The 137,245-nt window shown below is 40.0% G+C and overlaps 2 protein-coding genes and 2 pseudogenes across 6 annotated transcripts; 1 reads left to right on the forward strand and 3 right to left on the reverse strand.

The window, feature by feature from the left end:
- Nucleotides 1-6,069: 6,069 nt before the first annotated feature.
- On the reverse strand, nucleotides 6,070-18,034 carry MSMO1 (methylsterol monooxygenase 1). Its single transcript, XM_016154589.2, has 6 exons — nucleotides 17,890-18,034; nucleotides 13,985-14,270; nucleotides 11,169-11,317; nucleotides 10,200-10,326; nucleotides 8,813-8,967; nucleotides 6,070-7,060 (listed from the first exon to the last, which is right to left on the reverse strand). The coding sequence occupies exons 2-6, from the start codon at nucleotides 14,237-14,239 to the stop codon at nucleotides 6,865-6,867; spliced, it is 882 nt and encodes a 293-aa protein (XP_016010075.2). The 5' UTR covers nucleotides 14,240-14,270; nucleotides 17,890-18,034; the 3' UTR covers nucleotides 6,070-6,864.
- Nucleotides 18,035-21,909: 3,875 nt separating this feature from the next.
- KLHL2 (kelch like family member 2) lies at nucleotides 21,910-113,906 on the reverse strand. Of its 5 annotated transcripts, none has more exons than XM_016154588.2 (15): nucleotides 113,678-113,906; nucleotides 86,905-87,030; nucleotides 78,440-78,546; nucleotides 69,910-70,031; nucleotides 50,774-50,936; nucleotides 43,198-43,307; nucleotides 39,253-39,369; nucleotides 37,885-38,034; nucleotides 32,661-32,778; nucleotides 29,840-30,037; nucleotides 29,364-29,465; nucleotides 27,762-27,890; nucleotides 26,594-26,734; nucleotides 24,003-24,146; nucleotides 21,910-23,031 (listed from the first exon to the last, which is right to left on the reverse strand). In XM_016154588.2, exons 2-15 carry the CDS (start codon nucleotides 86,940-86,942, stop codon nucleotides 23,003-23,005), a joined length of 1,668 nt encoding a protein of 555 aa, XP_016010074.1. In that variant the 5' UTR covers nucleotides 86,943-87,030; nucleotides 113,678-113,906; the 3' UTR covers nucleotides 21,910-23,002. The 5 variants fall into 5 exon arrangements, with proteins under 5 accessions (XP_016010074.1, XP_036089873.1, XP_036089875.1 ...); XM_036233980.1 differs by lacking the exon at nucleotides 113,678-113,906 and adding an exon at nucleotides 98,625-98,972; XM_036233982.1 differs by lacking the exons at nucleotides 37,885-38,034; nucleotides 113,678-113,906 and adding an exon at nucleotides 98,625-98,760.
- LOC118612796 lies at nucleotides 28,404-28,522 on the forward strand (annotated as a pseudogene).
- Nucleotides 113,907-121,282: 7,376 nt separating the features above from the next.
- LOC118612537 lies at nucleotides 121,283-121,401 on the reverse strand (annotated as a pseudogene).
- Between the last annotated feature and the right edge of the window lie 15,844 nt (nucleotides 121,402-137,245).

Raw genomic sequence — 137,245 nt, forward strand, 5'->3', positions numbered from 1 at the left:
AGGGGTAACTCTAAATGTTACACAGATATGCACGGCAGTAAACTGATCTTTCATGATAATCGATAATTATATCTACTTGAATCTCTAATAATCTTATCAAAGGCTACATCATTGCTCCCCCACCCACAAAAAAACAAAACAAAAACAAAACACAACATAAATACCTGTTTTGCTCATCTTGGAAATGGCTTCATTATGTATTTGTTCAATAAAATTCCAGTTTACACTTTTTCTCATTCTTTTCCCCATGCCTCCCCTCGGTAATTTCTATCAATTTTATCATACGTATATAATTGACCCCTTCTCGCCAAGACCCCTGCCACTACCCTAATCTAAGCCACATAGTTGTCTCACATGCCTCCTACCTCACCTCCCTGCTTCTTTACCTGCCCCCCGCCCCCAGAATTCATTATTCACGCAGCAGCCCATTTTCAAAATGTAATCAGATTATCTCACCCCCCTACCCCCTTAAAACTTTCCGGCGGCTTCCTAATGTACTTGGAATCAATCTCCAAGTTCTTACCCTGGTGTTCACGGTCCTATAGAATCTGTCTCCTGCCTGCGGCTCCCATGTCCTCAAGCACCACTTTCTCGGGCTCTTCGGTGCAGAAGACACTCCCAGGTACCGACACATCCTCCTGTTAATTTCCTTCATCGCTCCCATCACAAAATAACGCTTCTTCACTTGTGGTACTCTTTTTTTCCTTCTAGAAGGTGAGCACCTTGAGGGGAACCTGTATAAGAGATTCGACGAATACTTATTGAGGAAAGTGAGGCGTATCTCCTAAATTTTTAACTTAAGATGAGAACTGTATGTCTTTCAAACATTAAAGATTTCAAGGAAATAACCAATCTACCCCTAAAAGATTATCATTGCTAATAACCTTAATATCTAAAATCTTTGAACTAGGCGTTGTACTATTGGCTTTAATCTTCCATCTAACCACATTTGACAAAAAAAGATGAAAATATAGAGAAGTTAGATAAGTAGTACAAGTTTATAGAAATAAGAAGTGATCAGAGAGTGGCGGACAAATGCAGCATTATTTCCATGGTATACTGTAGGGCTCTCAATTCATTTTTTAATTCAGGGAACTTTTATTTAGAACCTACTACATGCCAGATACTTGGTAGTTACCTTGTGGGATGTGGCGGGCGAGTAACATATAATTGATTACCACGTAGTTCCTGCCAGAGGGGAGCTCAGAGCTCATTCTCCAGAGACTCGGGGTTGCCTAATCCGGTAATAAGCATATTCTCTGACTAGAACCAGTCACCATATGTAAGAGAGTTTGTTTCAATTGGGATTTAGTAGAATTGAAGTCTGGGAAAAACTGACTTGTTCAGTATTTGAAAACAATATACAATAAGTGTCAGTAACACCACACCCCAGCCGCTTGGGAACCCCCTGTTAGCTAACAGACTGAGTCACTAAGTCTCCCAGGTTGTGTGAGGAAATTAAGTTCAGCTGCCATGTTGCTCAAAATTCTTTCATAAAGGATTCTTCCAAGCTCCTATGTGTTACTTGCTCTGCCTGATTCCTTGTCTCAGCAAATTAACATTTGACTCGACTTTGTTTATACTTAATTTTAACACTTGCAGAAACTCTAACAACCCAAGGACTGTCCCTTTAATCTAATTTCACCTCTTCCTAGGAACTAGTTTCTCATCTCCTTGTCCTGTTCAGGCTGCTTCTTACGCCTCTGCGATTTCATTAGAGAAGTGACTAACCCATGCTTGGCTGGAAAGCCAACAGGGGCCAGGGCAAGAGCACCTCATAGAGAAGGGGCTCAAATTGCACCCTGAAGTGACAGGATTATCTAGGAGAAGAAATGTAGAGCAAGGGAGTCCTAGGCGTTCTGATGGAAAGAAAAGAAACTGCAAGTCCCATGATCATCCCTTCTTCCACGTTGGGCGGAGCAAACTCCCTTGTCTAAAATGCTTCAGAAACAGACTTCGAAGAGCACCGTAAGCTAGCTTTATTTCTCCAGCTTCTCTCACCATGTCCCCCTTCGCTCCCATTCTTCACGCAGTACGTGGCATAGTCCATACTCCCTATCGCTAGATCTTAGCACATGGTGCGCCCTTTACTTGGGTCACTCTTCCCTTTCTCCCCAACCCCTCCCTGCTCCATTTCTGGGTAACTTTTGTTGTCAAGGTCTTAGATGAAACATTACTTCCTATGGGAACTTTCCCTAATAGCCTTCATCAAGCAAGAGTAGAGCCTGCTGCTGTGTGATCCCAAAGTTCCTTGAGCCTCTGTCCCTTCTCAGCTTTTTAATAATTGCTTCTTAAATCGACCATAATCTCCAGTCTACTATATATTTTATGAGGGCAGGAATATCTCTCACGCCCCCTAGCGTATCCTAGTGCCTAGCAGAGCTCATACATAATTGAAACTAAATCAATATTTGGTTGAATGAATATAATTCTTTAAGAGATGAAACTGTGCTCCTCGGCTGACATTTGAAATTCCATTTGAGCCTCAACAAATCAAGCATAGCTTGCTCAAAATCTGCATTTAGTCAGCTGCAATCACTTCCATAACTACAGGAAACAGCTCATGATTATGGATGTGTGCAGATATGAGAGAAGTATTGTTCTGAGCTTGAGGAAGAACCCATCGCCCCTGCCAACTTCTGCCAGTTCATATGGAAATACATCTTGTAACCAAAAGAAACTTGTAATATAGCTCTACTGACTTCCAAGTCCTGGGTAGGTGAAGTAGTCAGGACTTGCTTTGTTGTGAATAAAATAAACTGAATTCGAAAAGGCATAAGAGGAAGGAAAGGAAGGAAGGAGAGGAGATGTTTATTAATTCAGATAAATAGAGCTGGCCTCTTTCCCAACTTCTTCCCAGACTCCACTAGCATTAAGACTCTCTATTCATCCACGTACGAGTTATTGTCTTGCCTCAACCTCTGTGTTAGCCTCATTCTATTCAGTGAGAGGAACATCTATAGGGTTTACTGTAGAGTTTTTTGGCATTTTCTCTCTCAATGGTCATATATAACATCCCAAGGAAAGACTTTGGGATTAGCCTGGCAGACTTGGGTCTGGTGCGTATTCTCAGGCTAATTAATCACTGGGGATAAGACAATGGGGCATTATGGTAGGGTATACTTAAAATCTGAGATCTAAAAGACAAGAACAAAAAAACCTCAAACAAGGTATCTATAAAGACTATAACCACAGGTAAAGTTTTGTCTCAAAGCACATGTACAATCTGTAAGAAAAATATGGTTTCCAGACTTTATAGAGTTAACATACTTCTTAGACTAGAGCTGTGCTTTTAAGCAATGTTCATTATATAAGGTCAAGATTATTTTGTGACTTAGTTCTATCTTTTTCCTTGTTTCAGAAGAGAACTTTTCCCAACCATCCTTTGGGCAGAATGAAATGTTAATCATGGCCAAGTTTTCAGTCTGGGACTGTCCAGGCTGTAAACCATTAAAGCTATAGAACCCACAGCTGCCATATTAAAAGGGACTAATTCTTAATAGTGAGGTCTCAAAATACTGTTGCCTTCCTGTTCCTTGAACTTATCACAATGAATTAATGCTTTTGAAACGATTCCTAGTCATCCTTAGTCTTGTAAGAAATTAAGTTGTTGGGGGCAGTAGCCACCTGAACTGTATAGTTCCAGAGTTATTTTATGCTTCTGATCCAGCATAGCACTTCTCACAGAAGGAAAATCACTTTTATTTTTGAGGTGTTATAAGAGATGCTGCAAAATAAAAAATGATTCATTTGGACTAAAATTTAAAAAGAGAGAGAGACTGATAGAATGGCTGGCAAACATCATTTCAGTGTAAAATTTCCAATAAAATTAAAAATAAAATTTTAAAGTTCTTGTTCTTAATAAATCTAAAATATACTACTGTGAATAGCTATTTTGTTTTAATGTGAATTTGGTGTTTATAGCAACTTATTTTCTCATCTTTATGCACATTTTACAGAAAAATATTTGTAAAAGCTGAGTAAATCGATTGGTATGCACATGGAAAAATCAGTTTCTGATGAAACGGGTAAGCATTAGTTCCAAATTTTCCATTCCCTTAACAGTCCATGTGAAATAACTTGTCAATTAGCTCAGGAAATCAAATATCAGTTGCCTTCTGTAATTTGCAGCTTTTTGTTGCCGCTGTTTCTATTATTTAGGCGCTTTGCTGGGTTTTTTAAAGCCGTGTTTAATCTTTAAAACCTTCCATAGTAAGCATTAACGTTCCCATTTTACAGACAATAAGACGCGGCCAGGCAACCTGTCCAAGGTTATAAACAGGTCACACAGTGAACAGCAGTGTCTGACTCCAAATCCAGGTCTCTGTAGGTCCTGGGCCATTTCCTTGGGCCTCACAGCTCCAGGCAAATGTAATGAGTTGACAATTAGCTACTATCATATTTGATAGAACTGCTCACACTAGATCTAAGCATTTACTCAAAATAGTTTTTGTCATTATTGCTAGACCTTAAACCATTCCTGGTTACTCTCTTTTGAATATTAGCCATAGTATTTGACATAGTAAACATAATGCTTTTGCATGTGCAGCCAACCAAAGCAGAAGAAAATGAAACCGTTAACCTCTCTACAATCTTTTCAGCTTGCCGATAAGCCAGTTAAAGATTGTCTAAGCTTTTGGGTAAGTGACTATTTGTCATCTATTAAATTCTCTGTCTTTTTCAGGCACAATGCTATTCATCTAGATCTGTAACTTTCATCCTATTTGTACAGCTGCACTTTAAATGAAGACAAAAACTTTGTTGGATCTTGATTCTGTCATGTAGAACAAAGCATTAGCTTTTGTCTTCTGCCATATTCATAAATTTGTTAAGCTCGCCTTCAATGGCACTATCGAAATCAATAAACACGTTTAACAGAACAAGGCCACAGGCAAAGCTTCACATCAAAACACAAGAAAACTCTCATTAGCCGAGATAATGTGGGTTCAGCTGTTAAACCAGGTAATGATTTAACTTTATTCCTTGTCAAAAGTGATAAAGGAGGTACTCAAGTTCTTGATCTGGGTAGTGATTACATAGCTATGATCATCCATCTGTGTGCTTTTCTGTTTGTATAATGTACTTCAATTAAAAATTTCTAACACAGTACTGCACAAAACTGAAAACCAGCATTGCAATCTCATCCAAAACTGTTTCTACAGCCTTCAGGTCACAAGTCCCTTCTCCAGATCCTCATGATCATCCCTCCTATAGGGATAGGTTTATTTTTTTTAGAGAAATTGAACAGAAGCTTTGGACTCTCCAGATGCCAGGGAGGCTATAAGGTGTGCATAATGCCAAGAACAGAGGGATTCTGTGAAAGGGCCCCTCCTGATCTGGGGGTCTTTGGCCCCCTTTCCATACTTGATTCTCAGAAGGATGGCATCTGCGCATATCTTTACCAGACAAAAAATAGGAAGGTGCTTCTCTGAAGAAACTGAACCTGAATCCAACCTACAGAAAAAGACAAAGTCTGAAATAACTAACTTGCTGCCCGATCATCTATAAAATGGTTTTATAATCACATTCGCAAATTCTCTCCCTCTTCAGCAATTTAACACATCTGAACTTGGAAACTTCAAGTTCATTTAAAGCTATCAGGCACTTGATTAAGTATCTATTAGGATTAATTTCCCCTGTAACATAACTATTTTGCTTCCTTTAAAAAAAAAAAAACTTACCAAAAAGTGGCTCCACATTTTATAATTCAGTACTACCACATACTAAATAAGAATTATCAACTCTTGATTTGAGTTAGAATCTAGATACTTGAGATTAAATCAGCCCTAAAAAGTTTAACTCTACTTTTCCATCTGTACAGAAAACTCACATTTTCTAAGAACTGCTTCAATACCCTCCAATTTTAGGTCAATTGAATTTCCCACAATAGACAGCCTGACAAATACATGTTGAAAATACCAAAAACAAAAAAAAGTTTAGCAAATGAAACTTATAAAAATAAAATTGCCCCTTTTATTATAAAACTTAGTAATTTAATGATTTATGTACTTTTCCTTATAAAAGGTGACAGCTGATGTTCAAAATTGGAGACAAGATAACCAGACGCAAAAAAAAAAAAAAATCACATTTATTTCAGTAGCTCAAAGTGCAAATACAAGTGGGTTCACAAAATTTTAAGATACCGTTTTAAGTATCATAAAAACTTGATTTTCAAATACAAAACAGTAAGTGGCAGAAATAAAGCTTTATTTAAAAAAAAAAAATTTAAGAAATCTGGAAACCTTTAGACTAAAATATTCCACTGACATCAACTCCGATATGCTTTAATTTATAGATGCCAGTAACACACTGGGACCGAAAAGGACTTCTTAGAGAAAATCACCCCAAATCGGTCAGCTCCAGACAGGAGCAGAAATTCTTGGTGTTCGCCATTCCTGATTTTGCACCCCCTACTCACTTCGTATCAACCGATGTCATGCATCCCATATTTTGATCTTTGGGCAAATTCTAAAAAACGCTTAAAGTTCAAGATGAGGCCAACATCCACTACTAAGAGTTTTTAAAATGGCCACTAAATATTTTTAAGATTTAAAGACGAACTTCAACTTCAGGTCTATAGCATTACTACTGGTGGGGAAAGACACAGATATCCCTTTTCCATTTACTTTACGTGAACCCTTTTGTAAAGTTAGCAACATGGCCTTTACAACTTCCTCTTCTTATTTCTATACATACGGAACTTGAATGGAAAGTAGAAAAAGTTCCTGCTAGGAAGATAAAGGTTGTTATTTTTTTCTCATCACTCGGCAGCCAAGACATGTTTGTTTCTGCACCCCAGAAGCAATGTTAGCTACTAGTTTTAATCCAGGCAAATGTTTCTTCAGGGAGGTTTACATAGGTTATTTATTCAGTTTTTTCCTCAGTCTTCTTCATCTTTTCCATGTAGGCAATAAAGTGAGAGTCTGTTCCAAAAATTCTATCCCACCACGTGAATGTTGAAGCATAGTTTCCGACGAAGTTCATGTGGTGAAAATCGTGATGTCGAGAACCAGCATAGAATGGGATGAGATTTAAAGGGTTGAGAGGAATATCATAACCACTGAAATAAAAATAATAAAGATCATGAAGAAAATAAACGCACCTCAAATAACTGACATTTTCATTGGTAGTCATGAATGTTAACTAATTCAAATAACATTCCACTTTACCTAAGCGCTTTATTTCTGATATGTTTACAAAAGACAAAAACTTAACAGAAAATGACACATATTCTAGGAACCACTTTAAGAAATTAAAAAACTTAAGAGACCTATGGAAATTAGAAGTTTTCTCTCCAAAGTCTATACTACTACATATGTCTTTTAGGAAAAGTTATATGAAATTAGTATCCAGCATTAAGGTTAGACCTGAGAATCTCTGGGTTGCAACTTCTTTTATCTTTTTCAGACAACGACAAGTGGGAATCAAATGTACTGCAATTAATTAAAATATCAGTGTACTTTCTGTACTTAGGGGAACAGACAAAACTGCAAAAAGAATATCCCGCAGAATATCTTCCTTTTTTTCTAACACTTGTCTAAAATCTGATAGCCGTTATTATACCAGTATAAATTACCCCAATCTCTCCCTCCCTTTAGGATGCTGAGAAAAAAGGAGAAAATAATGGAAGAAAAGCATGAAAGAGACATCATTTATAATTTATCTACAGAATATCCTCTGCCTGAAATTGGAAGCATGAAGCGTCACTTTTGTGATTTTAAAAATCATTTTAGAATTGAGTATGTTTTTATGGGTATAGTAATACGTCCCAAGTTAAAATACAATGAATATATAATTTTAAAATAATAAAAAATTGGGATATTAGGCATTTTAAAAGACATTAAATAGAAATAACTTACCACAAATATCTCCCAATCAATAGGAAGGAGCATGTGAAATATGTAAATATTACAAGTACTGGGCAGTGAGACCAGAAATACTCTTATTCAGTGAAGGCTAAGTATTTCAATGTTTTTTCCAAATAAGAGTTAGGCTTATATACATTGCAGAAGGATAAAAGGACTGCTGATCCTAAATTATGGTTATTAACCAAATTTTTAAGAAAACCACATAATAGTTTCGCTTGAACAGTGTCTTGGGAAGACCTAAGCAAGGCAGGAATCCCAAGAGCCATAAAGAAAATGACTAATTTTACTCCATAAAAATGAAAAACTTCAGTACTAGAAAGAAACTATCAAAAGTTAAAATTCAAATGACAGACAGAAAATATTTAGAACATATGTAACAAACAAAGCTTATACGAATAGGTTTTAAGACATATAACCTAACAGAAAAATGGCCAAAGGCTAGAAAAAGGTAATTCAGAGAAAAAATGCTATTGGTCAATAAACACATGAACAGACGCACAGCCTAACAGGTCTTTGGGGAAATGCACACAGATCACTGCTGATCACCGCACTGAAAGCTCTTGGTCCGCTTCGTGACAAAGATGAAGACTATAACACCCAGGCTGGGAGGGGTGGGGGAAGGAGAGCGTTTTTACATACTTCTGCTGGGAAGGTAAGCAGGGATGCTTTTGGAGGGTAGTTTTGAAGCACCTATCAAAATTTCATTTCATTTAACTAAATGAACTTATTTTCACTGTAAAAATGACAACAACCAGAGACGGACATAAAAATGTCTATTATTTGAACTTTTCCTCGATGATTATATTCTTGTTTTCTTAAAAATAACAATATTAAAACAAGATTAACTTCTCCTATTTGTCTACTTATAAATAAAGATGATCTTAATACCACGAAAATAAAGACATTTTATGATACCTTATGCCACAATAGACACCATAGCTCACCTGTGGACATCAATAGTTTCTAGCAAACGAATGGTCACCCATGCCCAAAGAAGAACTACATGATCACATAAGAGAACAATGCCAATGAAAAATCCAGTTCCAAGAATTAGTGTTTCCAGGGGATGTGCATATTCAGCTTCCATTCCAAATGGAGCCTAAAATAAATAAATAAGAAACTTTACTATATAGTGATGGTTAATTTTATGCATCAGCTTGACTAGGCTATGGTGCCCAGCTGCTTGGGCAATCAAACACCAATCTGGATATTGCTGTAAAGGTATTTTTTTAGATGCAACTAACATTACTATCAGTAGACTGAGTAAAAGAGAGTCCCCTTCATAACACAGGTGGGCTTCATCAAATCAGTTGGTGGCCTTCAAAGCAAAAAGTCCTGAGGAAGAAGGACGTCTCAAGACTGCAACAGAAGCCCCGCCTGAGTTTTTAGCATGCTGCTTGCGGAATTCAGGCCCGAGACTATAACAGCATCTCTCACCTCAATTTTTAGCCTGTGGTCTGCCCTATATATTTCAGACTTGCCAGCCCCAAAATCACATGAGCTAATTCCTTAAAATAAATCTCTTGTGTATCTCCTATTCTTTCTTTTTCTCTGGAGAACCCTGATACATATATTTTAATTTATTTATAAATATAGTTTCATAAAATTGTTTTTCCTATATGTAATGACAGTAGATCGAGCCACACATATGTAAACCATAAAAATATTTCTCAATAAAAAAATCTTTTGTTCCTACCAAACATCAAAAGGACTAGGGATGTCCTTAACAATATCATAATAACTGTCTTTAATGATTTAAGATAAAAATATTAAACAATTAACTTGAATTCTGATTTTGGTTTATGCATCTGAATTTATTCTGCTAAGAAAAGGATGCTTGACATAGCCTACCATGTAATTGGGATCAATGCAGAACATAACCGATTTGACAAATATAAATCAAAAGTAGTCCTGATAAAAACCAGTTTTCCTGGGAGTCAGCAGTGTGGTGGGAATGTGTTAGAACGAAGTTGGTAATTCTAAAGATTAAAGGTCTGTTGTTTTGGGGCCCTGTTTAAATAACCCTAACATCACAACTGCCAGGCATCCGGCCGTGTTAGCATAGTGCTCTGGCTGCACGGAAGAGAGTCTGAACTATTTCATGTAACATTCTTCTTTCAGGTCTCAATTTACCACGAAATTAAGATACTAAAGAAAATTTTTAGAACTGGCTGTGTGTGTGTGCGTGTGTGTGTGTGTGTGACATCTTCTTAATAATCATGCCAAAGGAAAAAAGGAATAAACCTCACTGACATTTTTTTAATGCTCAAGAGATAAAAATGACACTTTGCCTCTAGCACAAAAAAAAAAAAGTATTAAATTCTAACATACCTGAAACTCGTGATGAATTTTATGAATATATTTATAGATTCTTTTGTGGTGCAAGAGCCTATGTAAGAAATAGTGCCAGGTATCTTCAATCACTGCACAACCAAAGCATCTGGCCAGAAGCAAATACCTTCGAGATGAACAAACCGTCATGAGCATACAGTACAGTCCAGACTTCTACTTGAGATCATAGCTTGAGACTTTACAGCAAACCAAATACCCACTTAGCTGCTTCACCTAATCGGATGTATTGATCGACGAATTCTCAAAACTGCTAGATGCAAGGTGGCAAAGATACCACCTGAAGAGTTAAAGAGATTAACCGCTGTACCAATTCTAACTCATTTAAGAAAAAAAAAAAATTCACAGGTTTAAAATCAGAGTTCAGGAACAAAATTCAAAACTTCTGGAAAAAGAGTGAAGTTTTTGAAGGATTTGAACTCAGATTCATAATAGTAAAATCATCACTTTTTTCTACCAAAGAGAAAAACATAAGTGCAATGGGCAAAAAATACTTTATATATAAATGACACATACACAGGAACTCTTTTATATGTTAAATATAAATTATATAGAAAAAGTATATATCTATATATTGGTGTATCTCTATTCTGGTTATATCAGGAACATGTATTTGAATACAAATATTATTATTATATATTATTATTAGAAACCTCACAAACTATTCTCTCATTGCTTTCATTCATTTTAGACTTGAAATATTTTTTTTTCTTAGTATAAGCACCTTCCAATAAAATATTACACTAACATAGAGAAAGACCTAAAAATGGGAATATTTTAAGTTTCTACTATGGTTTATTTTTCTCTATTTTATTCACTTCCAAAGTTTAGAACAAACATTAACCAAATGAAGAAGATAAATATTAAAAATATTTTAACTGAATAGCGAACCACAACTGAGTCTAAAAATCAAATCTTTATTTATATAAAGATTAATTTCTGTCTACATACCATCTTGGCATTCTTTCCCAATCATAAGGAATATTGAAATACTCTGTAAAATAATAAGTTCCACAAATCAAAGGAAGCTGGATAAAAAAGTGATTAAAGAGAAGTACTTTAAAGCATTTCCATTGGCCTTCCCATGTTTCTGGTTTATCCTGTAGAGAAAAAAGCACAATATTCGGCATTAGTTTCTGTTAATCAGGTTAGCCTGACATCCAGAAGTAAATTCCTAATTTTTTTCTCTACTGTTTAATGAGACCTTAATTCTGTTAATTCCATGTTATGTGAATTCTATATTACAGTTATCATGTTATTGTAACTAAGGCCCAGGAATCACAATGTCCTCCCCTTCTAAATTTTTGACAACTACAATTACTATTTTAAACGGGTAGAGAAATTAGACAAACCCAGGCATAATGAACATAATATCTCAAACCAAAGAAGTACTAGTATGGGTATCTCTCCAGTCCTTGCTCCCCACAGGTCATTCACCCCTTTTACCAGGAACGTCAAAGAAGCGATGTGTTACGCTAAGATCAGAGCTGGTTCTCCCAGCTACCGCAGCCTGTACCACACAGGGAAATCAGTTACCACACAGGTAGATCGATTACCACGCAGGTAGATCGATGCTTCCAGACATTCGGCAGCATTCATTCCCAGAAATGCATGCATTTTTGTTCCTACACAATGACAGGATTATAAACTCCCTGAGCGAGAAGGACTTCAGCTCAATGTCTGGTGGTCCCCAAAGAATGGAGAGCTACTGCCCACAGATGATGAAGTTCACAGATTCGGATCAAAACGAGAGGTGAGATTAATGTAGTAAAATGTTCATTTAAACTTCATCAGGATACCAACTTGCTGAGCAAAGCCGTATTAACAAAACAAACGAACAAAAAAATTAAATTTATCCAATTTAAAGGGCTACCCTTACATAAGAAAAAGCGTTTTTGTTTTATAAAAAGATGGTGATAATACTAGTTACTGCTTTGTTTTAAACGTCCTTACTTAAAAATTCAGAAATTCAAACTATAATATCTCAAGTATGGGAGCTACTACAATTAACTTGTAGTACTTTCTTACTTGTTTTTAAGTCCCCTTACACTGCGAAAACTTGTGCTGTTTGACTATCACAATTTATTTTTGTATTGAAAAAGCTCAGAGCAGAAACTTTCACGGTTGTGAAATTCAAAAGAAGACACGCTGCAGACAGACCTGAAGCCACGCTTCGTAGCCTTTTAACCTGTCTACAAATAACTAACTACCTGGAACCAATTAGGTGACTGCTTATCCTTTATTCTGCAATGTTTTATTTTCGAGCCACTCCTAAAACCCTGACTGGAAAAAAGTCTTCGTCTCTCTAGAAAGGTTAACACCCCTGCCCAATGAGTCAACTGCAGGCAGCAGGAGGACAAGGACACCTTGGCCTGGCCAGCCATACGACAGAACAGCCACATCGGCAAATCGATGGGTTAGCACAGAGCGGACTGAACCATCCCGAACACGCATGAGAACTTCAGACGGCCAAGCTGAATTCTCCCTTTCGGCGCAGGCCCTTTCGTAGAAAGCGTTTTGGAACTTCTGTGTCCTCGATTTGGCGTAACAGGATACTCTCCTTTGGGCCACATCCCTTTCTTTTTCCTCCCACTCTTCTCTTGGTTCTTCCCTCCTTTGGCTTGGAGTCTACAGGCGCCTGACCCCCCTGCGCGGGCTTAGAGCGAGACTCACTGGGAGAGGCGAAGCAGCTAGGAGACTCTGAGCGAGACTGTGTGTGCACTGACCGCCACCCAACGTAGACTCAGTGAGTGTGAGTTAGTCTCTAGAGAGGAACACTCTCAAGATGTCTACTTTCTACCAAGACTGTGTGACTCTGAGTTTTAGAAAAGTAAACGGTAAGCATTAGGAATTTTCATGGGTTGACCACATGCTGATGACTCCTCTCTCTAGTTCAGATTCTTTCCTGGGAACCGTCAAACCCATTACTCTACACACATTAGTATAGATCTCTATTTTCCCTGGGTCTAAAACTAACGGGCACTGTGTAGATCTGAATACCTTGTCATGCACAGGGGGTTCTCGAGAAACGTTTAGTGCACTAATGCAAACACCCAGAAACTAGGAGTATCATCACCTCTTATCAGGGATGACATGAACACTGCAGAACTACCACCTTATAATTAGGGAAAAAACAAAATTCTGATAGCCCTGACCAGGGTCTTAGACTATTAACGGACACTTAGGCATTCAGACATCAGGAGCCGGAGTAAAATGCGAAATGATACCCACCAATCCCCACAATTATCCTTTCCAGCTGGTTTAAAGATTAAATTTATAAACCCAAATTAGATAAACATCGTATCCACTTAAAATGCAATTTAAAAAAGTATTCCTGAAATCGTATCGATAATGATCTAAGGCTCTGCTGTCCAATATGGTAGCAACTAGCAACAAGTAGATACTGAACGCTTTAAATATGGCTAGTCTGAATTAAGATGGGCTGAAATTAGTGTAAAATATACACCGGATTTTAAACACGTGATGAGAATGAAAACAGAAAATATCCCATTAGGTACTTTTTAATTCTGATTACTTCTCGAAATGATAATAATTTAGATTTATTGTGTTAAGTAAAATATAAAATTAATTTTCCTATTTCTTTTTTACTTTTTTCTGTATTCTACTAGAAATCTGAAAATTACCTATGTGGCTTCATTATATTTCTATTGACAGCCCTGAGCTAGAGTCTCTCAAAACAAAGTTACGTTTTTAAAATATTCGACAACATTAATGATAACATTCTATTGCAAGTCCACAATACTCACCTTCTGAATTTTGAACCTTCTCATGTAAGGTATAAATTGAAACAAAAATCCAGGTAAACTGAACAAGAAATAAATGGCCTCGTGGACTATCAGGGATCCCCATGTTGCAATCTGGAACTTTGTATAATTGTCTAACATATAGTTCCAAGCATTTTTAAATGATTCTTGCAGAGGGTTCTCAGGTAACAGTGAATCTACATACTCCACAGCCAAGAATGCTGAATTAAAGATGGTGACATTTTCATTTGTTGCCATTTTTCCAATCTCTGAGGACAGCTTTATAATTCTGTTAAGAAAAACAAAAACAAATACACAATATCTATCAGAATACAACATGAACATACCCTTTGACCCGGCAATTTTCTCACGCAAGTTCATAAAGACTGGCACACTAAGACTGAAGGAAGGAAGCATTGCTTCTAAGAGCAAAAACAAAAAGAAAACGTAAATAAGCCTTATCAACAAGAAATGAGTTAATAGCTCCTGTTAAGTCTTTCCATAGACAATTATATAGCCATTTAAGAGAAGGAAAATGTATATCGTTCTACATAGAAAGAAGTCTAAGACTCAGTGGTAAGTGAAATAGCAAGTTGCGGAATACTGTGTAGAGCAAGAGCCGCACTTACGTTTTTGTGAAGAGTTATGTATTTTATCTATGGACTTTAACGCACATGTACACACAGAGACATGTACACATAAACACGGCAATTGTATGGAAGGATGCACGGGCAACATTTTTACGGAAAAGAGATCAAGGGGTAACGGAGTAAGTGTGTACGCTTGCACGCACAGTGGGAGGCTGTTATAAAGGAGAAGAGGAAAATTTACTTCTCATTTTACAGCTTCTTACATTTAAAACTTTTTTCATGAGCATGTTTTACTTATACAATAAATAAGCTCAATAGGTCACCAAATCAAATAGAGAAACTTATGAAGAATGCTACTTTCTTAAAAATGGTCACTGCTGTTCTTAATTTGTGAATTATGACGGACCACCCTGAAAATGAATATTTGAAGTCTCAGAAGCACTTAGTGCTTAAAATACTCCCCATCCCGCCCCTCACCTCCCAAACTGACCTCTTATCTCATTCCTCATAGAGGATATTGGGAAGCTCAGGTCTCTGAATCCACTTTATAACCTTCCTTATTCTTTTGTCCAACTCATTCTCAAATGACTTATACAACACTAAATTTGATAACGCTGAACCAATACCACTTACTGCTATGTGAGCCTGAGCCAGTTACATAACCTCTCTGAACCTCAGTTTTATCATCTGCAAAATATAGAGAATAACAATAGTTAACTAGGTGGGAATCCTGTCACAATGTCAAATCATGACGTACACTTTAAATATCTTACAATTTTATCTGTCAATTATACCTCAATAAAGCCGAAGAAAAAAAGAATAACACTTCTTCCAAAGAGTCCAAGAAAGAATGGATATGAAGTGCTTAGCACAGGACCTGACACACAGTAATTCTAAGAAGCTGACAATTACTGAGCACTTTCTACGTGCCAGGGAACTGTGTTCTAAGTGTGCTACACCCTCTCTCTCTAGTAAAGATTTCAATCCTTATCACACTTGCATGAGGAAGTACTTTTCTTATCTCTGCTTTTAAATGAAAAACTCAGGTTTAGAAAGATCACGCAACTTTCCCAGATTACAAAACGCTAAGTGTGGAAGCCTATGCTGTCATCCATTATGTTACACTACAATCACATAGAGTAACGCACACAAATATTATGATAAGAGTAGAACAATTCCTACAGTTTATCCAAGCTTCCTGCAAGAGTATTCTATTATGCAGGTTGTCCTCCTTTTCACATTACTCATTTCGTCTCCACCAATCTGGTTTCTATTTTCATCACTGTCCTGAATTTACTCTTACTAAAATCACTAAGGATCTCCTACCTGCCAAATCCAACAAACGGTCTTTGAAACTTATTTTATGACCAGTCTGGGAGATCTGGTACTTCTTTCCTTGAAATACTTTCCTTCTTTGGTTCTTGAAATTCACATGTATTCATTCTGATTTAATTTGTGCTACTAGGTACAGCCCCTGTGCTAACTCCTGTGCTCACCCAACTTCACAAAACATAAAATCTAGTGAGAAATATAAAGAAGTAACTAGGCTACCTTAAAAGTATACGATAAGAACAATACAGGTTTGGAAACAGAGCTCTATGAGAACACAGAGGACCAGAAAGAGTTCCTAAAGAAGGATGCTATCTAAACTGAGGCCTGGAGCATGAGTCGGAGATCAGATTAAAAAAGAGTATAGCAAAAGAGGTGAGGAGAATACAGGGATGTTTTGAATAGAGGGAGCATCAGATCTAAAGACTCAGTCGGGAGATGAGAAAAGATACAGCACTTTCTGAGTTGGTATGTCTGTGGCATACAACTTTTGTGAAAGAAAGACCTGACAACTGAGGCCAGTAAGCTTTCCAATAATGCTTTCCTTACTCCCCTCTAATAGCAATCTGGTAATTCCCGATTACCTTGGATGATCTTAACTATTTCCTATTTTTGAAATCTGCTGATATCCACAATCTCTATTTTCCAGCCCTCTCCCCTAAACTCCAATTTTGATGATCCAAAAGTCGACTGGCTAGTTCCAATTAGTTCAGAGACATGTCAAATGCAACATGTCCAAAAGTTCAGCAACTGCTCCTCACAACCCCGCCCAAATACTCTGTATATCCTTTAATGCCTGATTTGGTGAATTGCACATCACCTATTTAGTCATCTGACAGAATGTTCTACGTCTCTACTATCTCTACTGCGTAGGTACAGTCTTCAAACTCTTACCCAATTTAGATACCTGGTTCAACTAACATTCAGAAGTTTACTCTTTATACACAAAGGAGGAAAAAGTGCATATTGCTGCCAACTGACCAAAAGCAAAAAAATAGAAATTAAAGAGGAGAAAGGAGGTAAAATAGTGAATTTTCTTTCCCTTTTCTCATTCTTGGACAGCCTGATTGGAAACGTGCTCTGGAGCAGGCTGACTAGACTCTTAGAAAAAAAAAGAAAAGAAAGAAAAGAAAGAAAAGGAAGGAAGGAAGGAAGGAAGGAAGGAAGGAAGGAAGGAAGGAAGGAAGGAAAGAAGAAGAAAGAAGAAAGAAAGAAAGAAGAAAGAAAGAAGAAGAAAGAAAGAAAGAAGAAACTTGAGAATTTGTTGGTTCTTTGAGAAACCTTGAAGTTTAGCTCTCTCTGAATACTGTCAACCAGTGTCGGACCCTTTACTTTGGTTAAGCCCAGAACGCAGCAGTTCCCTCATTTGCTGGACCGAAACAGCAGAGTTAACTCTCTTAAAGGCCTTAAAGTTCAAGGGAGTGCCTCCCCGACGGACAAAGACGAAGGAAGACCACTGCCGATGCAAAACAGTCCCTGACAGGCCAGGCCCTCCACTCTTCACCGCTCACCCTCGCCATCCTTCGCTTCAAATTCTGCCATGATCTGACGTCTCGTTGCTTCTGCTTTTTCCCTCCTCTCTGCCCAGGGAAACAGCATCGCCTTGCTGGTAATGTCCTCCAATCCTACTCCTATTCATCCTTCAGTAACCTCTTAGACGCCTTTCCCATCCCACTACCCCCAAAGCACATACACAACAAACTCTCTCTCCTCTGAAATGCTTTGTAGAACTTTCATCACTCCATCACCTTGTGCTGTAACGATAGTCTAATATGCCCGATCTCCGGACAACTGCAAACTCTTAAAGGGCAAGAAACAAGCCCCAGCCCAGTTCCAACACTTAAGAATTTCACACCACTTTCACCCCGCCGCGCTCACAGTGGGTATGGGTGCCCCCATCTGGCCCTGAGCGCGCATCCATGCCCAACCACGACCCCTTCAATCCTGCGGAGAATAGGGCCGGAGCCCGTACAGCTCCCCCTTCCTCACCTGCGAGCTCTTCTTCCCGAATCTTCACCTGGAAGGTCTCGCGGGGACTGCGGCTCACGGTCACCTACACCCAGGCAGGTGCAGCGTCCCGAAACCCACCTTTTCCGGCTCAGGGGTGGAGCCGAGAGGCTGAAGTCGGCTTCCCCGGCTGTTATTGGCTTATGAGGGCTCCCGCCCCGCCTCCTCGGCTCTGTGATTGGTCTGTGCTGTTGCCGGCATCGTGCGACTCGCGCACACGAATTACCGGCGATGCCAGCCATTGGCTCCGCCGATGGAGTGAGCATAGTGAGACCCGGGCAGCCAGTCAGCGGCGCGGCGCCTGGAGGCGGGGCAGCGCCAGGGCGCGTGACGTCAAAAGGGGGCGGGCCCGGGCGCCGCTACGTGCGGGCCGCGAGGGTGTGGGCGCTTGGGCGGCTACCGCCCCGCGGCGCACCTGTCACGAGCATCGATCCCTGTGCGGCGGGGAAAGTACCAGACCACTTAAAGCCCTGCGCCTTTACGATGGACGCTGCACTGCAGCAGCCACATGGCCAAAACCCGGCAAGGGAGTAGGATGAATGAGTTTTAAAATCTGTTTTGACCGTTTTCGTTTACGCACAGCCCCGCCTTCCTCTGGTCTCTCCTGGATTTAGGTCGTTCTTTGTTTTCCAAGCCCAAGTATCCTTTGGTAAACCGCTTTATATGGAAGATGGAGACTTTCAAATGCAACCTATCACCTGTGACAATCCAGAGAGTTTCCATTATCCCCGTTTTGCAGATGAGAAAACTCGAGGCTCAGATTTAAAAAACTATTTGACTTAAGGGATGGCAGGTGGCCTTTCTGCGGGGATGTAAGACCTTAACTTACCATGTGCCCGGGTGTGGGCGATCCCCATGCAGGAAAGTGAGCACCATGGGACTGGGCACTGTTGTCACGCTTACCTTCGTCTACAGCTCTAGTCTCAGCTCAACTGTCTCTCACTAAGATACCGTATACTAGAGTATAACAGTAGTGTGTTTTGATAGTATAATCGCGAATTCGAACTTTCACGTGTGTCCCTTTGTAAAAATTTGCCCAAGGCACCGTTTGGACTAGCCAAGGCACTTTCTATACAATAGTTTCTGACGACAGGATGCTGTCGGTCTCTTACAGTATGCTCGAATAGGCTTTTCTGCCTGAAATAACCACCTCCTCCCCTACGCTTCGATTCAGGTACCATCTGCCTGAGGAAGCACCCTCGTGAGACCTAAAGATCTCTCTTTAGGTCCAGCGACCTCTACGCACTCTTCTGTCTCATATGTCTGACACCCGCATTCTAAGGTGTCACCATTGCGAGGTCACATGAAGTCAAGAGAAATGGAATCTGTCCCTTGGGGAGTCAGAGTCAGAGCTCTGTCTTTAGGAGGCCCGTGCACATGAAAGGTGAGTGGAAGGTGAATGGTGTCCTGGAGTGGATGCTGTGGTGTGGTGCACAGCCTAGGATGGAAGCAGGTGTTCAACTGAGTGTTGGCAAAGAGAGCCACCTCTCCCCACGGGCACACCCCGGTCCCAGGAGCAGCCTAAGTCCGGTGACTGGTTGGCCCGCCCAACTCCACAGCTTCCGCTTCTGTTGGCCGAGGTTGTGAGTGTGACTGCGTGACAGCCCGCTTTTCCCTCTGCCCAAGACCTGCTGCCCTCTGTCAAGTAGTGTTAAGAGCATGAACTATGGGGTCAGACTTACCAGGCTTTGTCACTTATTAGTAGTGTGTTCTTGGATAAGTCACTTTCCAAAGTCTTATCTAGTACTTCTGTAAAACGGGTACTATAATACCTACATCTCAAAGTGTTACGATGATTAAATGAGATCATGGCTCTTTGCACTGTACCCGATATACAGGAAGTTCTCAGTAAATGCTAATTATTTCTGACTTAGAATCCCACAACTGGAGATATATTTTCTAAATCACAGCAGGTTTATATTATGGAAGGATCCGGGTATTTCAAACCTTGGAGAGTTAGAGCTGAAAAGAAATAGATATGGCAGCTTAACTCACTCACTTCCCTGCAGTGAAGAAATGGGAAATTCAGAGAAGAGCAATAATAGCCATAGTTTACTGAGGGCCTCTGTATTTCAAGCACATTAATATGTCTTATCTTTCAAAGTCCACAATAACCTCGTATGTGACATAGACACTTCTGTTGCTGTTTTGTCTAAAGGTCAGAGGTTATGTTACATCTAAAGTCATAGAGAGCAACGGATAGAGTGAATGAGAGCTGTCTGATTCTTATGCCCCCCCATAGGCTTTCCAGTAAATCACACTGCTTTTTTCCCTTAGAATCATGAGCCAAGGTTAGAACCCTAGACTCAATTCAAAGTGTGATTCCACTCCCCATGTAGCCTCCTCTCCAAAATGAGATGCTGGAAGCCATGCAAGTCAACAGGAGGCAATTTGTAGAACGCCAAACTGAAACAAGAGGCAGGCTTATTAGCACATCGCTATGTAAGATTATGCTAACTTTGTATGTAATAAGTCTCAACTCATTATCAGCTGAGATGATAAATACCTGGGCCCTCATGCTATCTATAATGGAAAATAAATACCCAGGATCCTACGCCAGAGTCCATAAAAAATGTGAAGGAGCTGAAAGTATCCTGGCAGTTAACACACATGATCCACCTTAACCCTCTCCATCACTGCTGTCAGCCAAAAAAGCAAAGATCCTACCCAGCAACAGTAGGCAGCAGAGTGGCTTCACGGTGCAGGTACATGGATCTGGCTTTGAACTTTGCTCTAATGTGGTACTGTTTCCTTGGCAGGACTTCTAACACAACCTTCTCCCTTTACTTCTGACCTCTTTTTGTACGATAGAACAAGCCAGAACACTTTTAAATACCTTAAAAAAAAAAAAGTTTCACACTGGAAAGATAAAGGCTGGTTGGGAGGAGGGGGCATATTCAAAGCCCCTGAAATCATAGTTATGAATACAGCTGACAAACCTTGGCAAACTGTTGGATTGTACAGCTATTCAAGCTTTGAAGAAAGAATGTAAAGACAAGGATGTATTTGACATGCTAAGTATTTAAGACTCTGTTACCCTAAAATATGATGATATTTTAAGAAAGGCTTAAAAATTTGTTAGATATATCTTTTGATAGATTTGTGGAGTTTCACGCAACGTCAGTGTTTGGAAGTGATCAGAAAAGATCACACCATACATTTTTCATGGCGCCACTGTCAGAAATAGCTAGCAGTGCTCCAAGTTCGTTAGACCTTCAACATGTTTGTTGATGATAGATGTGCTGGGAGCCACACTAAGGCAGAAATTCGTGTTTTCCATATGGCAGACATAGGCTTTTTCTTTTTCTGAGAAATGTCTTTAAATTTTCACTTATAATGGAAAGTTCAACCAAGTATTAAAGATGGTTCTACGTTTAAATGTGAATACTCTATATATTATACTCTATATTACATAAATAGAAAGTTTATCAGAGGTAAAATTCTTCCTCTGGACCGTTACGGCAACGGCACATGCTAACCTTTTAAATCCCTACCTGAGCAATAGCCGTCACACCCCGTCATCTCCTGCCCTCCCTCCCTCCCATTCCTTTGTGTCCAGCATCTCATCTGTCCACCCCATCCCCCAACTCCCATTGCCTTGGTTCTTTTTTTTTTTTTTGTGGTATCAAAACCACCAATTTACTTCTCGGATGCTTTAGAATAGATATTTTTTCTTTGACTTACTTTTTTGGTCCAATGCTATTTGTTTTATCTTTGTCTTTTATCCTGCCCATATTAAGGACGGAGGACTATAAAAACTTTCAATTTCACCAATCCTTAGGAAACTTTTCCTTGATGGCTGAGATATTAACTTTTTCTTGGAGAACAATTTTCAATGACTTCAGTTATTGATTTAACAGACTTGCCTTAGAGGTTACTTTGGCAAAAATTAAAAATACTGATTTGTGAAGTTAGAAAAATGCGAATTTTACAAAAGATTGAACAGGCAACTTTCTTAATATCAAACTCAGTAGATAAAAATCAAGGACAATGTAAAACAAATAATATACAAATTTTTATTCAAAGATAATTCAATAAAGACATGTTTTGGTCATTTTTGAAGTGAGATTAATTGAAGACCTCAGAAAAATTGTATCTGATCAGCGCACATGGCTACTTACAGAAAGTTCTCTCTTCTGTTATAGCAGCTAAATTTATACACACAGAAAAAATTCTTAAGACCATGCAAATTCGGTTGAATTTCCATACATTCATTATATTCATCAAAAACCTGCAGTAATGTTCATGCCAAAGTGTTACTTTCAGGAAAAAAAAAATTTAAAAATATACACTGAAACATGACCAAGATTAAACCAAAGAAAATAATAAATAAGCTTAATTTATATTTTATTTAAAAAAGTTTGGCATCACACATAGTCAAGTGTGTTACACCGTGTTCATTCCTCAGAAGTGGCATTTTAAAGTGTTAAGCATTGTTAAATATCAAAAAATACAACTCTGTTTTACAATGTAGTACTGGCATAATTCAAAGTACTGTGCCAATTATAAATAGTATAATCAAGTTTCAAACATCTTTTCAAACATTTAAAGGAAAGCATATAGACACACAGTTATATGCACACCATTTATTATACTCATGTAATCAAAGATATTTTATAAAAGCAAACAATTTTATCCCTCAACTGTAGTTTGTATACTTACACAGATTTTAATACCTGTTCAAAGATTTTCGGTTCCTGTGTATACAGATTTTCAGGAGAAGGAATAAAGAAAGAGTAAAATTTAATTTTACAAGAACACATATTACTTTATCCTCCTTCACAGAATAATCCACAGTCATTCAAGGTTGATAACTAGTCTTTATGAAAGCGACTGTTCTCTAAAGACTACAGACTAAGTCCTGTAGTCCAGGTTTCTTATTAAAATTCAGTCAGCTGCTGCTCAAAGAGCCTACATGGTGCTTCTACCAAAAATAATCTTCAGGATCTGAGGCCTATAAAGGCAGACGATCTCATCTTCTGCTGAGACTTAAAGTGCAGCCGCAAGTGGAGAAGTGCTACGTTTGCAGTCACTTCAGAAATACTCGGTGAAGTCTGTTTCTCACGTATGAATGTGCCACAATCGTCCTTCAGGCTCATAACGGCTTATCAATAACGGTGACCCCTGAGCAAAGAAATGGAGAAAAGAGAAGTCAAGGGCAGCATTCTGTATCTCAGAGGAAATAGTGAATTGTTTGTTTGATTATTCAAGCTTCAGGGACGGAAAAAATCATGATGTTTAAAAGGACTATCATTTTAATGTACATGACAGTGAAATCTGTTTAGTTATAGACCTAAATAGCATCGGACTTAATCCAGAATTATGGAAAAATAATTTTACTCAAGCAATACTAAAATCCACCTAATAGTCAAAGGGGCACAAAGGAACTTTTGGGGGTGATGAATATTTTTATTATGTTGATTGTGGTGCCAGTTTCATGGGTGTAGACATATGTCTATTAAAATTGTGTAATTTAAATATACGCTATTCATGTCAGTTATATTTCAATGAAGCTCTTAAAAAATATGCTACATTTTCAGCCATGATATTCTGGGATCCTATTATATATAGTTCTATTAGGTATTGTATTAGATGATATGTAACCAATAAATAGTTATGGTTAATTAGTATAAACTTTTTCCCTCCATTATTGGATCAATATTAGAATGATTTTGAAATATTCTAATATGTAAAGCAATATAAATATCATCAGAATAATTGATGTATAACATACAGTTTTAAAGACTTGTCATTATAGTTATTAAAGAGTGTTACCCTTTCTCTTAGAGAGAATGGACCAAAATGATATTTTATAATTCAGCCAGTATTATGGTTAAAGTAAGAACAATTGCCCCACTGCCTCGAGCCCCGGCAGGGGAGGTGTTGTCAGGGTCATATTTACTGGATATCTGAGTCATTAAAGTCTTGGCATGCTGTGATTCCACTCCACTGCAGACAAATGTTAGCCAAAAACCAACTCTGAGAAAAGCCTTCTTCATGTAACAGAAAAACTCTTTTTTAATGCAAATATCATAACGCTATAATCTTTTTTATAGGGTTAATAGAAGCCGGTAAGGAACTTAGACAGCTATTACCTGCATAACTTCTCCCTGTGCTCATACAAGATGACACCACTGTCCATTTATCGGTTGTTGGGTTATAATATTCTACTGATGCCAAGTTACAGGAACCGTCATCTCCTCCGACCACGTATAACAGGCCATTAACTGCGCAAACGCCTTTAAAAATTTACACAGAGAAAACACAATTATTCTTAAAAATGTGGATGAATGTAAACATCCCTACACTTTTGGTGAGGCGACCCAGAGGTACGTAATTCCTTAAAGGAGGCAAGAAGAGAAGAGGGTGAATAGGGAAGAATTCATACAGTGAGAGTCTAATTCCACTTCTAAGCTCCTACTCGTGTCATGTATGCAGTAGTTGCTTTATATATGCACGACTTCCTTTAATCTTCACAATAACCCACTTTATATTAGAAACTGTTTTAATCCTCATTTAAAAAAAATTAAAACTTAAAGGTCAAAGAAGTTGAGCGACTCTCCTAAAGTCAGCTTCTTAGGGAATCCTAAGGGAAAAAATATATATGAGTAGAAGATAAAAATGATTTTGAATTTTAATTATGATACTGATTGGTTAAGTATTTTAACTCCTTTAAAAGGAGAGACATATCATTTATTTCATTATTAGAGTAACATAGGTTTTTTTTTTTTTTGCAAATATTCAAAACCTCTAGAAAAGTTTAAAGAAAAAAAGATCACCTCTAATCCTGTATCACTGATACTGTGATCTCTACTCTTGCTGACTCTTTTTCTAAGCATATATATTTAGATACTTCTTTTTTAACCCCAAAGTAGCTCATACTACACATGCTACTTTTATTACTCACTCATTTCCACCAAACAATACACCTCGGATATTTTCCCAAATTAATACATCTAGATCTACATAGTCTTTAATGACTGCATAATATTCCATATATGATACCGTAATTTATTGTCTTTGGTGAATATCAAAGTTTTCACTGATGGATATTATTTTCAGTATTTTTGCTCTTATCAATGATGTTACAATGAACAAGGATCCCTCTTGAATACCTTTTTGCATACTTGTGTAACTATTAATATGAATTCTTACAAAGAAAATTGCCAAGTGAAGAGATAAACACCTTTTAAAAGCTCTTTAATTTTTTTAAAAAAGTACATTAAATAATTTTAAATAAGATTCAGAGCTATTATGAACTGGTACTAGACGGTTTCAAAAAATGCTGCCCATACACTGGTCTGCGTAGTTTTATAGACAGTCTTGCTAACATTATTAACAGACGTTTGTAGATTTTTAACACAACGAAATAATGAGCCCAACTCTACACACAACATTTAACAGGGCCTATCTTCAGTGCAAATGGAGTGGATCTCTTCTCAAACTCGATTGCATTACTAATCTAGTTGCTTGGCAGGAAACAATTTCATAACATTTTAAGGTAGTTCAAATACTTGAAAAGCAAGATGAGGACAATTATAACTCTACATAAACAAATTACCTTATTCTTCTGGCTAGCAGAAATGAGCTAATTATGATTAGAAAACAATAAAACACAGGTAGAGAAAAAAAATATTATTCCAATCTTTAGGAAAACAATAATGAAAGTTCAAATTGCAAATATATTTCCTAATTCAGGAAGGCACATGCACATATTATTGTGACTTTTCTAACTTAATATGTACCAGGTCAAGCACTTATTCCAAATGGGGCCCAGAGTTGTAGACTGTAACATGATTCTGGAATTACCTATAGCTGAAAGGTTTTCAGTACCTCACCAAATAGAACTGACTGAATGACGTGCAAGTTCGAGTAGAATTATAAATTCTGTTCTGTTGTTGACAGTCCTTTGCAGTCCCACGTATTTAGCTCCCCGTAGTAATCACATTTAAAGTAAAGAGAAATTAAGAGAAGCATCTGAGGGTTGGACGTGCATCTTGCAACATCACCCAACAGTGTACAGTGAGTTTGAGAATCATCAAGAACTTATCTGGACTTGGGAAATGGCATGGCTACAACAGCATTTTAAAGAAGACTAGCATTTACAAAAAGACTATATAGCTATTCTAAATCAATTTTCCATTTCTATTTCCCTTGTAAAGCAGTTAGTTCCCTAACCTTAAAGACCTCTGCTTTCTTAAATTATTATTATTTGTTGTTGTTTTGCATTTCTGTTTTCTAGAAATACCAAACTGTATTAAATTAGGGTTAGCTTCTTTGGGCTTCCCCTCCAGATTCAGATAAACAACTAGCTTTTTTATGTGATATAAATATTTACTCAACCCAAGAACTGTCATTTCTAATAAGTGACACATGGTAGGCACTCAAAAAACTTTTATGGTAAGGAAGAATGAATTCGAGTATCAAACAAAGGGAGCTCTTCATCTATTTTAGTCTCTATATTCATCACCATAAATAGCCACTAGTAGAAACTGTACGTTAACTGAAGTGTCACAACCTGCTAAGTTCCAGACACTGGACTAGGCATTCACTATATAGGATTATTACATAAGATTGTGCCTTTAAAGAGCTAGTCTGTTAGGGAACCCAGACGAGTAAAAGAATAATAGAAATACACAGTGATACTAGTAAAATTATAAATACGACTCATAAATCTCACAGATACCTGCATTTCTTCTGCACATGTTCATATCTGCAACCTGTCTCCATGTATTGGTGGAGGGATCATAGACTTCAACACTTTTTCGGACTAAAGGGCCATCATGTCCCCCTACAGCATACAATAAGTTGTTTAACACACCAACACCTATAAAACACAAAGAACCAAAATATAGTAAGTAGAATAAAAGGGACAAGAAATTTATAACACATTAAGAGTTTATTCAAATGCCTTGTAGCTAAAACTTTTGAAATTATCATTCATAGAAAACAACCTAAGAAATGGACATGAACAGAATGGACAAATGAGAATCTCAATAAGGACTATTATTCTTAAAAAAAAAAAAAAAGACTTGTCAAATAGAATAAAGATAACATGCAGGTGAAACACAGGGCGATCCTTTACATAATCCTTCTGAAAATAACTTTCATGATAAAAGCAAACCAGAATGGTGGAGGAGACTGCTCCACTGCCAGACCCTCCTGCTAGATCCAACTGGATCCGGATTAGAAAGAGATGATTTCCTATAAATCCCCTCAGAGACGTCCACTCCTCCCCTCCGCCCCATTCTGGTTCCTGACACGTGCCTTTTCCTGCCCTACCCACCCTGAGCAAGCTGTAAGGCATTCTCTCCTTAAGTGAGGCAGATCACGCCCCAGCACCCTGTCCATCCTCCCTGTCCTGTATAACCAACCCCTCAGCACCTGCCACGTGGCAGGGAGGATATCCACGTCCTCTTACTGCGGCCCGAGACACACGCCGTATGTAAGTTCCCTTAATAAACTCACACGAAATGCTGGAGTCATTAGCCCCTTTGGTCTCTCAGCCCCAGGAAATATTACATAGGAAGTATTAACGCCCCGAATGTGTAGGAAATGGATATGAAGAGCCTAGATTAAGCAAGTTGAGCACTAAAATAAAAAAACTAAAATGCCGAACAAATAATTAAATGAAACAGAGAAGCTTTTAATACAGCGCTGAGAAGTTTTGCAGAGTGAAATTTAAACGCAGCTACCTACTACCACCTGCATAATTCAAAATCACTTTAACAGTGTCATCGGAAGCAGCATATGTATTTTCTGAAAACATAAAGAGATGTCAGTGAATCATTTCACTTGTTTGATTCTTTCCCGTCATTTCTGTGCTTCCGTTGCTCAGTGAGGCTCCTATTCACCTGCCCCGCTCCGCCTGGTACTCATCTCCGCTATATAGGTCCACTCGTTCGTTGTGGCGTTGTAGCATTCCACGGTGCTCAGACACTGACGTGAGGCTCCGTCATAGCCCCCCACAGCATAGAGCAAACCTACGCACGGAAGCACAAGAAAAGCCACGGTCATGAAAAGCTCCTGTTTCAAGTCAGCAGATGTTTTCCTTCATGGCAGCAGAGTTTCCCCTTGATGTGTTACTGACTTACATAAAGCATTAAGGTCTTGCCCAGTGTTGATGGGCAGAGTTACTGAATCACATTATGAAGATGCGCGGAGTACACGTGGTGTACGTGATGGTATTTATTTAACATTTACATCAACGACATGCCTGACAGAACAGAACGTATATCATTACATCTTTGAATAACACTATTTAGTAAGTGAACGTCTGAAAAACAGAATTAAACGTCAGAGTTACTTCAGTTAAAGTAAAAAAAAAATTTTTAAATCAAGAGTTAGTACCAGTGTACAGTAAAATGTTATTTGGTAATAAAAAGGAATCAGGTACTAGTAAACGCCACAGATGAATGAACCCTAAAAAGATTACGCTAAGTTAAAGAAGCCCGTCACAAAGGACCATATACTGCATGATTTCATTAATATGAAATGTCTACGGCCATGCCACCCTGTATAAGTCCGATCCCATCTGATCTCGGAAGCTAAGCAGGGTCGGGCCTGGTTAGTACTTGGATAGGAGACCACCTAGGGAGACCAGGTGCTGTAGGTGGAAAAATTAAAAAATAAGGGATTGTAGGCTGACAAGTTCCTTGCAATCTGTGAGGTCAACCAAGAGTTGGCCTTGCCTAAAAAAATTAAAATAAAATTAAATTAAAAATGTCCAGAAATGAAAAACGTTTATAGAAACAGAAAGTAGTGTAGTGGTTGCTGAGGGCTGGGGAGGACGGAGGTGACGGCTCAGGGGAGTAGGGCTGTTTTCTGGGTTAAGAAAAATGTTCTGAAGTGATGGATGTACCTTGAACTGTACACTTAAAATGGATGAATTGCATCATATGTAATTTATCTCTCAACACGGCAAGGGCAGAGAAGTATACCCACAGTGGGGAGGGAATAGCAACCCACAAATTTACCCAAGCCAAAAAAAAAAGACCCCAAAACAAAAAACCATTAATAATACTTACAGCCTTGGGGGACAAAGTAGAATATAAATAAGTAACTCTGACAACCCATCCCTTAAACGTTAAACTGCCCTTCTCCAGATGTAAAAATTTACACAGATACCGTATGATTTGTCCCCCAAACAACTGTGTTAATGTCAGTTGACAGTTTCATAGAAGTTACACAGAGAGAGAGATAATGAGGAAGGAAGAAAGACGACCAGGGAGAGGAGGGAGGGAGAGGGACCAGGGGGCAGGGGGCCGAGTGCAGAGGGAGGGCCCTGCGCAGCTTGCTTTACACAGACCAGCCGACTGTAAAAAGAGAATAATTTAAAATTTACGGTAACTGCCACGTTCCCTCTTTAAAGGATCACTTGCTTGCCCGTTCGGATGACCAGAAAACCCACTCGTCACGACCGAGAAAGGCCCGCGGGCGGGAGGCGCGGCACCTACCGCCCACGACGCCGACGCCCACGCTGCTCCGCCGGGTGTTCATGGGCGCCACGTGGAACCACTCGTTGGACTTTATGTTATAGGCTTCCACCGACGACAACCCTGGAAGGAAGGACAGCGCTCATTCCCTCCTCTAGAATGGGACGGAGGCCCCTTACGTATATTATTAGGGCTAAAATTAAGAGAAAAAGGATGGAATGCAAACATATCGACTAAGTGATAAATAGAAATAACTTCTTTTTCAAAGAGCTCCTACCCAAACTACTGACGTTTAACAGCTTTTTCAACTTGGTAAGATAAATGAAACTGATGCCTAAGAAAATTTATATGCTTACCCACTCTTAAAGGAATTCTTGATGGAGTTTTTACATCTGGCTTTACAATGCCTGTTGAAACACTCGCGCATCTCACTGTGCCGTGGTTTGTTCTCTGAGTTACTGCTAACGGCAATGCGGGAGAGATGAAAAGAAACTCACCCGTGCTCCCATCGAAGCCCCCCACAGCGTACAGCAACCCGTTCAGCACGGCGGCCCCCAGAGTGCTCCTCCGGTCTCGCATGTTAGCCACGCTGGTCCACTGATCCTTCACGGGGTCGTAGGAATCCACGGTGCGGACTCGTAAGGAACCGTTGAAGCCACCCACAGCGAAAACCAGCCCGGCCATGTAGACCATCCCTGCGAGAGAAATACGGCAGTTGAGGACAAAAAGGCCACCAAACTACCTCCGCTGTCTAAAGGCTGCTTTGAGAATGTCTAGAGCTGTGGTCAGAATGGAAGTTACTTTTAGGAGAATCCTGACTGAACAAGTTCGAAGAAACACTATTCATTAGCAAGAATATATGATAACGAAAGTGTCCTCCTTTCTAAGCTTACTTAAAAAATGCAATGGCATGCGCTGAGGTACTATTTTGACTCTTGGCTTTCTCAAAGACTTCTTTATTTATAGATTTTAAAGAGCCAATATTTTCCAACTCCTTGAACCTGTGTACATCCTCCATGGCTTTCAATTTTGGATCTTCTGCTCTAAATTTTTATACTTAATTTGCATAACATGCTTCCAGTTCTCCTGTTAGTGGGCTAAATCAGGGGTTGGTAAATTGCAGACTATTTTTATGGAATCCATGAACTGAGAACAGTTTTTGCATTTTTAAGTGGTTGAAAACCAATCAAAAGAATGTTCCATGACACGTCAGAAATTATATGAAATTCAAATTTCAGCATCCAAAAATAAAGTTTTATTGGAATACAGCCCCATTCATTCATCTACGCAGTGTCTGTGACTGCTTGTGCATTATAGTGGTACCTGAGCAGCTGTCACAGAGTTCACATAACCCACAAAGCCTGAAATACTTACTTTTCTGGGCTTTTGCATGCTGTTCTCATCTGAAAAGGTCCTCTCACCACACTTTCTCTCTGAGGCCACCCTTGAATCACTTTAACCTAAAGGAATTACTGCTAGCTCCTGACCCCCTATAGCAAATATACCCATTTTAAAGTTAAAAGACCTTACACGGTCTGCCACGTCATTGCTTTAAATCGGTCAAGTTTCTGTTGCTCTTAAATTCCGTAACGTTCATGTCACCGGCACCGCTGAGATCGGGAGCTGTGCCTCAGTTCCCTGAATCCCAGCAGGGAGAAGAGGAATCACCAGCTCTAAGGGTCTGGCGGGCTCGGTGTTTCATACGACGTCGTCAGGTGAGGCGTGCGCCACGGCCTTCCCCTGTCTTACCCTCTGGTGCTCTGTCCCCAGCCCCTGGTACGTGCATGGATGGGCAGCCCCTCGCGAGGCATCGGGAATGCAGGGAAACTGACAGCTTCGTATTTTACTGTTAGTGGAAGTAAAAACTGGTATGTCCTCTTAGAATACCCTGTGAATCAGTAGTTATGTTCTAGAGTTTTATCTCACTATATTAGCATAGGTGCACAATGATGGATGTATAAGGAATTCATTGTAGCACTGTTCATAACATAATATTAAAAACAATTTTAATGTTTAGTTAAAAACTAGTAAAAATTGGACTTCATCTAGCACCCCCCGAAAACATCAGACAGCTCCTAATGAACGAGGTTAACTCTGTGCTGATGTGTAACAATCTCCAAGATGTACTGTGGAAGTACTGCCCCCCCAACCCCCCCGTTAGAAATGTCCCATTACGGTCACATCTCATTCTGCTGTGGGAGCTATGAATAATGGATCCGAGCCTGAGTCCTAGGAAAGAATCCTTAGAGTTTGCAACTGCCTCTTCTGATTGCAGTTTTGGCTAAATAAGGTCTATTTTAACTAATGTTTATAAAATAGATGCCTAGAAGAAGGCACAGGTAAGTCAGGAATCTCTGAGAACTAAAGGTCTTGACCTACCTACAGCATTCCTTCTCAACACTTCGGCAAAGGTAATTAAGAAAAGGAACAAATGAAGAGGACAAACAGAGACTCGTGGAGATAAACTATAGACGTGTGGTGACCAGAGGGTAGGGGGTGACAGAGGAGGGGGCAGGCAGACGGAGTAAAGGGGGTCAAATATATGGGGGTCGGGGAAGGGTGAAGTGGGTAAAGGGGATCAGATATATGGTAGCTGAAGGGACCTGAACTTTGGGTGGTAAACACACAAAAGAGTATATAGATGTCAAATGATAATGTACACCTGAAAAGTAGATAATCGTGTTAACCAATGTTACCCCGATATACTTAATAAAACCTTAAAAATTTTAAAAAAGACTACTGTTTGACTTAGAATGTGTTTTACTAAGATGACGCTAATTTCTCTATTTTGTACCTAGTATACCTTTTAGGATTCTGTAAGCCAAATGTACTCTCAAAAATATTTATGCCAGTGTTACCAATGTTACCCCAATGTTACCAGTGGTACCCCGACAAACAATTTAAATGAATGAATGAATGAATGAATGAATGAAAGAAAGAAAGAAAGAAAGAAAGAGAAAGACAGACAGGAAGGAAGGAAGGAAGGAAGGAAGGAAGGAAGGGCGGAAGGGAATGTACGAAAGGAAGAAAGAAAGAAAGAGAAAAAGATAAACAAAAATGAAAAGACAAAATAAAGAAAGAAAAAGAAAGGAATAAATGAAGAATAAAAAGAAAGAAAGGTCTGGCAAATTGGTAACTACTCCGCCTTGTGCTAGAGCTTCAGAAAGGTACGCAAGGATGAAGACAGAGCAGCTAGTCCCATCGCTATCCTGTGAGACTCCTGAATCGCTGTGCGACCGTGCAGCCGTTTGAGTCAAAGCTTTTCTAATAAAGACTCTTCTAATTGGGGAAAGAGGACCCGAGGCGGGCGCGGCTCACCTGCCCGGCACCTCCTGGACGGCAGCTCCGCCACCTGGTGCCAGCGCTCCTCTTTGAAGTCGTAGCATTCCACGCTCCGGATGGCCTTCGGCGCTTGGCCCCCGACCACTACCATCAGCTGGAAGGACAGAAATGCCAGCGCTTGAACGAACCGCCATTGCATCGTCAGGGACTTTAAATGTCTTATGAAGACACGGATGTGCAGAGTGTTGGGATGAAGACGGGAGGGCGAGCCGGGGCGGGGGGGAGAAACGACCGCCTCATCGACATTTCATGAACATCGACAAAGGGGGCACGGGTTAGAGCTACAATTCTATTCCGTAGCACATTAAGTCAAAATTAAGGATTTCAGAAACTAAAACGCGTTTCTGATCCTTCAAGCAAAAGCAGTATTTAAGCCAGGAGACAGCAGGCAGTGGGCACTGGCAAGGCTGTGGGGCATGTCGGAGGGCTTGCTATGAGCCGGCCCCCGGCTTTGTGATGCCCGGGGAGTGGGCGTCCACAGTCGAGGAGGAGAGCGGACGAGAGGGAAATTTACGTTAGTGGGTAGATGAGGTGAAAAGGACGGGAAGGTAGTAAAAGACAGATGGAAGGAGCGCGGTCGGGCCGGCAAGATTGAAAAAAGAGGAGTAACTGAATTGGAGCTCACAAGAAAAGCACAGAGTCCTGGAGTTCAAGGAAAGAGACCTCCCTTAAACCCCCACACATACGCCAACCTAACGGGACAGATGATGGAGATACTACAAATCACAATGAATGAATGCACAGCAGCCTAGTGCCGAGAATAAATAACGTCTGTAAATTTCTTCAATTCGCTCAGTCTGATAACTATTTACAAAGTGCCTATCGTCTGTATTTGTTCGGAATTGGGCTAGGTGTTATACGTGAGAAATATAAGATATGGTCTCTACCCCCCAAGAGCTTGTGGATCCCACTAAGGAGACGAGACCCGTGAAGTGACTCAAGAACAATATACAGTTAGGACCAAAACCCTATGTGATTACCATAGACGTTAACTGTCACTGCTGATTGAAAAATGAAATGCTGCCATAAATCAGTGAGTTTCCTGGAAGGGGTGGAATTGAGAGAGAGAGATGGAACTTAGCAGTTAACGTGTTTGTCTTGAGAGGGGGGTAGAATTTCGCGGTCAGTGCATGTTCGTCTTTTACTGCGCACAAATGGGCACTCTGGCAACTGAAAACGCGGCCTCCAAATCAGAAGGATGTAAAAGTTAGTAATGTCACGTATGGAAAACTATAAAGAATGACAAAGGATATTTGGGGAAGTAATGATAGGAAAAACAGATGTGTAAAAGAAACAAAAAATCGAAACAAACAGAAGATGGAATGACTCATACATACAAAAAGAGGACGTTTACAAGCTTGCCTGAGCAATGACCTACCTGTGCTCAGAACTACAGAAAGATGGGTACAAAGAAAACATGATACCTGAATCAGAGTAAATCCTGAGTTTCTGAAAAGAAGCCTATTTTAGTAACTTATTAACTGGAGAGTAAAACAAAATTTAAAGGTCTTAAAATTAAGACTGAACATTGAGCAATTATACGCTTTTTCTCAGATCTGCCACTCTTCTAGTGTGGAATAAAAATAAAAGAACCAACAAAGAAAATCTGTAATACCTTTCCCTCCTATCACCAAAGGTGGGGAGGGGGAGGGGCAGAATCCCCACCAAAGAGGTAAAATACACAGTAAGATGAGCCCTATACATAGGAATTTATATAATATCTATCTGGGTTTAACCTTCTAAACTCTGTCTGGCAGTCAGACAACAGCGGATGCAGGAGGCTTAGTTAACATCTCTGACGGTCAATTTTTAAAAAATCGCTGAAGGGAATACATTTCGAAACAATCCTTAAGCAACAATATTGGATGACTAGATTCGTGATTCTCAAACTCTGAAGATCATCATGTCCGTGTGATGGAGTTCCCTTTTGCAACATCGATGAGGGCGGAAGGGAACACGTGTTACTGAGCGCAGAGAACACTGGTAGTATCTGTCCTTTACTCACCCGAGAGCAGTAAAATGGGGTGAGGACCTGGGACTGCAGGATTCAGAGAGAACGGCGACAAAGGAGAATGCATAATGAGAAGACAAGAGGGCAGGGATACTTCCGTGAGATCCAGAGACTGTGCCAAAAAGCACGGCACTGCGACCATCTAAAAGGTGCTCTGACACTCGTTATTCGTGAGACAGTCCGTCTCATTTGAAACACACCACGCTAATTACACTCATATAAAGGACTCAAACTGGGAAGACCTTTCGTGGAGAAATGTTAAATGTGGCCTATTCAGGAAGGCAAGGGATAGGGAATTAAACAAATTCAAGTGACCACCTTGAAATGTGGGTCATTTAAACTCTGTCCTTTTGTTACCTATTAAATATTAGTTTAGCAAGTGCCCCTGAATAATCAAGTTTCTCAACTTTCCAATGGCAAATCTCAACAGATATCCTGGGTGAAATACAGAAAAATATATACACAGAAATGACAACATTTGTAAAAATGCAGATTCCAAAGAGAAAAAGAAGCTAATAATACAGTGGCAAAACACATGTAGTTTTTCATTATGATGTCCAAATCCAAAAACCAGTTGCCTTTTACCATCCCAACACTGTTTACTGAAGATGCAAAACTAATGTTTGAGATATAAAAAGAATCATTTGTACGAGTATGAGTCCACAGACCCTCATATAAAAAGTACTAAGTCACCGTTGCGGTAGAAATATTTTAAAAACATTACAATATTTTCCTCAGCACTACTGGCATGTTCTGTTGACCTGACTTATCATTACTGTGAAATATGTTAAGCATGAGAAATGAACTGTTTCATTCTTACCTACGGATTCAGAATTAATCTTGAGTAAAACAACTCGAAAATGACAAACGGTGCTGTGAAAAAGCATCTAAAACAAGCACCTGTTCAAAAATTTGTGCAGATAAATACATTTTGAGAAGAGAATTGTACAAATGCTAAGTCAAAGCGATAGTATAGTGCATGGACCTCTGCCACATCTGCTGCCCCTTCTCCCCAGCCACCCCGACACAGCAAAACAAAAAAGGACCTTCAGGGATCAGCGTGGCCACCACAAAATAAAAGCTGAAGAATCGAGAAATCCAAAAGTATAATGCAGGCCGCTCCAAAGCTACAACCAAAGAAGCCCAGGAATAACGTCACCTTAACAGATGTTGCCAACTCGACAAAAGAGAAAATAAAATACTTGGTAGGATATCACCAAGGACTTTTTAAAAGGTTTCAAAAGTGACAGGCTTATTCCAGAAATTAAAAGAAAATTCATTTTCACATTAAGAGTCCCTGCAGCATAGCTAAAGATAACAAAGCTAAAGATGCCAGAAGAGAATATACGAGCTAAGAAAGGATCTTTTTCCAAGATGACCTATTTAAGAAATATTAAAGATAAACGATTTAAAAGGAAGTTGAAAAGACTGGCATAAAAGAAACGGTCATTTAAATGAACTAAGGCGATAAACACTTTTTAATAATTTTTTTTTTTTATAAGAGCAAAAACCGACACCAAATAATATGGACAAATATGAAGTAATGAAGACTTATAAAGATGGCTACTTGTAAAAGCAGGTAGAAGGGTATTTGGAAAATGTAAACATTTATAAAATCAGCAGACCCAGATGGCATGCATACTAAGGTGTTAAGGGAACTAGCTAATGTACTTACTGAGCCACTTACAATTATTTTTGAAAAATCTTGGAGAACTGAGGAGAGATCAGAAAATTTAAAAAAGGCAAATACCAATTTTCAAAACAGGATAGGAAGTGAATGCCTTGTAAATACCTTTTAAGTGATAATAATGGTCAATAAAAAAAATTCAGAATATTTTAAGAAAAGCATTCAAACTTCTGACAAAATGATGAGTAAAACGAAGGATGTTAAAAAAAAAAAAAAGAAAGAAAGAAAAACAAGATCATGCCAAATAAGAATCTAGTTCATCTTGAATCTCATTGGACATTATATGCCAAATTACTTATTTCTGGATTAGATAATAAACACAATCTTATGTACTAAAATTTTCTACAAATGGACTATGTCAGCGAGTAGATATTTCTCATGAGGTATCACCAGGGAGAGTGCTGAGGTCCATTCTAAACTAAAACGTTCACTAATGATCTAGAAAAAGGAGTAACTAGCACACTGAGAAAATATGCAGTTGGTTCTAAATCGAGAAATGTTGTTAACACTGGAGAAAACAGAAAAAACAATACCAAACAATGTAGATTTGAAGCAATAAAAAAATGTAGATTCGAACAAGTAAAATTTGAGAAAACGCTAAATAAAACACCACACTTAAAGAATTGAAAAGACATAATTTAGTGTAAAGTATACATTAATAACTAAAGATGATGTAAGAAAACAATGGATAACGGATTCTTATTTCTTAATCCATCGTTGCCCCAAACACATACAAGAGCTAAAAATAAATACAGAAAGAAAAGCATTACATTATGAATCATTCTGTTTAGACCATGCACAAAATGGTGTTTAGAGTGTTGGTCTTACTGTGCTTTACAGATGCAAAGAGAGAGGAAGGAATTGCAAACAGAGAGAGAGAGAGAAATGAGGAGTTACTACTCCATAAGGAAAATTAAACCGGTACAAAGAAAATGGCTTCAACGAAAAATATAAAGGTAGAATAAGAACTTGCACACAGGAAAACATGAAGACTGGGGATCCGGAAAGACACATGGAAAATCTACACTGAAATGGCTACGCGTGATGTGTGAATGAAGCATCTAATGGTACACGAAAGGGAATAGGACGGAAACGAACTGAACGAGCTATTTCATCATCCCGAGTTCTCATATGTAATTCTGTGAAACTACTTGGTTTTCAGTTATTATTCAACGCATGTAGCTTACAGAGGAATCTTTCTGCCTAGTCTTTTTTTCGTTTCTACAATAAAACTCAGAAGGGACAAAAACCAGTTGCCTTCTGTTCCAGAAGGGTGATATCATGCAGCCTATAAATTAAATGAACCACACGCTTCCCACCCTCCAGAGACAAAATTAATAGACAAGTTGAATTATATACACAGCAGTGAATTCATAGGCACATTGTCTGTTACAGGGAAACTAAAACAATAAACCATGGAAATTCAGATGAGTAGATACATTAACAGCCTCACTAAGGGCCTCTCAGATGAGGTAATAACAATGATGAATAATAGATCCTACTTTGGGAAGGTTCATGGGTGTCCTCAGGCGGGTCCGGACACTCTTCATTAATATACGCTGCTCTGTGGGCAGCAAATGATATTTCATAGCTTCAATGAGGTAATCTTTGCAAGCACTGCTATTCTTGACCAATGCCTCCTCTTCGACCCTCTGTGAGAAGAAATTAGACACATCCCATGAGGGGACAGCTATTTGATGTTAAAACCGACAAAGAAAAAGTAGTAAAGAGGAAGAAAAAAGCAAAAAACTATCCTCTCTGGTTCGGTCGAACAGGTAAGAGGAAAGATTATAAATATCACCGATAGAAAAGTAAATGAAGCCAAAAAAATGCTCTCGAGTATCTGGTCTGCAGAGAAAAACAAATACATGTAATAAAGAAAAGAATTGTTAATGAAAATTATATACCTCAGTGTCAGCTATAGAATAATTTTCATATAACATTATACCCACCTATTTCTTATCTTTAAATATCAAGCCAAAAGGTAAGAAAAAAAGGAAATAATTAGATATGAGTCCTTTAGGCGGGGTAGGCTATACTAATAAATTAAAGATAACCTTTTTCAAACTCAAGATGGCGAATCAAATATTCAGAAAAGGGATTCAAATCACTTTACTACAATGTGCCTACACAAATAAGTCTTGAACTTGCTATCTCTGACCCCAAACGTAGGGCAGGGTTTTTCAGTTCGTTTTCTTAACAGCAGAGTACCAACGCTTACACAGAACACAACAAACGAGGCTTCGAGAATTCTTAAAACGCTCAAATCTAATCTCTCAATAAAGAACTGTTTCTTCAAATGGTTCCAATTTTTAAAATGTGGAAATGTTCCTACTAGGATGCTGATAATAATAAAGTGAATTTAAAACTTGTTCAGTAGCTACTAAAGATCCATTTATTCCTATTTTTTTTTCAAATAACCTGGTTTTCCTCAGCTTCAAAATATAGAAATGAAACACATGCCACTGTGAAATTATGAAGTAAGAATTACACAGTATTTGGATGGAATGTTGAAATTCCATTTCTGCAAGGCAATCGAAAGAGGCTATCAAAAAGACAACAAAGAAGATGCGGTTAGTGACTCAAGAGCCATGGGTGCAGGTATTTACATGGACTATTTGACCGCAAGTCCCCCCTCCCTAAGCTCTAGTACTCGCCGACCTAAATTAGAGGGAAGCAAATTTTCGAGAATGGGCAGCAGCTCAAGCAAGGGCAGCTGCCAAGGGCTGCGGGTGACTTTACGGCCTTCTGTCCCGCATCCCACGGATCTGTATTCTGTAGCGCCTGCCATTCTGCAACAGGGATCTCTACGTGGCCGGCCCAGGGACGTGGTGCTGTGAGTAGTCACGTGTTTCGCGTATGTTTTTTACCTGAACTAAATATTCCCGAGGGAGCAAAGGTAACCGTACGTGTTCCATCAGCCGAGCCATAAATTCTTGCCTCACATCCTTGTCATGGTTCACCCAAGCTATTACTGCTTCAAATACCTGGGGAAAAGAAAAATAAGTCATGAGTTTTGTACCAAGGCATCTGGATAAAAATAGTAAGATCACATTTCATAACACAACTCCTGCTAAGGCCTCCAAGTTTAATCCACGGCCTAATTTTTTTTTTTTTTTTTCAAAATCCTAACTTGCGATGTTCTTAAAAAGCCACTCACTCGATTTCTTGCTTTTGTTCATTTGGTATTTTGTAAGTACTTTATTTTTTTTTCTGCCTTTATTGAGACACAATTGACAGATAACGTGTAAGTTTAAGGTGTACGACCTTCAGATGTTGATATATTTATGTATTGCAAAATGATTACCACCATAGCCTTATCTAGGCCCTCCATTACGTCAAAAAATTATCACATTTTTTGTGGTGAGAACATTTCAGATCTACTCTTAGCAACTTTCAAGTACACAATACAGTATCGTTAACTATCATCACCACGTTGCACGTTAGAGCCCCAGAACTGATTCATCCTACAACTGGAAGTTTTAGTGCTTCGATCAATGTCTCTTCATCGCCCTCACCACCCGGCCTCTGGCAACAACCACATCAGTTTCTAGTTCACCTTAGTTAGATCCCACACACAGGTTATATTACACAGCATCTGTCTTTCTCCGTCTGACTTACTCCACTTAGCATAATGCTCTCAAGGTCCATGTTGTCACAGAAGGAGTATTTCCTTCTTTCTCGCGGTTAAGTAATATTCTGTTATATATGTAAAACCACATCTTCTTTATCCATTCATCTATTGACGGACACTCTATTATTTCCACATCGTGGCTATTGTAAATAATGCTGCAATGAACATGGGAATACAGACAGATGCCTCTTCCAGATCCTCTTTTCACTTCTTTTGGAAATATACCCAGGAGTGGGATTAGGGATCCTACGGTAGTTCGACTTTTAATTTAATAAATATGTTAATGGTACTTTAGTGCTTTATGTATGTAGTGACTATTCTTCATTTGGTATTTAGTAAGCGTTTCACCAAGCACGCTAATCTTCCTGAACCTGAGTAGCAACTGTGATAATCTGATGATATGTGATCTGATTTGCTGATAACTTTTCCAAACTGATTTTGGTTCTATTTACTTAGATTCATATCTCAAGTCTCTTTGGAGTAAAGCACTCAAAATAATAAATCTAAGTGATATTCTGGGACAAAAATCGTGCATTCTTAAAAACAAGTCATTTTTGGCTTTTTCTCTAGATTTACAAACAATTGTTGGACCATTAACTTCTAAATTAAGGATCTGAAAAACAGATTAAAACTCTCTTTTGTCACAATAGTAAAATATATTAAAATGTAATATTTTGAATTAAAAAAACTAAATAGGGGCATTATAACTTATAGCACATGCCTTCGAAAAAGCTAATAAGTTAATATGAGGACAGTATCTGATTACATAATTTCCTTCTAGACAGAGGAATATATAACCCAATAATCTTTAAAGAGTTGTAGAAAATGTCTGATCATATGTAAATGGATTATAGGAAGCAAAAAATAGATTATTTTGATGCAGGAATAGAGCAAGAAACTAAAACTAATCTATATTATAATTAGCACGCCTCTTTAATTCATTCAGTCAGCAAATATTTACTCAGCACCTCTACATGCCAGGTGCCAAGAGGCAGAGGCACCTGTCAGTTCCATTACTGCTTCTCGGCTGTCTTGTCTTCTCCACCCGTTTCTACCTTTCTCCATCGGATCCCAGTGCTCATGGGCATGACTTCAACCTCCCCCTACCTCACGCTCACCCCACTTTTGGTCCATTCTGCACACCACCAGTGTAATAGCCAGTCTCCAAAGATGGTCCCCTAATAAACCACATCTCCCGGTTTCCACGCCTTATGAGGTAGACTCCCGCCGAAAATCTAAGCTGGCCTTGTATAACCCATAGAAAGTGGTGGGCCCCGGCATCGTGTGACTTCTGGCACTGGGTCATCAGAAGCCTTTCGGCTTTCACTCTGGCCTCTTGAAATCCTATCATGTTAAGAAGTTTGATTACTTGAACTCGATCACCACGCTATGAGAAACCCAAGCTGGCCACAGAGAGGAAGAGAAGGCAGGAGAGAAGAGAAGGAGAAGGAGAGAGATATCCCAGCCCAGGAGTCAGAGGAGTGAATGAAGGAGCCATATGGCATATTTCAGACACACAAGATGCCGTGTGCAGGAGGACTGAAGCCGCAGACAGATGGCTCCAGCGGAACCATGTCAACTCTCCCCTGCCGTTCAAACCACCCCAGCGGAAGCCCCAGACACTGCAGAGCAGAGACGTACTATCCCTATGTGACCTACATGAATTCTGCCCACAGAATTGTAAGCATAATCAAATGCTTATTGTTTTGTCACTGCATTTTGGAGTGGCTTGTCATGCAGCGAAAGAAAATGAGAAGAGCCTTCGTGACACTTCTGTAAGGCAGGCATTCTGATGGTAGCCTCCCAGTGCTTCAAACCCTTCCAAAGTTCTTCATCACTCGGATAAAGTCGATTTTCTTTAACATGGCTAAGAAGATATTTTATTATGCCACCTTCCCATCTTATCTCTGATCGCTCTGCCGAACGCATTTCAAACTCTATTCATATTGAACCAACTACATACAATTAATCTTTCACACCTCTTTACACCTGCATACTCTATTCCTCCTTCCTGGAACGCCCTTCCCTATTTCCCTGGCACACTCATACTCATTTTTAAAAAGTCAGGGTCACATATCTGAGCCAAGCTGAACTCCCATCCCAGAAATGATAAAAAGGCTCCTACAGGACCATCTCCAGCATTCTGTAATCATCTACCCCACCCACCGGCTGTCCCTGTGGTCTATGCCAAAGACTTCTATTTTGTTAATCTTCTTGTATCCAGGATTCTAAGGGAGGCCTTGTACATGCGGGCACCCAAAATTTGTCTATTAAAATGTGAACAGTGATGTCTTCCTCTCCTCTGTATTTCTAAAGTGCGAAGGTTACACATCTCACAGCCAATTCTCACATATTTTTTTTCATATGGTAAATATAATAGTCACTGTGTCTTTCTACTCTCAGGTAGATTGAATGGCCCTGAGGAACAGGACTAAAGCTTGAAAGACTTCGCATGCGAAGCACACAAAGGACAAGCTCCAGTTTTACTTCCTCCAAACGCATTGGATTCACAAACTTGTGCCCTGATTCCCATGGGCGACGAAACCTATTCAAAACCCCACTAAGAGAAGCTTCGCCCTCCACCTATACGAAAGGTGCAGGTGGCTGACGAAGGCAACCCCACATGTGGAGAGACGGAGGCTAGAAGCAGATGAAGCGGCTGCATAGCACTCTGGAAGCGAGGACAGAGGGCTGGTAGGGCTGGGAAGTGAGGAACAGCGAACACAGTCTAAAGCAAAAGGAGGTTCAAGGACGTTTGGTGTGGAAGCAGCTAAAGTTTGTCACTGGAGTAACTTCTCCCAACTTACGTGATGGGGAAATGACTTTGGTTTGAGAAATAGTGCATTTTAGATCACAATTCTCAAAGGCATCTAGTTGTGGGAAGGAATCCAGTTCCCAAAATATACTTGTTTAAGACCATTTCATGTGTGCAAGCTCTTGCTGTGAAGGTCAAGTACGAAACTCTAATGTCTGGGAGTTAAGGGAACTTCTGAAGGAGAGAAGAAACAGGAACTTACACAGGCGATCAATAAGTCAACTAGCTAGCCGAGTTTCTTAACTTCCAGATCAAAGATCACTGGTTGGCGCTACACATATAGGATCACAAAGTTACCAAACAAAGTGAAATAAAGAAAAAAAAAATACTACACACTGTACCCTAAGAAAAGAAATATAAACCTACCTTCTCTTCTGAGGAAATAGTAAGTTTGTCACTTGAGATTAAGCTGCACACTTGTTCAATGCCCAGGTTGAGAAATTCTTCACTAAGTACAACATCTGCAAAATGCTGCTCTGTTAGGAAGGTAAAAGAAAATCTATTAACACTAACAATCCATTATCATTAGTTTCCAACTGCCTTAAAAAAGAAGATTTTCTTAATCTAACCCCAGAATGAGAAAACCAGCTGCACTCCCTCAAAGTAAAGATTCAGACATGGGTGCCAAGACTCCTCAATGGGAAACCAACAGTTTCTTCGACAAATAATGTTGAGGAAACTAGATATCCGCATACAAAAGAATGAAGGCAGGCGCTTGAGTTGATTTTGACTGGTGACCTGTGAGTTTCCTGAACTTGAACATCCAAATCTATTTGCAGATTTGGGAAGCTGTCAACCATTATTTCTTTAAATGCGCTTTCTGTCCCCTTCTATTTCTAGAACTCTGATGGTTCACAAATGGGTCCTTCTGATGGTATCCCACAGGTCTCCTAGGCTTTCTTACTGCTTGTCAATCTTTTTCCTTTGTCTTCCTCTGAACGGACGGTTTAGAAGTTCCCATCTTTAAGCTCACTGTTTCTTTCTTCTGCTTGACCCAGGCTGTCGCTGATGTTCTCTACTGCGTTCTTCATTTCATTCACCGAATTCTGCCACTCCACTTTTTCTTCTTGGGACTTTTTATGATTTCTCTTTGTTAAACTTCCCCCTTTTGTTCATGTAGTGTTCCCTCGATTTTGTTGAATTGCCTTTCTATGTTTTCTTGTAGCTCAGTGAGCTTCTGTACAATAGCTATTTTGAAGTCTCTGCTGGGTAGATGACAGATCTCCAAGTCTTTGGGTTCAGCTACTGGAAGATTCTTGTGATCCTTTAGCGGTGCTCTGTGTCCTTCATTTTTTCTGGTCTCTGGAGTTTTGCAATGGCGTGTTTGCATTTGAAGTAGCAGTCACCTCCTCCAGTCTTTACTGACTGTCTTCAGGAGAGCGATACCTTCCACCAGCCCTGCTAGAGATTCTGAGGCTTTCTCAGGGATTCAGTTCTTTAGTCTCTCTCAAAATATGTAACCTGAAAATGAACTCAGTTTCATAGGTATGGTCTTACTTGGGCATACCAGAATGTGATAAGCATATTATATTCTTTGCAACATGGTTATATTTTTGACTGCTGTTGAATATACAATCAACTAAAACTCTCTGGATTGGTTTGGACGATACAAGACTAATACTTGCACAAAGCCAAGATGGGCAATTCTTCCCTTTCATTGAATGAATTATTTGGCTCACCATACCTCAGTAAGGTACTGTCAAAATTAGCAGGTACTGCACACTGGCAGAAAACATACACGCTCAAATGCACCAACAAAGCATTTACCTAAAATTTAATGCTAAAGGGCAGGTCACACCAGAATGTATCCTGTTTCCTCTATGCATGTCCGGGGTTAGCTTCCATAGCCACAACCTTGCCTCGATCACCTCCTATCTTCGTTACCCTTGTGATTACTCTGCTACCAACCTCAACTATTGTTTCCAATCCTTTCACTCACATGTTGACAGATTACTCTGTTGCTAGCACAGAGCTTTCGCTGTGACATTAGCCATTTGCCTTTACTGGTTTACCGCTGCCATTGAGTAGAGCTGATCCAGTCATACTGGCATTGAATAATCAGTTGCATTACTCTGAACATATCCCATAACTGCAATAGAGCGTAACTCCCAGTGTTTCAGACGATGCCATAAACATGCAACATGCGTTAAACATATACTATACATACATAACATAGATATATGTATGCTTCCTTCTATATTACATAAGGATTCTCTAGAAGTATTTATTTTTCCTGTTTGCTTCCTTCCTGCAAATAAAATAAGCTTATCAAGAAATAAAAGGCAATCCCTAGGATTTGTCATACTAAGTATAAGGTCAGGTCCCTCAACCTAAATTAAGTCTAGTGAAATCAATATAGAAGTCCAGAGTTTTGCTTGTTCTGTTTTGTATGTACGCTGTGATAAGGTACAAAGTGCCCTACTCAATTTCTAAACACCAAGCACCTTTTTGATTAAACTTAAATGCCAGGTGGGGTTCCTGTAATTCCTCTGTACTCCATCTAGTTTCTCATCTGAGATGTGAGGATAAGTGCATGGATAACAATAGTATTTTACATCTACAAACAGCTCATCCTTGAAAGACAGGACATTAAAGTTTTCAGGAAATTAAACTATCTCTGGTCTTCATTTTCCTAATTAATAAAATGAAAGTCTTAGACCAGATAACTGCTGAGGTTCCCTTCAAGTGCAAACACTCTATGATTCTCTGATTCTGAATACTGTTAGACTCGAGGGGGAAACAATTCACATCTCTATCTCCAGCAGCTCCGTGAACACAGACAGCTCTGGTGAAACCTGAAAACGGCTCACGCATCTCAGCTGGAAAAACTGTCACCGAGGCAGAGCGAGGAGACTGCATGTCGTTTCCTAGGGCATAAATGAGGACCGTAATGAATGCAAGAATATAAAAATGATTAATTCTTCTAAGACGTGTCATTTAAGTCAGCATGAATCCAGTCAAGAAGTGCAGTAGATCAAATGCTTTCCGCACTCTCTGAAGAAAGAATCTTTTGTATCAGTCAATTAACATTGCAATAGACTGCTGAATAATCAGCGTCTATTCTTTGGTATGCATATGACATAGTCAAGGCTAGTAATACCATTATTAAAACCACTCTCTCAACAAGTTTGAGAGGGCAGCTTTCAAAACCACGGGCTTGTTTTGACAGATGTTTACCCCGGTAAGTGATTCCTAGCCTAAATTACAGAAGAGTGGGAAATGATTGAAGTAAATTGATCGAGGAAGAAAACGTTATAAGAACTGCTTTTACAGAGAATAAGGAATAATCGAAATATGCTAAATTTGGGTGTGAGTTAACGACGGCTGGCCTGCAAACCACTTGCAAGAAGCAGGGGTTAAACAGGACTGAGGCTGTCATCGCCCACAGCAGCGTGGGCAAAGGCGGGCACCTAAAGAGGGTAGCTCTGAAATGACTGACCAGTGGGTGTAAGCTGAGCAGCCAAGAGATGACTGGGAGAACTGGAACCAGAAAGCACGTGTATATATAAAGAAACATCAGTGCAGGAGACGTAAAAAATATGGTCAACGCAAAGGACGAAGCGCGGGAGTCCCAAATACCAACAAGGTGCCACATGCCCTGGAATCGTGGTCTAAGGAGGCAAGTGGGTTCGTGGAGGAAAGATGGTGGCCAGAAGGAACCATGCAAGGGGGTCTCGAGGGAGTCGACGGTACAGATCTGGAAGTCGCTGGTGGCAGGAGAAATGAAGTATGGGGAGGGGAAGGACAAGGTATGTGCCAAAGAGGCCTAGGACATAGAAAAGGGTTAAGGGCAAGAAGAGAATGGGGCGTGAAGGCCACATCGGTGCCTAGAAAAGAGGGCTTGGCTGCAGGTAATTCTGTGACCGAGCAATGCTGAGTGTTTATCAACCCCGGAATTTTACCAAGAGCGCTGGCTTGCCGATGATGCTGCAAATTTGCCCAAAAGTCAATTAGAACTGATACTAAGTCGCTTCTCCAATTTTTATTGTAGGGAAGGTGAGACGTAAAAATGCCTAAAAATCTGAAATTATTATTTCCCTTAAATTTATTAGAAATTTTTACCATTCAGGCAACTTTTGTTTATCAATGAGGAAAATTAAATAAAATTCATAGTTGAAATTAAAATCTAACTTCCCAAAGACTCTTTTGCTGGGACTATTAAAATTCATCAAAAATCGTGGGTTCAGCTTTGATCTCCTGTATATTTTCAGCCTGGCAAAAATGCTCAAAACAAAGGTTTTAATGATTTGGGGGAAATAGTTAAAATATGGACACCAGTCAAAACACATGCAAAATAAAAAGGTCCACAAACCAGCGTTCTCCAAACATCTACACGCTTGGAGTTAGATGTAAAAATTCCATCTTTACATAAGAAGCAAAGAGTAATTTTGTACAGCTTTTCAGCTAAGAAAATTACTCAGTAGTAGAACAAAGGCTGACTGCGGTCCAGAACACCACGCCTCTACATGCAGGTCATTTAACTTGGCTGGGCGGTCACCCTCTTTTGTTACTGGTGTGAAGCTGTGCACTACACGCCCTAGAGAAGCAGCCGGGCCCACGCGAGCCGGCTGTGACTGCCAGCAGGGTCCTGCTAAGCCCACAAGGACAACAGGATGGCCAGCAGGAATTCCACACCCTCCCCGCTCAGACTCTCTACTGTCCCCCCTCAGTTTCTCAGATCTTTCCTTTCTCTGAAGATGATGAGATTATGAAAAATAAGCACAAGTCCATAGAAGAGATTTTCACGGAATACTTTAATACTTTCATTTCGCCTGTACGATTTAATTATAATGAAAACCAGTGAGCTCATTTCCAATCTGCGAGAGAAAGGAATGACGCAGATCGTAGGGCCAGGATCTCCAGTAAGCTCTCAAAGGATAAGGAAAGTTTCAGTCTGCTACGCGCAGCCACACCTTGGGTCCGAGAGCATCCTGAGATGATACAGGTTCTTTCCTTTCCATCCTCTCTCCCTCCGCTCCTCTTTCTCCTTCCTTCTTCTTTCTGTATGTACGTACGTACGCATGTGTCTATGTATAACTCTTCTGCTGTTCTTTACTTCTTCCTTTCCTACTTTCTTGCCTAGATAGACCTGTCGCAGCCCCTACTTATCCCGCTACCTATGACAGGGATAGAAAAGTAAGATATTAACTTCCTTGCCACTGTCCCCCTTTACTCCCTCAGATCTTTTCACATGCTCTTGACCTTGAAAGTAATATAGAAATTTGGGTAGATTTTCTAAACACATAAAGTGCTTGAATTGTAAAAAGAAAGGAGCAAGGAAGGAGCTAAAACACAATAATTTGTTTATAGCAGAAAAAGAGAGCTATGACCATTTTCCTGTATGGACTCCTAACTCTCCACTTCTTATTTGCTTAATATATAAAAACAATCAGATATTTTCACTAGGAAGAACAACTGTTTTTAGTATTTTACTGGACTATTTCTTTTAGAAAGTTTGTTGAACTAGTTATGAATACGCCGAAGACACAGAAATGGCTTCGTTATATAAGGTTGGTCACTGTAATTTTCTTTGTTTAAAATTATATAGATGTAATAGTATAACAGAATTGCTTCAAAAATGATACAAGAGGATGCAAAAATTTATCAAGCTATAGACTTAATGATTTGTGTCCTTTTCCATATGTATATTAGACTCCATTAAAGTTTACATGTAAAAAACAGTATCAGAGGAGGGGAAATAAAGAGAGGTTTAGCAGAAACAAGATTATCCAGGAGCTGACAATGCTTAATGTGGGAAGATACAATGTCACTATAAAAAAAAAAAAAAACTAATTAAATAATAAAAAAAAAAGCTGGATGATGAATATTATTCTATTTTTTTAGGTGTGAAATTTTTCACAATAAATGGCATTATAAAATATTGCTTGTAAACTTAAGAAACTCAAGTAAATAAAAGATGTGAAAGCATGTATAACAGTAGAACATCATTTAAGACTAGACTTTAATTTAAAATACAGTGCACTAAAAATTTAAAAAAACAAATTTTTCTTTATAATTTTGTGAAAGTGACAATTTTTCCATGAAAAAGTCTTTGTATAATTACGAAGAACTCTACAAATTAAAAAAAGAGGTGTCCCAATTTTAGTGGAAAATTGTTCGTATTTTATTCATAAATTGAAGGTTTTAAATAAGAAAAAGACCAAAATCTAATCATCTTCTAAAACACAGTAAGTGAGCTGGCTCTGATATGAGTAAAACTAAGAGTTCCGGTACATCATGTAATCTGTGCATGAGCGTGTTTCACATCAATCCTGCTTTATTCATTCCTTCCCAGCCCCTCTTTCTCTTGAGTCAGTAGCAACATTTGTCAAACACTTTCGAGACAAGCAGCAGCCCAAAAAAGATATAATGTTAAAAAAGTAATTGCTTTATGCAGAAAAACTATCAAAAAATATATAAGCCTCCTTGGTTTTCCTAATATAAATCACTTATAACAGGCACGTTATGTCTAGCAGTTAATGGGTCTTATGGATTTAGAAGGAATATTTTCTCCTTAGCTGAAGAACAGAATTGGTTGGATGGGTACACATCAATGAATTTAAATTTGTCTTCGGTTTTTCTTAAAATGCCTCCTCCCACTCAAAAGGATTACAAGAATATCATTACACAGTCTAGGCATTCCCCAACTGACATAAGGGTTGTGTTCTAAAAGTTCATCCATAAATAAGCTTTCTGGAATTCAGATCACATTTTCCTACTGAAACAATTTTACAAGGGGCAGTTAACCCAATCAGGCCACACTACAGAAATCTGTAAAGTTCAAACTTGGACCTACTATGTTCTACAGAAGCACTGTGTTGTGTTTTGTTTTGTTTTGTTTTGGACTAACCACCTTATACCATTATTTCCTTGATAAATGCAATAGAAATTCTAGCACTACTTCTCTCCAATGTTTTACACACACACACACACACACACACACACACACACACACACACCCCTTACCCAGGTCTGTGTACCAAAATGTCCCTTACTATCAGAGTAAACATGACAGAGCAGAGTTTAGACGAGGGGCTCTTGCATTTGAAGATTAGAAGAAGTAGGGGTTTCAGAGATCATTACAGGGCAGTGGTTATGGATGGTCTTATAGTTACTGTTTTTATCGAGTCTCAAAGATACAGAGCAGTGATGATGGCTTGTAACTTCCACAAGGCTTACCTTCCAGAAAGATGGTTAAAAAAATAAATAAAACCTTCCTCATAATCATTTTTAATATGTATTTTTTAAATGTTTACAAACTCAGAGCAAAATAAATTACTGGTTACTTTCGAGTACTTTAGCTACACTCAAAGCTGTAAGAATTCTCCTCTCCAACTGAGAGATGGGGGACCTGAGGGTCCTACATAGCAACCGAGGGATAGCTTCCTTGACAACAGTGAGAAGCCCTGCTCCCTCTGCCACAGGGAGAGGATGCCGGCACAAGGTTCTAGAAGCTACTGTCTAAGGATACGGCTGCCTATCTTGGACCTACGTTTTTACTCCACCCAAAAGTATCTAAATTTCATTGCTCTGAAGACTTTTAAGCAACAAGATTGTTTTCATGGATGCAAGAGAAAAATGTAAAAAAAAAAAAAAAAAAAAAAAGAAAAAATGACTTAATTTTCATATATAAACAATTTCTTTCATGCTTATTAATTTGAAATCTTGAAAGAAAAATACATAGGGATTTAATTATTTGCATAAAATTAGCTATTCTGTAATTTAGGCCCGATACCAATTTATAGGTTGTTTTTTAAGCTCAAAATATTATGAGCATGCGTCAATTACGCAGCGGTACCACTGTAGAATTGTACATGTATTTATATGAAGTCCAAAGCCAGAAACGGGACGCGACTTCCCAGAAATCGCTACAGAATCCTGCCGGCACTCAAGCGTTCCGCACTCCTGCGGGCTCAAACTCGGCCGAGGCCGCGCCACTTGCCTGCGTAGGTGTTGGCCTTGTTCAGGAGGTCCGTGCACGCGTGCATGTCTGCGAACGCCCGGATGCCCAAGCAGTTGACGGGATGAAGCTGGGATTCCAGAAACTCACAGCACGTCTTCTTCACGTCCTGTAGCTGCAACAGACCAGCTGCTGGCAGGAGCACCTACGACACACGACGTGCGACACGTGAGTGAGCAGCACGTTTAGGCAGCTGGCTGGAAAAGCACCGCAGCTGTTTAAAACTTCCGCGTAAGGCATAAGGGGTCCAGCCACCGCTCATGATCTGCACCTGGATCCATACGTAGAAAAGTAGTGTAACGATCTGCGAAAATAAAAAGAGTGACGCCTCTTTATACTCCCCGTAATTTCTATGGAGTCTTTCAAAGGTCTCTTCTTGGTTACAAGACTATAAGAGAAATTAGCTCGTATTAGATTGAATGGTTTTTTTATGCTTACATAAACGAAATGTTCCTTCACATTTTAAACACATAAATTACTAGGATGCTAGGGGGTGCTATGGTTCAGTGAAAATGATCTTCCCTTAGTTCCAGCAGTCATGAGCTTCGGTGACCTGTGGGGCAGGGGTGAGCCCACAGTAATACACACCATAGCCAAGCCTCATTTTGTTCTTCCACTGTCTTAACCATACAACGAACTGCCTTCCTTAGAGGGCAGGACAATTTTAAATTCAACAGTCTTTGGCTATAAGCAGATGTAGTGTCTCCAAAATGTATTACATGTGCTTGCTTTTACTACATAAAAGGTAATTGCTAATAATAATTTTTTAATTTGTATTTTTATTTGAATAACTTCAAGAAATTCTGTGCTAATTACAGGTTACGCTATGAGGTTTAGTCAGTATCTTCACTATAAATACTATATCCAACACTATAACTGCTTTTCAAAGAAGTCAATAATGAAACATTTTTCCTTACGAGTGAAATTAATACAGTGCTATGTTAAGGACCATATTTGAAAGTCAAATTTAGGAAAAAAAAATTCATTAGAAGAAGTTCTTAAACATCTGCTATTCTTTTATAAAAGCCAAAAGGCTGGGGAGGGGGAAAAGCCTCAACTATTAAAACGATGATTAATTTTAGAAAAAAAAATCATGTTAGCATTAAAAAAAAATAAACATCTAAGTTTCCTCTATAATTGATGTTCATATAGGCCAAGCAAGCTGTAGCCCAAAGAGAAAAGAAATAGTTTTGAATATCTTTTACAATGTTCCTAAATCTACATAAGAAGTCCTGGGTGTGGAAGAGAAAGAGTGTGTTTCTGTCTTTCTGTAACACAAAATTACTCTATTTCCTTAAAGGAACCAAAGAAGCTCCAATTCTAAGGTTTAAAGCTTACATGTGAGGGCCTATATATACCCAACCAAACAGTCATGAATTAAGGACTACCAATATTTGGGGTTTTTTTTGAACATAAAATAGTATCAAGAGATAATGGCTTTTCCTTCTGAATTTAAGCAAAGTGTAAATAATGCTGTTTATAGCCAAACGTGTTGTATAATACGTTTAGTGTGTTTCATCATGTTATGAGAATGCATCTCCATGGAGATATCTTTAGTTGAAGACAGTCTGCACATTGGAGGATTTTCTGCACTGGTGTAATTGAGCTCTGAAGTGATGTAAAGTACATTCCACAATGCCTACTTAACAGCACAGCCATTTAATTCAGCAAATGGATATAGTTAAGAAAGTGGTCTTCAGCGTAAGATTCAATTTCTGAAATTTGCACAAATACTAATGATCACCCATCTAATCGGCATTTTCCCAGAGGCAACACAGTGTAGTACAGTCGCATTCATGAATTTGGGAATTCAGGACAGAGATACTTGGGCGGAAAAGGTGGCCGGGCAGAAGCAGGCTCGTTCACGCATTTTTGGTGGGAGTATACACTGGTTCATCAACCTCTACAAAGAGCAATTTGTTTATTTCAATCGGAATTACAAATGTCCATCCTCTGATCCAGCGACTTGATTTACAGATAGACTAATATATGCAGAAAATCTCACATGTACAAGCCATTCGTTAGAGCATTACTGTGGCGAATAGCAAAGGTTAGAACGAAGCCTAAACGTCCATCATAAGGAGACTGGTTAGATACTTGTCATCATCCATTCAATGGACGGCTGTGCAGTCATTCAAAAGAATGAGGAAACTATGTGAATGGGATAATTTCTATGATATATTCTTAAATGAAAAAAAAAATCAGTGATCAGTTGATACTATAACATATGCACACACCCACACTTATATACACATCCATCGGAAAAAGAAGCTATAGCAGGCTCTAAAATTTTTATTTTGCTTCATTAATGTTAACATTATCACTACCAAATCGAGATCTACCTTGTCACGAGACTGAAATTCATAAAAGTGTAGAATCTCAGATGTGGAAAGAATATAACAAGTCAGGTAGCCTAAGGACATAAAAGTTATTTTGATTATAGGCCATGTAGATAGAAATTCACGTATAATTTTTTATTGATGGCGATGATGAGTCAAGTGTTCCCATGCTCGGCGACCATGTATTAAATATACCTTAAATGTTAGTCAAATGTATAAAACGAGTTGATTCATCTGCTTTTGTCACAAAATCTTTCAAAAATTCCTTGGTTTTATGACACAATTTTACTAGGACTAAACTTCAGTATCTCATAATTATAAAATTAATTACATACAGCCTCAAAAACAGTAATTGGGCCAGATTTACTGACATGACCCCTGGTGACCATCAGTCACCCGTGATGAAAGCAGGAAAGCAGCTAGGGCCACGTCAACCGTCTCGATGACTCTGTGTACTAGCTGGAGAGCCAGCAGAAACAAAAGAAAATAAAACACGCTCCAAATGTCAGATGAACCACATCACACAGCCAGATCCACTTCAATAGCTGGCAGCCTATGACCTGGATTCTTGAGCTCAAATCAAACGTCCTAATTTGCCTGATGAAGAAACCAAATCCTAGAGAGGCAAAAGACTTGACCAAGTCATATACAGCTGGTCAGTGGAAAGCTAGAGATATAATCAAATTCACCAAAAATTTGTCTACTGTTTGTTCCATTACCGTAAGCCTGTCTCAAGGTGCAGAATGGAAGTGCTTGTCTAATTTCTAAATTTCCAATGCTGTGAGTAATAAAAATAATAATTTTAACAATGCAACTTAGAGCTGTTTCCATTTATTGAGTAATTACTGCATCAGGCACTGTCCTGAGCACTTGACAGGCAATAATACCCCATTATCCCCATTACGCACAAGTGAACACAAAGGCTTGGAGAACTTGTGTAACTTGCCCAAGGTCACACAACTGGTATGGAACAGGTCGAGTCTGCTATGAGCGCAGTATTAACCAAAGTGGCTGTAATGCTTTCAGATGGCACATGGATAAACATTCTCGTGTTAATAGGAATATGTTTTGAAAGGTACCTTCTATTTATTTTAATAATATAAATCATGTCGAATTAACTTAAGCAAAAATTGAGTCAATGTAGAGAAAAACATTAAATGTTTAATAGTATCGGCAGTCCAGAATATAGCCAAATCGCGGCAGTGGCACGCAAATTACTAAATTTAGAAAACCATGATTTTAGAGATCGGTTTTAATATTGTAATCGCTCAACATCTGACATCGTTCTGATTCCTGTGGTTTTCACGTGTCACTGAAAAGGAATCCAGGGCTATCATAACCCCACTGCTTATTTTCTGCAAAGCGGATAAACTATACTATTAGTGACAAATGTGGCAAACACCTAGTAACATAATGAGGCGGTTGCTTAATTTCCTATATAGGTCACAAAGAAACCTTAGGCACGCTAATCAAGAGGTCTAAAGAATAAATTTATATCTTTAAAACTAGTTTTTTTGAGCTCTATAGAGCAAAGACGCAGTTGAATATGTGCTGTTTCTTATTGTGAGGTGGAATTATATTAATACCATAAACCCCCAGCCACATAGAATTAGGATCTAATAGAGAATTTCCATTGGCTTCATTTTCCATATACTTCACTAGTGTTAACTTTGAGACTGATTGAAATAACCCTAAAGCACTCTAAGATCCTCAAGTATATTCCAAAAGAAAGGACAATTAAATCTGTTGTATGTCCTGAATGTTAATGCTATAGTCTAAGAATCTAAACGTGATTAATTCTCATACGGTGTATACACTGAGGGAGGACCACTTTCCAAAAGCTGAAACATCTCTCTCCGGGATGCTGAGTCCTAAGAAAAGACACAGAGCAGGCGGTTTGTCTTGGGGCCGGACCCTCACGTCTCCTTCCTGCAGCCTCCTCCCTACATTTCCTCCTGTCATTCCTTCTTCTACATTATCCCCGAGCCCTCCACCAGACGTTGGTTGCTCCCTCTATGGTCTCGGTCCCTTTCAGGTCATGACTAATAGCACTGCTCCATCTAATTTGCTCCCTAATGCTCACCACTATCAAAACTGATCTTCCGCATTGGCTCCCATGTTCACTGTCTCTCTCCCTGCAAAAGCAAACCCGCCCTATGACAGTAAGGTCATATCTGTTTTACTCCCTGTGGTACCCTCGGGTTAACAGAATATCTAGGTGCCCAATAAATGAATCGACCTGAATGAAAATTAATTTGCTACTCTTGTGAATGTCTGTATTTTAAAAGAAATACAATTTTGGATGTCTTTTGACCCAGAAATACAAATGCCATTTCTAGAATGTATCTGTATAGGGCATTTGTGTCCTACTGCAAACCCTCTTAGCTCTACCTCTTGGCCAAGCCTCCACGGCAGCAACCAGGTCTAAGCAGGCTTCGATCACCTCTGTGAAAATGTTAACGTCGCCGGGCATCACCCCAGCCCTTACCATATCTCTCTCTGGCCTCCTACCCAGAGAGAGCACTGGGGTCTCACACTTGCCTCACCCGAAAACACAGGGAAATACCGCTTGTGGAGCCACCCTGGGCCAATGAAGAACAATCCAAAGGAAGATGATGGATAAATGCTTCGCCTTTTTATTCCCCAAGCAGCTAACTCTGAGACAAATTTCGTAAGGCTTCTCAAAAGGTCCTGGTGAGAATAAACATGTCACATTTAGCTGTGGCCAGATCTATACCACGGTTTGAATTAGTTTTCCCTCCATTCCAATCCAAATCCCCAATTCACACACTTGCTCTCTCAGATCACTTTCCAAATAAACTAGCTGCAGAAAAGCCATGCTTCCAGGAGAACAAACTTGGAACGAACTTGAATGTGGACATACTTAGCTATAAAAATAAGAATATCTTAGTGCTGTTTATAGCATCAAAAATTGAGAAGATCTTAATGTCCAATAACACGAGACAGATGAAGTAACTTCTATAATATCAACAAAATTGAATACTCCGCAGTGTTAAAAGAGATACAGCAGACAAATATTTAATGACTTAGCAAATGTTCCTAATATATTTAGCATAAAAAGCTACTTTCTAAACGGAATCTACAGTATGATGCCCTTTTTTTGTAAACATATACACATAAACAGAGATCGGACTAGAGGACTACACCACCACCGTTAACAGAGGTCATCTCTGATTAGTGGTAGTGTGAAGGCTATTTACTTTTATTTATTTTTATTTTCTACAATTTCTATAATGAATACGTACCATGTAAATTATCACCTTATTTAAAAGAAAGTCAAGCAGAAGAAAGTAAAGGAATGCCTTTCCGGATCTCCAGAGTTATTGGGCGATACAGAATTGGGTAAGGGGTGCTATTTATTCAGTCTACCACCCACCAGTCATCAGAGACGACCTCAGTCTGGCCTGCCCTCCGAGCACCACAAGTCTCAAATGCCCCTGATCATCGAGCTAGTGTTTTGTAGAACAATTAGTAAGCCCTATACATCACTCTTCTTGTTCAAGCAAACGGCAGGATCTTTAGGTGCTTGGGGAACCGCGACGTGAAAGAACGTGGCCAGCGAATGAAATCATCTTCACTGCGAATGCCATCATTCTGTTAAACGGAACAAACGTTTCCGTCTAGATATGCCGATTTCCAACAGCAGGAGACGCGCGGAAGCCTAAGCCTTTTATACTGTGGAGATGTTTTCTGCGATGAACAAAGAAGCCGGGGGGGGGGGGGGGAGGCGGCCGCTGATGAGTGAAGACAAGCAGAACACCCCACTTGGACGACGCCCGAGCCCGACGACCGGCGCTCGCATGACATGCGCGCCAGCTGCACGTTTTAAAGGAAGACGCTTTCATCCCGGTTCACGGCGTCTGACAAGCCAAATTACACGTGCGATGTCTCGCTTAGACTAGTACGCTCCTTCTGCTTGGCTATGAGGATCGGCAGTTTATTTTCAGCTTGGGCATTTTACTTCATTGGGGGAAATAATTTATGTGGTAAAGCTTTTAAATCCTGAGCCATTAAGCAGTGTGTTTATTAGAAGACACGGCCAGCGGGTCTGATTGCTCCATTTATAAGATTTCCAGATGTCTCTGAAAACATACAGACATGAAACTCACAAGTCACTGTTTACAGTACGTGCACTACTGAAAAGCAGATTTTTTTTTACTTTCCCAGCTATTTTATATTCATATCAGAAGCATCTGTTTATTTAAAGTTCAAGGGCCTTGCATGCCACAAAGGCCCTGAAAACAAACAAGGAAACAGCTGTCCAAAGGGCATGAGCAGAGGAAAGAAATTATCCCCACGCTTCAAGAAGCAATTTGCTGTTGGACTAAAAAGTCTCATTATGAAATATAATCTGTAACTTTCATTAGTATACATCTTATAAAATCTGATTAGGTCCGCGATTCATAAAAAAAGTCATGTTCCACGAGTTTATTTATTTCATTTGGCTGCTTGACACTCCACTGTACATTTACTCGTAGAAATAGCATTAAAAATAGTGATGAACCACAATATTGACGAGCGTAATATTACTACTTGACTGCTGTGACCTCAGGGCATACTGGGTGCAGGAAGAAGGAAGAAGAACGTTTCCTTCCTCTTTCTCGGATGTCGACCTGGCCCAGTGCAGAATTTTGAAATAGGAAGTGTTTGTCCTTGGCATCCTGCCATGTCATTCTTATTGCCACATCTCAACACCTTGGCCACCAGGAACAAGCCCCCTGCTCTGTGCACCCAGCTATGATTCTCTACCCACATCTGCCTTTCACGACTGCTCCATATTTCATCCTCTAAATGCACCTACCCCCTCCCAGCATACCCCTAACTCAAGGTCCATCCCTCAGGACAGCTGCTGCCAACGGGGCCAAAAGGAAAGCCATCTTATTAATTCATATTAACGATTAATAACGCATCACCTTCCGGGACAAATCTCTTCCAGAGGTATTTAAAGTTTTAAGACAGGCTAACTCTTAAGCAGAATATATCTGTAATTAATGTCCATGTCAATGATATAATACATGAAAGGGAAAAGCAAAGGTAGTGCGGAAAAAACAATTGAGGGGGTGGGGAATGTGGCCCTCAGACAGGCTGAAAGCCACCTTTCCTATACGGCCCTTTTCACAGCAGCTTCTTCCGTTATTTTTAATCCAAGGATTTCTCTAAATCTCCAACTCACCCGACAGTAGTAGCTCAGAGTATAATGAAGACAGCACCTACCCCGTAGAGTTGTTGAAAAAATTAACTGGTCAACATTCAGTACGGCACCTGGTTCATGACCAGAAGAGCACATTAGTTCTGATTCAAGGCTTTTTCCCTTGGGTTGAAGCGAACATTCATCCCTATGAAAACAGAATGCCAGGATTGTCTCGCTCCCTCACAAGATGACATTCTGTGCCAAATCATTTACAATTAGCACAAAGTTGCTTTCTTTTTTTGGTCAAGTATTCTACAAGTAAGAGATATAATCAGGGACGATTTGGAGAAGAATAAACACAACATTCAAAAAGGAGAAATATAGTTGATACCTCACTAGTTACCAAATAAATGTAAATTAAAACAATGACGGTGCATTTTATCACTACTGACACAATTCTTTTTAAATATCATACACTGTGGTCAAGGCATAATAAGTATTGGCCGATGGCTCATTTTTGTCATCACTGTAAACTAGCCAACACTCTTAGAGAGCAAATAAGCTACATCCATCAAGAGCTGCCAAAAACTATAAAAATTTAAAGTCTTTGACCCTGTAAGTACATTTCTGGAAATCCACCCTGAGAAAATAGTTCAAAAAAAAAAAAAAAAAAAAAAGGAATAGGCTACAATCTATGAATTTTATTTCAGCATTACTTGTAGAGTAGGGGGAAAAACAGAAACAACTAAAGATTTAACAATATGGTAACAATTAAGTAAATTAGTGCTGAATCCACATGAAGAAAAATTACAATCAATGAGAGACGATGAAGACTAATAATGGTTAAGGAAACCTGATATTTCTAAAATATTTACAACGACATTGAATGGACACACAGCTTTAACCTACATCATACCAGAAAAACTTAACGGACATCAAGTTCCATTGATCTCAGGAACCTGGAAAGTAAGAGCGTTGACGGACAGAAGAAACAACTGAACATTCCTCCATGATTTATTTTTTCTAACACACAGTGGACATAAGGAAAGAGAGTAAAGATAGTGGTCCACTGATCGTTTCCAGACAGCGTGGCTCCCTGGCCTTGCATCCTCCAGTTCCCTAGCACTGGATCCAACCCTGTCTATAATCAGAGAGAAGATCCGGGCCTTAACTACGCAGTTCGACTCAGTCCCAACGCGACCCTGGGCACTGCAATTAGTTCCCCGGACCCAGTTCCTGCCACCTGCCCCTTGCTGCCTCCACGGAGGGCCCTTCTCTCAGTGCGCCACGCACTGACCGGTTCTTCCAGAAGCTGAAATCCGGCCCCCGGGCCTCTGCCTGGAAGATGCAGAGAGCTTGTTCCCAGGCTCCTCTCCTCCTGGGCCATTCCTCCCAGGACCTTCTGCCTGACTCAGCTTCCATTCACGAAACAGGGCCTGCCTACCCCAGAGGGCACTCCTCACTATTCATTTAACAAATACTTATTGAGCTTCATTAAATACCCATCACCGATTTACAGCTAGGGATATAACAGCTGGACAAATATACCAGCCATCCCAGAGCCCAGATTCCAACAGGTGGTGCTTACATTTAGTAAGGGCACGTGCAGTGCCCAACATCCCAACGCTCCTGCCCTTCAAAGTCTAAAGTCCGCAGGCGCTGAAGAACTCAGGAGCTGTAGACATTAATGCCCGATCTGCCACGGAGCTCCTACAAAGCCTCAGGGTCAGAACGGCTGCAAATAATTTTTTTTTTAATTTTTTATATTTGTTAAATATAATGCTAAAACACATGGGCGCACATACATGGACACACACATAAACACACACTCACACATGTAACACACTCTTGCTTCTTGGACAAATAGCTCTTTTCCAGTTGCATGTTACTTTTCACCTGAAATTATTTTATATTTTCATCTCCCGACCTTGTCTGTAATCAATATTCAGACAGTATTTCTCAACTTTGTTTCTAAAAGCCTCAGCCTGATATGAAAAAGAGATTATAAGATCAAATTATTCCTGGTGACTAAAAAGTGAGAAAAATGCATAATAAGAAAGCACAGGCTAATAATAATAATAATGACATCACATTTAACAGGCAATTAAATAAGATCATCTATCTTACTGATGCCTCTCCCCGACCCCAACTAGAGCCTAATCGCAGAATGTGGTGTTCTCAATGATCCTTATCAAAGTGCTTTAAGTTTTATTAATAACAGCTGAAAACTTTTTAAACACATGTCCATCAACACTCTATACTGCAGTCAGTCCATACAATGCAACCCTCAGCAATAAAGAACAGACTACCGCAACACAGACGACTCCCCCAAGCGTCATGTTGTGCCAAAGAAGTCGACCTCAAAAGGATACGTTCTGTATGATCCCACTCATATCAAGGTCGACGACACGTAAAACTAATCTATAATAGTAGAGATATTAGTGATTGCCTGGAGTCAGGGGTGAGGGATTTTTTGGAAAGAGCTTGAAGTTATAAATACTTAATATTGTGATTTGGGTGTGGTTTAATGGGTGCGTGCAATTGTTAAAACTTAGTAAGCTGGACAGTTAAGATCTATGGTCTGTAAATTATAACCTACTTGGGGTGGGGGAGGAATGCTTTAAGCTCACACTAAGAGACTAACCAGAGGTCACCGGAAAGCACTTATAAATTATGAAACTTTTTTTTCATGAAAAATAATCCTAGCTGATGGAATCCAAAAAAAACAAACGTATTTACATGACCAAACTTCTACAGAAGCATTAATAAAGTTAATTTTAAAATAGCAGCTTGTGAATACATGTTATAAAGCTTTCATAAATTATGTTTCCTAGGTAAAGGCATGAGTACCCTTAAACCAGATAATCTTCAGAAGCACATTAATTTTACTAACCCAACAAGAGGATTAAGACAAGGTCCAAAAGGTAATAGTATTTTTTTAAATTATATGTCAATGATGCTAGGGTTTATACAACCTTTGGATGACCTCGAAGCAAGTATGACAGAACCACGGATTGTTTAAAAACTCTAGATTCTCCCCACCTAAACTGGTTTAGACAGAGGGGCCCTGAACTCTGACGGCAAGCCTGAAACAAATGTGCTATCTCACTCAAACTCCACACCTAAATGTCAGGCCAAGACCAAAAATCCAGAAAAAAAATCTATCTAATAAGGACTTTGTTGTATTTCTAAATTTTCTCATCCCTGCTCAAATTACTACCACGTTGCTACAAGATGTTATGTCATAATCAGGATAGAGTCATTTTTTTTGTTCATCAATAAATGCCTTTTATGTACCACATAAAGGTACTTAAACAAAAACTGCAAAACTAATGCAACTGTATGGATACCTTCAAGATTATCTAGTTTAATACTCTAAAACCACAAGTAACTTAATCGCTAATGCTTCTGGAGTACCTAGCTTTTCTCCAAACAAAAACTTAAAACACTTAAGTTTTATAAGATGTTCTTATAATAAGCTTCTAGATTTTCTCAAACTAGCTGACCTCTGGTTTCTTCCGCACTTATTTTATATAATAAGCTTCTCATCGTTCTGTACTCTTAACTTATGTAGAGTGAAAGATCATTTACCTGGCATGATTGGAGAATGCATGGCCTCAGTCAAATATTTTGATTAAAATTATGAAAGATACCAAGTTCAGACTTAAAATATAATAAAATATAATTAACATCAAAATTATAAAAGATTTAAAATCTTATAGTAAGTATTAACATAAAAAATAAAGAATTTTGTGTCTCTGGATCATAGTAATGAACTTAAATTATTCCTATCCCAGTAAATTGATCGAATGCCAGGTTAACAGATTTCTACGTATTAGAATGTCAGATAAATTCTCTTCAGTGATAGGCTTCTCTATTGCTGCACCCTAAAGAACCACTAATCCTGAAGGTTTGATCAAGGCATTTTAATGTTTTTTTTTTTTTTTTGAGTTCTAACCTGTGTATTCCAAGCACATCATCTGCTAAACCCTCTTACTCACAGAGGACTCATTCCATATTATGAGTTAAAGAACGTGAATGGACAAACAATAAGCCTTCCTCAGACTCTGGTGGGAGAAAACACCACTTCTCTTCCAGCTGCCACGTGTCAAACCAATGGAAACGGCTGTTAGAAATCAAAGCCATGAACCGGGCCGAAATCCCCAGAGTGCTGGCTCCGCGCCAACTCCAAAACCCAGGACTTTTGTTGGATGGAGAAAAATCAATAACAAATTAAGAGTCTCTTTTTTTGGAAGGTGGGTGGGGTGGGGTGTAGGGAGGAGTCACAAATATGTATCCTGATTCAGAATATGAAGTGTGGGGAAAAGGTTACATGAGTCGTTTTTTTACCCGGTGATCCCAATCTCAATGAGTTCTTCCTCATGGCCTCAAGGGCTTCTTTTATTACTGCCCCGTTTCTTAGTTCTGATCAACATTCATAGAGAAATTTAATATTTTTACAAGATTTAACTGGTATCTTTTATAGCATTTCTGTAAGGTTTCAAAGCATTATTAGCTTCATTTAACAGCCGAAAAACAGAGAGAAAGGTTAATGTCTTAAGGCCATTCTTGAAATCAACAGTAAATTCAAGATTTGAGCTCTAAATTCTAATATGATAAGAGCCAGAGTCCACTGGCTCACGAAGTTTTCTAGCACAGAGCCAATCCAAGGGCTCCTTTTTATTTTCTGAGTTGTTCAACAGTAATTTAAATATACAGAATTCTTATATAAGTAATTAACACGATTTCACCCTAAGATGCCACTAAAAAGATTTACAAAACTGTTCAGTAGATGCTTTTGTTCAGCTTGCAGATTGGACTTCTAGTGAAATCCTCTGGCACTTGGGTAATTTCTAAATCTGTGGTCAAGAATGGAAAATGGTTATTCCATCAAGATAACTAAAGGGCAGATCTGGAATGTGACTGCAACCAAACTTAAAACATAGTTAAATGTATAATTATAATCTCTATCAGAAGAAATTATTTTTAAACTAAGGTGCGAATGGTCCATATTATTCAATTTCCCAGGGAAATAGATGAGAATTCAAAATACTAGAGCCCCCTGCCCTCTAGTTGAGAATGCTAGCCTCAAAGAGCCACTGTGGTTGGTAGAGTCTGTCACGTCGGTGCTGGAGGGCAGAAAAAGACAACTACCAGATTACAAAATGTTCAGAAATGTATTTACCTAAAGCGCAATTATTGTCAGTTTTTCCGGTATCGTACATGGTAGAGAGACATTGGATCTGATGGCATGCAATCAATGTTCTGATCACTAGAAATGTATGTTTTATAGTGAGATGACAGTTCATTAGGGCCCTCCCTTTATGCACTTGAAGCAAGGCCCCCTTCTCAGTGACTGCATGCTCGCCAAATGATCCTCTGGTCACTGATTCTATCACTTAGGTACCGAGATCTTGGGAATGATGAGCCTTGGATAATGCACACATATAGTCACAAGAAACACTTATCACCCTGTAAAGGGAACAGGCTATAAATAAGGCTCTCAAGAGAGGGGCCCCATCTATCTTGCTTGATACGGTATCGCCAAGGCTAGAACATGCCTGGCATGTAACAGATGTTCCATTAATTTTTAATGGGCTATTATTGAAAAGTAGAATTCATCAGGGTCAATACCAGCAGTGGAACATCGAGCAAGCTCGACAGCGCAGAAGTGGGAAAGGGGAAGAGCAAGCCAAGTACAGAAAGGCCTTACCCGGCCTATCCTGCCCTGGCCATGGATCTTACAGGCCTTAGGACAAGTTCAGCCCAATCCGTCCTAAACTAATCCTGACCAAGACTGCCAAGTTCATTAGGAGTTTAATCAGTGTTTAGGGGTGTTGTTATTCTTGTTGCCCTAAATGTGCCATGCTCCCCAAAGCAGAACACCCTGTGAGCCCTAACGCCCCACAGGACTGAACAGGGGCCCAGATCCTGGCTTGGCCGTCCGGTTCCCTCACGTGGAGGAAACAATCCCAGTTACAGCTCCTGGCCCTGACCAAGGCTCCTTCCAGATGAGCTGGATCACAGCAGCTGCAGGCGTGAGTGATGGGTTCACCCAGGGCGTCTCTTCCTGGATCACAGACACCGCCATCAGCCTAACGGCAGGAACCACCACCACCAAATACCGCCGTTACCACCAATGCGACCATGACACCCCCACTGCCACGCCCCCCACAGCGCCTCGTTCAAACCTAAATGTGCCGCTTGTCCTTGAACATTTTACTGTGAACTGCACGCTGGCCTTAGTTTAACATAAAATTACTGAGTGCTTGCTCCCCCGTACCAGCGCCCCTGCTCCCGGCCCCGTTCATTTCTGACTCGAGCCTCAGTTCTCACCAGGCTTTTAGTGAGGTCCCAGCAGGTCACCTCGACGTGATCCAGTTATCTAATGACTGATGTTCCACAAACTCTTAGAAAACAAAGAACAGAATCAACCCCTTTTACGGACAAGAAACTGAGGCTCCGCAGAGTTCAAGAATTTGGACAAGGTCACATGGTACTTAAATGGCAAAGCCGAGATTCAAATCCAGGCTAAGTCTATATTTATTATGTTACCTAACACAGGGATGAGTACTTCGCAGGCCTTCCACTAATGTCTGTTTAACTGATAGCGTGTCTTCAGAATCTATTTTCAGATTAATATCCATCTAAGGGGCATCTCGTTTCAACGTTTATCTGCACCATGCAGACATATACTCGGCGAAAGCACTCTTCACAAACTCTGTTTCACCGACTCATCCGATTAACCGACTCTCCCCACGCGTGCACTAACCGTGCTCTCTAACACGCCCGCACACGCCGTCCCTCCGGCATTTTATCAACTCATACATATTGGATTTGCTCTCGAATCTGTTTATGACACTGGCGCTTATTATTGAAACTACATTAATTTAAATAAATATGCGTAATCCAATGAAACGTGAATATATAAAGAGCTGGTTCTATGAAAACTAAGTTGACGGCTTTAGCATCACTTGACCAATGTGTTAATGCAGAAAGATTTTTTTTTAAAAATCTAATTAGACATGGGAGGAATTTGAAAAAGAACTTGTATAATTTGAAGATGACTTTGCACTGAGATTTCTTTTCAAGTATCTCAGTCCTTCCTGCACTTACGGAAAATGGAGAGTCGAAACGGATGCAGCATTATGCTGCGGCACGGACGAGGCGCACACGGCTCTCCAAGCGACTGACCGCACTGCGCTCTGCAGCAAAGGACCCACGTGCAATTGTGCAGTTACGTGGTTCGGGTTAAAATAAAACTTTAGGATATACAGTACCTATTTTTTTTAATGGTTTCTCCATGTGAACAGTCTTTTCTGATTCAGTAGTCAGTCATATCAACAGGCCTTCCTCCGGGTGAGCCCCGCCCTGCTAATACTTCCTGTCTGAAGCACACAAAAAGAACCCGCCCTACACCACCAACTAGAAGGACACACTATGTTGAATTTTCTACTGTACTGAGAGTGTGTTAAACACTCTGGCGGGTTCGTTACCAATAATTAATTGTAACTGTCTCCTGAAAAGTTCTCATTTAAATTCTATTCCATCTAAAAGGATGAGATTTTCTACCACAAATAATTTCAATGTATACAAAATATACGTTTCAGAACTGTGTAAAACCTGCCCATTCAATATGATCAGATGCTTATTAATATCTTCGGAGACGTTAAAAGGTCTGGTGTAGACGGAACCTGTGGGTGAACACTCATGAATTTGGGAATAAGGGCATTTACTTACATTTGGCACTGTCTATTAACAACCTTAACTTTGTTTTTCACACTTACCTCAAGTGAAAAGTCTTACCCACTTTTAGCAAGCCAAAACAAATACCCAAAAGCTGAGAAGTCAAAATGCATGTAACAAAACCACAAATTCAGCAGTGAAGTAAATGTTTAAAAAAATTCAAGATCCTTTAAGATTCTCCAAAAATGGTAATTAACACATCGAATGAAGAAGAGTAAACTTTCAATAACTTTTGGATGATGAAAAAAATATCTTTCAGTTATAAAGGTATTTTAATTTTTGAATTTATAAGTCTCTTTTTAAGCAATGGTTAATGACAACTTAATAGTTGGTGTATAATGTTAGAACTCATTACTTAATCTTCCTAAGCTTCCTCATTTGCAAAGTGGAGTAATACCTATCTAATATGATGAATATCAAATGAGACATATGTAAAATGCCCAGCACGCAGCTGAAAATAAACCCATGTGAAAACCCTTTAGATCATATATAAAGCCAAGTATTCTTAATAGTGGAAGAGCTGAGGGAGACAAAGTACATGAATTCTGTGAAAATGCATGCAAAACTGTATGCATATATACTTATGTGCATTTTACTTGGATTTTTCATCAGATCCTCAAAGGAGTCTATGACCCCCAAAAAGCATAAAAGCCTATTTTATAATAGGCTTTGGCTTTATTTGTTCTGTTCCCAGATTTATAGGGCTTATAAAATTTTACTGGAATCTCTAGATACAAGCTAAATTTAAATTAACAACAACAAAAAGTTCAATTAAAAACATGGTTATGGTAAGACATGTATTGTCCTTTTATTTCTCTTTTAAAAAACTAAACTTAAATTCATTTGGCTTGAATTATTTCCCAACCTTGCCATAAATTAAAAAAAAGAAAAAAAATACCCAAACTCAAAACTAAATTTTAAAAACCTAAACAAGAAAACAATAGCAGCACACACACACACTGAACCACACACAGACACACACACAGACACACACACACACACACACACACACACACACACACACACACACACACACACACACAGAGTCAGGGAAACTCTTAACAGCCAAGAAGTAAAGCCCTATTACTTGTATAATGAAGTAACAATTGTTCGTTCTTTGGAGTTAATTTTTCAAATTACTTCATTCTCTCATTCTGACTCAAAGTTTATATCTATATATATAAAAATAAAAACATATAAATATACATGTTTATATATATTTACATATATACAAATACATCCATATATATAAATATTCATATATTTTAATCTATGTAAAAAGGAGACTGGGGTCACAGAAGGGACCTCAAACTAGGACTCAGGGACACCAGGGTTACGGTCCTGCTCTGTCACTAACTCTAACACAGCTGGACCTTAGCCTTCTATGGCACTGATTCTACATAAAAACATGGGGTCCCCAAATAAAAGACTGAGGTACCTGCTGTGCTAGAATTGTACTTTATTATTAGAAACAGAAACTTACACAAAGGAGGTAACCTGACAAGAGAGTTGATTCTAGGTCTAATGAGAAAATGCACCTAAAATAATGCAACTCTGAATTACAGACAGTTCTGTCCTGTCAACACTCGCAAGGCAGATAAACTCAGAGCGGGGCTTCCGGTTGGGACCGTTTAAGACTTTAGCTTAACATCATCGGTAAGAATGGCGGAGACTTCCACATGTTTATCTTTCTAAAGTGAGCCTCAGTTGTAAGACATATTAATGAAGTACAGACTGATAAAAATTCACAAGAGAAAAAAGAAGTATGGTATGTCTTGATAGGTAGACCTTTATTTTGTATTTCAGTGAAAAAATACTTGTTATGGAAAAGGCAGCTTATTTTAAATTGATTTTATTTCCCAACTGCCTTTTCCAAAACAAGTATTTTTCAACAGAATATAAAATAAGGCCTTACCTACCAAGATATCCCTATGCTGAAGAGATGTCCCCTTCCCCCCAAAAAATAAACTCTATAAATGTTAAGCATTTAATAAGTCTACCAAATACAACTCTTTCAATATATTCCTGTAAGAGCAGTACAACATACACAAAAGGCAAATTAGCATGGCAAGAGGTTTTCTGAAAGGCTGTGATGAGTAGCATTGCAGGACTAGAATGTGACGGTTACTAAAAGAAACATGAGAGGCATTCTCCCAGTTCCTCGCAGGCCAATGTCTCCAGCACAAGAACTACTACAAAGAGCATTCAGGGCAGAATTCACACGGTCTAGCCTCTTAGGCCGAAATCATCTTTTGAAATCCCACCCCCCACCTCCCGCCACAACGTGGCACTGTGTGAATCAAAGAAACCAATCAGTGATTCATTTGTTGAAGGTCAGATGTAAGGCACAATGAATGAGGCCCAACCATTCCGATGAATCGAAAGAGCAAAAAGAAACCCAAGATTTGGTCTTGTTGAAAACAATGTCCCAGAACCCAGCAAATAGCATTACCGTTCAGAAAAGACCAGAATGAAATGACGTGTTGGTACTGTCATTACATGACATGTAACAAACACTTTCCTTCATGTTAAAAAAAAAAAAAATACACGTGGCATCTGATTCGCACCTTTACACAAAACTTCAGTATCAGCTAACGTTTTTCAAATGCCTTACCTCGTGAATGGGGCTTCCAAGCGAAGGCTAATGAGGCCATCTGGGGAAGACCACCAAGGAGGCCTTCTCGAAGCTGGTATTTCACATTTAATAATAGCATGTCTTACCAAGCTAAGGTGCAAAAATTTCAGTCTCTAAATTTAAATATTTTGTAACACACTTCAACTAATTATAAGGAACAAAAGATCGAACCCACAATTTTCTGTTTGTGCAAGTAGAATTTGGAGATTATTTCTTAAGAAGTTAGTCCTAATTTTTTTGTGGTCCTCAAAACACAGTTCACCTGTTGGAAGGAATATAAATAAATATAAACTTTTAGACGGCGATTTGGCATAGCTATCAAAAATTAAAATTTGCATGTACCTTTGGATCCACCAATTACATTTTGATGAATCTACCCCATAACATTTTTGGATGCAAATATAAAAATGTTCGTTCACTGCTGCATTTTTGTAAAGGTGAAAAATCATAGATGTTGATTAACATAAAGAATACTGTGCAAAATGAGTTGGACCCAAATGTACTCAGTTGTACAGAACTCCTTGATACTTTATTCAGTGAACATAGCAAGTTGCAGAACAACAGGTATAGTAAAAATATACTTATGTCAAGAAAATGTGTATGTGTGGGCGGGTGTGTGTGTGTAACTCCACAGAAAATGGTCTAAAAGGATTCACACCCAACAGAGGCTACACGCTAGGGAGGAACTGTGGATTGATGTGTGTAGGCTGGCGTGGGCGTGAAGGGAAAGGTAATTTTAAAGAATGATTTTCACTTTCTACTCCACAGACATCTACATCATTTAAATACATAATATATAAAACATCTGTTCTTTATGGAAAGTAAGAAAGATACAATGTCGAATTTTTGCTAAACTCTAGAAGCACTTAAAGAGGATGCTAAAATAATAATAATAAAAAAAAGTAAAGGTTGTCGATAGTCAAAAACATCTTTTGTAGACTTTAACTTTCAAGGAAATAAAGACAGATCAGTGCAGTATCAATCAATTGTTATAAATGCATATGGCAGTGTTTTTATAAAAAAAACAAGGATCAGAGAACTAAAAGATTTATATCTTAAAATTTTTAGAATGTAAACGGTTCTGAAATCAGAAGCATTATCATCATTCTAAACGTCTCTCAGAAATACAGTTTTAACAACGAAGTCTATGACTCTGGTACACAGCGTCCGCCGAGTGGGTACGCGCTTCTGATTTAAAAAACTGGCACATATAAAGCGGCAGACGGCACGAGGCGTTTTCTCTTACCTGTACATTTTCTTCTGTAACCTGGATTTCTGCAGTGTAAACATAATCGATTAGCATCCTCAGGGTCCAGCCATCTACCTCTTTTATCCGCACTCTCTTTGCTCGGCTCTCACTCATCTCACCTAAAACACAGAGGAGTCAGAGTGACGCTAGAGCAAGACACAGCTGTGGAAAGGCCAAGGCCAAGGCGGACTGGTCCATTTTCTTATCGCGAACTGTGTTCAACAGGCGCCGTGATCAGCCACTGTTCTGCAGGCCTAAAACATGCCCCCACTTCCCCTGAAAGCTGACCTGAGTAAATCGCAAAATGTACTTTTGCCATCGCCTGTACCTGAAAATCACATCGCGACAGTGAGCAAGCCACGTGTCCAACTGCATGTACTATACGGTACTTGTGGCATTGTCGGATCAGTACCCAACGCTGTCCACGCTTCTGAGCAATCTGTTTTCTGCTCACGACTAGAAGAGTCACAGTGTTAATTAACCCCCTTTGGCTGACAGCAATGAGCAGGTGCTGAAAAGGGGCCGTTTGCTTCGCAGCATCCATTGGACAAGCACAACCAGAGCCTGCCGTGAATGTGTGTGGCCTGCACTGGACACAGGGGCTCTGGCCTCGGTAGGGAGGACCCAACTCTCATGCAGGAAACCATGAGAACACGAATTACATGAGAGGCTGAGAAAATGCAAGACAAAAGAGGAATTAGAACAGGGTTAGTCGAAGGCAAAGATCTGGTCCAGAGACCAAACCTAGACCAAACCTGCTCCTGCCTGGCATGTGTGGTAACTTCATCCTGAAGTCATTTCCAAGCCAGCATTTATTGCTAAAGCCAGACAGATACCCTTCTACATCACTGTCTGCTAAAAAGTGGTCCAAGATCGCTCTTCCAGTACCCGCTGAACTAATTAAGCATTCGGGGATCATAAATAAGACCTCCTCTGTGGAAAGAAACAGAGACGCAGAAGGGATGGCCTCTAAACCAAAGGGACTTAGGGAGAGGAAGCAGCAGGCTCATGTGTGAACAAGAAAGTGACCCAAGACAAGAAAAGACAGAAGCCATCAAATGGTGGGGAAAGAAAATTTCAATTAAAAATAACAAGGGCCGGCTAAAAACAATGCCGAGTGCTATGGGGCACCTTAGCAAAGAGGTTTGAGTCTAGATTTCAACACGTTTTAAGGATAAAAGCAGCGTGGAAAACAATGTTTCCATCCCTCGCCTTCGCCTTGTTCAGGCCTCTCCTGATCAAAAAGAAACACGAGAGCCTCAAGACTTCTTGAAAGTTCATTCCTTTTTTCAGATACAGTGCACTGCCCATGGCCATAACTACCAGAAAAGCCCACGGGGATTCACAATTACACAAAATTCCTTTACAAACACAAACCCTGGGAGGCAAGAGAGAATAACAATGATGGAGGTTTAACAGCGTGCTTCCCTGGAGACTATCTCTGACAAGATCTCAGAAAGAAGCTGTTCTCCTAAGAGCTAAAAAATATCTCGAAACCTACCCTGCTGCCTCCCAGGGGAAAAACATTCATCAGTATCACAAGGCAGAGAGTTAACGAGAAAGAGGTACATATCCCTAAACAGCAGGAAGACGGGGACCTAGGTCACGTGTCTGCTGTTACAGTATGTATTTTTCCCCCTTAAAGGGGGAAAAAATGAGGGTTGAGGAACATGGAAAACTAATTCATCTGCATGTGAGGCACGTTCCACTATCCCACTCTCTCTGATCTTGTGTATAAACAAGATTTGTATCATCCGGAAGCTCTTCTTTGTGTCAAAAGTAAAGATATTTGGATTCCAATGTGGACTTTTGGAATTAGCGCCTCTAATTCATCTGTAGGACCCCTGCGATTTGTGAAGCCCTGTAAGACCTGAGGGAACAGGCATAAAGCCATGTGTCCAGTTCCCAAGGAGCGACTTCACCCCTCAAAACTTAGGCGTGCCTTAGCATACGCGGAACGAAATCTGACTTCGGTTTACATGTATGACTGAAAAACAGTCCTCTGCCAAGCAGTTTTTAACACTGCAGTTTTTAAAGTATTGCTATAAGATGTGCTTTGTTACCTCATACAGTCCTTACGTCATTTTTAATATCGTCACTTCTCCGCCCGGAAAGCCACCTACTTTCAACGAATTCAATGACACTCACGTACTGCTTCAGAAACATTTTAATCTGTGTTTTTCACATTCATGAACGAAACCAGTAACGACAACAAGCGGCTTGCTACAGATTGCATTAATAGTTTAAAAATCCCAGTAACTGCTCAGAATCAAAACACTAAAGAGAGTCGGAGAAGCTATTTCAATCTAACTCTAGCTGCTTCGTATTATCTTAGTTACTGCCCCTTGCTGTGTTCATGGGGGAAATCTTTAAATAGTATGGTTTTATAACATTTATTTTTGATAATGCATTTTAAAAGGATATCCAATGATACTGCACAGAGTTCATCTGGTATCATCTTTACCTTCCCACGGTCTCTCTTGGATTAGACTGTTTTGTTTCTGTTTCGATAGTGAATTCTGAAGCTCTACTGGGATACTCGCGTGGACGCCATCACTGAAAACCTGGGAGTCACCCTTGACCCCTCTGTCTTGATCCGCTCGTCCCGTCATTAACCCAAGCCTGCGGGATTAACAGCGGCTCGCTCTCAGGCCAAGGCCCTCTCCATTCCTCTGCCACCGTGCCACTGGGGCTCCGCTCACCTCCTGCCAACGCCACCACAGCACGCGCCCCCGTCTGGCCCCACCTCCAGACCTGACTGCGGCACTCAGAGGTCTGCGGCGGCTCCCAGGCCAGGCCCGCCACCCCTGGCCACGGCCACCCCTGCCTCGCTCTCTCCCACTTTCCCCTCCCTTCTCTCTCCCACTTCCAGTCTTAGAAATTCCCTACCTTGATGCCTCTGTGGGGCTTTGCCCCTTTGTGTCCCCCACGCCCTCATCCCCCAGGCTGATCCCCACACGGTCTTCAAAATTCAGCTGGAGCCCCTCCAGGTAGCCCCTCCAGGTAGCCCCTCCAGGTATCCTTACCTGTTGGGGACCCAAGGCCAGGTTGGGCTCTCAGGCTGAGTACACTGGGTACCTGCTGTAAATCCACTCTATCATAATCTTAGCTAGTTCTCCCCACTTGGGTTCTCGAGCAGGGATGACATCTTTCTTATCTCTGTATCCTGCAATGCCTGACATGTGGTAAATACCCAATAAATATTGGTTGGATAAATGAACGACTAAAAGAGTGAAAAATAAAGCAAGTGTCAATTTAAGATGTACCATCTCTACTTAACATAATTAGTGACACTTAAATTAATCTCGAACATGGGTCTTCTAGCTATGAAAAATTTTGGTCGACAAATAGTTATTAACATCCACTATGCATTCCAGGCTGAGCTAACTAAGCACTTTCACTAGTGAATATTGAAGCATCTGTACTTTTTGTGAGAAAAGAAATGAAGTCCTCCAAATTATAAAAGCTTAAGGACATAAGTATAAAAACATGCCTATCTCAAGGACCTTTAATCAGGACTCCTGAAGCCCAGCACAAACTGATAACTTCATTGATTCATTCTAAAGTTCTAAAAAGTGAATAGATTTAAAAGAGAAAACCCTAAGATTCATTTCAATTTTTAAAATCCTATGATTTTAATTTCAGTTATTACTCAGCACTTAAAACATGTGAAAGAAAACGAAAGTATAATACAGCAGCTTTAATGTGCTGAAACCCTAAGAAATGAATGACAAATTTATAGTTACATTTAATAAATAAAATATGTTCCGTTGCTCAAGCTCTACTCATTATTTCCCCTTTGTTCACTATTAGTCTTGGGTTATAAAGAATCTGCTGACACACAGATGTTTTCATACTGGCGAGCAGACCCGTATGCCCCTAGCAGCCACTCCCTAGGGTGGTCAAGGGATACAACTCCTCAGTTCTACAACGAATCTAAAGCAAACACGGGGACTGCATGCCTCGGTAGCTTTAGTCTAGTTGGAGGAACTTCTGGAAAAGGTCTCCTAGCTCCTAAAACAGAGGGAAAAAAGAGACAATCCCCCTGCTTCCTGGAGATGCTGGGTCTATTCCTGTAGGCATGCAGGAGGGGAAGCAAACCTGTGAATAAAATTCTTACTGAGGACAGAGGGTGGACAGACAGAAGGAACCAGATCCCTGATGAAATTCTCGAGCTGCAGGTGTGATGGAGCCTGGCCCCGGCCCACTTTCCGATTGTGAGAGGATATAACTCCCTGCTATTTACACCGGTTTGAGCGGAGTCTTCTGTTACATGCAGACTAAAACATTCTAACGTGTGCTCTTTATGTGCAACACCCTATTTCATTTCCTTCCTGGAAGTCAGCGATAGCAGAAATTATCTTTTCTTTATGTTTACTCTCTAACCTCTTCTCCCAGTGAGATTGATGAGTATGGGGAGCTGTCTGTCTCGTTCATTTCTATGATCCCCAAAGCCTACTACACAGAAGATGCTCGATAAATATTCCTTGATAAATGAAAGCATAAATCTTAGGCAAATACAACCATGTATACGACTTTGAAAAAATTTTCACTTCTTAATCATTTAAATGATAATTTATCTTTTCCTATTCTAACTTACCTCACCAAATCATGTTCAATGTGACAAAAGAAATTATCAAAAAGCACACACAAAGCTGAAGGAAACTGGACTTTGGGTGGTAAACACATAATAGAATATACAGATGTTAAATTATAATGTACACCTGAAAATTATATAATTGTATTAACCAATGTTACCCCGATAAACTTAATTAAAAATATAATAAAAAATAATTTTAAAAAAGCACACACAAAAGAAGAGTAAAAATTAAAATTCATTATTTCTCCCTAGATTTCATATATTTTAGCTTGTGGCCCCAAATAAGCCTCAAATGTACTTGTAAGAGAAACAGTTTTTTAAATGCCATTATTTGTAACAAACAAGTAGTTTAAAAAGACATGAGCCCAATCTGACACATTTTTTTCCTCTGGTAACAGTTAACTTGGCCCTGCTCTCAACAGGCCCACACTTGACAAAGTGAAAACCTGTGACTCTGTCACAGAAGAGCTTTTCGCCTCCCTCCTCTACCCAAACACTTGTAACTACGATGAGTAACAGAATTCTTTCCTCGGTGATATAATTCGAATGAAAAACTCACCTACGATTTATAGGAGATTAAAAACAAGGGCCAAGGAGGAACATCTGCCTACTCCCCTTTCCCAAGAGGTGACTACTCATGGGAAAACAAAAGAAGAACAGGGAGACACCCTGTGCCACTGCACACACATCTGTTTGTCCACTAAGCAAGAGAAGGTAAGTACACGCGGTAAGCGACAGAATGGAAACATGCGAAGGTCTCCTGGTCGGCCTCGCTACATATTTTATAATAAACATTCGCAGGGCTTCAGCCCACGAAAACAGACAAAGAAACAACAGACTCATATTCTAGACATCTTTCATGAATGTAGTATGCACACTAAACCACCGAGACCAAATCTCACTGTCTTCTCTGCCTGATCTCTGCCAAACTGTCGACTACGCAGTGGATTCAGAAGAAGAAAAACGTACCAATATTGCTAGATAGGTAAATGGCATCTCTCACTAAAGAACCACCTAAATCCAGCCTGATAAGCACATAAAAAGATGCTTGATATCATTAGTCATTAGGGAAGCGTGAATTAAAACTACAAGAGATGGCCTTTCACACCCGTTAGAATGACCACAATTTTTTTTTTGAAAAAGAGAGTAACAAGTGTTGGCGAGAAAGCCGGAGAAATGGAAACCCTCGTGCACTGCTGGTGGGAAGGCAAACTGCTGCAGCCGCCACGGAAAACAGCATCGCAGTTTTTCACAAAGTCAAATACAAATTTACCATAAGGCCCAGCAATTCCACTCCCATATTTCTGCCCCCATGGGAAATGAAGATATCTGTCCATGCGAAGAACTGCACGGGAATACTCACTCATAGCAGCATTATTCGTAATAGCTAAAACCTGCAAACAACCCAAATGTCCATGAACCAGTGAATGGATAGTCCAATGAGGTATATTCATACAATGGAATCTATTTAGCAATAAAAAGGAACAAACTGATGATACATACCATTCATGGATAAACCTCAAGAATATTACGTAGGAATAAAAACGTTCTAGAACTGATTTATGGTGACGGCAGTACCATTCAGCGTATTTACTAAAAATCATTGAACTCTACACTTGAAATGGGTAAATTTTATGTAAAATATGGCACAATAAAGTTGTTTTTTAAAAAACTGCACACAACAGAGGTATTTCAATGCACATTTTAGATGTGCCAGAAATTAACATAGTGTCCCTATTCTGCATCTACTTTAGCACATAGAAATCTAATTTTGATCAAGCATTATCAGTCAGAAATCAGTTGAACTGCAAGAAGTAACCACCTGCCAGTTAACTGAGATACACTAGGAATATTTATGGACTCAAAATGTCTTTGGGGCCTCATTCCTATCATCAGGCAAAGCTCACACTTTCATAAATTGCATGTCAGCTAAAACGCGAAGAGTTGAGAACCACTATACAAAAATATAAAGAGGGAAACTGAAATGTAGTGTAGGTTATAAAGGAAACAGAAGGAAGATAAAGACACAATAAGATCTCCCATCTCTGGCATCCATGTCTCTGGATAGCTAAGGCTCAGAAAGCTCGGGGACTCTAAGTATTGTCTTTTGAGGGGAAAGGAAACTAACCCTGATCTTGTAGGTTTAAGTTAATCACTTTATTTTCATAACTAGGGAAAATGAAATATTTATCAAAAAAAAGTCTAGCCTAAGCCTTTCTCAATCTTCTATTCTTACAGAATATAAAGACATTTAGCAGTTAAGAGTAAAAAATATTAATAATAATAATCATAATTACTGTCAACCTTATTTGAGCATGTTCTATGTGCCAAGCAAAGGGCTAAGAAATGCACACATGATCTCACTTAATTTCTACAAAAATCCTAGGAGGTTATACTATCATCCCATTTTCCAGATGGGGAGCTGAAGCACAGATGGATGAAGTGACTGATGATCCCAAAGGTCCAGAAAATTTGACAAGGAAGTGGCAATAGCAGTATCATCTGAAGGAAGGCCAGTTACAGGGGAAAGAAAGGGTTTCACTACGGAATTCCTAAATTAGGTGAACACATTCAGATCGAACCCTCCTTCTTACAAGCCCAGAGACTCTGTCTAGAAAAGTATCCAGGTATAAATAAGATAAACTAAGAAACTGAAGTGAACCCCAGGACGTAAAAACCTGACTCCTCCCACTTCCTTAGCATTGCCTTTTCAAATCAGCCGCAGCTGAAGGCTCCCTCTCAAATCACTTTCCCGACCTGGCTCGTGGCCCCTCTGCTATCATCCTTCCTACATTCTGGATTATTTCAGTTCAAGAACAGTGAGATCCGACAGGCTGAAAGGTGAGGTGGCCTCCTGACTTCTCTTTACTCTGAAAACACTAATAATTCCATTCTCCCCACATGGCCTTCTGCACTTGCCTTCAACTATGTAAACCTTTTATATCCACTAGGTCTCAAGAAAGGTCAGATCCCCTCTCTCAGTGCTGCCCGTCACATGCGCATCGCTGCTTTGGGCACGCGGATCTTCTGTACACTATTATGTATTCAAAGTGTGCACGTCTCATCTACCCAATGACGCACTAAGCTACTGGGGTGGGAAACATGCTTACGTTGTTTCGTATTCCTTGTAAGTACCAAGCAGAATGTTAAGCACAGGAAATAACAGTTTCTGAAGTATGAATAGCTTTGCATTTGGGCTTTTTAGTATAACTACATTTGTATTTATAAGCATTTTGCTGGTCCTATCAATACCCTACAGATTACAAGCTCATTGCTAAATGGATAACTTCATTTCTTTGTAGAGCATTATACGTTTAATTTTTTTTAAGAATGAAGTTAAAGACTTCAAGTGTGGCAGGCATAAATTACTTTTCTCCCAGAAATACTAAAATCGTTTTTTACATTTTTCTTTTTTTCTTTTTTATTACCTTCCGCCCCAGTTTCATTTTATGCATTTTTATAGTTACCACCCTATTTATAGTTACCCACCCTATTTATAGTTACCCACCCTATTTTCCCATATTTCTGAATCGAAGGACATTAAATAAACATCTTTTTTCACTGTAAACACTGGATAAAACTAATGTGAAAACCACTTGACAAAAATGTAAAATAGTAAAAGTGCTTTTCTTTGGACGAATTAATAAAGTGCCAAAAGCTGTTATAAAGGGCAAGAAGGTAAACTGAGGCAATATATGTAAATGAGGAAAACTGAGGATAAAATTGTGAGTAAATGTATATAATACACATGATTACAACACTGAAAAACAATGAAAAACAAAAGATGAGAAGGAATTTGGAACAAAGCAAAAGCATTTTCTTGTATTGCCATGCTTAATTTTATAAACGCAAAATGCTAATAAGAAAATACGAAAAGCCTAGAACTGTATGCATGGAAAAAACACCTGTAACTGACACATTCCATACCTGTAAACATGGCGTGGAAATAAGGACTACAGGCTGCCAGCACCACTCGGTGAGCAGGGATCTCCATGTCTTCGGCCACAATCGTGACATCGCACAGCAAATTCTGACTGTTTACAGAGTGGAGAGAAAAAAGAAACTTCAGTGATACCAATAATAAATGTACTGAGCATCCTATGTAAAAGTATTACAGTAAAAACTCACTTTTCTGAAGTTGAGGCTAAAGAAACACTGCCTTCCTTTAGAATTTCTAAACAGGAAATGCACAGAAAATTGTCCTGACGAAGGCTCAAAATGCCCTGCCCTCACTCAGAATCTTGCCTTTGATAATCAGTGAAATATCTTGATGATTGATTTCTTGACCTCTAGGAAATTATTAGCAGCAACCCACCAATGAACTGTGAAGGGGAGAACGCCTGAGTTAAGAACGGCATCAGCAGAAGTGGCGAATGGCAGTGTGACATGAAGATGAAGAAAAATAAAACATATGTGGAAAACTAAATTGGGTCAAAGTACTCAAAATATATATATATATTTGAAATGACCCTGGGTCATCAAACATAGGTAATATTACATTCATCTTCACCTGCTGCTTAAAAGGCTTTTGCAGCTCAACTTAATCATACCATTTAGCAATGCGAAATATCTCATCCTTCAAGACCATAAAATATTACCACACATGAAATTAAAAAGAACTGTTACCTTAAACCATTATTCTACCTTAAACCATTGGTCAGCAAACACATCTCCAGTTCTAAAATATCCATTTTAATTCATTCAGAAACATGTGCTGAACATGTTTTACATGCTATACAAGCTGCTAGGCGTGATTCTCCAGCTAAATGAAAACGTCACAGGATATATTTTTGGCAAAAAAGGTTGCTATCACTTATTCTAGAACAAACCAGAGGATGCCAGCTCTGAGACTGACCTCACACGTAGTCATGTCATTAACGGCTGAAGCGGGTGTGGAAAAACCAAAGCTCCTTTGCAAGTGCCTCGAACATCTGAGCACTCACTCAGTAGAAGTGTCTGGCATACACAGGTCACACGTGGCCCCTGCTCCACTATCTGCCTATGTCATCCCAGTGTGGCCCGCCCCGCCCGCTTCGGTAAATTCCTAGTAGCTCATCAGCAACATTTTCATATGAGTTTAACTAAGTCCTTAAAGTTTTCCACTTTTCTACACTGCTTACAAACTTGTTTCTGTAGAGTTCACACCAAAACTTGCCAGAGATCCTACGGGCATTTATCTTCTCCCCAGTCTAGGAGAAGCTGTGAGAAACGTCACCACTCTGCAGCCCCGGTTATGACTGCATTCCCGGGGCTCCCTGGTGACGAGCTTGCTGTGCCCGTCAAACTGAAGCGTAACTCTGGAGCGGCGCCGATGCAATGGCTCACGATGCTGTACGAGACACCAGGCAGGTCCCAAGTGAGAGCCATAAAAGGTGGCGCAATGTTTCACTGCTCTGTCATCTCTCCGGGTCACTAACCTGTGATTCCCCCGGGGCGGAGAACTGACAATGTCTGCCGCCTGCTCTGGGAATATAAAACCACTCTACAAGGCCACGAATTTCTTGGGTTCGCAAATAACCAGGGTGAGGAAAGTCAGTGGTGTTTCCTGGAGGGTACTGGGCCAGAGCTTTGCCTGTATGTTTTATCTCATTTAGACCCCACCACAGTCTTACGAGGTATGTATTATTATGATTTTTACCCCCAAAGTGTACAGCTGGGGAAGCCCTGGTTAAAGATGAATAACCAGCCTAACGTGTCCAGGGTTCGAATCCATGGAATTTGGCTCTAGCTCCTCTTTACCACCACACAAAACCGCCTGAACCTGGAACTAGAAACTATTTTTCAAAGTTCTACATATAGTTTATAAAAGGGCCGATTTTAGTGGGTTTTTAGCACTACCTATACAAGGATATTTAGCAAAATTAAAGTTCATTTGCTTTCGAAGGAACACTGCACGATCACGTCTGTCCTTAAGGAGACTAGCAGTAAGGACTGACAAGACAGAATGGAAAGTGCCATTGCCAAGATGCTCTGGGAAGAGGCGGAGCATCTCAATCAGACTGGGGATCCGAAAAGACTTCCCGGGGCTGCTGACCTTAAGCTGAGTTCTAAAAACAAGTAAACGTTAGCTGGATCCAGAGGAGCAAGAGAACAGCCCACAGAAAGAACAATGTTCTGCTGCTCAGAGACCCGGAGTCGCGAAGCCGAGGGGGGCCCGTACAACAAGAAGCTCAAAGGGACCGCGAGGGGGAGCGAAGGAGACGAGGTCGGCTCAGCAGGGTTGCAATCTCGAGGGGGCCGTGTGCGTTTTCCCACTGTGACCAGGGGACCTGGGCGTGACTCCAACACGAGTCGAGTGCATCCTTCTGCCTAGTCTCCTTTATCAGTAATTCCCCTTAACTGCCCTACTTTCAAGTCGAAACTTAAGTGGAATGACACATGAACATCTCGAAATCACATAATTAATTACATTTGGCTTCAATTACAATTACTCATTGATCCAAACCTTCTAGCATACCATCCGCTGGGTGTCACCTAGACAATTAGCTCGGCCTTATTGGCTTATTAGCTGATATCAGTTAACTAATAAGGTGAAAATATTGCCACATTAGTACTACGCAGCCGCGCCCTGGGTTAGGGCCACATTACAAAATTGAAGACATACTTAGTTTTAGTGTTCAATTTTTTACTTTTTGTTGCTTGTAATAACAGATATTAAAACCACTCAAAGATGAGAGAGCCATGACCAACCTTCTTCTGTTCCAGCCAGAGTGTATCTACCGAGTCTGGCTCTTACCTCTTTCCAAATCTGCACGCTCACCAGACGTTGCATGACCTTGGGGTGAGGAGAAGAGACTACGAACAAGATGTCTAACAATAAAAGCAAGAGAAATTTACTGCAGCAGCCCGTACCCAGTCTACGTGGCGAGTTTCTGTTTATGCTGAAATCCAATGAGGGAATGGACTATGGAAGGAAAAGACTTTCAGAAGAATCAGATACATAAAGTGGCCACTTAGCAAAATTTGCGTTTATTTGTTCACTTATCGAATATCCCAGAGTGACAACTGTGCACCAAGCACTTGGCCAGTTTATCACAATCAATGAGACAATGACGGCGAGGAGTTTATAGTCGAGTGGGGGAAACGGACGAGCTAACGGGTAACTACGACATGAACCGCTGACTATTAAGATGGCACGAGTGTGAGGTGTCCGGGAACACACACGCGACGTCGAGCCCAACCTTATAAGCGCTTTGGAAAGAAGTTGCTTCTAAGCGCAAAGGTGAAAGCCGCGAGTTACACAGGCCTTATGTAAAACTCGGATGGCACGTCATCGAAGGGAAAGAAAAAACTGCTCTGCTCTGAAAATTAATAAAGCATGTCTGAGCATACCAAGATATCCTTTGGTTTTCTGATATAAAATGAATAAATTCCTAAGCCTAGAAAAACTTGCCACCGTTGTATAATACGTATCTTCTTAAAGTAAAACGTGCCATCGGACTCTGAGATATCACAAATAATTACTAGTCACGTGAAATAAGAATTTACTTTCTACTGGAAATGAGGGTGGTGGGGAGATGAAGGGTGTCTGTCCCCCTTTCTTCCTCGGCTGCCAGGGAAAACCGGGAGGCACTTTCTGCCACATGGCTGGAATCGGAGCCACTATCGAGGTGCCAAGCCGGTGAGATGCACCGTTAGCCCAGAGTCCACAGGGCAAACGCAAACCGTGGCCTGAGAACGTGCTCCAAGTCATCTTGGACCAGCATCGGGGGTCAGGACAATAAAAACAAGGCAAGACATAAAAAGAAATGAGGCAAGAGGCCAGAAGCAAGGAAATTAACCGCCAGCCGGGAAGAAGAGGCGAGCCAGACGCGGTGCCGCTGCTGAGGACCAGCGTCACCGAGCACTGGCTACTCGGCACACAGGGAGGCGGGGCAGGGAGGTGAGCGGATCAGGCGAATGGCTTCCTGACGGCTCGCTTACACTAGTCATGCTTAACCACACCTCCTGTACGTGACAATGTCATTCAACAGACAAGGCGGATACAACCTCGCTGAAATGTCGGTAACCTCAAAGAACAACAGAACTCCAGGACAAGCACCGCCACTGTCTCCCTTCTTCCTCTTCTTAAAACCACGATGGTTTGAATTTGAATTTCTGCGGCAGTTAAGCACAAGGAAGACTTGGATGCTGGATACAGTAAGCTTCACCACCACACTGCATCCTGCCTGAATAAGCCAAACTCAGATTTTCTGATGTAAGAGGGGACATTGAGACAAAACTCTGAAGTAGCAGAGTCTCACACATGGTAGGGATTCGGCGACATGGAGAATGACAATGAGAAGGAGAAGCTGGACAAGCGACTTCATTTACGACTATCCATTCTTCACAGTCTTTGACATGTTTAATGATTCTGTCCGTGCTCAATAAATACCACTTAAAAAGAGATCAATCGTGAGTGCTTAAGAATCGCTGCAGAAGATTACCAGTTATATTGTGACTATAACCTTCAAAATATCCCTTTAACTTTCTAAACAAACAAGTCTGCTTGATTTGGGGGCTCTTTCCAATTGTTCTGTCCCTCAAGGAATGTTTTATATTCTACTCTAGTACAACATGAAAACAAAAGAACCTGACAGTACTTTATAAATAATTATATATACATGAGAGTGATAAAAAAAGGAAATTTACATCCTACGTAATTTCCTGAATTCTCTTGTAAAAACAGTGATATAGAGCTATGAAGGGAAAAGTCTGTTGTTTAATTCACTTGCCATCCAAGCAACGAAGTACAAATAACAAGAGAAGTCACAACTCTAAATGTTCAGATTCACTACAAATGATGTAACCCTAGCAGACATCGGGGTACCTGATGCCTCAAAGTCCTGGGGAAATACATTTCATAAGCACTCCTCGAAGAAAAAGCTTCCGGCTCTTTTGTTTAAATTATTTCCTGGGATGTCAGAACTGCTATTATAACAGAAAGACTAAATGTTCACGGCTTCTACGTGATCTATACGTGAACACGTGAAGTGCTTCATATAATTTACCTTTACTGTGAACTTTCAACTTCTAAATGTAACTTAAGGATCAAAATCAGTCTCTCCTTAAACACAAGGAGGTTGGCCTCCACTGACACTCATCTTAATTTTTCACGCTCTGGTACGGTTTTACCCTATATCCTAGAAAACAGTCAACTGGAGTTTCATTTAAAATTTATCTTAAAGGCAAAATGCTACTTTGGAAAAGCTCACAATCGAATGTTTTCAATAAAACTCGTGTCTGGGGTTCAGTCTGTGTCTGCCTCCTCCATCATCCCAGAACAATATGCCGCACGTAATAAGCGCTCTGTAAAGACCTATTGGCTTGACTTTGAGAATCCTTCTCAGCACCCACGTTTTGCACACAATCTTCCACCGCCTCCTCCTCTCCTCTGACATCTCCTGCAGCAATCGAGACACTTGAAAGGCACGGGCAAGTCTGACACCGTTTTTGGCTCCTGTACAGCCTTTCGGGCATGCTAGCCGATTTCAAAGGAGAACCGGGTGATTACAAATACTTGCTGAATCCAGTGTTTAGAAGTGACTGCAGGGTTTTTAAACTAAGTAATTTTCAGTTGTTCAAGCTCATATTGGCTGGGGCATAGAGCTATATTGAGGCCTCCTGCCTAAAAGTAAAATAAAAACTTTAAAAAAAAAACTTAAGAAAATGTCACATTCCTTTTCTATCAACTATATTAATTCTATAACTCACACCTTACAAAACTCCTGTCTCTCTATTCCCACGACCACACCTTAAACCGACACAACTGGAAAAGAAGTGACTTTTACCCTTAAAATTTCATTTCCGGCAGCCAGAGGTTCATAAAAACACTCTCTGGTGTACGGCTGTCACTCCCCTGAGCAGAGAGGGCGGCCCGGGGGCGCGGTGGCGAGAACAGGGAAGTTCTCCCGTCCCAGGAGCCAGGAAACCGCTGGCCACGGCCCCTTCTCGGCAGAAGGAAGCTGATGCAAGCGCAGGAAGCCATACGTGATTTTTAGCTGTACGAGGAGCAGGCCTCTTCAGAGATTTGTTTCTTGTTTTAAAATAATTATTCGAATTGGTTATAAGGGGTAAGAGAGAAGGGGATGGCATTAAAAACCACACACACACACACAAAAGGTTCTGATGAACCCCCAAAGAGAGTTCATGTTTTTAAACACTAACAACTGCTCACTGACTTTGTTAAAACGACCCTGGCTACAGAGCTGGCAGCCAATGCTCTCCGGCCACTCAAAGGTCACTCTTTGTTCTGAACATCGGCATCGACTACCAGCCCGATGACACGCCGGCTCCCGAAACGGTGTGGCACAAAGGACAAGAACGTACTGTTACGCCGCCATCCAGTTCACACCCGGAATGAAACGAAACCGATGAATGAAGACTAGAGCTCAAGAACCCGAGGGCCGCGGCGAGGATGCCACACGAGGCGCAGGTAAGCGGGAAGAAGTCCCTTCGGCTCGGAGCGGGTCGGAGCAGCAGCGAACCTCAGACGCTGTCCCGTCCGCTCTCACTTTACAGTTAAGGCTCAAAGAGGCCCATGCGCACCCCACCAAGTGGAAGGCCACGGCTACCGCACTGCACGGAAGTGGGAGAGCAATGAGACTAGGCCTAGCAAAAAGTCAGTCTTTCTGGACTTCTCGAAGAAAAAGAAAAGCCATTAAAGATCTCAGTCTTCAAAGAACTAAACTGTTTTTTTTTTTTTTAACTTTTCTCTCAGCTTCACTTAGTAGCCACTGCATTTTACATTCTAATAACTACTGCTGAGAAGGGATTAGAAAACTAAAGTGGCCAGGGCCGGGCCTGCTGGATTCTCCCGCCTCTATTTCTCTCCCAGAGACTAATTGAAAACCTCCTTATGAAAACGTCAGAGCGAGACCAGGCAGCAAATCTAAGATCCGATATGCGGTTTAACTTTCTCCTGTCCCTCTCTCCCCAGTCCACTCACTCTCCGCCCAGCGGCCAGCGTATTCTTTTCAAAATAAATATCTGATCATGTCACATCCCTGCTTAAAACCATCCGATGGCTTCCTCCCATGGCAACTCCTGATAACAGCCCAAAACGTATAAGGCCCGAAGAACGCCGGCCCACACCTACCCACTCAGCCTCCTCTCTGGCTGTGACCCTCGGCCATCTGTCCCCCCGCCACCCCTCAGCGCCTCCAGGGAGGCCAGCTCCCTCCCACCACGAGACTGACCCTGCCTTTCCCTGCTGAAACGCTGCTCTGTATTCTCTCCCGTCCTGACTTCATTTCCTTACCGCTATTTCCTTTGAGATCTCAGCACAGTTATTCCTATCTTCTCAGGGAAGCCTTCCCTGACCACTGCTACCTACCTTCAAAGGCCTCCTGAAGCAGCTACTATCACTGAAATTATTTGTGTGCTTCTTTGATTAATGGCTGCTTTCTGCAGTCGACCCTAGGCCTCATGAAGACGCAATCATGTCCGCTTTGGCTCACCATTGTATTTCTGTCACCCGGCAGACGAGTATTTATCAACTCTTTAATTTAATTAAAGGAGAAACAAATGAACAGACAAATGATGGGCCTAACGGGTAGTCTTTTAGGAAGAAGGCATAGCACTGAGCCATTAAGGGAAAGTTTTAATCACTCCCTTCATAGCCTAAGCTTTTAAATTATGTTGAGTGCTTTCATAAAAGGAACGATGGGAAAAAACACGTGTCTTTCACAAAGTGCTAAGGAAACAAAATCAAGACTGTTAATACTTACAACTAAAAAAGAAGAGCTAATCATTTTTCAATCCACTTTTACAGTCATTCTTTTCATTGCGGCGACTCCTAACACATCTGAGAATTACCTAAGCAACAGGTTCCCCCAAAATATTATGACCACCATCATCAAAGAGAGAGTTTCTTTTTCTCTGCCTAGTTTTTTTCCACATTCTTTGCAACGACAAGTTAGAAACCCTAGACTTTCTATTGGACCAGCATTGTCCAATAAAAATATAATGAAGGTCACAATTTTCTAGTAATCACATTGAAGATACAAAAAGAAACAAGTGAAATAAATTTCAATAATAATTCTATTTAACCCCCAAAATCCAATATGTTATCATTTTAAAATGTAATCGACATTTAAAAAACTTATTAACAAACATTTTACATTGTTTTTTGTACTAAGTCTTCTAAATCCATTATGTATTTTCCACTTATAGAATATCTCAATTCAGATTAGCCACCTGTGGCTCGTGGCTACTATTTGGACAAAGCAGCCTTATACCATGCATACTTCTGATAAATTACTTGCTCTTTTCTTCCTTTAAAACCCCAGCAGAAAAGCTTTTAATGTTCTCTGCACCAAACAAAGCAACGATAAGGCAAGAAGAATAGATTTACTATAGACAACTGAAAAACAAAGAGACCCATGGTTACATGTATGTTAATGTAATGATACCTTCTTAATTCGTTCATGACTTTAAAAGCTTTCTTCATATGCCAAGGATTCACTGTCACGGGGCAGTGTTTTTCAGTGTTATCATCTTTTGAGTCGAGAGGCTTCTGATGACCCTGCTTTGTGCATCTGTGCATTAAAGAAAAGAACAACAACAACAAAAAAAAAACATTAAAAGATCGTATTAAAGGTAATTTAGGTCAGGCTTAGTAGGCTACAGAGACAATGAATGCTCCCTCCCCCACTCACTTAGAAAAGCCTCAACAATATATCCCAATGTAAGATTAAGACACAATTCAGAACACTTTTCTGATGGGCACTATGATTTTAACAACAACAGCAAAAAGCGGACAGTTATCTTCCTGCTGTCAAAGCTTTGTCAAGATGAGGACAGAAAAGTCAGCGGAAGTGGTTCAGCAGAGACCGCCAAATAAAAATGCTGAGAGGTGACCCTCTCGTTTGGAAACTAACCAGCTCTTAACACTCTGTCATCCATTATTTACAAATCGAGACAGGAACAGGATCCTACTTAACAAAACTTTACAAACTAAGAATCCAATTTGAATTTTGCTCCCTACCTACACGGTTATTTATCCTACATATTCTGGACCTACTTTAACAAGAGATTAATCGTGTTAGCTAAAGTTTACTGAGTATTTACTATATGGCAGCCACTGAGCTAAGTAGTTTTTACTTTCATTATTCTCTTAATCTTCACGACTACACTATGAGCTAATTACTATTAGTATCCCCATTTAATAGATGAAGAGATAAAAATGAAGAGGCAAAAATAAAAAGTAACTTGGTAATTTGGTAAATGGGAAACTTGGGAGTCGAAAAAATTAACAAAATCAGAGTAATATGGGGGTGGGGGTGGAATTAATTGCTAATGGACACAAGGAAACTTTCTGAGATGGTTGCACAACTCTAGAAATTTACTAAAAATCACTGAATCATACAATTATGTGGGTAAATTTTACGGCATGTAAAGTATACCTCGATAAAGCTATTAAATTTAAAAATTGAGATATCAAATTAAGCCTAAAGAAATCATACTTGTGTGTGTGTGTATGTATGTGTGTATGTGTATGTGTGTGTGTGTGTGTGTGTGTGTATCTCACAAAGAACAACAGGCGATCATCAGTTATTGCTACATTCCTCTTTACACCATTTCCTTTCCTGAAAGGCCGATTCATTTGTAAAATATTATCTTTCATTAATTCATTCAGCGAATAGTTTTTGAGTGCCAACTACATACCAAGCACTTTTCTAGGCACTTGGATCACGTCAAGTACACTAAACGAAGATCCCTGTTCTCACAGACCTTGCAGTCCAGTGTGTGTGCCGGGGGCGGGTAGGGAGGAGACAATACGCAGGACAAATCAGTAGAGAAGGTGGCACGTTAGACACCAAGAGCTAAGAGAGAAAGATTAAGGGCGGGATGAACGGTCCGGAGGATGCAGCGATGTAACCTGCGGTGATAAACAGGGTGATCGGGACAGGCCCAACTGAGAGCTAAATTAGAACTGGGACTAGGAGGTTAGAGAAGGTCCAGGAGGAATGAACAGCTCCGGCAGGTCCAGTATATACCTGGCGTGTCCCAGGAACGTGAGACCAGGGCTGGGGCTGGTGGGGACAGGCCAGTGCGGATCAAATGGGGCCTTGTCGGGCGCTGAAGGACTTTGGCTTTTACCCTCAGGAAAATGGGGAGGCACTGCATTAGAGTGACACACGCCAACTCGCGTTTTCAAAGGATCACTCTGACTGCTGGTGGAGGACTGTCTCTGTGGGCCAAAGGTGAACGGGGGAAAGCTGTTTAGGAGAGCCGTGCAGTAGGGGGTGACAGGCGCCCAGAGCAAGGCGGCAGCGGCGGAGGCAGGAGCAGCGACGAGAAGCGGCTGGGTTCCGGATACACCTGAAGGCGGATGCACGATCTGTTCGCGTGTGGCATGTCAAAGAAAGTCAGAATGACTCCGAGTTTTTCGGATTGAGCAACTGGAAGGATTGAGTTTCCGTCAACTGGACGGGAAGGAAGGCTACAAGCAGAACTGGTTTGGGGGGGTAGGAAGATCAAGAGCCCAGTTTTCATACACACTGGTTTTAAGACACCAGAGCTCCAAGTGAAGATGTCACGATGGTATCAGATGAATACCGGAGCTTGGAGTGGCAGAGAAAAATCTAGCTGCATGCACATGCGTGGGAACCACTGATTCCGTAGATGGCACGTGAAGCCGTGAAACCTGGTACTCAAACAGTGAGGTAACCGCCAACGCTAGCTTGCTTGCTCCCCCTCCCCCAAGAATCGGCGCCCACGAAGACCCCTTGTTCTCCGGGGACTTGCCCACTAGAAGTGAGCATCAATCAGTCCTGCTTTCTCGACACTTGAGAGTTTTTAAAGGGGCATAGAAATGACTTCAGTGCCAAGCACTGCCTGGAGTGGGTGAGTCCGCAGCTGGAGTGGAGGAATGAGATGGTGCACTCCACTTGCCGTGGCTTCACGTGTGCGTGTGCGTGTGCGTGTGCGTGCATGTGTGTGTGCAGGGATGAGTCCCACCTGGCCTAAGGAAAAGAACTAGTAAATCTAGGAACCAAGACATGAAAGAACGCCCAGAAATGGTGGAGGGGAACGGGGAAACACTTTTTGGTATAAGACATATTCTCGTGATGCCACTTCCCACCATCCTTTCATAAAGAAAACAGTGTAAAGGAAAGGAAGTTGTGTAGATATACGCGATCTACACAAAGTTTCTGACTGTGTAACATCGAAGGTCCACACATATATAGCGATTTAATAACATTTATACACGCTTCCAGTTCAACAACTTAGAGCTTACAACAGAGAAAATAGAACATTGAGGATTAGTAAACTCTCAAAGAAGGCTTTTCGATGCTTAGAACAGGAGCAAAAGCAACTCTGCCCTAGAAAGATCATTAAGGGTCACGAGTGTTTATATTTGCTCAGGAAATCGGGAATTAAAACTTCCTGCATGAGAGAATTAACTTCAAGACAGCTACCATGCGACGATCAACGTCTATACTGGCGTTTTCTTAAAGCTATTTTCAGCCCCTGCTTTTCCTACGTACTCCAGAAACTCTACAAAAGAAAAGACTTTCTTCAAAGGTGTAAAAGAATAAGAAGCAACGCGGAATTTTCCAAGTGTTCTCTGCACTGAGAGCCACTTGCCGACGCAGCACCCTGCCGCACGGGGCTGCACTTGCAAGCCTCTTCCATCATTTCCCATTTCCCATGTGGTTTTTCTATGTGAGATGATGGTCTCTCACTCGGAAGCAGAACTGAGTGACAGAAAAATTACATAGCATGTCTAAAACTACACCTGTGGAAAAGGAACATATACTAGGAAGCAGCTAAGGAGGAGGTTAAGGTTTACCCTTTACTACGCCAGTCGCTACAGTGACACCTTCCCCCTGCTCCCCTCTGAAGCAGAGTTCCAGAGAGTTCTTCGTTCTGAGAACTGCCTTCTTTAACATACCTGGAGGCGAAAAACTGTGCTTTTTCACGGCTCTTTCACTTCTAAGTTTTCCCCCCAACTCTACAGTCCATAACCAGTCTTAAACTCGTCCATTGACTACTGTCGCCAAACACAGTCTAAAATAGTTGAGGCTTCCAAGGGCCTGGATCCCAGCACGCTGCTCCGCTTTACGAGAGAGACTCCTACACTCTTCCTTCACTGACTGACTCTTCTGCGGCCTCCCAGCTGCGGGCGAGGGTGGCTTCTCAGATCAGGTAACTTTCTAACTCTGCCAAAGAACACACTGCTGAGGATGCGTGACTTCTCAGAGCAGAAGCAAACAGAGACTGGGCTGCCTCCTTCAAACAGTCAAGACTCCATAGCCGGGCAAAAATGTTGAGGACATCTTAGAAATGAGGTACACTGTCTTTAGATGTGTATCGTTTCCTTGGGAACAGTGATTTCCAAAGGAGGGGGACGGAAGGATCGGAATGGCCCGAGCAAGTTTTTCAGACCACACTTCACCATCGGCTCTTCACATTGAGATGCAGGGAAGCCCTCTTTACAGGACGAGGTACGGCAGGATGACAGCGTCTCCAGGATAATTGAAAAACGAAAAAGGTGACGTAATACGTCCTACTACCCACTCACCTCCTACCCCAGGACAATCATCTCAGATTGAGAACAAACACTAGAAAATGTGGGTTGTTTAAGTTTTTAGAGTTTTTTGGGTGGAGAGAATGCTTTTAATTCATGTGAATGATGCAGATGCAAAATTTAACAGGGCACCAGATACTTTCGTATTCGGGACACAAATATTTAGAGCCTGGGTGGCCACCATCCCCGCCCTCCCCTCTGCCTGCTCACCTCAAAAGCTGCAAGACTCCCCTGCTCGCAGTGAGTCACCACCATTACTCACAAATTTCTGCCAGGTCCGCATCAGAAGCTGTTGTTTTCAAAGTCGCCATCCGTGCTGCATGGCTCTGAAGTGACTCCACGACTCTATCATATCTCTCTTAGTTTTCTCCGCTGTCTTCCTAGCTGAGCTTATACTCAAAAGCTGGGTATCGAACTGACACGGCTTCCAAACACAAGTCCGGGATATCTGAAGTAGAGAGTCGACCGACCACGGCTAATATTTTAACTAGTATTGGTTATGTCACTCTACACTTTGCCAACAAAATACTCTCACGTCCTTCATCTCACGCAAAGAACCACCGCGTGACTTGTGAAAGCAGAGGGTTTGCTCCATTGGGAACACATCTTAGTTTGTGGGAGAGCTGTGGTTTCAGGTTTTGCAGTTCGCTAAAGATAAATGGACACATGCCACAAAGTTTCTTCAGGTGTTTGGAACTTAAGCCTTTATTAGGCCCAGACCCAGTGGACTAACTGAACCTACAAGCGTATGGTCCTATTACTATGTAAATATAGACTTAAAAAATGTTAATATCTGCTCTATGGACATGTAAGAAATTGGATTATACCCTCAGTACGCAGAGCTTCAAAACAGAATACGAAGCATCTTGTGAGATGAAACACCTCCTACCCAGGCACAGAGCACCTTCTGGACAATATAACAGCACCACTGAGTACATCAGTGTAGTGTAGATATTGCTTTAAAAGTCCTGTTTCTGATTTTTCAGAGCTGGAAAGGAACTGTCTAAAAAAGCTGAAATGCCCGATTTTACTGAAATGGATGGGCAGCCAACAGGGCACCGAACCCGCTGGAGGGCGGAGGGAGGTGTGACGTGCCGGCCCTCTCCACGCACCTAGGACTTGGCTGCCGGCTCGGCTTCTGCTGAGCGCAGGGAGGCGGCGGCGGGAGGCGGCGGCGGGGCTGCCCGCCCTGCAGAGGCTGGCGCAAGTTGGAGTGCCACGTCTCTGCTAGAACAATGGAGCTGTGAAAAGCTCTGCTCGGTTCAGACTCGGCTCTCTCTCCCTCTTTCCCTCCCACCTACATGACACACAGCACAATCAGGCACTTTCTGTCCCTGACAGTGACTAGTACCGGGAGAGGGACCGAGGTAAAAGCACGTCTTATGCAAGACCGTTCTTATTTTAAAGAATATGTCATAAACAATTAACGAAGCACTGTCAGAGGAGGATGTGGTGAGGCGCTGAAAACAGGAGGTGGTTTATGATCCGTTTCAAACATTTTCATGTCTTTTATCGTTCATGTTTATGACCTTTCTTTTGCCGCTTTTCCTAGCGTTGCCATCCCTTGGCTGGCAGGAGAGGGTAGCGACGAGTTGGCAACTCAGTTGACTGGGACGCATGTCCCAGCGCTTGAATGAAGTGGCTGGTACTAGAGGAGGGCCAGAATCGGCTGGATGACATGAATATCCATGTGACTACCCATGCCGAATACTAACCAAGTGACCTTGGATTAGTTACTTAGCCTCTCTCGGCTTTATACTGTTGACTCATAAAATAAGGTTTTGTTATTCCACAAATACGTCTAATATGAAATGTAACGTGAAAGTCAAAGATAATAACACCTCACCTACTTGCTTCAGGGAGCCGGACAAGCACTGAACGCTGTAAGAATGTGAACACAGAGTTGAGAAGAAAAATGCTGAAGTTAGGAGCTAAACTGAATGGAGATGTATTCGTATGGATTTGACTGACCTTCATCTTTAACTGTAACAGTCAGTAAAAAGGAGTATAATACTCCGGACAACTACCACTGTTAATACATGGGGCAGGTAAGCTCTACCTAGATGCCCACTGCATGCCCTACACTATGCAAGGAGAAGGACTTAAAGGGGGCTGAACACAGGCGCCTTCTCCAGTTACCACCTAACTGGGAGGCACGTCTGAGACCACTGGGGAAGGGCACAGGGCAGAGGACAGGTGCAGGATTACAGGCTACCGTCTATAAATACTACCGGAACGCGAAGAGGGCTGGAATGAGTTGGGAGGAAATAGGGAAGGCTTTGCGAAGGAGAGGGCTCCAACCTTTAGAGGAATTTCCAAGTTGTTTTAACTAGGGGCAGGACAGGAAAAGGCTGGAGACTCCCGACTTGTAATAAGGCAGATTTGAATGTACCACATATGGCCAAAATGATGGAGGAATGTGACTATCTGGCTGAGATATCTGGTTTTCGTAAGTCATCTGGCGTGACTCTATGATGTTGGAGGGCCAAAATAGTAGGTGGACTGAAAGGTGAGTAGAGAAAACAGAGAACTCAACAGGAGGAAAAAATCCAGGTATCAAGTGATGTAATCTGTTCATCAAGATAGGAGCAGCCAGAATAGACACTTAAACCGAGGCTCTACAGTTCCTGGGAGCTGATAAGATGTGGAGGGTGATAAGAGAGAGAGAGAGAAATCAAAGACTATTCCAAGGCTTTGGGTATCCAGGACCAAAAGAATGATGATTCTGCTGAATAAGTGGAGATGCTATCAAAGGAACTCAGTTAAAGAACAAAGATTATGAACTCGGTTTTAGACATGTTGAATCTGAGGTATGAGCTGAGAGCGGATGTTCTGTAAGAAGCTCAAAATTCAAGACTGAAGCACAGATCAGATCTAGAGCTCAGTCTTAAGATACAGATGGGGCCACAATGTAGTAATTAATAGTTGATTAAAAAGAAGAATTGGCCAAGGCTTGCATCTTTGAGGAACAGCTACTACCAACGAACAGTAACAGAAGTCATGTAAGACAAAAAAGTGATCAACAGAGAGAGATTAGTCCCAGTTTCTCCTCTACTTGATAAGCTTGAGAAAGTAATTTAAGCTCTAAAAAAAGGTAATTGTAAGAGACCTACATGACAAAATTAAATGAGATAAAAGTAATAAAATAATCACACTGAACAACCTAAAAACTAGAGGAGGGAACTAAGAAAAAGTAGCATCATGGAAAAAGCAAGGACTTGTTTTTCAAGGCAGGATCAGTAAAAAGAACTGGCCCAAAAAATTCTTTAGCGAATGCCAAGACTCTGAAATGTAAGAGAGAAAAAACGTAATACAAAGTATATCGACCCGCCCATTACAATAATTGTGTTGTTATATGTTTACTATCAGCTTTACCCATGAGGAAAAGGACTTTGTTTTGTTTTTGGAGATATCCCCAAAGCCTGGTCATAGTAGGCACCCAATAAACATGAACAAAAAACTTGAACTCCCTCATTATAAACAGTAAATACATTTGGAATTTGTTAGAATTCTATAGAAGAGCATCTGAAAGGCAATTTTCATTCTCTGTATCACCTTCAAAGAACCTTCTGTGTGATCTTAAGAAAGAAGCCAAATTGTTTCATAAATGCTCCTGGTGCAGTCCCACAATAGCCACAGATGAGTAAACTTACAGTCACCGTCACGAAAGCATGCTCACTAATATTTACTGAATGCCTACTAAGTGCATTAGAAAATATAAACTAGAAGCAAGAGATTTGGTGGGAAAGGGAAGAGTGATTTCCCAGCATCAGATATTTTTAGGAGGACATAAATGGTACTTATTCTAGAATCCTCTTGTCAAGTTCCCAAATGCGTCCTTTGACACAAATTGATCCAAACTGATCCATATGTCTTCTCTCGACATTACCTTGCAGGCCACTAATGATTAAATATTTTAAAGGTCTTTATCATTGAGGAGATTCACCCAAGATCTAAGAGATGTCCAATTTACTTAGAACTAGTTAAACAAAAACAAGGATGGGCTATAAAAGACAAACGAATGAATGTTGGGGTAACCCGTGGCAAGGTTTCAAAAATCGCAGTTAACTGACTCTTAGAAAGGACATTAAGGGTCATCAGGTCCAGTGGACCGCAAACATCAGGCTTCAACGAACTTTTAACTGGTCTGGGACAAAATGAGGGCAATGCAAGAAGTCTCCATAAAACTAAACTTATTCCATTTAACAACTATCCTTTAGACTGAGATTGTGCCCTACTTTGAATTTGGAAAGGAGCACGAAAATGTCCTTTCTCTCACAAAAAGATGATAACTGATAATTATTATTTTATCGATAATTTCTTCACCTGGCAAAACAAGAACCTTAGCAATTCTATGTTAGACTTCAAACTTTTTTTTAATATTCCAAGTCGGTAAAAAACACCTGAGACCCACTGCTCTAACCTCACCAATCTCCCACTGCTTAACTCCTTCAGAACAGTCAACAAGACGTCTGTCGGCCTGTGCTTGAACACCTCAAATGTTCAAGAGTCTCCAGTGTCGTGGAATCAACTGAAAAGAGATGTGGTTGTCATGAGACATGTTTGCTCAGTTTTGAGAAGAAAAGCAGAAAAGTAAGGCCTGTAGAAAGAAAGCCAACTTGTGAAAGACGAGCCAGAAGGAGAACAAGGACCAAGAAAACTGTTCAGCGAGTGGAGGTCAGAGGAAGCATCTCTACTATACTGCCTGTCTTCCCTCGACTTAATTATGGCAAGCCTTTAAAAAAACAAAACAAAACAAAAAAAAACAACCCCAAAAGCTAGAATCTATAAAACAACCCTGAGGTCAGGGCTTCTCAGTTTACGTTTCTTTTGTACATCTCAGTGCACAGCCTTTTACTAATTTACCCCTAATTTTTAGCTGTATACCTTTCAGACTGGATCAGAGGCACACGTCCCCTGGTCTTAACATCACCTAGACCCTAACAAGGAACAGAATCTTAATGCCAAATATACTCGAGGATGCAAACAACAGTAAATAGAGATATGGTGCCCAATGACAAATAATATGAGAATCAAGAAGAATGAGGAAAACTTGGAAGCAAGCAGTAGCAAGAAGAGATCGAAACCTATTTTCAACAGGACCATCCTGAAGGAATTAGTCACCTCCATTCTTCCAAGACATGTAATATTGGGCTGAAAAGAAGCAAGGTGGGATTTGAAAACAATGCAAAACTGACTGCTAAAAGAGAAGTATGAGCAAAAGTACCGCACACAGTGCCAGGCAGAGACAGACATTCAAATATTTGCAGAATGAATGAATGAATAAACAGACACTCACCCAGAGAAGAGCTGAGTCCCTGCCTCCAATCACAGCATCTAAGGCACTTTCAATTCACATCAAACATCTTTCTTTGCCTAAAACTCAAGCTAAAACTCTACCCTTATGAAAAGCTGAGCCCTCCCAATAACTTCCACTGGCCTCCATCCTAGCTCAGCTCTAGCCTGAGGAGGCCAGATGAAGCTTTGCAAAGACACTGCCTGCATTTCTCAAATCCCACACCCATGATTCAATGTGGAAAGAAAGAAATAAGTTCGTGAGAGTGGAGGCAAACAGGCCAAGGGATAGGAAGACTATTCCTGATATACAGAAAGGTACATAACATTCAATGAGCTCTGAAAAGAGGGTTAATCCTAGACAGACCAAAAGAAAATAACATCTGTTTGTATTTATTATTAGATGAACAGAAACAATACAAAAGACCCGCCAACTTTGGCCACCTGTTATTAAAAAGAGTTCTAACAATCCTTTCATGACTGTTAGCATTCCAGGCTTTCCATCACCTCTCAGCCTGTCATTGTTCCAGCATTACCGATAGATAGAGTCTCGGTATCAAAGAACTGTGCGAGGCACCACAATTATGATTAGTTGATCTGTCCTAGATCAACTAATTCAGTTTATCAATATTTGTATGCAGGAATCTATTTCATTTTTAATTATTTCTATTTAAATCTCTGTAAAGCTATGTTCCTACTCCCTCCCTCCAGAGCCTGCTTATCCACACCCTTTTTTTCACCTGCATTCTAAGATCATCTTGTTCTTTCCTTTAATCCCCTGTGCTCCAAAAGTAAAAAGGCATTGCAGAGAACTGATATGAAGGGGGTTAGGGTCACTACAGACAAACATATCTACATGATATATTCTACATGCTACGTGTTGTCTATATACAGGTAGCATATCCTGCCTAAAGTGCCTCTGAGCCTGAACAGAACTCATCTGCCGGTGCTGTGCTCACACTGCTGATGCTAACAAGCCACCACCATGTTTCCTGGGAGTCAGGAGCCTTCCTGAACCTGCTGAAGCAAAAGACCAAACCACAAAGCCCACAAAGCCCTCAAAGCCACAGCGATCACGTAGCCACTGAGCCCCTGTTTCTATCAGCCCAAGAGGGTCAACTCAAATCTTAACCTCTATCTATCTACTCCTCCTTAGATCTCCCCTGGACCTGTTCCACTCACGCTAAAAATTCATAAGGCACTTTTAGAAATTGTAGCTCCAGAATCCTATTAGCTCTCCTAAAAGGACTCGACATCAAAAAATTATTCAGCACAAGCCTAATATCCATATTCTGCCTGGAATTCTGCCAAATAACCAGAAGAGGCTGGCGCGGGCGAAATCTAAGTGAAAAACGATAGGGCTCCATGAGTAAGCTCTCACGGAAAGGTACACCGTCCTTCAGAACGAGGTTGGTCTGCGGTTTGAAAAGTCCAGATTGAAAGGGCTCTTCTTGTTCCTTCGTAAGGTTAAACTAAGGAAAGCAGATCGAAATTGAAAATTTCCGAACTCCCGGGGGATTTATAGTCCACTTTTCCCAAAACGTCAAAAAAATAAAACATAAGTAATCTTGTACTGAACAATAATAGCTCCAATATCTTCTACATAATTGTTCGGCTGTTATTATTTCTGAATTTTGATGCGGCTGATGCCGAATGCATCTCGGTACCCAGGAAAAAGACACCTGTGCCTAGCAGGTCGCTACACTACTCATTCTCCCAGGATACCAAAGAAACAGAAGATGCTGGTTTCTGGACAATTTCCTGCAGGGCCCAGGTGAAAGAGGTCACATGCCCTGAACAACCGCGGCTCCTGTAGAGAGCGATGCCAAGGTTCCTCAGGTCTTAATTTTGCTGGAAATCCGGAGAAGCAAGCAACCTAGGATCGAGTGATGAAATTCATCGCGACGCCGGGGCGTCTGGCACTTTCCCGTTTCCGTTTCTCAACGGACTCGCGTGCATCCTACCTCCGACCCTCAGGCAGGGGTCGGCCGGAGGGGCCCCCGCCGCCCGTGCATGCCGGGCAGGCGGACACGGGACCCGCGGCGTCCCCCAGCACGGCCCCCATCCCGCGTGTGCCGCCCGCCCGGGACCGGGAGGACGCGTCCCGGGCAATCCCGGGCAGCGCTTGAAGTCGCAGCCTGGCCAGCCCGAGTTCCCGTCCGCGTCCGCCTTCGGACCGCGGGCACCGCGCCTCGTCACGCCCCGCGGCTCGCGGCTCGCGGCTCCCGCCGCCCCGGGCAGCGCCCGCGGCCGGCGCCACGCGCCGCAGCCCGCCCGCCCGCCCGGCGGCCGCTCACTCACGCGGGGGGCAGCGGCGGCGTCTCCATGGTGGCTCCTCTCGGGCTTCAGATCGCAGGCACCGCCCGCCGCCGCCAGCACCATTCCAGCCGCGGGCGCCGGCACTGCGCGCCCGCCGCGCCGCGTCCCATGCGCCCCCGAGGGGGCGCCGCTCGCCTCACCGCGCGCCACCACCTGCGGCGGCGGCCCCCGCGCCCATGGCCCGCTCGGCCGGGCGCGCTCTGCCTGATGGCGCGGCTCCCGCGCTCGCCCGAGTGCGGGGCGGCGGCGGCGGCGGCGGCGGGACGGGCGGGCGCGCGGGCTCCGCCACTTCCGGGTTCGGCCCCGCCGGCGCCGGCGCCGTGACGGGACGGGACGGCGGGGCGGCGTCCCGCGGCGGCGAGGCCCCCTCCCCCGGCGCCGCCCCTTCCTCCGCCGCCGCCGCCGCCGCCGCCGCTGCTGCTGCTGCTGCTGCTCCTGCTGCTGCTCCTGCTGCTCCTGCTGCTGCTGCTGCTGCTGCTCCTGCTGCTGCTCCTGCTGCTGCTGCTGCTGCTGCTGCTGCTGCTGCTGCTGCTGCTGCTGCTGCTGCTGCTGCTGCTGCTGCTGCTGCTGCTGCTGCTGCTGCTGCAGTGGGATCTGTGGGTCACCGGGGCAGGCGGGCTAGAAAATCAGAGGGGGTGCAGGAAAAGGGCCCGCGAAAGCGCAGCAGAAGCAGAATAGCGCGCTTGGTAGTCACTTATGGCTGTGCCTCTCGGGCGTGCTCATTTTTTTCTTGATTTGAGCCTATATATATATATATATATATATATATATATATATATATATATATACACCCAGGGAGATGGGAAGGGTGAGCATAACCAACCAGTTCCTTTACAGATGGTGAAACTGAGGCAAGAAGGCATGAATTGGCCTAGCAAGGGTCCCAAGCAAGAAAGCTGGACATCCCTTCCTCAGTATATATGAGCCATTCGAGTGAAGTGAGCACCTTACTCTGCAAGGTTTTGGTTCCGGTGATACGATAGAGAACAAAACCAGGTGTGCGTGTGCGGAGGAGCTGTCCACCTAGACCGATAAGAGGAACAAGAAACGAGCCATGCCTGCTTTGAAGAAAAATAACAGGGCGAGGAGATGGGATGCTATTTTAGGAGTGGTCAAAGAAGGCCTCTCAAAAGATATTTAAACAGAAACGGAATAAAACGCATCTTGAGTAATGCTAAGAGTACTCGGGTCGGAAGGACGAGCAGTGCAAAGACTCCTGTGCAGAATCTCCTGGCTCGCTGAGGAAGACGAGGAGAACTGTGCAGCAGGTGGTTCTCCATGTCTGCCCGCCGGACATCAGTGGCATCTAGGAACTTGTCGGGAGCGAATTCTGGAAGCCCACTTCAGATCTACTGAATCGGAAACTCTAGGGCGTAGGGCCCAGCCATCTGCGGGTGTGTAACAAGCCCTCCAGATGATGCTGATGGCCGCCACGTTTGGAGAACCTCTGGTGTAGCTCAAGCAGAGTGAGGACAGGAGACAATGGGGGAGACGGTGCGGGGCAGCAGTGATAGATAACACAGGACTTACAGGCCATCGTAAAGGATTTGTATCTTACTAAGGAGAGGCAACTGGAAAGTTGTGAATGGCCTGATCTGATCATCAAGGACAACTTTGCTGCAATTTGTTATAAAATACTCCATCGAAAGAGGGAGGGTAGGGAATAGAGGAGAGAAGATGAGCAAATGTTAATTTTTGAGGCTGAGTGATGGGTACATGAGGATGATCATCGCTTATGGTATTTGTGTATGTTTTAAAAGGTTCATAAGTGTTTTTTTTTTTTTTAAAGATGACTGCTTGCTATATGAGGAATATATGTAGGGAAGCAAGCAAGGAAATTAGCCTAGCTAGGGTGAAAAATGAGTGTGGCCTGGACTAAAAAGCCAGAGCGATGGGAAGAATGTTCGGATTGTGATTCGATTTAAAAGAGAAAACGCAGAGGAATTGCTGATAGAATAGATATGAGTATAAAAGAAAGAGCAGACTCAAAAATGATCCCAAGCATTTTGGTCCGGGCTCTTGGTGGGGGATGGAGTTAACATTTACTGAGACTGGGAAGATAGAGAAGAAACAGATTTGGTGGGGGAGGGGAATGCTTATAAAAGGATTTAGACATGGTAAGGTGCCTCTTAAACATCCATGTGAAGATAGATCTAGACAGTTAGACATATGTATCTGGGGTGGATGTGGAGGTTGTCAGCATATACATGATATTTAAAGTCATGGGACTGGTTGAGATCCACTAGATGTAACTAGGAAGAAGAAGGACACCAAGAAGTGAGCCCTGGGTCCCTCTAACATTAAGACACTAAGATGAGAAGAGTCTGGCAAAGGAAACAAAGAAGAAGCAGGCAGTGAGGTAGGAGGAGGACCAGGAGAAGAGTCTTCAGAGCCTAGTGAAGTATTCCAGGAAAAGCCAGTACCTTACTTAGTAGGCCTTCACATGAACTAACCTCTCCATCATCTGGTGGCATTATTGATCCACCCTGCGTAGGGCATCCATGATGAGTTCTTTCTCTAGTGTTAGTGATGGTTTTGATCAGATTCATCATTAAACTTCCTACTTTATAAGGTCGTCATTGTAAGCGTTAGATGAAAGAATCTGTGCAAAGCATATAGCACTAAGTGTATAATAATGGAAACATTTCATAAGTGTTTATTGCTGGTATCATTTCTAATAGTTCCATGACCAGCAATTATACCTGACTCAGCCAGAGACTGAGGTTAAGTGCTAGACCCAAGAGACACACACTAACTTAGGTTTGATCCAGCCTTTGGCCTGACTTCCTTCCCCTGTATACAAGCTGAGTCAGTAAGGCTGTTTGATCACCCATTTCAGGAGTTGTTTCAGGAAGGAAAAAAAAAATTCCATTGCTTTTGTATCTTTCCACCCAAAAGAGTGTTACATGTACAAGTAAATACTAAAAAACGAGGATGTTTCAGTCTTACAAGTAGGCGCACAACTCCAAACCATACCCCTCTTTCACGTCCTCCCCTGGATTCATCTTATCTGTCACAATTCTCTGCTTTTTAAGGGATCCGGGCCAGTTAGCATGCTAAATGTCCACCCAAATCTTTTCTCTTTCACACCCATTCCTAAATTTGTAGGCTTTGCAAATAGTCTGAGAAAGAATACCTTTTTAGCCACATACAGCTCAACCTCGCTGAGAGTTAAATGTCAGCCCATAAGCTCTAGTATCTAGTGTGGTGGCCGCCAGGTAAATCTGAATACAGTCTATATTCCTCATCCAAGTCTCTGCCGTGAGACTCATTTCCTGATGAAAAGGGGAAGAGCTGAACCCACATCCAGCATCTCGTCTAAGAATCTTGAAGCAATCTGAAAATGTTAATTAAGCTACTCTGAGCCTTTGTTGTTTTCTGAAAAGATAGTGATAGAACCTTTGGCTTTCAGACATAAGCAGACCTGTCCGAGATTCATAGCAATTTATAAAGCCAAAATTTCCATTTGCATCTTCGTTTGAGCCAAGTAGCTTCACAAAACTGGCCCTCGGCCAGATGCAACCTCCACACTTGACCCTGTTTCACCATTCGTGAGATAAATAAACAAAAAGTCATGACAAGACGAACACAAATCTGTGGGGAAAAAAACATTTAATAAGTCTTCCTTTGTATATCAGTTTTCCCATGTTCTCAAGTAAAGGACACAAAAGATTAGGAGTAGCTCCCCAAGGCCACCAAGGACTTCTTGTTTCCATCCCCTTGGCATAAGAACTGATTGGACATGTCGAGGTGTTTGACCTCACCCCGCTCAATTTATTAACTCCACCCACAGACTGATTACTCTTTACCTGAGCTCTTCACTGCCTATTCAGGAATAAGAACTTACAAAAGTCCATCCATTTGTCGTACTTTTGAAATAGAACAATTCCTTAGCCATTTTAGTAACCATAACCTAAAGCTAATGCAAGAAACCAGAATATCGTTTGTAAAGAAGATGGAACCACACAGAGGAACAAGTCCCTGTCAGTAGCTGGTGACAAAAATTGCTTCGATTGAGTTGAAATCAGATGTTGCAATAGAGCTGCGTGGCATGCCATGGCAGGCACGAACACGTCACGTGGCAAGAATCTGGGAACAGAATGGCTCCTGTAAAGGAAAGATTTAATTTCACCAAAGAATATAAAACCGTATGATCCGATTTTTGTAATTCCTTCCAGTGTAAAGGTCGCGAGTATGAAAAAGATCACTCATTGAAAAACAGAGTATGAAAGAAGATGGAGGCCTTCTGAAAAGTCATATTTTCTACCCTAAAGAGTTAGTCTAAAATGCATTACTTGTTTTTCTCATTTTAAGTTAGGATTTTTGCTTCTATTCTTTTGGTTTGGAAGCAGCTTAGTGAACATAATATAAAGCCTTTCAAAATATTCTTGTGAGATTTTGCTATTTAGCAAATGGATTTGTCAGTACATGAAGGTATTTATTACACACTTTATGGTGTTAAATGGGGTGATGGGAGTCCAGATCAATAGAAAATATTTAATTGAAGGAGTCCTTCATTTCCGTGAGTTCGGTTTACTCTGCAAATGCTTTGTTCCTTGTTTTCTGTCGAAGATACTCACATTACTTCCAGCACAGCACACCTGCCCGTTATCCTGTATCAAAGGTTCCTGGAGAAATGAAAGCAAGTTGTTTGCTGCAAAGTTTAATTAGGAAATCGTTGGAATTGGTACAGGAAGAATCCAAAAATAGACTTCACACTAATGTACATCAGGTAAGCAGTTTCTCTGTGCTTTTTTTAAGAAAAGGAAATTTACTTAATCTATCTTATATACAGTTATATGATATCTATATACGTTGTCAGGTGATATAATACCTCGTTATGGAATTATTTAGAACTATAAGTCTCTTTCTACACAGTCAGCAATGCTAGAGGAAAGGAAAAGCAAGTCAAAATGTTTGATAAATGATGTGAAGCATTATTAGCTTGTTGCCATTCATTTCAAGTTATGCACATGCACACACACAGACTTCGATCCACAGCTTTGGTTTGTCCACCACAGCTGTTAATAGCCTGGACTCTGAGCAAAAATTGTGAAATGTTTGTTTTTTGGCATTTTCACTTTCCCCGTTCTGTTCCCTTTTTTTCCTTCTGGCGTCAATACATCTATCATCTCTGACCTTCGCCATCTGCAGGTCTTCAGTGTCTTCTCTGCATTCCTAGTCGAACTTAGAAATTATCTGATGTCAGCTAACAAAATAATTAGTACACTTTAATATAATCATTTAATATAACGGGGTAACTTCCTATTGGTATTATTTTAGCCAAATAATATCATTATCCTCTATCCCCCAACCTCCTTCCTCCTAGAATGTATTCCAGTGCCTTCTATATGATTTTAATCACCACAATTTTGACAAGGTGTAATATCGAAATGTGTCTTCTTCATTAACAGAAGTATTACTGTAAAACACTATGAAAAGAATAATTTATTAATATAATAAAGAACAATGCTGAGAGAGGAAATGAAAAATATTCTTCTTACACTCTAGACCTTTTGAGACCAAACCCCTGAGAATTTGTATTATTTGTTCAAATTGCCCACATGGTAATGTAAAAAGATAAGTCTTGATTGTCCACATAAATCCTAAAATTTGAGCTCAGCCCAAGTCTTGGAATTATTTTTGCAACTGAGGATTCTTTGCCAAGAAATCCTTTCTGGTTCTTAATCTGGTACTAGTCAGCTTCTGGACGCAGAGAAGCATGTTTAATGCAGGCATAAGTGGTTAGGCAATTCCTGAAGCATCCATATTTCTTCATTTTCCTTGTTAAGATCTTGGTAATAATCCAACCCAAGAAATAGAATTGAATCCAGCCTGCATATGTATGAGAACTATTCTTCATTGAACTAAAAATGAACCTAAGCTGCCATTTTGAAGTCTTTGTTAAAAGCCAACTAAAATTAAATCATGAGAAAAATATTGCTGGTCATATTTTCTGAGGCATACTGATTTAAGCCAATCTTAACTGTGTTATACTTAGGTATCATATCAACTTTTTTTTGTGACAGATATGGAGACTACCGATCACCCTATTTTAGGTTGCAACTACCCCCTGCACCCTTAACGCTTCTTAAACTCCTGTTCTGGTTTATTTTCCCCCAAAGCACCACAATTTGACAAGCTATGTGTTTTACTTATTTATTTAACTTATTGTCTGTCTTCTTTCTTAGAATATAAGCTACATGAAGCCAGGGATTTTAGTCTGTTTGGTCACTGCCATATCCCCAGGGCTTAGAAAGGTACTGGCACAAAGTATGCGTGCAACAAATTTTGTTGAATGAACCAACTGGCACGATTTATTGTATACACTAACCAAAACATTAACCTCTAGGAACATACATTCTAATTAAAATTCATGCAATGAGCATTTTAACAGGTGTATGCTACATCTATATATTAGTTTTTATTCTTTTCTTACTTTTGGAAGCATAAAATCAATGCTCCCCCCAAATAAAGAAGGCACAGAGAGGCTTTCTTTGATTTCAGTCAATCAGCCTATATTTATCAAATGACCTCTTTGATGAATATACTATAATAGATGGAGAGACGGGGGTGTAGAAAAAATAAAGAGCTTAAGGCAAAGATTCTGCCCGTAAGAAACTTGTCATTAACTTCAGACACAAGAAATAAATTCGAACAAGTAAATTAAATTAAATTAAACAAAAATACCAGACAACAAAGTCTTTACAAATAAGCTAAGTACTTACTTGAGCACCCAAGAAAGAGAAAGGCCCATAGTAGGGAAAAAGAGAATATGCCAGTAAACAGTGAAAGAGAGTTTAGATAAATAGTTCCAAAAGTGGAGTAATGAGAAATAAAGCCAAGAGATTAATGTTAAGGTCGGACTCTAGGGATCCTCAAATGGGTTTGAGATTTATATGAAGTAAGTAGACAAGTATGGGAGGACTATGTCTCTGTGTGTGTGTGTGTGTGTGTGTGTGTGTGTGTGTGTGTGTTCAGGTAGTAGAATAAACACACTCTACTCTTAAGACTTTCAATCTGGCATTAGTGTGAAAATTTATGACAGATGGGAGAGACTGGAAGCAAGAAGATTAGTTGGGAAACTATTATAGTTTGAGTGTGAGATAATAAAACTCAAAATAGAGTGCCGTTGACCCTTGAACAATGCAGGAGTTAGAGGCACTGACCTTCCGTGTGGTCAAAAATCCATGTCTAACTTTTGACTCCCCAGAAACTTAACTACTAACGGCCTACTGCTAACCTTACTGATAACATAGACAGCCAATCAACACATTTTTGTATGTTATATGTATTTTGTACTGTGTTCTTACAATAAAGTAAGCTAGAGAAAAGAAAATGTCATTTCGAAAATTATAAAAAAGAAAAATACATGTACAGTACTGTACGTATTTATCGAAAAAAATCCACGTATAAGTGCGCGTACTCACTCCGTTCAAACCCGTGTCGTTGAAGGCTCAACTGTAGTGTGCTACGCGTGAAAAATGTAAGGCCAAACGGCAAAGACGGAATAAGCATGACTTGATGACCAATGTCACCTGGGGGCGAGGAGGACGAGGTAGTCAAACCTCCCAAGGTTTTGAACCTAAAACTATGGCGATCGAGTTGATTTAAAAAAGAAAGTCGCATGATGATGTATATACGGTTTTAGGCCTGCAGAGTTTGCAGGAATAATAGCAAAATATCTGAGTAAAATGTCCAGCAAGAGATTGTAGATAAGCCAGAACAAGGACACTGAGTGCAAAGATCGAATCACTCATAAAGTTATTGGCCCCTGAAGAAACTGGTAATGCGACTTTCTGTGGCAAGCTACTTTGTTAGAAGATGTAAACTCCCCGGCTCCATATTTCTCTCTGCATAAGTGGGCATCCTAGTGTTGCTTCCTTAATTTTAACTTTTAACATTAGGCAAATAATACGTGATCATATTCTTACAGCAAAAATGCAAACCATCAAGTGAAAGGACCCACTGATCTCCCTCCCCGTTCCCCTCCTCAAAGATAACCCATATTCGTGGTTTCATGTGTGTGCTTTCAAACAATTTTCTATGCGGATCCAGACATATAGAAATGCATGGGTTAGTATTTGTTTGTTTTACATAAGTAGAATCATGCTGTGTGGTATCATCAGCCATTAGCAGCTGCTAAGGAAGACTTACTGCCAATTTGCTGTAGCCGTGGGGAATGCAGACGGGGAGAATTCCGCTGCCAGTTGCCAATACCTCCAAGATTTTAACCGATGCTAATTTCAGGGAAGGTTTTGAACATCAGAAGCTTGGCTGATGCATCAGATTAAATAGGACCTTGCCAGATAGATACTCTATTGCATTTTAGTACAGCAGGTTATTTTTCTCTCTTCCCCTCTCACCAAACCATACCCACTCTTTTGGAAATCTCATTTTAACTCTAATCTTTAGGGAGCAAGATTCAAAGTCACTACTTCGCCAGTAACAATTAGTTCCTTAAAAATGGATTTATATTGCCAGTAAAGCTTAGTATTTCTAGATCCTCTTTTTCTGTTTTCATATCTTTTGTTTCAGTTTGTACTTTTTCTTTCCATAACTTTTCATCCCAGTTACCTAGTCTGAGAAGAAGCCTTTCTCTTTAAAGCCAGCATTTGAGGAAGATCTTGAAGAGTTGGGGTGTGATGGATATCATCTGTTCATTGTATGTTGGTCTAAAGCTACTGAAATTTTATTCTTTTGCATTTTAACTCCTTGTTAAACCTTCCTAAAACCATAGTAATTACATGCCTACTTATAATGATTTGAAGTACATTTAAATATTGCAGTAACATGCATTTTATTTCGCACAATCCATTTTTAAATTTCTAACTGTGGGAAGCTATATATGTTCATAATTACAGTTTCTTTGAATATGTAATATTTTTGGAACAGCGAAGTACCATACTTGGGGATGGGGTGGAAGAAAAATAATTTATATATTTTTAAATGAACTCAAGTTGTTTTTTTTTTTAATGTTCAGTGTCTAGGATAATTTTAAAATTCAGCGGTTCTATTTTATAGCATAAGTTATGAATAAAAATCTCTTTATCCAATGGAATCTCACTAATGTGGGTTTCAGAATCCGTGTCCTCTGGCCACCACTACTTTGATAATTGTGGTGATTCTCTTTGACAAATACTTCTCTTATGCTGAATCCTATGACAAGTAATTTTTGCCAGTAAGTGGAGGTGTCTTTCAATAGACCAGCTGAAAATTATTTATATTTCATCAAAAGCTAGTAATAATCACGTTATTAGAAAAGTATGCCTGCAGCCTCTTTGAAAACTCATCAAGTCCATTCACCTAATTTCATATGGGAGGATGACCAATTCCAAAAAGCATGCAGGGAATATTTCAGAACTTTCTCCAACAACTCATTTCACACTTTTACAGTTCCTTTCAAGATTCAGCACCTAGCACGTTTTTGGCTTTGGAGACAGATTCAAAAAATAACTTGTCGGGGAACAGCCTGCCCACCCTGAGGAAATGAGATATATATACCTAAAATTACGGGGAATACAATACATGAGCGAAAAGATAATTTGGGGGTGAGATTATCCCAGAAACACTTTCTGTAAGAGGTGTAGTTTAATCTGGGCTTTGGGAGACATATAGGATTTAGGTTAGTAGAGAAGAAAAGGAAGAAGTTTCCCTTTACGGGAAAGAAAAAGATAAATGGACCTGGCAGAAATTATGGGTCTGTTCTAACTGGATTTCTAAATTGGTAGGTGATGTCAGACAGGTAAGGCAAGGTGTTTTCCCAGGAGACTCCTAAAGCCTGAATGAAAGAGGTTTAAAATTGACTATCTTTTGAACAAGAGTGTAAAATATGCAAACATTACTTTAGTGAGATTTATCTGGCTGAAGTGGACAGACCAAGTTGGGATTAAGGAGATTTTAGAAGGAAGAGCATTGGTTAAGGAGACATTGGACATACATCAACAGCTTTAAGAAATAGATGTGTCCTCTGACACAGCGATCCCACTTCTAGGAATTTATCCTAAAGAAGAAATCATAGATGCACATGACGAGTCAGCTACCAGAATATTTAATACAGTATATTTATATAACAATAAATTGTAAATTTGAATTGACCAATAGGTGACTGACCTAATATTATTACAATACCACCACATAGAGAATTTTATAGACTTCCTAAAATTAATACATTATAAGACTACTTAATGCATGAAAATATGACATACTGTTGAAAGGAAAAAGGAAGTTACAAAATACCGTGTATAGTATGATCCTATGCATGTAAAATGAAAAAAAAGGCACATGTGTGCGTATGTGCGTCTCTCTGTGTGTAACTGCTAAGTTGAACGAATATGACACATTTGATTGTATAGGAAATGCAATGTTTGTCCTTTTAAACATGTTATCTTTGGTGTTATCTTTTCCTGCCCTAAGATGAAGTGTGGAACAGACTTGTCACTCTTAGATAATAAAAAGTCCTTCAGCCAATGATAGTCCTAAAAAGCCACAACTCAGTCTTAAGTAAGAGTACAATTCCAAACATTGTGTTAATTTCGCTTCCCTCCCTAATCTTTGTCTATTTCAGTCTGAAGTCTTATAGTGGGGAAAATTGGGGTGGGGTGAGATCTCTCCGCAATACTCCTTCGACTTAGGATGATGGCTCATCAGGAAATTTGAACTCTAAAACCACCTCTACACCCCAGACTAGTAAATTAATCACTCCAATTTTTCATTACCTCATGTGAAAAATAGAATGAATAATACTTGGCCTCCACGCCTCTTCGATTTATTATGACCGTCACATTATGTCATAGAATCAGAATTATTTTTGCAGAGTGAAAGAGTGTTTTATTGATGTATTATCAAAAATAACCCACTATACCAGGAATCCAAAAACCAAATGCCTACAGGAAGCCAGGAAGGTAGCCTAAATAAAAATAATCAGGCCAGGCGTAAGATGCTAACCAACGACTGGCATCTGACTGAACATTGGGGTGGGGATCATGGTGCCGCATAGAAATAGAGGCCATGTTGTTAGATCCTCCGATATTTCGAGGGAAGCCAAAACTTCAGATTTTTATGTGAAATCTTCTGATTTTCCAGCGTCGCCCACTGATTTAAATATCAAATACCACATAGGCCAACAATGCTTGAGTTGAACTAATAACGAATAAAGACTAGACTCGGTCCCCAGGATATCACTTTGTAATTCTGCACTAGACTATAAACAATTTGAAAGCAAAGAGCCTGACTTTTCTCTCTGTGGTCTCAATATTTTATACGTCTGACGTATTTTGTGCTTAACAGATGCCAGGAAAATGATGGGTGCATGGTGCTAAATTAAAAGGCTGTTTCTGCAGGTAAAGTTGTCAAATAACTCAACACTACCTGTTGGCCTTCTGTGTAAGGTCTCTTTACATACATACATTTAATTATAATGATCCTCCCTTTTATTTTTCCCAGCTGATCAAAGTAGACTAGCAGAAAGAAAGAAAGCTAAAGGAATAGATGTAAATAAGAGACTGATGTGAACAAAGAGTTAAGTTAAATAAATAAAGTTATAAGATATCTCATTATTTCCGGTGCTCTACTTAATCTCCTGTAAGGAGGTCAGATGGGTTTAGGATTTAGCTAACTAAAGACTAAATGAGAAGGGAAGCATCTAACTTAGGAGATGTAGGTGTCTGTTGTCAAGACAGCAGGTATTCAGAGAAGACTTCCTGAGGATGCGATTCAACAAGTGATTGAATTCAACAAGTGATTCAATTCAATGACTACCTATTGAACGTTTACTATGGAATATATCAGCAAATAAAACAAAGACTTCCGGGCCTTCGCGGAACTTACATTTTAGTGGGGGAGACCAGATAATGGACATAATAAATTAGAAAATTATAAATTACATAGGATGTTAGAAGGTGTGATGGTCAATTTTACGTGCCAATTGGTGAAGCTGTCATCTTTAATTACACGATCAAACACAATCTAGGTGTTGCTGTGAAGGTTATCCTAGATGACTTGGGTGGGCCTGATTTAATCCGTTGGAAGACCTTAAGAGTAGAACTAAGGCTTCCCCAAGGAACAAGAAATTCCATGTATGGACTGTGGCTTTAGCTCCTATGGACAAGTTCTAGCCTGCCCTGTGCATTTCATGCTTGCCTAGCTAGCCGCCACAGAGGCCTGTGCCAGCTTCTTGGTATATCCATATCTATATCTATATCTACTTCCATATCTATATATCTGTATAAGGCAGGGCCAAGATGTAGATCTGGTCTGACTCCTAAGACTGTGCTCTTAATCACTAAGCTCTATATGAGGAAAAGCCATGTGAGTGAGACCAGAGGGGTGAGTGGTGGACCCTAAACCCCGTCAAGGTCCCGTCCTCCAGGTCAGTGCAGACTGCAGCGGTAGGTACAGGCAGCTATGGGTGGAGGACTTGTGGATTGGGACTTTTAGAAAAAGAAGGCAAAAGGCTTTAGCCAAGAAATAGAGTCAGAGTCACAGGCTGGGAGAAAATGAACCCTGGACCAAACTGCAGAGGACAGGTAGAGGCATAGACAGATAGATGTGAGCCTCTAGTCAACACCGAAGAAGAGAACGAAGCGAAAACAGAGTGTTCTACACGTTGCTGCAGACAAACTACAGGTGGACTTCGCATCTTGGAGGGGAGGCACACCTAAAAAAATACCCACCTGTATAGCAATTTGCCCGGAATCATGGTCATCACGGCAGAAATCAAATTTCAGTTTTCCTCCTTTTTTTTGTGAGAGTGCGGGTGTGTGCTAAAACCGGGAAGAGTGAATGTGCTGAAAGAGCCGTGAGCAGCTTCGAGCAGCCTCTGAGCATATTTATAGACATCAAGCACACGAAACACGCCCACATCATACACCCTCTCCCCGGGGATCCAGGACGTATGAAGAATAATGCAAGGTGTACATTTGGCAGTCTGTACCACACACGGGGTGTGCGAGGCATAAGAGCTTAAAAACCCTTTATAATACCTAACCAGCATTTTATCAAAGCTATCAAACCAGCGATTGGAAGGTTCATAGGATTGTTTTCAACGTAAGATTTGTCCTTTTTTCCAACAGTGACACTGGCATAATCTGCCTGACTCTCCCAAGGATAAGACATATCAATTGTGACCTCAGGTGAATGGATTCATAATAGAATGGCAAAGGGTTGGAGCCCTTCCTTTTTATTCCATAGAGTTCTCTACTATTATTTTGAACAATACAATATATTGCTTTTAAAAGAGGAATAGGTTCTCTTGACAAAGAGGTCTGGATCTGTAAGTGTGAAACACTAACAGAGGACCATAGGGAGAACAGGCCAGGCTGGCATTTTGATCAGAGGCATCCTTCCCAGTGTCCCGTGCCCAAAGATTTGGGGATTAAATCATGAAAGTGCAAGGCCAAATTCCGCCCAGTACAGGGTATACCTTGTTTTATTGCTCTTCACTTTATCGTGCTTCGCAGATGTGTTTTTTACAAATTGAAACAGGACCCTCCACCAGCAAAAGGACTACGACTCGCTTTATTGGGGCGCTCTGGAATCGAACCCGTGGTATCGCCAAGCTGTGCCTGGAATTGTTTCTAGGCAGGAAAACAGTGGCCCTTGGTGACCTTCTGATTTGTCATCTTTCGAGGCAATGGAGACATAATCCATCGTTTACCAGAGGAAGTCAGGACTTTTTCACTCGCCAGAAAGAAAGGGAAAGAAAGGACTGTGAGCGCCAGGCTCAGAACAGACAGTACAAAAGATTGAGGGCGTCTGCTTTCCTGTCACCAATTTAGTGAAATGCAAAGGACAAAAAAGATTGGCAGAGTCTAAGTGCTTAATTTAAGAGAGAACACAGGCACATGCTCGCCTTTTCTAGACCAAGTATGTCTCAGAGTTTTTAATACAGCAAACACGAGCACCTACTTCGTGCTGCTGAGCACTACAGAGACTTCACAGGTAAATAGAACACAGCTTCTGTCCACAGGGAGTTGACAGCTTGGCCAATGCTTTTGCTTTCCAGGACTTTGCAGCAGCTCAAACACGCTCTCCCTATTCCTTGGAATTGGGTGTACTTACTTGCTTTATCTTGTTTTGGTCTCTCACTATTTCTCCAAATATTTAATGGGTAGTGGACTTTATTTTTCACTTTAGGTCTCGCACATCTGATTTCCCAGGAGAAAAAGACAGATTTAACAATATGTTATCTGTTGGGATCTTTCCATGACTCACTCCTCAGGGTTTCTAAACTCACAAGAGCTCACTGATAGGAGAAAACATCCCTTTCTCCGAGCTGTTCATTCCTCCTTTAGGTATAAACCATCTTTTCTCTTTTAACATAATTTCGTTATGAGTTCTCTTTCAGAATAATAGCGAACATTATAAATCTATTCTCTCCTGCTTTTAATTTATCAGTTAGTTACACCTGACTCCTTTGGCTCGGTGACACCTAGCGACATCACACTAACAAGTTTCAGTCGCATCTGTTACTATCTGACTAACTGTCACTCAAAGGGGAAGCAGAGAGAAGCTGAGGTCTACCACAGGCCCCCAGAATTCATTCTTCCTTTTCTCCTTTTGAAATCAGAAGTCTGGAGCTAATCAGATGCTTTGAGAGGAAACCTTAAATAATCTAGTGCCTGGATTCATTCATAGGAATAGGAAGACATAAAGCAAGTAGAATGGACGAAGGCCATTTATTGAAAAGCAGAAAGAAGGGACAAGACCAAGGCACATTGCATTTTTTCTTCCCGTTGTCTTCCCTCCAGTGAGAGAGCACTCCATGGAGAGCACCCTTCCCAGCCATGCTTTCTGGGGTGAGCCCCTCTCTCTCTCTTGAAGCTCAAGCAGGCCTTTGCTGAGAAGCAGCCCAGGACAGGAAAAGGATAGCGAGTGCGTTGGAGCAGAGTATGCCACCCGAAATATGCCACTCGGGCCTACCGATTAATTTGCATTAAAGTTATTTGAAAAACAGCCGGCAGGAAGAACACACTGACCCTCCTTTGTCCCTCTGAAAGCAGGAAATAAGTCTCCACATGTGAAAGGTACCTTACCTGGACCGAGAGGGTAGAAGACGTCCATCCTTACTACCAGAGGTAGGGAGTTTAAGGCCGAGAAGCCTGTATGAAGAAGCCTTGTTACTTCCCCAATAATTTCCTTCCCCAAGCCCAAAGTTCTTTGTCTTGTTGATTCTTCACAAATGCATTGTCTCTTTGCCTAAAAGGTATAAAAGCTGCCTACTTTGGTCACTTTTCTGAGTTTCATATTTCTTTGGGCTTTCATACATACAAACAGAAATTTGTTTTTCTCCTATTAATCTGTCTATGTCAGTTTAATTATTAGACCAGCCTAAGAGCCTAGAAAGGACAAAGGGCAAAGTTTTCTCCCCCTACTGTAAGCCAGGACAAAAGAAACAAAATGACACAAAACTGTTGTTCTTTTAAATTCAGACAGTTCAGGAATCTGTAAAAATTCACACGTAAAAGAGACCGTTTTTAGGTAGGAAAACCAAGGAAGGGGTCACCAAAGGGGTGGCTTTTGAATTGAGCCCCGAAGTTTGGGTAGGATTTCCATGGCAGAGATGATGAATAGGAAAAGATAACAGCCCACTTCTGTGTGTGTGTGGGGTGGGGTAGAGGGGGGAGAGGGTATCAGCTTTTTAAACTCCATCTCCCTGAGATCCAGCATCTTCCTCTATAAAATAAAGGATCCGAGGATCTGGTTTCCCAGATGGTCCACTGTTCAAGTTTCCTCCTAACTCATCTCTTGAACTAGCATGTGACACAGACTCCACTTGAACTTCGGCTAATACAATATGTGCATGGATCTCGACCAAGATCGTTCCCATTCGCCTCTTTCATGCCACTTTTTGTCTCTCTTTATTTCCTCCCATTTACCCTCTTTGAATTAATAATGAAATGATCGCAGCTTATGTAAGTGTATTTGTCAGCCATTGCCATGATCATACCACACACAGCCTACCTGACAGTTTAGTGGCTTATGAAGTTAATTCTCATGCTCACAGGGTCCTGAGCTAGCTGCTCCAGCCTGAACTTTGCTGTGGACTTTGCTGGGTGATTCTGCTTAACCCTCCAACCTGAGTAGGCTCTAGTGGGTTCTCATTATCCCTTTCAAAAAGTGTTTTGGATCTTTACCTTTGTCTACACTGTTTCCTAATACACCACTCATGTGGAAAAAGACACAGATAAATACACATTAGCTTAAATCAACACAAAACCCACAACAAAATCTTCCAGAATCTTGTTTAATGTTGAAACGAATGTTCTAGAAATAGCTAAAATCAAAACCATAAGGAAATGCCATCTGGACTGCCTTCCACAAGGTTTATACACATGGCACAATTACCATTCTTGTGTGATAAAAGTAATAATGAGGATTCCAGTGATAGCTCATTAAATAAACCTAATATTTACGAAGATGGGAAAATCTAGTGTGGCAAGGTCAAAACCTTTGTACTTTTTCTGAAGAAACTGTTTGCTAAATAAATTATTAACTAAAAAAAAAATCCAGAGGGAACTATTAGCCTTTCTCAGATAGTCCTTTTGAGTACTCTTGAAATTCTGTGACAACATTTCTTTGCGTGTGAATGATGAACAAATTAAAAGCCATATTGATCTGTTTTTTTAAACAGGTCCAAAAGAAGCTTCCCTTGGAAGTTGGATGAGAATTAGCCCATATTCCAGGAGCGCTTTAAAATGCGAACTTATAGATCCGAAAAAGACCTTGATAAATCAAGCTTTCATTCACTGTGCCTTTCAGATAATTATTCCGAACTAGAGCTTTCACTCTGGTAAGCAATTTCACACACCTACTGATGACTTTTAATGAAACGTTTTAGGAGCGATAGAAAATGAAGAAATACTTTGGATACTTTAACCTAGATAAGTCAGCCCAGGCAAACCTCATGACGTAGTGACTCAACTGTACCACGCCGAAAAGGAAGGCCACAAGAAACACAAAAAGATACAAGCGTTACCCTTTCAGAAGTGGCTCTGCGTATATCTTAAAATAATTCTTCCTCCACGGGGTACAGATGGAATGTCCCTCTTTGTTCTTCAGGGAGTGTATTTTTCTCACAGTTCACTGTAATTACTGTGTAGCAAATGCTTCGAGTATGAAAACGTGAATGTGCCTGCCATACTACTTGTCTCCAGACGATATGTACTTTTGATTACTATTTGTAATCCCAGTTTCTGCTAGTAGACTTTTTGCCTTAAAATGTTAAATTCCTATGCATTGTAGTGACCAGCATTTTTTATTTATTACTATACGTTCAATTTTATGATGATTCATTGTTAGTGATTCTGTGTTTCTTTACAAACTTAAAAATCAAGCAAATTTTTCTTAGTCTTACCTCTCTCCATCTCTTTCAGAGTTCTTGAACCCTTGATTTTTCATTTTGTTTTGGTTTTGTTTTTTTTTTCTTATCCTCAATTCTTCCCCCTCTTTACTTTGGCAATCACCTCCGGCCCAATCGAAAACCTTTAATTTCTGGAAATGCCACTTGACAGGGGGTTAGGTTTTTCTGTTTCAGTTGTGAAATATATTACCAACGATTTCAACTTACCTCGGCCTTTAATCAAGCAAATCAAGTCACAGATTAAGCCTTCCAAATTCACAGCTTGTTCATGAACCAGACGAGTATGGGATGGGGGAGGAAGCTGGAACACTCTGAGTACTGCATGATCCTTCCTGTCCCTCCGTCACCTCTCCTACCAAAAACATTTTCTCAAGCTCTCAGCCGAATGACCAGCTCTTTTTAACCCTCCTTCCTTTTGGTAATTTTGCAATGCTTATTATTGCTTCTCAATCTTTTTTTTTTTTTATCTATATACTCAATTTTTCCAGTCGTACATTCTGTCATTTTGTTACGAAAATCAGAGTGTTTTCCCCAAGATATAAAATTATAATAGTGAATTATTTTCCACTCACTTATACCTAGAGATTCTCATCCATCCTTGAGTGTGAAGGGGAGGGGACAGGGTTCGACTCTTTATTCTCCCACATGGCCCTCTTTGAGAATCACTGGTCCAACTGCGCTGGTCCGTGGAGTTCGGATAGTAAATCTGCTAAAATAGAAAAGTAAATTCTAGAGAGTAAGTCGTTATTGTTATAGATGTTCCAAATTACATCAAACTAAGAGTTAGGGCTATAAATAGTGAATTAATTGGTGCCTGGGGAAAATGTTCAGGTTTCTATGAGGTTCTAGAGGTTGGTAGAACTAGAAGTTCTAGAACCTTACAATAATGACTTTTGATTTTACAAGTAATAAAAACTAGCAGTCCACGATGATCCTTGTGCTTTGAATCACGTTAAAGGGAATTGAGAAAGTTGTTTGACTAGTCAAAATGAGTTTTCTATTTTCAATCTCTTTTCCAAAATTTGTGGTTTTATATCCTAATTTTTATACTAAATTGGCTCATACACATTCTTTAAAAAAAAATTAGATTCAACAGTTAGTGATTATCGAATGGATAAGGCTGAACAACACTGGAAAAGTGTGGTGAGCTTGTCTTCCGTTAGCATTTCTCCCATACCTTGGGAACTGCGGTGTTTTCTAAAGCTGAGAGTTTTTTGTTTTTGTTTTTGTTTTGATTTTGTTTTTACTTTCCTTGGCGGGGTACTGAGGTAGAATTTGTCTTCGAGTGTGAAATGTTGAAAATATTAGTTTACACAATTTTTTATTCATTGGACTATATTTTTCCTTTTAGTTATCAATACACAATTAGCATATCCATAGCATTTTTTCCTTTTTCTTAAAAATAGTTTATTAATATTATCTCATTAACCCTTACTGCCTGCATGTGGAGTAAAGCAATGCTGTCTCCCTCTCTCTCTCTCTCTCTCTCTCTCTCAACTGTACTGACCATATCTAGAATTAAAGAAGTTTATCCAAAGTAAACAGTGTAATAGGGCTGCAACTGGAAATAGAATTTAAGGCAGCAGGGTCTAAAATTTTTCAATCGTGTCGCAGTAGAATATAAAATTTGACTTGGTATATATAGTGTCAAGGAAGCTTGTTTAAGATAAAATTTTCTTTGGAGGATACCTGTTGGCATCATTACATAAAAAAACAAACAAACAAACAAAAAACAAAAAAAAACCACAACCCTCCTACATAAGTATATGTGAAAAATTTATAAGAAATCTAAAGCATACATTTATTGCTTCCGGTATTATGGAGATCTTGAGTGACGTTCAGAAATGCTTCAGATCAGGAAACAGAAGACTAAATCTATTTCTAAATCTATTCCATGTCCTCTGGAACATAATACCCTCTTTAAAAATATTTGATAGTTCAATTACCAATCCTTGTTTCTTTGTCAGAACTATGTATCTGGCGATAGTGTGCAATACTTGGCCTTGCTTGGGTAATTTCTTTTGGCCCCTGACTGCAAATGTTTAAGTTTCCTTTATGGGAGTCAACAATGCTTTACAATGATCCTTTTCCTGGCCTTGTGCTATATCCTCCTTATATATTCACCACAGGAATACGTACAATTTTAAGAGATTTAAGTTTCTGAACAATGAATGTAACTTTGGGGATAAATGTAATACATTGGTGGTAGAATGTTTTAAAGGAACACCTGGACTTTTTAAGGCCACATTAGTGGGTATGGATTTATCGGACTATAAGAACGACATTGTTTCTAGTATATTAAATACCTCCTGATTGCTCCTCTAACAACCGAGCTCTTTTATATTTTTTCTTTAAAACTGAGAGTGTGTTAGAGGAGAAATGTCCTTGACATGATCGCCGTTCCCATATCTGTGCCAGACTGCAAACGCATGCATTGCGATGCATAAAGGAGCTGCATTTAGGGTCAACATATTTAAGCTAGCTGACTGTCATTAAAAATGATATATGCTCATTGTATGCAAAATTCTCACGTGACAGGAAAGTACAAAGAAGAAAATAAAAATACAACTAAAATCTCATCACTAGAGAAAACATCTGACAGTTTGGCGAACATCCTCCCAATATTTTTCTCTATGCACATCCACACATTAGTAGACAAAGGTAATTGTACATAAATGAAATTACACTATACCTGCTATTCTAAAATGTGCTTCTTTTTGGTCAATTATTTGTCCCAGACATCTTTTCATTCCCATAAATACAGAGCTATTTTCTTGTTTTACAGGCCGCAGTGTATTCCGTTAAAAGCATGCACCATAATTTACTTAATTATCTAGGCTGCTTTTGTATTTCTACTATTATAAACAAAGCCACAGTGAGTATCATTCAATTACATCTGTTCTCATTTATTTCTTTTGGATAAATTCCTATATGTGGAGTTTTGGGTCATTTTTATGCATATTGACAAACTATCCTCTAGAAATATTATAGCAATTTACATTCTCATCAGTAAAACATGAAAGTATCCATTTCCTAAACTATCTCCTACTCTGAATATTATTAATCTTTGTAGTATTTGTCAAATGGACAAAAAAATTATGTTTCAGCTATAATTTATTTGGCTGGTTTTTTATTCCTAATAAGATTAAACATCTCCTATGCTTATTGGTAATTTGTATTTTGTCTTTTTGTAAGTTTCTTGTTCATAGTCTTTTGCCATCTTTCATTTGTTTTTCCCCATATATGTATATTTTAAAAAATTTTAGCCCTTTATTATGCATCATGTTGCATACACTTGCCCAATTTTTCATTTATCGTTCTCTCTTCTTTATAGGGTAAGTTATGAGTTCATTTTTTGTTTGGTTGTTTATAATAGAAAAGTTTAAAAGTAGCCAAAGTTATCAACCTTATCCTTTTTGGTTCCTGGATTTTTGTGGCATAGTTTTAAAAAGCCTACCATATTCCAAAGGGAAAAATATTTCTGTATTCTTTTTCTTCTAATACATCTAACGTTACATCTGTCACACATCTGTCATTCATCTAAAAGATATTTACAGGTAAGGAGTTGGAACATTGTTCTGTTTTGTTTCTTTCCAGATGACCGACCTATTGTCCCAAATCCTCACAGTGATCTTTTTTTAACCACTTATTTGAAATTCTATGTTTATCATATAAATTGCTATGTGTGAATATATCCAGCATAATGATTAAAGCATTGTATGTGGAGTCATACCTCATTAAAGTTATATCATTTCCTCTATTTCTTGTTAAGATTTTCCTACATAATTTACATTTTTGTTGCTATTGAAATTGATTTGTTGTCTGTCAATATATTTTGTAACTAGGTCTTTTTGCCTATAAGTCAACTACTAATTATATATATTTTTAAATCGCCTGCAAAAATGATACTTTTGCTGTTTCCATTCCAACTCTTATTCGACGCTGTGGCTTAGTATACTACCGACACCTCTATTTTACTCCGGACTTTAATGAATTAAAGAAATATTCATCTAATTCTACTTTACTAAATGTTTCCATTGGAAATGGATGTTAAATTTTATTAAATGCATTTTTGGCATCAATCAGGATGATCATACGATTTCTCTCCTTTGACTTATTAATATGGTGAATTATATTAAATAATTTTTTTAAGGCTACAAGCTATGTTTGCGTTTCTGGAATAAATCCTACTTGGTCATGAAATAGTAGTCCTTCTGGATTCTGTTCAAGATATACAAGATTATTTTTGCATTTATAATTTTATTGTAAACAGTATATCCTAACAGTCTCACCATTCTTTAGTTATACTTTGAGTAGTAAGTTCAAAGTCAATTCATTTGAAATGTTATATGTGTTATAAAATGACACTACTATCACATGTGACTTAACCCTTAGAGTGAAATAGTCTATATGAATTTTTTTAAACAATAGTTTAATTACATTAGAATTTCGAAACTACAGGTAAATATATACCCAATAGAATTGAAACATATGACCACACACAAAAAAGTGTACACAAATATCCATAACATTATTCATAGTAGCCAAAACCTGGAAATGACCCAAACGTTCAGCCGACGACTGGAAAAACAAAATGTGTTGTATTCATACAATGGAGTATTATTCAAAAATAGAAAGAAATGAAGTACTGACACATGCGACAACAACATCAACAAAAATCTTAAAGACATCATCCTAAATGAAAGAAGCCAGTCGCAAGTAGCCACAAATTGTGATTCCATGTATACGAAGTGTTCAGAATAGGTGAATCCAGAGAGACAGAAAATAGATTCACGGTTCCCAGGGCCTGGGGGAAGCAGGCTTGAGAAATGACTGCTAATGGGTACAGGTTTCTTTCTAGGGTAGTGAAAATGCTCTGAAATCAGATAGTGGAGATGGTCACACAACGGTGTGACTATGCTGAATGTCATTGACTTGTACACTTTAAAAAGCTGAATTCCAGTCAACTATGTGGTGACAGAAAGAAATCTAACTGTGGGAGGTGAACACACAGCGTAAATATATATATGCCTTACTGTTAAAGTGTACAGCTAAAACTTACTGGATTTCGTTAACCAATGTCGTCATGAAAAATTAATTAACTAATTAATTTTTAAAAAATTATCTAAAAGGCTAAATTTTATTATATGTGAATTACAGCTCGATAAAGTTGTTATTTATTTATTTATTTAATTTTTTTAGGTGCAGCAACCCTTGGTTGACCTCATAGATTGCAAGGACCTTGTCAGTTTACAATCTCTTATTTTCTTATTTTTTATGCCTACAGCACCTGGTCTTCCTAGGTGGTCTCCCATCCAAGTACTAACCAGGCCCGACTCTGCTTAGCTTCAGAGCTCAGGTGGGATCGGGCTTGTTCAGGGTAGCATGACCGTAGACTAAAGTTGTTATTTTTTTTAAAAAGAATTATATGAGGGAAAAGTATTGAAGCCACATGTGGAAAGCAATTATTTACTCCTTTTTTTTTTTTGTCTTTCCAAAGGCTAGCTTAAGGATTTTGAATACCCCTATTAAAACCTTGCTTTGCTATAAAAAAGAAAAGAACACTGTAAATCTCTTGACTAACACAGACTATGAAATTTATAAGGTTTTCAACCATCGACCATAGTTTAATTTTCTTGGCCTATAAAATTTTGCTAACAAAAGGTTTTACGTTTTAGAATATGTAAATTTTAATACATTTACACAAAGCCAGCTGACTTTCTATGTCTTTCTACTCTTACTACAAGGGTGATGACGGACCTGCTGGGAGAGGGCTGGAGGGTGGACAGGTAGGCGAGAAGGAAATGCAAAGGATAAAAAGGAGAGAGGGGTGTAGGAGAGCCTCGATGTGTTTATCACGGAAGGGTGCTCTAATCCATAAACATTTTCTCCAGGCTTTGTATGTGCCTTTCCTGGAAAGGCTACAGTGCCTGTCGTCAGACCCCAGAACCATCCTGAAGCATTTGATCCTCACTGCCGTCCCTGAAAGACCACATCGACTCATGTGAGCCACCTGTCAAGCAAGACCCACCTTCCCCTTTCATTGTTGTTGTCTCGGGGGTCGTGTTACTTCACGCGACCAGTAAGTCAGGACGGTCTGGCTTAGGGATCTTTTAAGAAAATGTAATCAAGTCTGTGTTTAATACTTCATTCCCAATTCAGTAGGATGTGTTAATGAACACAGACTAATTTGGAAATTATAGTGCTATAGGGTGCAGTAACATTGATTTCAATTCTCGCACAGGAAAAATTCTACCACTGTGTTTGCCCTCACCTGCAATCACTGTAGACACAACCATATATCTTTGAGAAACTTAAATTTAATTTTTGAAATACCATTTTAAAGTGTTTTATTATCTCATAATTGTTAGGGCTGGGTGTCTGCACTACAAGTATGCTTTGAGAAACAAATAACACACGGAAAATGTTTGCTTTTTATAAACAGTACAGTACTATCCTGCTAATGCTTCTACTACTAGTAGTAGTAGTAGTAGTCGTTGCAGTAGTAGTAGTAGTTGCTGTAGTTGTAGTAGTAGTAGTAGAATAATAATTATGTAGAGCTAGACATGACCTTGTTTGATACACTCGGAATCTATTATTTAAACAAAAAAAGGGGGTTAGGATTCCTGATAATCAATCTCATAAGGGGTAGCTGGAGCATTTATTATAACAATGAGTGTCCCCGAGAGGGGAAATATTATAAAACATGTCTTCAAAGATGATGTCACTATTCACTATTAGCGGGCAAAAATTTTAAGTTTTTTTTATGTGTGTAGTGGCAATTCCCAAACAGAAAAACCATATGACCCAGGGATTCCACTGCTAGGTATATACCCCAAAGATTTTTAAAAGGACTCAAACACGTACCTGTGTGCAAATGTTCATAGCAGTGTTACCCATGATAGACGATAGGAAGAAACAGCACAAAGGTCCCCGGCGAATGAATGAATAAACAAAATGTGGTATATACATACAACGGAATATCATTAATTTGTAACAAGAAATGAGATTCTGATACATGACACAACATGCATGAAAGTTGAAAATATGATGCTAAATGAAATAAATAAACCAGACACAAAAGCATAGCTAATTTCTAACTCCACTTACCTAAGGTTCCTAGAATAGGCAAATCATAGCAACAAAAAGTAAAGTCAAAGCTGTCAGAGGTTGGGGCCAGGAGGAGGTGCAGTATTATCATTTGAAGAATAGAGTTTCCGTTTTGAATGATGAAAAAGTTCTGGAAATGAATAACAGTCACGGTTGTATGACGTTGTGAATGTACTTACTACCACTGAATTGTACACTTAAAAATGGTTAAAAGGGTATATTTTTTGTCTAGGTTACCACAATTTAAAAAAGCAGGCAGGGGGCTGCTCAGAAGTACTAAGTGACTTCTGAGGCTGCCTTGCTAATGCTTGTGGAGTTGGGGTTCAAAGCCCCTCCGGCGGACCCCAAGCAGGAGCCTCTGGCACTGCCCCCTGTTGCCATCCTCTGGTCATTACAGTCGGGGAGCTGCAAGAAGTCAGGGAGGTGCCTTCTTTGACCTCTGCAGGGAACCAGGATGTCAAGTGACTCAGATTTTTCGAGGCTCTTCGCATGACTGTGAATGGCTGGGAAAGTGCCCCGGGTATGGATTTGGGGGGTGACAAACAAATTATAGCAAGTAGCTGAATTCACAAAACTGGAATCTGCAAATAATGAGGATCGACCGCATTTATAAAATTGTATCTTTAAGTATGGCAGGTTTGGGAACTGATCTCCCAAAGGGACGGTGTAGATTCGGGTTAAAGGCACACAGTCTCAGTCTGGCTTTGCTTGGATGGATGCTACTTCCGCACATATGGAAAATGTATGGAGCGGTTGTTTACACTTCTTCATGTCCATGAGGATCACGTGGGGAGCATGTTAAAAGGCAGATCCCGGGCCTCGGGAGAGGTTCAAGGGATCTCAGATTGAGCCTAGCAGTCTTCATTTTTAAAAGCAGGCTCAGGTGATTCTGACACATTTTGGAAAGAAAATATACAGAAATTCTAAATCTAGGTCTTCCTGTCATTGATGCACCGCAGCCAAAGACCACTAGTAAGACATCTGTAAGCCAAATAAACTTGGGTTTATTGACTGGTCTTATTGCAACCACGGAGACCATACACCATGGGGAACTGTGAGGGCATCTCATTAAGAAAGAGTGCGAAGGAACTTTCTCTGAGAATTTGGCTTGTGTTAGGTGTTTTGAGAGAGTTCAAAAGAGCAGGCATTTGCCAGGGACTGGGTGCTATCAGGAAGTAAGAGCGACTCTATGATGGCGCGTTGTAATCATTTTTATCTAGAACACAGGAGGAATTAAGTGGGGTCAAAGCCGCAATTGGTGAGGGAGCAGGAGCTGCTTTGCTAGGAAAGAGGACATCTGATCATTTTTATGATTCCACAATGACCTTACTTTTGTTGAACTCAGACTCAATTACAGAGTGGTCTTGTTTTCGTTTCACTTCCTCACTGACACGGAGCGACCTCGTCTACCGTTGGTGCTCTAAGGCATTGTTTACACTCGGCAGAACACCGTGACCTAGTTGGCAGTTCCAGGCCAGGGCCCAGCTCCTAAGGACTGCTTTTTTCTTTCTCACTCCTGGATATCAGTGTTTTGTTCTGTTTCTTCCTGCTTCTATGGTCATGTCTCCCTGGCCTGTTCCATCTTTGCCTGTGTTTTGCCAAATTCAGGTTCAGAACAGCAGACCGTGGGAGGGACAGTCTCTGCTCACCGTTCCCTTCACAATCAGCTTGTGTAATGTATGCATAAAATGTCCCACGTTCGGATACTTACACACGCAAGAGAGAAAAATGCTCCCTAAACACCCACATTAAAAGTAAGGTGATGTTGAACTACATACCTACCATCATTGATGGGGTAATGGGTATGGATCTTACAAATAGCATATGTCAGAGAAAAACGAAACCCTGCATGACTCCCACATTTCTTCAATCACCTGACCCATGCTGTTCATTATGTGGACATAATGGTAGTCATCTTTAATAAACACATCGGGATTCTCAAAAAAAAGTAAGGTGATACTTTAAGTTCCTAGCTTAAGAGTAGAAATTTTGTCTTTCCTATAGTTCTTGGCATATCATACAAATTAAGCAAATATGAAATAGGGTATGATGCTGATCTTGGGGAGGAAAAGAAGGAAGCAATGGAATTAAAAGGAGTCAGAGGTATTTGATCTCATTTTTGGTCCTCAGAAAAACTATAACCACCTCGAACAAACAGCCTTAAATGTGTTACAGTAAAAAGATGTGAATTTAGTGATCACAAGGTCATTAAGGAAACCAAAACAACTACTTTAGACTTTTTAGAAATATAGAAGCCACTACTTTTTAAAAATCTTAGGATGGCCAAGCTCAATTTTCCACTGGTTCTGTGTCTGCCTTGGACAGGCTGGCTAAAGCTGATGAGTTTGCTGGGCAATGCAAATGGTTATTAAAACCTAGGTCTTTGTAAATGAAGTAATGTGTACCATAAATATGCTAATTGTTGCTAACTAAAAAGGCTTAACTTCTCAGAATACTTTACTTGTTCAAAATTTAGGGAATAGAAATGTCAAATCAAGTGTTTATGTTACAAAAAATATGATTTGCCCATTGAAAATATTTGTGTCCTTATCAGATATTTGAGCAACGGTTCCCCACGCCCCCATTGAAAACAGTTTAATAAAAACTCTTGAATTATTTCTATAAACCAAGTCTCTGAGCTCAAAAATAATAAAGTGAGTGTTTTAGAGCTTGAAGAAGAACATATACTTTTACCCAAAAAGAAAAAGTAAGGAATTGGAATGAAACTAGCCCAGGGGGAAAAGAAATATCACATCAACTCGGCACAAGAAGCAGCTCTAAATAATCTATTTATAGCAGCTCTTCAAATTCCTCTCTGAAACAATGCACTTTCAAAAGGAAAAACTTATATTTCCAAATGTAAAATACCTCTTTATTTCCTTTCTATACTCACTTCTTAATTTCTCTATATGCTGTCTAGAAATAGAAAACGTCTGGAAAGAGAAATATCATAAACACACAGAGAATCTTCTAATTTCTTTTGAGGCTAGATTTATTTCAATCTTAATAGTCACATTGAAGCACACAATTTAAAATGATTCAAGTAAAATGTGTTTTAAGCTTCTTATTGGTGTGTTGACAATATATAGCATTTCAATAAAACGGCTTTGTGAAAAGAAAACCATACGAAGTAGACCAGTAATGGACAAATTTAAGTGCATTTCAGTTTTTTATCGAAAGCTAAAATGATAGAATTGACTCTTTATAACATTTAAAAATGAAGTGTGTTCCACAAAATTATGTGGCAATCTTCTCCATAAGTGCTGGAAAATTGAAAATATAGTCCTTTCACACTATTTCCCTTTAGTCCTATTTCAGAGATGTACAAAGTAAAAAATTTAGTCGCCAAGCCTACTTTTTAAGAGAAACAATTTGAAGAGAGTCTAAGTGGGTCTAGAAATGAATGTGCACAGGGCTGACTAGGCTGGGCACACAGAATAGGGTTTGAGGATGGATTGGGAAATGTGGTCGTGTCTGGCTGCTGCCCAGTTTCCCAACCTCACTTGAATTTAGTCTCTGTCCCTCTGAGCCTTCAAGGTCCTGAATCTCTTAATTCATGCAACAAACTAGAGTTCAGGTACTTTGTTGCTCAAATATACATGAACATGAAACTCTGCTCTACAGTCATGATTTTCCTGGCTTTTAAACCAGGTGAATTGTTTATGTAATAACTAAAAATGGCAAAATCTCTGAACAGCAATCAAGAATAACATGAAAGGGAAATTATCCTAGTTAGGAGAAGGAGAAGAATGGCAAGGTGCTTCAATTTGATGAACATATTGTTGGAATTTATATATACAACAGACGATTTAGGTATGTTTATGAAATTAAACCAGTTTTTCTGCAAGACACACATCTATGGCACCTTTTGAGAGCAGACATGTTCTGAAATAGCGCAATCACGAGAATGACATTTAGGTGTGTTCTCTTTTGGGGTTAACGCACTACAATTTTACTCAGTCTGTTCATGTGTTTAATTGCCTTCTGCTATTATTTTTTTATGCAAGAAATCCAGCCAGAGACCAGCATATTGAAGCAATTATGTTTGGCTTGCATTCCTTCAAACGAGAACGGAGCCTACAAATTGCAATGAAGTCCACCCTTAACCTGAGCTTTCGATAATCTGCTCAGACCACATGCACAGGCAGAAAGGAGGGCTCAGGACATTGTTCACATGAACCAAGCCCCCAAAATAACTTTGAGAAAAAATATATATATATATTTTCTAAAATACAATATGGTTACTCATTTGGGATGATTGGCTTTAGGTACACATTTTACTCACCAATTGTTCCTAAACAATTGCTCGGTGCTTCTCTTAGGTGTTTAATACTCACGTGATAATATGTATGTGACACTCGCTATAAAAATAAAAACAATGGTTAGAACTGCATGGAAAAGACTGAATCAAATTGAACTGAGTCTTAATATTTGGAGATTCATCGTAATGGTATTTGAATAGCAGGACTATCATTTCATGCGACTACTAAATAGTATGGAAATGTGAACGCATGGCAGGCAGACTTATGAAGCAAATGTTTCCCTGTTTCCGATTTTATTATGTTCACATTTCAAGACGACACATTCTCTTTTCTTCCTTCAGCTTCTAACTCTGGTAGTTATACAGTAAAGCCGACTTCCCTTCGCCTCTCTATACCAATTCTCCCTGGAGTTGGCCCAAGAAGTCACCCACATCAGCTCCCAGGGGACTCCAAGGAATGGTTTTAGGTGTGCTCAGAAAACGCACAAAGCTTCTAATGGCTCAGAATTCCTTCTCTGCAATAATGCTGGTTTTATTTTTGTTTCCTCGATAGTTTTCCTCAATAGTTAAGGACGTTTATTTAAAAATACTACTTACACCCATATAATTTACTGTCAGTTTTGCCCCACAATTTAACTCCTTGCTCTACCACTAATATCATAAATTTATTTATTTTATGCAATTCTTAAATTTTATCTCCTTGTTAAAAAAGGGGGAGGGATCTTTTTCAGATTTACACACTATTTAAGTGTTTTTTTTTTTTAGATTTTGTTTAGATTTATAGTTACGTGCTTGCTTCAGCAGCACGTATACTAAAATTACGTTTAGATTTACTTTCCTCGTCTTTGTCAAGTTGACTGGGCTAAGGTTGCCCAGATAGCTAATAAAATATAATTTTGTGTCTGTGAATGTGTCTCTGAAAGAGATTAGAATTCGAATAAGTAGTAAAGCAGATCACGCTTACCAGTTCGAGTGGCGTCATTCAATCTGTTCAATCTGGCGAGGGTCCGAATAGGACAAGAAGGTGAAGGAAGGGTGAGTTCAGTGTCTCTGCTTTAGCTAAGACGTCCATCTTTTCCTGCCCTAGGACATCAGTGCTCCTGGTTCTTGGGCTTTGAGACTCAGGTGAGCACTTACACCATCAATTTCTCACAGGCCTTCAGACTTGGACTGAACTCACTAGCTCTCCCACTAGCTTTCCTGGTTCTCTAGTTTGCAGATGGCAAACAGACCATAACCATGTGAGCCAGTTATACACACACACACACACACACACACACACACACACATTTGTATTTATATATGTATATATATACACATATATATACATATATATATATATATATATATACAGACACACACATACACACACAAATATATACTCTATTGGTTCTGCTTCTCTGGAGAACCCTGACTAACACAGATACCCACTAAATTGTAACAGTGGTGGTTACCTCTAACGAGGAAGTTAGGAACAGCAGCGGGGTGAATAAGAACCCCAATATATTACTCTATAAATTTCTGTATTCTTTGAATCCTTTGCAATGAGAATTTATTTGTGTATTATTTGTGCAATTTTACAAACAGAAAGAGGAAGAAAAACAGCATGGAACTACTGTGGAACTAGCAAAATTTTGACAGATGGTCTGTCGGAACAACCAGGAAAAAAAAAAAAAAAGCAAGCATTGGGAAAATAACAGAGAAAAAAATGTCAGGGAAATATCCTCGGTTAATTAACACTAAGGAAGGAAAGGAAAAGAGAGGTAGAAAAATAAGCTAAATAATAGACTCTAAAAGCAGGAGATCTGAGAGATCTCGAAGAGCTGTTAACTGTGACCACAGCCCATTACATCTGTGATTTATGAAGATCATTTTGTCAATATGAGAGCATCATGAGTCTTTCTTACAGCTCTATTTCGGAAAGGCTGAAAGGCATCATTTCATTTCAACACCCAAGAGGAAACGACCATGAGCCAAGAAAGATTTAAATATCCTCAGAGACAAGAGTTTTGCTTGCCAGCTTTTAAGGAGCCAAGATTGTCACGATGAACCAAGATGCTGAGCAGAGAACAGATTCTCAAGTAAAAGGCAGGGATCAAGCAGAGTTGACATCTGCAAATCAGATATTTTTTTTAATCATTAAAATGTTTAAATTAGAAAATTATCTGATACACGCTCCTTCAGCCAAAATCAGCTCACATCAAAGGGAGACCAGAGCAGCTTTCTGGATATTTAGCTGTCCATGTCTCTGGATTCTCTTATTCTTGCATATTGCCTAGCGGTTTATAAAACACTCTGTCATGCATTATCTCCCGGGGTTCTCACAATAAGAAGTTTAGGGCTGGTACTATTGACCTTATTTTATACTTGGGGAAATAGCTCAAAGAAGTAGCTTTAACAAGGTCACCTCAGTGAACGGCATCACTGGGATACAAATCTATGACTGCTGTTTCCAGTATTCCCCACAATGATTGCTTAGGCAGAAATTGTTTATGTATTTGATCTTTCCTTGAACGATACCAGTGCATCAGTATAAGAGAAGGAAGGTAGGTAGTTTGGGATGGAATAGGGGAAATGGGGTAGAAAACGAAATGAGCTCAGGAAAGCACGTAAGAGAGGAAGTGAATGAGCAGTCTTGATTTAGCTGGAAAGTTTTTTGGTTAGAGCTTTGAAGAGGGAAATGCCTTGATCAAAATGGTGTTTAAGGAAAATAATTTGAAGAATTCAGCATAAGAGCAAACAGAAAAATAGTGTATTAGAATCAAGGAGAGTGGGGATGGATAGCAAAAGATGATGAGAATCAGAAATATCAAGCACAGGAGGATTCTCAAGACCCTGGTGGGGGGGGGGGGGAGGACAACCATTTGTACTGTGAATGAAAAATGAAGAATGAGCCAAAATATATATGACAAGATTTTCTATCAAATATACCAAAGTGATAGTGATGCTAGTAACTAGTGGAAATGTCGAGAGGGTGGGTGAAGAGAACCCAGCCAATTACTGATATCTAAAGCTTCAAGTGTCAATAATAAAGGGAAACTCTTTTAAAAGAAGTTGGTGGTATAAATCTGGAGAAAAGCGAGAAGTGAGTGCTAGACCTTTGTATCTGAAAGCCATTTATTAAGTTAGGTGATCATAACAACCAGAAGCGTAAAGAATTGCCCAGGCGTAAGAAACACTGGAGAGGGTCACTGAGAAGTAGCCGGAAAGGGAGCTCTAGCCGGGCAGGAAGGATCGAGCAGATAGTGAAGGTTTCAGCAAGCGGAGCATCGGCCAAAGTAGGAGTGATGTTAATGATTCTGCATCATTTAAAACAGTTGCGTAATATTCTATCGTGTCACTAGGCCTTAAATTGCTTAGCCGTTTAGTCCTTTTATACTTGATATTTGATATTTTTTTCCTCTGTGGTCTCTTTTATTGAAACAATGTCATAATGAACATACCTGTACATATCTGTGTGTTTTTGAGATAAATTTCCTTTTCAAAATACTTTAAAAAAAAACAACACGATACAGACTACCTATTTATTAAGTTTGTGCCAATTTTTACCCCATCGGCAGCCCCTCACAGTGCCCATTTCAATAAATCTGCATCAATAATGAACGATGACCATTTTCTTAAATCTACTGCCAAATCGTTGGCTAAACCAATGGTTTTTGCTTTATTTTTTCATTTATCTTATTATTAAGGATGCCGAGCACTTCTAAATTTCTTCTTGGCCATTTATTCTTTAAAGAATTTTCAAATACCCTTTCAAAGACAAAATATGACAATCACAGAAGCATATTTTCAAGTCCCATTACTAGAATCCCAGAAATAACGCTATCTGCAGGAATCTTAGGAAGGCTTTGAACTGTTTCCTTTCAAGCTTATAGCTGGGTAACAGAAGCATTTGGCTTCGACTCCCAAGAGCTCTTCATTATTTAAATAACGGAATGGAAAACTCGTGGACATCTGAGACTACGTCAGTAACAGAGCCTTTGATAGCATCTTCTGAAAGCTGTTTTCTCGTCAATCTTCATTGCAGTTCATCGAAAGGCTAAGTTGATTGGAATCTGTATTGTATGTTTTACTACCGTGTATGATTAAGCGCCACCACTTTCTTTAAGAAATAAGACATCTGACACCGGAAGTGTTGACTGTATAATTAATTTTCAAACAAGGCAGTGGGAATTTCTTTTTTCATGGCTTATGGTGGTAAGCGTAGGGACTACAGGACTTTCAAACAGAGACCATCTTATTTAGGTGGACAGAATCACAAAGATTGCCATAGTGAAAACCTGTTCGATTACCCAAATTCCTGGGACCTCTCTCCCGCTCTTCTCACCCCTGAAGTCTATCTCAATTATCACCAAAGGATTGGTTCTGCTGTGGACAATGGCCCAAAACTGGACCGATCCCAATCCTTGAGAACTGGAAAACTCTTACCAGGTGGCTGGACGTGTAGGCTAATAAAAACTTGAGATATTTCAGCAGCCAGGTTTTCTGCCATGTGGAGACACAGAAAGCTGGTGAGCAAGTAGAGAGAACGTAGCAGATGAGAAAATGTATATGTACACCCAGCTCTCCTCATGCTGCCCCGGGTTGTTTTCTATTGCTTGCAGACAAGAGAATTCTCAAGAATACAACCCAAGTCCCTTTTTCTACCACCCTACCTAAAAATAAAGAACATGCAAATTACTTTAAACTGGTGAGGGAAGGATATATTTTCTCCCCTACTGTCCTCATCCCATCTGCTCTGTTTTCTCTAGCAGAGCAAAATACTTGCAAGTCGACAAGAACACTCACAGTGTTCTTGTAAATGTAATCAATTTGATTGTAAATGTGATCAATTCGATTAGGAAATGTAATCAATTTAATTGTAGGAAGATGTTGTTTTGTGATTGCCTTGGATATTCCTCTTACTCGGAAGAATCCTAAATCTTCTAAATGGCATTCCAATTAATTGTTTTTCTAGGTGCATTCTTATGAAGTAAAGTAGGCATGTTTTGAGGCACTGTTGAAAGACTTCCCTATTTAAAAATATTTCCTCATTTGGGGTGATAAAACATTCTAGAATTCAGCAATTCACCACCTTATAAATATACATTTTTTAAAACACCGAATTACACACTTTAAACAGTGGACTTTATGGTATGTGGATTAAATCTCAACAAAAAATAATAAAGCAAACAAACAAACAAACAATAACAATAGAAAAACATGGCCACAGGGGGTAAGACATATTTAAACTGAACATGATGTAATAAAATCAAATTTCTTCATGATATAATACAGAAAAAAAAAAAATCTCTTCCCAAATACCATGCCAAAATGCCTCTAATACCTTTATTAAAGAAATCGGTCCTTTAAAGCATTACCACTTCTGGAAACCCCTATTAATAAGGAAATACAGAGTTCCATAAGAAACACTATTGTCCATTTATTCCTTTAGTTAAGTTATCTGGTGAGCAGCAGTTACTTAACAGGACCTTGAAGAGAGAAAAAAATGTCAAAAGAGAGTAAGTTATTTTCAATATGGACGGTTGATGGGGGAAGGCATAGTGGTGAGAAGGTGGGCAGTGGTCAAAGAATGGTCTACGTCATGCTAGGTCCGGAACAGCTAAAAGGTAGCATTGGTGTTTGGGGTCATGATAACGTAGTAGGGGATCAGACTGTGGAGCAGGGAGAAGAGAAAAGGGGAGCATAAGAAAGGACAGACGTCTCAGGGGGCAGGGAAAAGTGCTTACGCCACACCTGATCCCAGAGTGGATCCGGCTTGCTATCCTTCTTCCCAGAATTCTTCACTTTCCATGGAAATTGATGTCAAAGACAAATCTCAGGACAAAATTAAATTATTAATGGTCCCTGAAATGAAATGGACTTTTTATCTCTCTGACAACACAGTTGTTCTCCTTTGCTCGTTAACTACTGATCACACAGCTTACATTTCTCTTTGTCCTCCAAAGGGCTATGTGAACGTTTTGAATTCTTGCCATATTACAGAGTGACAAGATGGAGTTTCTTGAGTGGGGTGTGATGGGTAAGTCTTAGTTATATAGGCAGCCAAGCACTGAAGTTTTCACCAAGTCAGACCCTATTCCAGAGAAAGACTTTTTAAGAAAACACAAGAAAAAATGAATTATTTAAAAACAGTATTTATTAATCTTTTTTAAATAATTGAAATGGTATCAATGTTCCCATCCACAATTAAAGTGAATTCAGAGGTGGAGGATTAAATCATGACTTTGTAATTCAGTATGTGCATTGAGGGTTTAGAGAACGTGTTATTTTCTCGTCAGAATGATTTGGGTAAAATTCGTCCTAGCCTTTATCCTTGTCCATGTAAATAACAGCCTGTGAACCACGACAGATAAACTGAATTAGCTACTACTTGAGATAATAGCAATAATATTACACGAATTCACTAGTATTGCTTATGTACTGTGATAGCATTTTTATGACACTAGCAGCTAAAATTTACTAAGTATCAGGATTTATTCTGAGCATTTTACATGCACTAACTCATTTAAAGTTTTATGACAACCCCATAAGATAGGACTATTAGTATCTCCATTGACAAAATGAAGAAATTAAGGTATCAACCTCATGATGGCAGCGGTCACATAAACTGCAGGAAGATCCTAAATTTAAAGTAAAACTCAAAGAGTCAGATGGGCTTGGTGAGTTAGCCCATCTCTAGAAATTCTCTTTTCAATGTTAAAACTTGGAGGTTCTGGGCCTTGTCTCATTATATCGATTCTAAGCTATGTTACCTTTAATGCCTTCTCCAAATACTCTAGGACCGTCATTATTCTGCATAAATTCTGTAAGTGTAGATCTAGAATCTCCCAAGCTAAAATGAACTCTGATGCTTTGCTCTCATTACCCAAAAGCCATGGGAAGGGCTTCGGACTTTGTTCGGAGCCAGGTGACTAGTAACTATTTGAGCATTTCAGCTGAGGAGTGTCATGACTCTATTTTTGCTTTTCACAGATCACTTTGGCTAATGTGTAGAAAATAGATTAGGGTAAGGGTAAGGATTGAAACAGAGAAACTAATTAGAAAGCTATTGTAACAGTTCAGGTGAGAAGTACTAATGGTCTAGATTAGGGAAGTGGTAGAGGAAATGGTGGGGAATAGATTTTTTTAAAATTTATTTTACAACTAGAACCATTAACATTTGCAGATGGCTTGATTGTGAGCTATCTCCAAGTTTCTTGGCTTTAGAAATTGGTTGAAAGGTGGTTTTTCTATTCAATAATATGAAGAAGTCCATGAGGAGAAGGGTAGAAAATAAAGACTTCTTTTTCTTTTTTCTTTTTCTTTTGTATATTTTAAGTTTGGCATGCCCCTTAGACATCTAAACAGCAATATGAAGTCAGCATTTAAATACATGAGCCTGCAAGGTAGAGGAGAGGCGCCTTCATTTTTTTTTTTTTCTTCTTTCTTCTATCATGTTCTCAGACAAAGCTTTAACTCATATCGAGATACACATGGCAGTGGAAATATTATATATGCTCCTCTTAGAAACAGTTTAATTTCAATGACATAAAGCATTACGCCATTTTCTGGTGGCAAAATTTCAGACAATCATATTATTCCAAATTGGAGGGAACACGAAGGACATCTCAGTGCTGCTTGGATCATACCTCGTAAGCAGGTATGTACAATACTTTATGGTCGGTCTTTAATGTTCAAAAAGCAGACACCCTTACAGGATCGACGATGAGTATCTTGACCTTTTACCGCTTTGCAAAAGAAGTTTCTTGGAATTAAACACGTTCTTAGATTAAACAGATCGTTGGTAAAATTATGCTTAAAATAAACTCACTTCCTTTTGCTCAATGAACGACACTGATTTTTAAATATGGATGAAGAAAGAGAGGTAGCTAATATTGTCACGGACTGAAACTTTATCAGGAAACACATAAAGACACAAAACTCATAGCACCATATCAGAATGTGTGAGAAAAGTTCAAAATACAAAAAAAAAATGTTTTAAAGTCAGACTTTTTTACCTGCAAAAAAAGCTACAAGTTTTCTTAGTAAGATATACTTCAAGTTAATTGTATTTATCAGTGGCCAAATTAATTCGGTTTAGAGTTGGGAGGAAAAAATGAAACCTTCTCCAAAATGGTCCAACAGAAAACATTGGAACCACATTTATTTTATTTTTATGTCATCGTTTGTTATTCCCAAATGTTTTTCAAAATAAAAACTCTTATCTTATTATATCTTGCACTAAATTTAGAATGTCGTGTTTAACCTAAGACATAATACTTTATAAAATATACTATACATACATTATATTTAACTAGTTGATCTCTACAACAACCCTTTGGAGCAAGTGTTATTAATATCACCATTTTGCAAGTAAGAAAAACTGAGTCTCAAAAAAGTTAAATGATGTACCTAAGATGACATCATTAATTGATGGTTTTAAACCAGGCCATAGTCTAGTTCTTCAGATTCCATATCATGCTGCTTCTTTGCATTTTTTTTTTCCTCCAAGCCCACAATACCCACTCGACTTGGGTCCATTTTTCTCTGCCTTAAAACAGTAACTTTCCTATCATTAGAAGCTTTTTCGAGAATACTCACAGCCCCTACCAAGATACGTACTCTTGCCAAGGGCGAAAAGACAAGCCGATGCTTTCCATGAGCCTGGCGGAGCTCAGGGAAGAACTTGTCCGCGTGGGTCATTTGTCTCTCTCTATTTCTTTCTTCTACCAACGGATCTTATGCAGACCTCTGTTTTGACCTTATTTCCATGTATCTCATTGAACATAGGTGTTATAGCTGCTTGAAAGTCCTTTTAATCTGGGTCATCTCATAGTTGACCTCTGCCGATTTTCTTTCCCTTGAAAGTAGCTCGCATATTTCTGGTTCTCTGTATGTCAAGCATTGTATTATATCCTGGACATTGCGGGCGTTATGTTGTAGAAACTGGATTCTATTGCATTTCTCTGAATAATGTTGACAGTTTTGTTTTAGCACACTGTCAATTCAGTTAGACTCAATGCAAACTTTATTTCGCCGGTGGTGGGTGGCAGCTCAGATCTCATTCTGTTCTTCCATCTTTAGCTTCGCTGCTTACAGTCTGACACCACGCATAGTTCAGAAGTCAGCTAGCATCTTGGACAAAGTTTATAGACTAAACTTTTATTTCTATTCTCTAGCTTTCCTCTCTCGGATTCCTCTGTCATGCTCCGACTGCCCCTACTTGCAACCGAGCTATCCTTCAAATCAGAAAGATAGCTAACATTCCATTAGAGTTTTAGCTTCTCTCTGCCCTGTAGTCAGAGAAGAGCTGCAAACTCGAAGCTTCTCCTGTCATTGCCCCTTCTCCAAGTTTCAACTCTTCTCCAAAAACGCACTGCTTTTGTCCAGGCTTCATGGCCTTCTGATAGTTGTTCTTATATGTTTTTCCAGAATTTATAATTGTCATCTGCAGGAGTTTGATCTGTTAGCCATAACAGAAGTATAACTCCCCACATAGAGCTCTGTTTTAGTTTTCTGTTGCTATTGTAACTAACCACCCCAAACTTAGTAACTTAAAATAACTATTTATTTGTTCACAATTCTACAATTTGGGCTAGACTTAACTGGGTGGTTCTTCTCCATGCAGTGGTAAATGCAGCCAACTAGAGGCTTGAATGGGGCTGAAAATACAAAATAGCTTCAATTATGTGCCTGGCATCATTCCTCTCATCTCTCTGCTTCCCTTCTCTCTTTCTAACCTATTTTAGTTGATTGTGTTTATCCCAGTCTCCTCCCTCCATTAATATCTTAGTTTTACACCTTTCTCCTCATTCCTCGTTGACTGAGTTCATTTCAACCACCGTTTACTGCACATGTAATTCTGGGCTGTGTGTGATGGACTGATTA

This window comes from Rousettus aegyptiacus, unplaced genomic scaffold, assembly GCF_014176215.1.
Source record: "Rousettus aegyptiacus isolate mRouAeg1 unplaced genomic scaffold, mRouAeg1.p scaffold_m13_p_16, whole genome shotgun sequence".
In the NCBI taxonomy this organism is placed as follows: domain Eukaryota; kingdom Metazoa; phylum Chordata; class Mammalia; order Chiroptera; family Pteropodidae; genus Rousettus; species Rousettus aegyptiacus.

Excerpts from the sequence above, each read along its gene's own strand:
- MSMO1 (XM_016154589.2), bottom strand. The coding sequence starts at position 14,239 with ATGGCAACAAATGAAAATGTCACCATCTTTAATTCAGCATTCTTGGCT. Across the intron at positions 8,968-10,199 it reads AAATTCATCACGAGTTTCAG|GCTCCATTTGGAATGGAAGC; the intron begins GTATGTTAGAAT and ends TATTTATTTTAG. Across the intron at positions 7,061-8,812 it reads GAAACTATTGATGTCCACAG|TGGTTATGATATTCCTCTCA; the intron begins GTGAGCTATGGT and ends TTTTTATTTCAG.
- KLHL2 (XM_036233980.1), bottom strand. The coding sequence starts at position 98,650 with ATGGAGACGCCGCCGCTGCCCCCCGC. Across the intron at positions 50,937-69,909 it reads TTACAGAAGAAAATGTACAG|GTGCTCCTGCCAGCAGCTGG; the intron begins GTAAGAGAAAAC and ends CGTGTGTCGTAG. Across the intron at positions 23,032-24,002 it reads CACAGGGAGAAGTTATGCAG|GGGTCACCGTTATTGATAAG; the intron begins GTAATAGCTGTC and ends TTCTTTGCTCAG.